General features: G+C 39.2%; 2 protein-coding genes and 1 long non-coding RNA gene across 15 annotated transcripts; 1 reads left to right on the top strand and 2 right to left on the bottom strand.

Annotated features, from left to right (window-relative positions):
* Nucleotides 1-1,270: 1,270 nt before the first annotated feature.
* NTAQ1 (N-terminal glutamine amidase 1) lies at nt 1,271-24,969 on the bottom strand. Of its 10 annotated transcripts, XR_014056305.1 has the most exons (8): nt 24,723-24,969; nt 19,645-19,744; nt 18,821-18,871; nt 14,543-14,691; nt 13,422-13,546; nt 12,128-12,283; nt 7,404-7,595; nt 1,271-1,696 (listed from the first exon to the last, which is right to left on the bottom strand). XR_014056305.1 is itself a non-coding variant. In XM_081498929.1 (7 exons), exons 1-6 carry the CDS (start codon nt 24,809-24,811, stop codon nt 12,135-12,137), a joined length of 663 nt encoding a protein of 220 aa, XP_081355055.1. In that variant the 5' UTR covers nt 24,812-24,969; the 3' UTR covers nt 6,917-7,595; nt 12,093-12,134. The 10 variants fall into 10 exon arrangements, 7 of the variants coding, with proteins under 7 accessions (XP_081355055.1, XP_081355056.1, XP_081355057.1 ...); XR_014056306.1 differs by lacking the exon at nt 12,128-12,283; XM_081498929.1 differs by lacking the exon at nt 1,271-1,696 and having other exon boundaries at nt 6,917-7,595; nt 12,093-12,283.
* Nucleotides 24,970-29,550: 4,581 nt separating this feature from the next.
* On the bottom strand, nt 29,551-36,150 carry LOC145509683 (uncharacterized). Of its 2 annotated transcripts, XR_014056303.1 has the most exons (3): nt 35,071-35,142; nt 34,025-34,097; nt 29,551-29,801 (listed from the first exon to the last, which is right to left on the bottom strand). It is a non-coding gene; the product is annotated as an uncharacterized LOC145509683 (long non-coding RNA). The 2 variants fall into 2 exon arrangements; XR_014056304.1 differs by lacking the exons at nt 34,025-34,097; nt 35,071-35,142 and adding an exon at nt 35,284-36,150.
* Nucleotides 35,543-104,136, top strand: ATAD2 (ATPase family AAA domain containing 2). 3 transcript variants are annotated; one of them, XR_014056301.1, is made up of 30 exons: nt 35,543-35,800; nt 43,879-44,027; nt 51,737-51,786; nt 53,272-53,437; nt 53,799-53,901; nt 54,158-54,245; nt 55,030-55,230; nt 56,474-56,591; nt 61,787-61,894; nt 67,596-67,704; nt 67,956-68,071; nt 72,478-72,652; nt 73,495-73,583; nt 75,815-75,974; nt 76,808-76,898; nt 77,589-77,903; nt 78,233-78,365; nt 78,715-78,901; nt 79,560-79,745; nt 87,490-87,625; nt 92,484-92,680; nt 93,188-93,347; nt 95,434-95,556; nt 95,675-95,818; nt 97,134-97,526; nt 99,469-99,602; nt 100,459-100,587; nt 101,575-101,626; nt 102,038-102,110; nt 103,616-104,136. XR_014056301.1 is itself a non-coding variant. In XM_081498921.1 (28 exons), the coding sequence occupies exons 1-28, from the start codon at nt 35,633-35,635 to the stop codon at nt 101,617-101,619; spliced, it is 4,173 nt and encodes a 1,390-aa protein (XP_081355047.1). In that variant the 5' UTR covers nt 35,543-35,632; the 3' UTR covers nt 101,620-101,896. The 3 variants fall into 3 exon arrangements, 1 of the variants encoding a protein (XP_081355047.1); XR_014056302.1 differs by lacking the exons at nt 102,038-102,110; nt 103,616-104,136 and having other exon boundaries at nt 97,139-97,526; nt 101,575-101,896; XM_081498921.1 differs by lacking the exons at nt 102,038-102,110; nt 103,616-104,136 and having other exon boundaries at nt 101,575-101,896.
* The last annotated feature ends 2,313 nt before the right edge of the window (nt 104,137-106,449 follow it).

The following is a 106,449-nucleotide window of genomic DNA, read 5'->3' as shown; positions in this document are numbered from 1 at the left end:
GGTACATATTCACCATCACTAGGTCCAGCTTTTTAATAACCATTCTCCACCAAGAATTTCTGTGCATTGTCAGGGGTTCTTGCTATTATAAACTGAACGTATGCAAGCCCCCCACTAGCTCATCAATCCTATGTAAGGTCATTTTCTACTTCAAAGTCCTGAAGAGGTGGACACGTCCTTGGCCGCCTCAACCTCACAAGGACCCCCACTCCCTGCTAGCACCCACTGACCCCACTCCTTTCCGCCTGGTTCACCACAGCTATGCCCCTCCTCACACAGCTCCCAAAATTCATCACCGACCTAGAGTCAATCGTTGACTGACCAGTCTGAACCACTGACCAAGGCTTCACTGACGAGGCAGAAACAACCGCTGACTCATACATGGAGAACACAGACTTTTCACTCTGTCTACTGAGGTGGAATTAAACACCCCAAGTTCTGAAGAAGTTATTGAGGCCACCGCTGATTACGATTCTCTTCACACAGAGAACTCTGAAGGAGATTATGATGACGTCACTGCTGAGTTTTCCAAAGAACCCATAACTGAACCCCCAGATGAACCCAGCCAGCATCTTCATGAGAAGAAACAAGTTTGGCTCAGTGTTTTGTTTTTTCAAAAAATGAAGATTCTCCATTAGCTGTGACCATCACTCTACTAACCACAACTTTCTACAGAGATTCTGAGGCTCTGAACAAACCCGTGTTGTGCTGTGCTTAGTCACTCAGTTGTGTCCAACTCTTTGCAACTCCATGGACTGTAGCCTGCCAGGCTCCTCTGTCCACTGGGAGCAAACTCCAGACAGGAATATTGGAGTGGGTTGCCATGCCCTCCTCCAGGGGATCCTCCCAACCCAGGGATCAAACCCAGGTCTCCCACATTGCAGGCTGATCCTTTACTGTCTGAGCCACCATGGAAGCCCAAGAATACTGGAGTGGGTAGCCTATCCCTTCTCCAGGGGGAACTTCCTGACCCAGGAATCGAACTGGGGTCTCCTGCATTGCAGGGGGATTCTTTACCAGCTGAGCTACCAGGGAAGCCTGTGAACAAGCCTACCACTCCTTACTAGGAGCTTGAATAATCGCAAAAAAAGAGTAGTGAGACATACAGTATGAAGACAAACAGAACAGCAGGAATTGTACCCAGACAGAAGAGGGGCCTCTTATGCCCCCTTTTAATGTGGGCTCAACAGATGTCCATTTGAACTGAAGAGTAACTCCCTAAAAAGGCCTGATGAAACAGAGTTTCACAGAAAATAAGAGCCACAGCCTCAGGCTTTATCATGCTTTTATTCTGTTGCTCTGAGTCAACCACTCAAATCCCAGCCTGTCAGGCCACTGGCCTCCACTGTTCTCCTTTGACGCCCAAGACCAGCTACTTTCAAGGTTCCCCAGGGCCGAACTGGGCCCCTAGTGACACAGTTCGTTCCCCTCATTCCCAGAGGACAGGGCTTTCAAGAGGGTGGGAGTGGGGCCGAGGGTGCGCTGCATGAAGGGGAGCAATGAGGAAGCACACCCCGTGCTGTCCGTGCCACCCGTGGACCCTCTAACCACCAGGCCTCGTTGCCCAGTCTGGTCCACTCAGCCAGGTGTCTTCCTCACTCCAAGTGACTTTCTCTCAGGAACTTGTCTTCCTTTCTTCTAGTTAGGATGGCTCAGAGGCCTCCTAGTCCATCAGACAAGCCTGCACATATCAGAACTGTAAATAAAGACAAGATTCACTTGGCTTCCTTCCCACAAGGCTCTCGAACCTCATGCAAAACAAAAGGTATGGATGGACGGCAGTGTTCCTGAACATTTTGTGAAGGGCAATAATCCCACAAACACTGTAGGACACTGAAGGGGCAGCTCACGTGAGAACACCATGGATCTAACTCCACCTGGAATATCCGTCTTATTTCCAACCCCGTAGAAATACCTGACAAGTCTTGAATGGGCTCTGTATTAATTAGCGGGGGTGGTGGCTAAACTGCAAAATCAAGGTGCACCAGTAACTCTGTGACTTAAAAAAATACACAAGTGTGTCTCTTAAGGAAGTGTGCTACAATACACTTTTCAGGCAGGCCCGAAGCTCAGCTCCATGGGGTCATTCAGGAATCCAGGCTGATGGTGGCTTTGCCATCTTCAGTGAGTGGCTTCCAAGGTCATTCTAGTCACCATCATATCGAGAGGGTAACAGGCAGGAAGGCCAGGGGTCGCCAAGGAAACAAACTGCAAGTGTCAGACATTTTTTATCTGTCTCTTAAGTGGCAGGAGGAAACAAACAAGTGTTAGATTTTTTTTCCCCTTCTCTACACAAATTTAAAAAGAGGTTTCTCTTAAAATTCTGTGTTGCCATAACGACATCAGGCTCCACCAGAACTTAACTTTTCTCAAACCTTGAGCTAACCAATGCGCTTTTCTTATGGAAATGTTTGAGTTAAGCTATGTTAATGTACTATGTATTTACCCTAGGCTCTGTCTTCAAGTTGGTTCTCCATAAGACTCAGAACTGACTTGACAAACCACTATTTTTTACTTATATATTGTTCTCCTAATCTATGTTAATGAAACTACATATTGCTTGGAAATCTGCCTTTCTTCAAGATTCATGTCAATTATCTTATGGCCAGGGGGCCTGGGATGACTCACCTGGTGTCAATGTTATTTCAATGCATGTTGTGGGTGAGGGGCCTGGTGTCATTCTCTGAGTTTTGAGACATTTCCTTTCTCTAATTAGCAGACTGCTAGTAGGTATGGCACCCCACTCCAGTACTCTTGCCTGGGAAACCCCATGGACGGAGGAGCCTGGTAGGCTGCAGCCCATGGGGTCGCAAAGAGTAGGACACGACTGAGCGACTTCACTTTCACGCACTGGAAGAGGAAATGGCAACCCACTCCAGTATTCTTGCCTGGAGAATCCCAGGGACAGAGGAGCCTGGTGGGCTGCCGTCTATGGGGTCGCACAGAGTCGGACATGACTTAGCAGCAGCAGCAGCAGTAGGTATATAACATATGGCTAAAGACTAGCAGGGGGGCACTCTTTCTGCCCCCTTCTGATGTCTATGTCAGAAGCTTTCTCTATCTCTTTTATACTTTAATAAAACTTTATTACACAAAAGCTCTGAGCCATCAAGTCTCATTGGCCCAGGATTGAATTCTTCTCCTCCGGAGGCCAAGAATCCCGGCATCTTTCGTGGTTTAGCAACAACCCTTCAATATCATGCAGTAGGCAAGGGGGAGAGATGTGAAGGAGGGGAGAACAATGTTTCACAAGTCAGCCCTGTAAGTGGCATGCACCCCTCCCCTTAGATCCCAATGGTGAGAATCTGGTCACATGGCAACACCTAGCAGCAAAGGACACTGGGAAATGTAGTCTCTGGCAGAACAGCCACAGTGCCAGCTACAACTCTATGACTCTAGAACAGGGGACAGCAAACTATAGCCTAATGGTCAAATCCTAGAGCCCCCAGATTTTACACGCTGTCTATGGCTGCTTACCTGCTATGAAGGCCAAGGCTCAGCCGAGCAGTTAGTTGCGGATGAGACCTTATAGCTCCCAAAAACTAAAATAGTTACTATTTGGCCCTTTATATTTAATAGAAAACATTTGTATCCCCTTTTCTAGAAAAAAAAGAATGGATTCAGTGGGACAATTAGCTGTCTACACTTTCAAAATTTATCTCAAAAACTGCTATAAAGATGCATGGCCAAAAATACTCCTTGAACTTTCTTTGTTTTGGTTGTACCAAGAGACTAAAACAACTTTAGGACTCTTAAATTATGAACCATGCACACCACAGACTACAATATATCCTTTAAAAGGAATGAGGAAGTTCAACATGTACTGACTGGAAAATATCCAAATATATTAACTTTTAAAGGTAGGATGCAAAACAGTACTTTTAGAATGTTACCATTTGTGGAAGAAAATAAAAACCAGAATTAATACATAATAATTAATACATTAATACATATATGCTTACATAGGCACTAAAAAATTCCTGCAAGGATATAAAAGAAACAGAAAACACGTTACTTCTGGGTAGGGAAATCAGAAGGAAATTAAAGGTGAGAATGGGAGGGAAGAGTACTTTCTATCATATACCTTTTCCCTCTCTTTTGGATTTGTACAATGTGCATGTATCAGCTATTTTAAAATAATTAATTATTTGGCAGTGAAAAGAAATGAAGCACTGACCTACAACATGACCGAGTCTTGAAACCATGAAGCTCAGTGAAAGAAGCCAGTCCCCAAAGGCCACACAGTATCTTATTTCATGTATGTGAAATATCCAGAACAGGCAAATCCACGAAGACCAAAAAAAAAGAATAGTGGCTGCCTGGGGTGGAGGGAGGGGAAATGGAGAGGGACAGCTCAAGAGTGCAGGGATCCTTTCAGGAGTAAGGAAAATGTTCTGAAATTGACACACAACTCTGACGGCTCAATTAAAAGCCGTCAGACTGTATACCTGAAAAGGGTGAATTGCGTATTATTTGAATTCCATCTCAAGAAAGCTATTGAGGGGCTTCCCTGGTGGCTCAGTGGTAAAGAATCTGCCTACCAATGTAGGAGACTTGGGTTGGATCCCTGCATCAGGGAGTTAGCCTGAAGAAGGAAATAGCAACCCACTTCACTTTCATGCATTGGAAAAGGAAATGGCAACCCACTCCAGTGTTCTTGCCTGGAGAATCCCAGGGACGGGGGAGCCTGGTGGGCTGCCATCTGGGGTCGCACAGAGTCGGACACGACTGAAGTGACTTAGCGGCAGCGGGGGCGGCCAGTATTCTTGTCTGGAGAATTCCACGGACAGAGGACCGTGGCAGGCTATACAGTCCATGGGGTCATAAAAGTCAAACACAACTTAGCAACTAAACAACAATTAAAAATTAAACTGAGAAACACCACAGTTTGTTTTTTACTTCCACTGCTAATGAGCCCTTCTTCTGAAAGACACAATCATTTGTAAAAGCCATGGTAATACCCACGATCAGCTATAGTCAGTTCTACTGACCTGGGAGCCATTTTATATCATGTAATTGCTTCCCTGTTAAGATTCTCAGAGATGCCTTATTTCTCTTATTTTCAGAGTCAACTACAAATTCTACTTTAGTCTCCTACATCTCTTGAAAGCTCCTCTTTCCACACAGCATGTATCAGTATTTATTCAGTTCTCCCACACACGCTAAGGATGAAGAAAAGCGAATCTGACCTCAGAGAAAAGTAAAAGCACAGAGAGACAATGGTAACAGTTTTCTGATAAACTCAACCGTTCTGAAGAAAAATCTTGCGAAGGAAGTTACCCGTCAGTTAGTGGTAACAGCACTCCTACTTACACAAGCTTAAGAGGAAAAGGAACGTTCTGGTCTGTGTAACCGGCAAGTTCCAAGGCTGGGGCTGGCTTGAAGCACAGAAAGCTGCAGGCACTGAGAGATGCCCCGGGCGCCTGCTCTGCTGGGCTGCAGTGAGCAGGCAGGTCCTTCTACTGCGGTCGACATGCCCCGCAGCAGCCCCCAACTCCCAGGCCCCTGGCCCCGTAGTCCTGAAGGAGCGAGAACTTCTCTCTCTGAATGTCAACAGAGCGATTCCAGAGAACCCTGGGACAGGTCACTCTTAGACTTGTCCAGGGGTGGGGTCCACGCCTGGTCCAGCTTAGGCTACGTGCCTTTATTTATGGCCATGGGGACTTTACGAAACATGCGAAGAAGAGTTTCTCAAAGGGCACTGTAGGAGGAGTGGTAGGTAGAAAAAAACAAATGTTCTCTACTGCCTCCAGCAAGTCATACTAATGGCCACTGGATATGTTGACACAAGCTATAAACCTTGCTCACCACACTGGTTAGAAGTAGGGGGTTTTCAATTTCAAGGCAAGGTGGCTGGGAAGTTCAAACTTAACACACACAGATTGTCTGACTGGTCTGCACCAGACATAATTTTGAATACCAGATTGGAAAGTTGCTCACTAACTGGCAGGGGGAAAAAACCCTCCAAAGATGAATTTATAAATCAGATCACAATCCTTTGTTCCCTCTGAATGTTTCTGCTCAAGGCAAAGTACTTCTGGGGTCAAACCTGCCAAAATTTATTTTTTTTATTGTAGTCATGTACTTTTTAAATGACCATCTGAAACTCAACAAAGTCATCCAAGTATAGTATCTATATTGAACTCTAATTTATAAACATAATTTAGGCTGTATTTATATTCCTCTTATCAGAGCTGATTCACTTTCTCTCAGCATCTTCCACGTCAGCTGAACCAGCTGGATACGTGGTATTTCCTGAGACTGATTCTCGAGGAAATGACTGCAGGTGTCCCTCCAAAGCACAAGGCAGGGGATGTGAATGGAAGTTTCTTAGTAAGCAGAAAACACACCTAAGAGCAAAAGCTTGCATAGCCCTATTATAAGAAATGTGCTCTTTTTTACAACAGAACCATGGAGTATGTGAATGAGAACTATCGCTATATGCTGCTTTAATGCCAAACATATTTTATTTGGGAATTAGACGATGAACATCCTAAAGGAGATCAGTCCTGGGTGTTCATCGGAAGGTCTGATGTTGAAGCTGAAACTCCAATACTTTGGCCACCTCATGCGAAGAGTTGACTCATTGGAAAAGACCCTAATGCTGGGAAGGATTGGGGGCAGGAGGAGAAGGGGACGTCAGAGGATGAGATGGTTGGATGGCATGCACAGGACGATTGACATGGGTTTGGGTAAATTCCGGGAGTTGGTGATGGACAGGGAGGCCTGGCGTGCTGCGATTCATGGGGTTGCAAAGAGTCGGACACGACTGAGTGACTGAACTGAGACAATGAAAGCCAAAGCTCCAAACACATCTTCAAGAAGGAAGAATGATCAATGCATTTTGAGGCAAGGGTTCCTGTCTACAACTGAGACAGTCTTGTGTATCCCAGATTATCAAGAGGGACACAAAATCTTCAAAACAAAATTAAGTCAATTTTATTTAAAAACATATAAATAGGCCAAAGAACACTTAAGCCTGACAGGGCTGCAAACTTAGTTCTAAGAACATAATGGTCCCAAAAGACTAACATTTATTGCTGATTCAGCTCACAATGGCAGCCCTCTTCAAGCAGCAGCACAGTTACTAGCAAACATTTTACGGGCATCTTTTATGGGCATCAAAGATTCACAAAGGAATGGGCCACTGCCCTGCTCTCAAGGAGCTTACGGTGGAGCTGGAGAGACATGATACATCCAAAAGAGACACAAAGTCCACATATCAATATCATAACAAAAGCAATTACTGGCATAAGTCTTCACAGGTTTTAACAAAGGAAAAGTAGGAATATCTGAGCAACTACATCAAGTTTCAACCTGACATATCAAAAAAATGGTTTCTATCTATTCTTTTCAACTCAACTGAATTAAAAGGGGAAAGCATAATTCCAAGCCAAATGTACCATAATGTTTGCTGTCTCAGATGAAGGAGTGGATTGTTCAGGTTCTAGTGTTTCTCTGCAGCACAACATCCAGAGGTCAAGTTCAGTAGTTCTGGCTGCTAAACCGATGTACAAACTCAGGCAGTGAGTAGACAGCTCCCCATCCGACCTCAGGATCCATGCTGATGAAATCATTCAGGTTCATCTTGGAATCTAAAAAAATACACAAAAGAAATGCCCACTGAAGACACAATTCTGGTTTAACAGCCCCAAAGACCAAAAGTAGGGAAAATTATTCAGAGGTTTCATAAGGGATCAGTATCATTCTGTGGTATTCTTGTCTCAAATGTATAACCCCAACTGAATCATGAAAAACATCACAAACCCAAACTGAGGGACACCATACACAGTCACTGATCAGTATCGTTCAAAAGGTTGTTGTTTAGTTGCTAAGTTGTGTCTGACTTGTGACCCCATGGACTATAGCCAACCAAGCCCCTCTGTCCATGGGACTTCCCAGGCAAGAATATTGGAGTGGGTTGCCATTTCTATCGCAAGGGGATCTTTCCAACCCAGAGATCAAACCCACATCTTCTGCAAGATTCTTTACCGCTGAGCCACCAGGGAAGCCCCTTCAAAAGTGTAAAAGTGTAAAAGTAAAGGAAAAAAGGAATTGTCACAGATTGAAGGAGTGTGAGGAAACATGACAACTACATGTAACATCCTGGGTTAGATTCTGGACCAGAAAAAAGAAATTGGCGTAAAAGTCACAAACTATAATAATGTCTGGAAGTGAACAGTGCTGCACTGATACTTTTGTATTGATTTATTATTTTCTTTCTTTAGATGATTACGCCATGGTTTTCTCAGATACCCTGGAATTTGAGTTAAAGGTCAAAGGAACTTTCTGTGCTGTTTTACCTAATTCTCTAGCAATATGAAGTTATGTCAAAATAAAAAGTTAGATGAAACAATGCACAAATAAACTGCCGATCTACTGGATACAACTGCCAATTTATAGGAAATTCAGAGGATACAAGAAATACAATCCGCAGATTGTATCTCCCAGATTCATTTCTTCAACAAATAAATTACAAGGAAAAAAAGAGCTGGACTAGGAATCTCTACACATTAAAAAAAGACTCCACAGAGACATAACCACCAAGCACAAGGTAGGGTTTTATTGGGATAATAATTCAAATAAATGAACTATAGGAAAAAGATTAAGACTTTATGAGATAACTGTGAATCTAAACACTGACTAGAGAGAAAATGCTGATTTTAAAGAACTGGTTTTTTTTTTAGCTGTAATAATGACACTGTGGTCATACTTTAAATAAACTAATCCTTATATTTTAGAGATTCATACTGAAATATTTAGAGTTGAAAGGACATAATATCTGGAATTCACTTCAACATAATATAAGAAGGGGGACAGTGGATGGGCTATCAGCCATGAGCTGATAACTGTTGAAAGTCTAATTTTCTGTCTAGTTTTATGATTTAAATTTTCCATACCATACATTTTTTAAAAGTGTGTACACATTTCTTCTTGCCCTCATTAAAGAAAAGTTATAGAACTGTACTCCTATCATAAATCGTCAGGAAAGTGGACAAAGTATATTCAGCAACTATTTCCACAAGCCAGACAATGGGCAACACAACTGACTGCTAAGAAAGCACAAACAAGGGAGGGAGCCCTAGGATCCTCCAGTTCACTGCCCAGGGACCATTTCCAGACCACAGCCCAGAAGGAGCAACACGAACAGCATGGAGGTTCTGCCCACGGGAAGACAGAGACCTGAGTCCAGGAGGGCATGGCGGCTACGTGTAGGGGACAGAGCATGGGAGAGGACGGAACTACGCAGACAGTGCTCTAGATTTCTGCAGAGGGGACTCACCCTCTACCCCCAAGTCTGCCTAAGGAGTGAACTCATGAACCCAGGAAAGAAGCCCAGAAAGCAGCTGGTCTAATAACTCCCAGAACTTCCACAGTCCCCACCAGCCAATGGGCAGAGAATTCGTAACACATGGGCATTTAGCAGAATTCTCAGAAGGGTTACACTCGAGTAGCAGGGCTAAATGAGTGCAGGGTGAAAGGCTGCTGAGAATTTGCACTGCATGCTCAGTTGCTTCAGTCGTGTCCAACTCTCTGTGACCCCATGGACTGTAGCCCACCAGGCTCCTCTGTCCATGGGATTCTCCAGGCAAGAATACTGGAGTGAGTTGCCATTTCCTCCTCCAGGGGATCTTCTCGACCCAGGGATCGAACCCGTGTCTCTTATGTCTCCTGCATTGGCAGGTGGGTTCTTTACTACTAGTGCCACCTGGGAGGCCCATACTGAAAGAGCAAGCCTTGAAAGGCCCCACCTGACCCCAGTAATTTAACCGTATGCTGGAACCGAATCCAATATTGTTTTTAAAAGTACCTCAAGATCTAGCAACTAACAATGTAAAATTCACGAAGTCCAGCACCCAACCAAATAACATGAATCACACTAAGAAACAGAAAACGCGACTCAACATAAGGAACATCATCAGTGTAAACAGACTGAAATGACAGGGATAACGCAACCAGCAGACAAGGATCAGCTATTATAAACACACTCCGTATATTCAAAAGGGTAGAGGAAAATGTGGGCACAACAGAGAGAAATGGGAGATATTAAATCAGCCCCAAGTGGAATTTTTAGAGATAAAATAATATGTAAAATGAAAAAAAATGCACTGGATGGGACTAACAGCAAATTAATGCAGCAGAAAAGATGAATGAATTTACAGACAAATTATTCAAAATGAAACACATACAGAAAAAGTCTGAAAAAAAGTGATCATTAAGAGAATAAGAACAAGGCATCTAACATATGCGTAAGGACAAGAATTTTTTTTAAAGGGGGAGATAGAGGTGGTGGTCAAAAGAAACATTTGAAGAAATAATGGCCAAATGTTTCCAAATCTGATGAAAACTATAACTCTACCAATCTAAGAATCTGAACAAACCTGAAGTGGACTAAATCTAAAGAAAACTACAGTCCCTCATAATCAAATTGCTGAAAATGGGAAATAAAGAGGAAAAAACCTTAAAAAGCAGCCGGGGAGGGGGGAAAAGATACACTACATTTAGAGAAACAAATACAAGAACAATGGCATGCTCCTTGATCAGAAACTAAGCAAGCAGAAAACGAGAGAGAGACACCTTTAAAAAAACTGAAAGAAAAAACATGTAAAACTAGCGTATATTATCTAACAAATATATCTTTTCAAAAGTGAAGGTAAACACTTGGGATACAGAACACTAGAAACAGTCATACAACAAAAAAGCTAGATAATCAGCAAAACCAGGACTTCTGTTGACGTGATCAGACAGCCAGGGATGCAAGATGACCGAGTAATCCAAAACAAAGGAAAGACAGGCGCCTTCCAGGAAAGAAGGGGTAAAAGTTCTTGCTTACCTGGGGCAGATGTACTTACCTGACTTACTCCATGTAAGTCAGCTAAAATCTTTACCAAATGGCTAAAGGAAACTTCAAGTTCCGAAATACAGTGGTATTCATTTTCTAGGACTTTTTAATGCAATTAAATAAAAAATGATTATTATCTGCAGGCATTCAACACCTACCAGCGTATAAAAATAAAATTAAAAAATTTTTAAAGATCAATATATAACAAATCAGCATTTGCCTGTATCTCCCTAAGAGGCACTGCAACATTTCTATTTACATATAACACTGGTCCTCCAGCTGGGCTCAAATTAGCCAGTGTCACTGTAACACTCCATTTGAGAACAGGAAAACGAAAGGACGAGAGGCAGCAAAGGGCTTAGAAAGAGAAAGGGACAGTCATGGTGTACCCTATAGTTTAGTCCAAGACTTGGGAAAGGTCCTTAAAACCTGAGCCATTAAAGGCTGGTGCTGGAACTGAGCCTTTAGGGCAAGGCTGCAAGACTGTGAATCTTGGTTTCCTTCTTATCGGGGACGAGCAAAAAAAAGAGGGGGTAGTTTCCTTCATTTAAAATACACTAAACACTGAATCAAAAAGCGGGCCTGCAGACTCATGTCCACCACAATTATTAAAAGTTGGGGCCAAAATATAATGTGCAATGTATGCAATGTGGTAAATTTTAAGCCCCTAAGGGCCAATTCCATAACTAAATGCAGGGAACCAAGTAAAGCTGCTATGAAAGTATCTAAAACAGGCATTGATTGAAAGTTTGATGTCTTCTTGAACCTTTTCTTTTTAAAAAAAAAAATAAAGCAATATTAATTAGCTAAAAGTAATCCCCCCTTATCCTAGCTTCAAACACATTCCTTTGATAAATGGGGCTTCCCTGGTAGCTCAGCTGGTAAAGAATCCACCTGCAGTACAGACTTGGGTTCGATTCCTGGGTTGGGAAGATCCCCTGGAGAAGGGAATGGCTATCCACTCCAATACTCTGGCCTGGAGAATTCCACAGTCCTTTGGGTTGCAAAGAGTCAGACACAACTGAGCTAAAAGTAATTCCCCCTCATCCTAGCTTCAAACACATTCCTTTGATAAATGGGGCTTCCCTGGTAGCTCAGCTGGTAAAGAATCTGCCTGCAATGCAGGAGACCCCAGTTCCATTCCTGGGTCGGTTCAATTGATAAATACAGGGCTTGAATTAATGGATTGACCACACAAGAGAACATGGCCACATGGTTCAATTACTACATGAGAAACCAGTATGTTTACCCCACACTTCAGAGCAGATTCCTTTGAGTTCCAACCTCAAGTTCAGGAGGCCTCCGACGAGCTAGTTACACAGGGGCAAAAAAAGACATCCCCTTCCCTGCTCTCGAGCACAGGGAGGTAACAGACCCTGCCCCACTGTGTCCGGGGGGGCAGGCAGAGGGCTGGACCTTCATGGGCTCCAGTGTTCATGTCTGCCAAGTGAAGAGGAGATGAACATAAGATAGGAGGGGGCTTGCACAAACACCTGCTGGGAAGCAGTCACCAAATCCCAAAGGAACAACTCAAAGAGGACAGGGGCTCACAAAGTCTACTTAAGGCTTATGACTTGTCAGCCTCTGTGTCAACGCTCCCATGTGGAAGAGACACGGGGAGCCACACAGACACTGTCCAGACCACACCCAGCAGGGTGTGTGAGATGAAAGCAAGACCCATGAAGCCCTCTTGACCTAAGCTAGCCCAGTTCTGATGCTGAGCCTGGGAACCAGGTTGGTGGACCCAAAGCAACGCCAATATGAACTTTAAAAATCGTGAGCGTTTTCCACAGAGAGCCTCAAAAATCAGAGACGGAATCCTCCTTCAGTGTTCACTCCCTTCAAATATACCAAACACACTTTTTACTTTCCTCCCTGCTGAACTCTGAACTCTAGTGTCCTATTTTTCTGGCCTCCTTTACAGCCTGCAGAGCATCTTGACTCAGACAGCATCATCCTCGTCAGGGGATGGTTTTTGCCAATTAATGGCAACCTTGTGAATTACTTCCCACCGTAAATTGACCCAGGTGAATGCCAGACAACAGTAATATGGTGAAGAACCCTTGATCTACTTAAGTCTCGAGAAATTATTAACTGGACTGATGCCTAAAAGCACATAAATGAGATGAGTGGGACAATAAAACCTGCCAGCCCTAACTACCTTTCTAATGCAGATTTTATTACAGAGATTTCACAGGTCTCAAAGAGGCACCAGGGGATTCCCTTTACCATAACATGAAACCCCACCACGGGGAGGCTCTACAAGTCCCATGGTAAAGTGGGACAAACAAAGTTCTCCCCAAGTCTGGTGGACCAGAGGCAGGGACAGCTGATATTCCAGCAACAGTGTTGTGGTTTGGCTCCCTGAAGCCTCTCCTCTCCCATGAAACCTTCCAATCCTGCTCTCTGAGCCTCCATTTCTGAGTCTGATAAATACACACAACTACCCTCCCTCTCACCTCCTGACCACTCCAGGAGTCTTATCCAAACAACAGTGCACTTCCTGTCCTTGGTTAAGGGAACTCGCTCCCCGGGCGCACGGATGGGAAACCCCTCTGAGAGGGCGTCCCTGGCTTACCTCCAGTCTCGATGCAGGGATACGACGGGGGAGGCTCTCTCCAGTTCCCACTGGAGTCTTTCATGTGAGATCGGTCAGAAGCAAAGTTCTTCAGATATGAGTCTGCACGGATCACTCTAAATTTCCTGCATGTAAACCAACATTCATTTGTGTAACAGTTGAAATTCTAACTCAGTTATTATACAGACTCATTTTCTATGACATGCACGAAACTAGGCAGGCATTTTTGTACTATTAGCGACAGGCAGATAGTTTAGTCGCTAAGTTATATCCGACTCTTGCAACCCCATGGGCTGTAGCCCACCAGGTTCTTCTGTCCATGGAATTCTCCAGGCAAGAATACTGGAGTCAGCTTCCATTTCCCTCTCCACTATTAGTGATACACAAACAGATATGTGGCTTTAACACCTGTTAAAGATGTCATGAGAATTGAGCAGCTGACATTCCAAACTACAAAGGCATGGAAATCTATCCAGTTGCCTTTACTTACTCAATGAATATATCAGGGGCCAAGGGCATAATTTTCAGGTGTTGATATCATGAAAGTGTTACTCACTCAGTCTGTGTTGGACACTTTGCAACCCCATGGACTACAGCCCGCCAGGCTCCTCTGTCCGTGGGATTCTCCAGATAAGAATACTGGAGTTGGTCACCATTCCCTTCTCCAGGGGATCTTCCTAACCTAGGGATTGAACCTGGGTCTCCTGCACTGTGGGAAGATTCTTTACCATCTAAGCTACCAGGGAAGTCAATCACAGTCCTCTCAGTTTTGGGGTCATATGGCATCCGGCTCCCCCAACCCACACCACCCTACCACCAACACACCCAAAAATAAAGAGTATGAGAGACATTCCGAAACTGACTTGAAGAAAATGTTTTGGATCTCATCACACAAAGTTTTAAAGACTGCCAGCCTTTCATACGACGGACAACCTTTAAAACTTCAAAATATTTTGAATCTTCTGTGTAGTACATGACTCACAAGTATCAACTCAATGGTGAAGCCAAGACAAGCAATCTTTACAAAACCAATGCAGAAACAAACACGCAAACAAAGTAACTGTATAATCGCCAAAGTCTAACTTCAGAAAAGTAGGTAAATCCACCCTCAATTTCCTCACCTTCTGAACTGTGGATGCATGTCCTCGTCAGACTTAAAGGCATCTTCCACGTATGAGTCAAAGGGACAGGGGAATGGCAGGACAGTGTCAAGGTCATAAATGAAGCTCTGTCCTCCGCTTGAAACATGAAGCAAGACAACATGGTAATCCTAGAAGTAAAAGTTGCTGAAGTTAACCAGGTTACCTTATGATGGAGTATTCCAAGGTTATAGTAATAATGCCTATACACCACCAAAAACATATACAAGACTAATACAGCCCTCCTTAAAATAACAAAGCAAACACAAAACCCTGAAAACAGACCCGATGTCCAGTGACAGGGAACAGTTACATAAACAGTGGAAATGTTCATGTACATTAAATGTATACCTTCAACCAGCAATTTTACCATTAGAAATTCATCCTAGAGAAAAACTGCCACATGCAAGTAAAGGTATATATTCAAAGAAAATCTCTGCAGTGCCACTTTTAACAGTGAAGATTCAGAAACAATCAGAAGTCCACCAAGAGGGGAAAGGCTAACCACGATGCAGCCATAAGATGGGGTACTATGCAGTTGCTAAAAAGAATTAGGTAAACTTTTGTGGAAATTGGATTAACTCCATGTTACACAGTTGGATGGAAAAAGCGAACTGCAGATTATTATACATTATTTTTTAAATTGATGTGTATATAAAGACAGATATGTGTGTTCAGAAGTACACATGCATGCATATGAGTACAGAGAAAAAGTCGATAAGGATATCCTCCAAACCATTAACAAAGGGGAACGGCCTGAGGTCAGCCTGGAGAGGGGAAGAAGGACTTTAAAATGTTGTTGCTGGGACTTCTCTGGTGGTCCAGTGACTAAGACTCCAACCTCCCCAATGCAGAGGGCCTGGGTTCAATCCCTGGTCAGGGAACTGGATCCCACATGCCACAATTGAGAGTTCTCATGCTGCAACGAAGATGAAAGATCCCTCAGGCTGCACTAAGACCCAGTGCAGCTAAAGAAATAAATTTTTTAAAATGTTGTTGCTATTGATTTTCAATCAGCCATGCCCTAATCTGTAGCCATTAAGGAAGAAAGACACAGAAAGCTTCTTCTGCACAGCTGGGTCCCAGCATGCATGCGAATTCTCACTCTCACCCCCAGACACGGGGTACTGCCCAAGCCAGCTAAGAGCTAGAAGGGATGTCAGGAAGATTTATCAATGGATGTGAGGGCAGTCTGATGCTTAGAGTGCCTTGGAAGAAAAACGCTCGCGCAGAGAACAGCATTGTGAGATTAAAAAGATCACATTAGTATAATGTTAGAAATACCATATGTTTCTAGAACTTCAGAGCTTACAAAGCACTTTCTCAAATGATGTTTCATTTGACCCTGTGAGGTAGGGAGAAGACAATTAATTGAGACTGGAGACATTGCGCCGTCAGAGCCCAGAGTGCTTCCTTTGGCTCCAATTCTATCTTAGGAAAGCAGAAACAGCATCAGAAATGAACGCTTCTCCCCTGTCCTCCCCTTAATGCATCCAACCCTCCCCTGTAACAGTCCACGACTTCGGCCCCCTGGGCTTCTTCGTGTTACTCCACTCCACCTGCACTGCTGACTCCACCGCTCTCCCCCAATTCATCACTCCAGCTCCAGCTCCAATGCTTTCCCCACCCAGGAGTCCACCTTTGATCTTCTCCCATCCCTGCCAGCAGTTGTCTCTGCCATATCCCAAATCTGGTTCTCTCCTGACATCTGCTTCATGTTATGTTTTTGGTTTTTTTTTTTAAATACATACTCCCAATTACTTGCGGGAAACCGGGCTATTAAAATACAGATACTGAGATGAGAAAGATAGGTCCAAACCTTCAAGAAGTTCCTGGAGAAGCGAGTGGGAAAGCAAGTCAACGGTGGCAGAAGAGGGAGAGGATGAGGGAAGACAGGAGGCAGGAGAGCCTGCAGGTTAGGGCATGTGAGGTGGGATCACCCGGTTCAACCTCAGCCCCATCACCAACCGGCCTCCGTTTCCTCTTCTGTAAAATGGGGATAACTGTAGTGTTTGAAAGTGAAAGTTGTTCAGTTGTGTCGGACTCTTTGTGACTCCATAGACTGTAGTCTGCTAGGCTCTTCTGTCCATACGGATTCTCCAGGCCAGAATACTGGAGTGGGTAGCCATTCCCTTTGCCAGGGGATCTTCCCAACCCAGGGATCGAACCGGGGTCTCCTGCATTGTAGGCAGATTCTTTACCAGCTGAGCCACTAGGGAAGCCCAACTGTAGTGTTTACCTCATAGTATTACTCACAGTGTTACTGACAGAATTAATGAGATTATTATGTAAATACTCAGCCTTCTTAAAAACCACCCAAAGTGGGGGCGGGGGCGGCCTACAAGGGGGACGGGGACCCAACTAATAAGGGGAGTTTCACTGAGGAAAGGCTGCAACTTGCCTAAAGGGGAGAGCTTTCCAGAAAGAGGATATAGCTTGTGGAAAGGCATAAACAGAGACTTCTTGGGTAGTCCAGTGCTTAAGACTCTGCTCTTCTACCGCAGGGATCACAGGTTTGATCCCTGGTTGGGGAACTAAGATCCTGCATGCTGCACTGCACAGCCAAAAAAATTTAAAAAAAAGAAAAGAAAAGAAAAGTCATAAAGCAAGGAATATCTTTCTGGCTAGCTCAGGTCTATGTTCCTACATAGCAGATGGCCAATGAACTCGAGAGGGAAAGCAGGCCACCTCCACGAGGAGGGGCAGAGATAGGGACCAAGGAGTACAGACTCGAGAAGCAGCTTCATTCTCTGAACCAGGTGAAGAGCTTGTCCAAATGCCTGGGAAAGACACCGCAGGCTAGAGGCAGGAGTGCCCACTTAGAAAGTGACTTCTTCCTCAGGGGTTGGTCTCCACCCACTGAGGGAGGCTTACCCATCACCTACAACAGAACAGCAGTGAGGCACAGATCAACTGCCAGAAGTGTATTACACACAGGAAGTCTGTGGGGAGACTTCCTGAAACAGGGTTCTCCACCGGGAGCTGCCATAAGCTGCTGTGTAAGGAGGACACGACCACAGGTCCTTTCCCTGCAAATTCCCTGAAGACCGGAAGCTGAGCACTTCAGCAAGGGGCCTGATGCTAGGGAAGATGGACAGTCCACAGCTGGGGTTCTATCGCTCTGCTAACAAAAATCGCTAACAGATACCAGGGTGATGCTTCAAAAATGCATCAGCTCCGAGGCCTCCGGTGACTAGAGGAGGACACCGAAGAAAGACGGTAACTAACCTGTCCAGCTCACACAGCCCACCAGGAGGGGGACTCAGGCTTAACCCCAACGTGCCTCACTTAGCCTGTGCTCCCAACCCAACGCTGCTGGATTCTGGCTTCAGAGCAGCGACTCTCCTGCTGGTGAAGGAAGCAAGAGTGTGAGCTCCATGAGGCCAAGAGTTTTAGTCTATTTTGTGCCTCGTATATGACAGGCACTCAATACATATGTTAAATAAATGAATGAAGCCGATTCAAATGCTGTCTTATCCTAAATATGCATTGGAAACTTGATGTTTGTTACATTATCATGAATGGAGTTTTTCTTTTATCTCCATGTTTCTTAGCACAAACAATTCCATTCTTTAGGGCACCAGGTTAAGGTGACATATGGATGTGTGCTGGAAAGGACCCTGTTCTGCCACCTATCAGCCAGGTGACCCTGAGCTAGTCACTTTGCCTTTCTGGGCTTGTTTCTTCACCTGAAAAATGAAGGGGTTGGAACAGATCTGTGTTTTTCAAATGCCAGTTATGCTAAGAAGTTTGCTAAGAACACAAATTCCTGAACTTTTAGATCAACTAGATTAGAAACCTCTTTTTTTTTTGGCCACATCAGGCAACAAGCAGGATCTTAGTTCCCCAACCAGGGATTGAACCTAGGCTCCCGGCAGTGAAAGCCCTGAGTCCTAAACACTGGAATTCCCAGGAACCTGTATTTTTCACACAGTCTCTGGATAACTCTACTGTGCAGATGGACTAGATGCTGCTGCAAGTTTCTTCCAGTGCTAAATAGACAAGAGTCTAGACAACAATTATATCTGCTACATCAGCCATTTAAAATTACTTCTATAATAATTTCAAAATTAAAAGAAAACATGCCCGTCAGTGCTTCTGCCTTAGACCAAATAACATCTGTCGTCCAAAGGTCAAATTATTAATAACTATCATAGTCTTTCTCTACCACCCCATCATTTCTGCTTTACCAAAACACAAAGACCACTCCTGGATTACAAGTACTGCTGCATCAGAGGCTGTCTGTGCTGACCATCTTACCCAGATGACAGGTCCATCTCCGGGTCTTGCCTGCTGCTTCCAGATAGGTATCTACAAATACAATACACTTCCTGAGTCACAACTTTACAGAGCAACCACCACTCAATTCTTTTAGGCAATACACACATGGAAAATAAAATATTTCAAAACAACCAACAAGTGAGGTGGAAGAATGAACAGATAAGAAGAAATCCAAATCTTTCCAAGGGTCCTTAATGATGAAGGAGCAATAATTCATTGTTAAGATGTTCTCTGAGGAGTAGAAAGAGACCCAAGCTGGAATCGGAAGTCCTGGCAGGTTCACCTCTTGCTCTCCCACTTAATTATTCATGGGACCCTCCCGAGTCTCTACTGCCTCATCTACAAAATGGAAACAGCTGTCCAGACCCTGACTACTTAACAAGGTGTCCATTGGGATAAACAACATGATGCTCACAAAAGTGCTTTACAAAATACGAAGAGCTTACTTTTTTTTTAATACTTTATAGAAGTTTACTGTAGTTACATAAAATTCAGGAAAGAAACTTTTCCTTCAAACCTGAGCATATGTGCTTCTAATCTAAGCATTTTAAAAAGCTCTAACTTAATACCTAAAGAAAGGGGACTAAATTTGCATAAACATACCATCACATATTTCCCTACCTGCCAGTTGAACTAAACTCTTAACTACATCCTCGTAGGGAAAAATACCTGATTCAAAAACAAACTTTGAATTGTTGCCATATTTTATAAAGCACATTTTAGAATAAGCTAAACCCATCCTCTATTTAGCTTTAAATGTCATCCTGAATTTGTGTTCTTTCTGCAATCACTCCCCAACTTACCATCTTCCTCTCATTAGATATGAAGACAGCATAACACTCTTCTAAAGGATACTGGTTGTGGTTTTTGATGTATTCGCAGAGCTTCCAAATATTTTCTTCACTGGAATAAAATAATTGTTTAAGCAATATAATTAAGCAAGAACACTCAGTGTCTTTCAAATTTGAACAAAAGATCAATTATTACATTAAAAAAAAAAAGTTGGTAGAGACCTTAAACACCACCTCCTCCAAAAACTGGCTAACAGTTGTACCTCCTCTGAAACAACCCCAGCAACAGTTGTTACCAACCTGAACTGTGAGTGGACCCCTCTTCAGACACAGAGCTCACTGCCTGTCAGCAGTGTTAACACAGAAGCATTCTAACTGCTCAAATGCTCCATCAATATTCTAAAAGTTCTGAGTCCAGGGACTTGAATTCCAGTTCAGCCACTTACAAGGTAATAAGTTTTGGACACCTTGACCTGAGTGTCTGCTTTTCTCTGTAAAGTGGGCATAATCATACCATCAATACTCAATAAATCTTGAGTTAACATTGGTTGGCTGCTCCCCTTTGGAAATGGCAGGATGGGTATTGTGTAGGAGGGCTCCTGACTGGAAAAGATCAGGACGGTTATGGGATATGTCCAGGAATTCTTCTGGAGGGAGCCTCTTGTGAATGCTCTTCCCCAAGCCCCTCTGGTATGGAGGAGGTCCTGACTTTTAGAAAGCTCTTCCTCTTGCTGAACTGAAATCCATCTTTTTTATACTCCTGCCCTAGATGAATCTCTCTTCTATATGAGAGGCCTTCAGCTATTATGAAGCAATGGCAAGAACCACCGAAGTAAAGCAACGCCCAATGCATCAAACCAAGCCATGTTGTCACACTCCAGCACGGGCAAGCCCCAGCACTCCTGGCGGTATTCACAGCCCAAGCTTTGGGCTCCTGTCTTCTAATGGGGCACACAGCACCTTTGCTCAAAACGAGCTACGCCGATATTCTGCTCACACAGTGACGCAATTTGTCAAAACCTTAATTCCAGCCACCTACACCATGCAACCAGGAAATGGCACTGAGAACTGGCACAATTCTGTGAGAGACACACTTTTCACTCAGTCTTGCCCTTGTCCACCTGTCTCAACACTTCTTATAACCAAACTTAAAGTACTGAAGTGTCTATATTTTTCTCCCATGATTTTGTTTTTCCCTAGAATATCTAAGAAGTCTTATGGGAAAAAAAATGGTGGCAGAGATACCAACAGGAGAATGCTAATAATTCTATAGGATGTGCAGCACGGAGTAATAAAATGTTAACTGTTTCAATATGACATATAACATGACACATAACATGTAGTAGCTGAAATTTTTTTAATCTGGACATTCTCAGACAGAGTTTTGAGAAGACATTTGTCTTTCCAACCTAGAGACATTTGTGAGCTTGACTATCAACAACAGCCAGTGATGTACAAATCACTGTGCTAAAAGCTTGGAGTTTAGAATGATAAATCAGAGTCACAGACGATGAGAGGAGCCACGCATATCCATAAATAATCGAGCACCGCAGGAGACCATAAAAGATGCATAGAGCAAGTACAGAGGAGGGAGTCCTTCATTTTGAGAGATACAGGATGATGGAGGAAATAGGTCAGCAGGCTCTCCTTGTGTGTTCCCCGTTCCCCTCCCAAGAATGGACACAAAGTTAACCCCAAAAGTCCTCGAATCCATATGTACCATGAGCACTACTGGTTGGCTAAATACACATGTAGCTTGGACATATTTTGCTTATTACTTTTCAAATGAGTGAATATTACACAGAGAAAAAAGTTAAACCTAAGAGTTACTGAATTTTCAAGAGTACAACTAATATCATGAAGGAGGATCTCATGAAACTTTTGATGCTAATTGAAAAAACAAAGAGGGCCTCATCCTTGGAAATGCTGGGAGTCACCACGGGAATAGAAAGTGACGCAGATTAGGTGAGTCCTGCAACTCTTTTAATTGGTTTAAAAAAATGGGGAGGGTGATAACAATAACGCCCCAGGCTGTCAGCTGAGTATCTGGGTAGCAGAGACACTGACAAAGTAGTACTGGGACTGGGATTCTGCAGGGGTGACTGGTGATGAGCTGATAGAGAAGCATGCAGAAGGGGAGGATCCCTGGGACACAAGTGCTTAACAATTAGTTGAAAAATCCGAAACAATTACAACAGAATCAAAAATGCTTTGCAGGAGACTTCCCTGGTAGTCCAGTGGCTAAGATTCTGTGCTTCCAACGCAGGGGGCCTGGGTTTGAGCCCTGGTCAGGGAACTAAATCCCACATGCCACAACTAATAAGAGTTCACATGCCGCAGCTAAAGATCCCGCATGCTGCAACAAAGACCTGGTGCAGCCAAATAAATAATTTTTTAAAAAAATGCTTTGCAAACTGCACAGAAACACAAATATTGGATACCACTATTATCCTTAAGCTGGGTCTTAAAAGCAAAGTGACATCTGACAGAAGCTAACAGAAGTCAAGAGGAGGCTTTTATTCCAAGCTCAAAGAATCCCCAGGAGCAAACGTAGAAAGGTGCACCAGCCTGATGCATTCAGACAGGATAGAGCACTGGTTCTCCATCAGAGGTAATTTTGCCCCCCAAGGAACATTTGGCAATAGCTGGTGACATTTTAGGTTTTGACAGATTGGGGGAGGGTGGGCATCTAATGGGTAGAGCCTGCCCTACACAGAACAGATGCCCAAACAAAGAATCTCCATGCTCAAAATGTCAACAGAGGCAAGGCTGAGAAACCCTTGGGCAGAGCAGAGAAGCCAGGTTCACGAAGAGGTCGCAGGAACAGATGGTGACCAGATCTTTAGAGTGCTTGCTATACACAGGAGATAGACTTTATTGTCTAGGCCTGAGCTCCTGAAACGGGGTCAACGGGCCAGACTCAGACTCCTCTACCGTGAAGTTCACACATCCAGGCTCTCTGGGGTTGGACCCTAAGATCTGCATATTCTATAAGCTCCAGGTGGTTTTCTGGTACGTTCAAATTTAGATTGGCTTTGAGCAGTATGAAGCCAGCTGAAAATTAAAGACTTAATGTGCTATGGGAGAGCTGGGTAGAGATGCCTGTTAGGAAGGACCAGAACAGGCCCCAATGGCCAGACCCGAGGAGGGACAGACCTATGGTTGAAGGAACCAAGAGGAGATGATCAACTGAACAGATATTCATCTCCTAGTATTCTTCCACTGAATCACTGCACTCCTATTATGTCGGCCTCTCTGTCATTCCTCAAATACTCTTGCCCGCTTCCTTCTGAGAGCCTCTGTATCGGCTGTCCCCCTGCCTGGAGGAAATCTCCTGCCAATATCCACAAAGCTCCTGCCCTTTCTTCAGCTCTCTGTTCAAATGTCATTTTATCAACGTCTTTTAGTATCCTAATAATATGGTGAGTCACCATCTCTTATCTTGTTCTATTTTTCTCACAGCACTTAACACACCCAAGTGTGGTTAAACTTGCTTTGTCTGCTTTCCCCCAACAAAAATGTAACTATGAAATTTTACCAGGGAATATGTCTACATTGTTCACTGCAGTATCCCTAGTGTCTAGGATCCTACTTCACATTCTCCATAAACATTTATTGAATGAATGAATAAAACAATGAATGGATCTCAGAGACAAGAACTAAGAGGACTGAGGTGAGAGGAGGGGCAAAAATAAAGTGTAGAAGCACCTACCCCAGAGGTTCCAAGTTCAACACCACCACTTGCTAGGTGTGTGAAAGTGAAAGTCACTCAGTCCTGTCCGACTCTTTTCGACCCTACAGTCCATGGGATTCTCCAGGCCAGAATACTGGAGTGGGTAGCCTTTCCCTTCTCTGATCTTTCCAACTCAGGGATTGAACCCAGGTCTCCTGCATTGCAGGTGGATTCTTTACCACCTGAGCCAACAGGGAAGCCCTTGCTAGATGTGTGACCTTGGGCAAACTAAGGCCTCCCTGTGGCTCAGTATTTTCATTAGTAAAGGAAATGAGAAAAAGGACAATAACTATCTCCTAAGCCTCAAAGGAAGTACTTGGCACTGGGCCTGACATGCAGTCAGAGCTGAACAAACTCCAGCTCTTCGTAGCACTGGTTTGGTAACCAGCTGAAGGAGGAAAGGCAGTTTCAGAGGACCCTGAGGTTTCTTGTGCAGGACTGGAAGTCTCCATTCAAGCAAGGGAATGGTAGGCGTGGGAGTGAAAAGGACCAAGATTAAGAGTTGTGATTCCACCACAGAAGTGGCCTAGGAAAGGGGTACAGTGTGCGGATTCTGTGTTCCCAATCTACATTCCTTCACTTATAAGCTACGTTGTTGTTGTTCAGTCGCTAAGTTCTGTCCGACTCTTTGCCACCCTATGGACTACAGCCAGGCCTCCCTGTCCCTCACAAGTTATGCGGCCTTAGGCAAATTTCTTGCAACCCTCTGTGCTTCGACGTGCTCACCCTTAAAACGGGAGTAACAGTACCTTCCTCATAATGTAATTGTGGGGAGAAAAAAATTCGTTTACTGAAACGTCTGGGAACAATGCTCGGCATATACTGAGTACCACATGTAAACGTAACCACTATTATGATAACGACATGGTGGTCTTTAAGCTCCTAGTTTCTGGTACAACGGGGCCTGAGTTGGAATCCTGGATGCCTTTAATGAGTGACCTTGGGAATGTTATTGCAAAATCTCTGTGCTTTCACTCTCTTCCAAAATTAAAATGACCTTCACATCAGTGCGAAACCACTTGGGCTTTAATTTAGTACAATAATTTTCAAAGGCTCTCTACCCTCCACCCTCCGCCTCCAACTCCCTTCCAGGCGCCCCCAAGCACTGAGCTCCCCTGAGAAAAGGCCAGGCAGAAGTAAACCACCACCCCCCTCCCCCAACAACCTCCGAATACCCACGCTCCACTCAAGACGCTAAAGCTGCCATTCCGGCTCCCTCCGCCCCTTAAACCGGAAAACCCTCCAGCCAGGCCCAGAGCGCCCCCCGGGGAGGGGCCGGGAAGAGGCGGAGCCCAGCTGCGTCGCCACCGCCGAGTGGGCCGGGGAGACGCCGGGGGCTGCCCCAGCACCCCCTCACCAGTAGCAGCTGTTGTAGACACAGGCGTCCCGCGGGGGGCTGGCCGGCTGGTAGTAGGCGGCTGCGGCGACAGGGGCGTCCCCTTCCATGGCGGGCCTGGGCACGGGCCAGAGGCGGACGGACCGGACCCCGCCGGCGGGTTTCGGAGGAGGAGGAGCCGGCGCACCACACGCAGCGCTGGTTCGCTGGGCGGACTGGGAGGAGCTCGAGGCCGCCCGTGGCGCCCCCGGGTTATGGGGCCTGGGGCAGGGTGGGCGGAGCCTGAGCGGCGGAAAGAGCAAGATCCCGCGCAGAAGCTCGAGATGCCTGTGGCAGGGAGGGTGGAGCTGGGAATGAAGAGAGTTGTCAGGGGCCGGACTCGGGCGGCTCTGGATTGGCTGGGCAGGTTCTGGTGGGCGGAGCTTGGGCGGGGCGAGCGATGCAAAGTCCCGGCGCGGAAAGAGATGGGCGGAGCTCGAGGCGCTCCGTGGCAGTGCCCGCTGAGGCTGGAGTCTGAGCGACAGGGGCGGATCCTGGTTGGGTGAGCGGCGTGAGTTCATAGTGGGCGGAGCCAGGGGCGTGGAGGATCGTGTGGTTCCTGGTTTGCGAAACCCCGCCAGGTGGGTGGGGTCGGGGGCCAGGGGCGGGGCCACGCAGCACGTGGTCCTAGAGCGGCGGTGTTCCGAGAGTGCTGGAGGCTTGGGAACAGCGCGGTTTCGATCAGCGTGGGAAAAAAAAGACGTCACCGGCTGGCCGCCTGAGAGGGGAGTCAGGGGAGGGCCTGGAGTTGGTAAACGGTGCTTCGTGAGTCTCGGAGGAGTCTGACACTCTCTAACCCCTTGCCAGCTGCGACCGATGAGATTGGGAAGTCTCCACGTGCGCAAGTGAAATAAGAGGATCTTGTGTGTGAAAAAGGTTTATTTTTGAGAGGGGCGAGGGGGCGCGGGGAGCGAAGAGGATGGTGGAATGGTGGAGGGAGGTTCATTCCAAATATACTGTCTCAAAAAGGTATATTGATTCTTTCACAGAGTAAGTAGGAACAGTTTTGAAAGTCGTCATTGTGCCCTTTTAGTGTTAATCATATATTTATTTGCCAGCAGTCTGGAAGGAAAGACTCCGGATTGTTAAAAGTGTTTATCTCTGGTGAATGAATGGCATGGAGGACTTTCACTTTAGATTTGTATCCTTCTGAATGTTTATATTTGCAAGGGACATATGCAGCCCTCTTGACACAGAAACTAGAGCCCTGCGAGGGCTGCAGGCAACCACCTAGCAAGCCTTTCAGGGAGGGAGGCAGAGTGGCACACTGAGCAGTCCTTCTGCCTCCATCTCTCCAACCCCCCCAGCGTCTTAAAGGTCTTCTGTCCCTGCCGATTCCCAGATTCCCATGGCTCCCCGCAAGGCTGGTTGGTGATCACTGCTCCTCCACCCTCTTCTCTGTTGTTTGCCCGGCTACCCTGGATTGCCTCCAACCTGCTAAATGAGCAAATGTCTCTGCTACCTGGTAGCCAACCCATGCTTTCTCCAACGAGATCCAGACCCCTCTCAAATTTGTCCTTGAGGACGCTCCCTCAGCCCAAGATACCATAGTTTCCTTTTATCTCACATTTCACTTTTATCTTAGTTAATTCACATCCCCTTTTTAACCTACCATGTGGTTTCTTCTGATTGGACCTAGACTGCTGCAGGACTCTGAAGCCAAACTTGTAGGTTCCATTACTTACTAGTTGTGTGACCTTGGGCAAAGTTACTTCACCTCTCTGTGGCTCAGTGTCTTCATCTAAAATGAAGTTAATGATAATAACACCTACCTCAGAGGGTCATTATGAGGATTGATTGAATTTATGTATATAAGGTAGAATAAATATGGACTGACACATAATGATGTGCTTAGTCACTCAGTCGTGTCCCACTCTTTGCAATCCCATGGATTGCAGCCCACCAGGCTCCTCTGGTCCATGGGGATTCTCCAGGCAAGAATACTGGAGCGAGTTGCCATGCCCTCCTCCAGGGGATCTTCCTAACCCAGGGATCGAACCCACGTCTCCCACATTGCAGGCTGATTCTTTACCATCTGAACCACCAGGGAAGCCCAACACAAAATGATAAATGGTAGCAGTCATGATTTGTGGTATCAGTTCAGTCGCTCAGTCGTGTCTGACTCTTTGTGACTCCATGAACTGCAGCATGCCTGGCCTCCCTGTCCATCACCAATTCCCGGAGCCCACCCAAACCCATGTCCATTGAGTTGGTGATGCCATCCAACCATCTCATCCTCTGTCGTCCCCTTCTTCTCCTGCCCTCAATCTTTCCCAGCATCAGGGTCTTCTCCAATGAGTCAGGTCTTCGCATCAGGTGGCCAAAGTATTGGAGTTTCAGCTTCAACATCAGCCCTTCCAATGAACAGATTTGTGGTGTAGTTTCACTCCATTATCTCCAATATATCCTAATTTCTATCACTGAGTGTCTTACTACTCATATAAACCTTTTCAGAAGATACATGTATCTTCTGTCTATCTAACGTGTGCTCTTTCACTTTCCTCAGTTTCAGCTTTTCCCGGGCAAAGTTCATTGCTGCCTTCCAATTCTGCACAGCTTTTTTTTTTCTGTTTTGCCACAACATTTTAGTCATATGTCTTTAATACTATTATCATGTTAAGTTACTTGACCTGTCTCAGCCTCTGCCATGAGCAGCACCATGACATGGTCTTCTCTTGAGACAGTACAAAATAATAGCTCCAGAGTCAGACAAGACTGACTCAAATCCTTTCTCGGATAACTGTCCTGTATGACCTTGGACAATTCACCAATCTTCCTGTGTGTCAATTTTTTTTGTAAAATGAGAGTGATACAAGTAGAGTGTCTACCCTAACAAACTGTCATGAGCATTAAATAAACTGATCTGTGCAAAGAGCATAGTGCCTGGCACAACAGAGAAGTACCCTATGTAGTAAACAACTACCAAGTTTTGCAACTATGATTATCATCATTATGCTTCTTTGTGAACAAAGTATAAGCACTGTGACTGGGATAAATCCCTATTGAATTAACGACTGTTTTGCTAAGATACAAGTGAGGTTACTGTCACAAACCCAAAAATGTGGTTGGGGAGATACAAATGCATTTCTTATATAACACCCTGGATGTTTACATTCCAGAGCTGATAGACTGTCTCCACAGTGTCTGTACCCAGGCGCCTGCGATCTGGAAGGAAGGCCATATCTAAAATGTTGCCCTGGTTGCACATAGTTGAAAAAAATCACATAAGTCGTGCCTGACTCTTGGCGACCCTATGGATTGTAGCCCCCCTGGTTCCTCTGTTCACGGGGTTCTCTAGGCAAGAATACTGGAGTGGGTTGCCATGCCCTCCTCCAGGGGATCTTCCTAACCCAGGGATCGAACCCACATCACCTTCGTCTCCTGCATTGCAGGCAGATTCTTTACAGCTGAGCCTAGTTGAAGAATGCTCACGACCAAATCTGCTGCAATTGCATTCTGGCCAGCAAAATCAGGAAAAAGGAGTAACAGAAGGTTTAAGAACAAAAATCCACAAAATGGTACATATCACTTCTGCTCACATTCCACTGTCTAAGAGATAATCACAAGGTCACATCCACATGCAAGAGAGACTAGGAAATGTAGGGTTGGTTCTGGGCAGCCCAGGTAATAACAGTATCTCAAGCAGAAGGAAGGATGGGTAGTGAGAGAGTCAGAAGTCTCTGCTATAATGTGCTTTCTTTAAGCTACTAAACCTTTTCTTAAAAGCAGGAATTAATCTTTAAATTGGAAAAAAATAGATCATATTTTTAAAACACACAATTTCATAGTAAAGTCTATTAAAAAGAGTATGGTTTCAGAGGAGTTAGGAAGTACGTAGACCCAAATTCTGACCTGCAAACCCTAGTGATGTGGATGTGGAAGAAAAGAGAGATGCACTCAGACAAGTCAATACCCAGAAATCAGGATGTTAAAGGGCGGGGGTTTGGAGGAGGAACTCACAACAAAGGAAAATACAAAAGAGGGCCACAGACGTGAAAGGGGAGATTCAGGAATACAGTCAGGTTTAAGAACAAAAGGGGCTTTTATTTTTTATTAGGGTAAGAAGTATTGTAATGCTCAGGATTAAGAGCTAGAAGAAGAAGAGAATCCCATTGCTTGAGACCAAATGATATGATGTGATCAGACAACTGAAAGAAAACAGAAATACCCAGTGTCTATTTTGCTAACATTTTCTCTATCAAAAAAAAAAAAAAAAAAAGATCCTGAAGCTGTAAAGAATAAAGAAAATAGCTGTAAGAGAAATTAAAGCCAAGATAACTGTTAATCGGCTCTACCACAATACAAAATAAAAAGTCTGAAAAAAAATTAAAAATAAAAAAGCTAAGATAGGTGCAGTGGTAGAAATCACCAAGTTGCCTTAAAAGGGTTAAAAAATCTTTAGACTCAGAGATGTTACATCCCAGCATACTTAAAGTGCTTTAGTTTATGACCCCAAAGCCTTTCTTATGGATCTTTGAGAAAGTATGTTGGAAAAAGATGACATAAGACCAAATATGAATAGTTGCTGTCTTCAGTTTCATAAAAGGAAAAAATATATATATGTATTCCAGACACTGCACCCTGATGAACTTGATGTCTATTCCCAGAATGATTTGTGACCATGAAAAAAAAAAAAACGGTTATTATTTAGAGGCCTCTACTGATTTCCCAAGCCCACTTCATGCCAAATGGACCTCATTTCATGTTGTTGGAAGAATTAATTGATCATTAGAAGAGGATTATAGTGCAAGCAATATAATTTGATTCCAGCAAAGCAGCTGTCCCCATTGTATTAGTCATGACTCATCAGTTAAAAGTCAAGGCAGGAAGGCTGTTTATTAGTCTGTTGAACAGGAAGGACACCGAAGTGGCTCTCACAGTTGAAAGGTGAGCTGCAGAAACCAGGGTCTCAAGGGACCAGAAGTGGCACTCACTTCCCCCAGGCCTTGCTCCCCATCCCTGTCTGCTCAGTACTTGGCTTCATCCTGAGGTGACTTCACTTCTTGCTGTAGGAGGATGGCCACTGGCAGCCCCCATTCATATTTTCCAAGCTTGGCAACCCTAGTGGAAAGAGAAAACTTTTTCCTCATGGCCATCACACAGAGTGACTTGTACCTTTATTTTTCACATTTCTGTACTGCATGAATGTTTCACATGGGATACTTTTTAATAAATTTTTAATACTTTTCTAAAAAAGTTATCAACATCAATATAAAAAGCTATATGGACAGACTATTGTTTACTTAGCTCTTCCTCTTGTTGTTGAGTCGCTCAGTCTGACTCTGTGACCCCCAATGGACTGTGACCCACCAGGCTCCTCTGTCCATGGGATTCTCTGGGCAAGAATGCTGGAGTGGATTACCATTTCCTTCTCCAGGGGATCTTCCTGACCCAGGAATTGAACCCTGAACCCGCGTTCCTGAATCGGCAGGCGGATTATTTACCACTGAGCCACTTGTGCAGCTTCAACTTTCCCCCTATTGTACATTTGGTTTGTTTTCAGATCTTACTATTATAAATAAAGCTGCAATCAACATCTTTGCACATAAACCTTTGTCCTCACCTCTGATTATTTATGTTTGGAAGGAGTCCTAGAAGTAGAATTCCTGGACTAACAGCTTTAAATATTTTCCAGGTCCCTTAATATACGTGGCTACTGTACTTGTAAGAAACAAGCCTCTACCTCAATATCACATTGAGTATGTTTATTAAAAAAACATAAAAATATAGGCAAAAAATGGCATGCCTATTGTCATTTATTTTGCATTTATCTGATTACGACTTTCCCATGTTAAAGGATAATTTTAACACAAAGCAAGAAATGCTAAGGCAGCCATGTGCTATGTGAGCTCTGGGTGGGGGTGTAGCACCTCATCACTGAGGGTGGGGAGTTGGGCTGGGTTGGTAATACTATTATTACCAATCTTACTTAGAATGGGTGGGAAGGAGACAATAGTACCAGGACCCATTTTTATGCCTCAGGGCTATGTACCACACCTTACATGGGCAAACTGAGAAACAAGTATATTAAGAGGAGGCTGATAAAGAGAGAATGTCTGAAAACCACATCCTAGAATTATGTGTCTTTATGGCTCACTTCCACATCCGCTCTCCTGGCCCTCCCTCATCCACATCTGATAGGGGTGTCTGTCTCATGCTGTGCCCCTTTTAGGAAACTACTGGTAAAAGTCCCTTTTCTAACCTGAAGCCTCTATACCAGAGTTCTTTTTTTAAAAAAAATTTTGGCCATGCCATAAGGCATGTGAAATTTTAATCCCCCGACCAGGGATTGAACCTGTACCCCTGGCATTGGAAGCCCGAGGATTTAACCACTGGACTACTAGGAAAGTCCCCAGAAACCATCTCTGGCTGACTTAAACAGGAAATCAAATTTACTAGAAGAATAGGGAGGAGAGTGGGGTGGGACTTGGGGAAACACAGCCAGGTCACACGGATAAAATGCTCCAAGGATCCAAGAATCGGCTGGTGAGGACACCACCATTAAATGCCCCTGCCTCTGCAGCCTGTGCTGCTGCCACCATGAATAAGCTCTGTCCCTGCATCTGGGTCACTTCTTCAAGATGTGATGAATGTCTCAGGTAGGTGCGGCTTAGTAATTGAGATGAGGTAACATGCCGAGCCCTGGAGGCCAGGTCAACAGGGAAATGAAGTATCCATCCCCGTGTGATTCCCATAGGAGGAGGTGGACCCTGCCTTGCCCAAACCCACCCAAAGAGAAAATCTCTCATGTAGCAGAGATGTTTAAATTTGGAGTAGCTGAAAAATGGACAACGTTAACTGCAACCCTCCACGTGACTAATGATTTTCTCCTCTTTTGTGGGAAATCACTGAAATTAGCTATCAAATTTAAATAAGATCAGATTTATAACATTGAGAGAAATCCTTCAAACTGATGTTTACTTTCTAATTCTTACTAAAGAACAGAAAGGGTCCCACCTATGACCTCATCTCAAATGAGGTAATGGAATTATGATTAGCTCTGACTTCAGCCCTCTTTTCTGTCTCATGTGGGCTAAGAACACTGACCCTCTTTAGGAATTCAGTGGGGAGGGGAGGAAAGAACTTGAGTTTCTGCTCCCCCTCCTCTTTTCCTAAAGACATTCCTATCAACCATAGCTAAGACTTCGGCAAAAGAAATATGACTTGCTAAATACCAGTTCCAGGCAATCCACCTGCAACACAGGAGATTTGGTTCGATCCTTGGATGGGGAAGGTCCCCTGGAGTAGGAAATGGCAACCCACTCCAGTATTCTTGCCTGGGAAAATTCCATGGACACAGGAGCCTGGCAGGCTACAGTCCACGGGGTCGCAAGAGTTGGACTAGACAGCCACTCAGCAACAACAAAGACCAATTCCAGATCAATTCTGTTTCCTAAGGCTGCTGTAACAAATTACCACAAATCATGTGGCTTAAACACACACACACACACAGGGAGACATTTATTCTCTCACAGTTCAGGAGGCCAGAAGCCTGAAATCAAGGTGTCAGCACCACTGGTTCTGTCTGCAGGCTCTTAGAGAGAATGCTTCGTCCTTCTCTCTGAGTTTCTGGTGGTTGCTGGCAGTCCTTGGTGCTCTTGGGCTTACAGAGGCATGACTCTAATTGCTACCTCCATCTTCACATCATCTTCTCTGAGTCTGTGTGTCAAAGCTTCCTTTCCTTTCTGTTAGGACACCAGACTTGGATTTAGGGTCCACCATATATCCAGGATGATATCATTTCAAGATCCTAATTACATCTGCAAAAGCCCTATTTCAAATTAGGTCATGTTTTTAGATGCTAGAGTTTAGGACTTGGATGTATCCTGTTGGGGTACACAGATCACTCACTACATCAACTAAAGGCTGAAGCAAGTGTGATAATTCTTAATGTTGTTGAACAGAGAAAAACCATTTGGCTGCCTCTGTCTCTCGGTGTTCTGAAATTTTTATTTCATTGCTTATTTAAAACAAAACTAAAACCTAAAATGACAACTATAACTTCTGTGGAGGTCAATTTGGAAGTATCGAACAAAATCATAAATGCATATGTTGTTGGGGTGGAAGATCTTTTTATAAAGTCTTATCAAGGTATAAGGGCTTCCCTGGTGACTCAGTGGTAAAGAACCTATCTGCCAATGCAGGAGACACAGGTTAGATTCCTGGTCCAGGAAGATCCCCTGAAGAAGGAAATGGCAACCCACTCCAGTATTCTTGCCTGGGAAATCCCTTGGACAAAGGAGCTTGGCAGGCTACAGTCCATGGGGTTGCAAAAGAGTCAGACGTGACTTAGCGACTCTTAACAACAATCGAAGTATAGTAATGCATAAAGAAAAGGGAACATATCACAATGGGAGACTAGGCTGATTTAAATATTGTTCTTTTTTGCTTTCATTTATATTGGGTAAACAATCATCTGAAAGCTTTTTTTTTTCTGTTGTAAAAGAAATACATATTTAGTGCAAAAAAAAATAAGAAAAATTGAGAAAAGTACAAAGAAACTACACAACCACAATAATATTGCCATCCAGCAACTAACCATATTTTGTTGCAGTTTCTTTCGAGCTTTTTCCAATGCAAATATACAAATATACACATATCCTTTTTTTCAACAAAGATGGAATTGTCTGATACCTAAGTCTTTGTACTTTCTTAACAAGTTACAATGCATTGTGCACAACTTTCCATGTAATTAACACAGCTGCATCATAATTTTTAAAAATGTTTATTTATTTGGCTGTACCAAGTCTTAGTTATGGCGATCAGGATCTTTTTAGTTGTGGCATGTGGGATCTAGTTCCCTAACAAAGGATCGAACCTGGGCCCCCTGCATTGAGGGCACAGTCTTAGCTATTGGACTACCAGGGAAGTCCTGCATCATAATTCTTACTGACTGTATAGCAGTCTTCTTAACGATCCTCTGAGGGACATTCAGGTTGTTCTCAGCTTTTTGACATTATAAATAATGCTGTGGTAAATATCACGGTGCATACATTTCTATAAACTCTTAAAAGGTCAAAATTTAAGTGCTGAATATTTAATAACTTCTGTATCTTAAGTGTGAATGGAAAGGAATTTCAGATATTCCCTCCAAACTTGCTTTAGCCATAGCTTTCTCTAAGTTAAGTACAGCTTCATCTTGCCATTAGCTCAAGCAAACAAGCAACCAAATATTGGGGTCATCTTCGACTCCTCTCTTTCCCTCATGCCTAAATCCACCTAATGAGCAAATTCAGTTGGCTCTTTCTTCCAAACATGCCTAGTATTTGACCATGTCTCATTACCTCCACGGCTCTCATGCTGGTCTGTGTCACTTCATCTGTTGCCTGGATAATCCTGGTGCCCTCCTAACTATAACTGCCAGATTTAGCAAAAAATACAGGACACTCAGTTAAAACTGAGTTTCATATTAACAATTTTTTTAAACGTAAGTTTGTCCCCAATATTGTATTCTCAAGGGAGCAGCCAAAGAGATTCTTTCCAAAAGTCCGAATAGGTCACTCCTCTGTTCAAACTCTGTGATGTCTTTTCATCTCACTTATAATAAAAAGCAAAAAACCTATGAGGCCTTGCAGGATCTGCTTCTAACAGCATTTTCCTCTTTGATCTCACTGGCCGCTGTCCCCCCTCCCTTCTGCTTGCATCTCTTCTCCCAAATATACAAAGCCTCCTTTAGATCTCTGCTTAAACTTCAAGAAACTCTCTCTAATCACTATTTAAAAGCTCACGCTTCCCTTCACCTTCCCTACTTCACATTTCTCTGTAACACTTACTACCTTGTAACAAACATATCATGTATTTAGTCTTCCTCCTTTCACCAGAATTTAAGTTCCACGAGGGCATTTTTGCTTTTTGTTCATAGCTTCATTCTGAGTGCTTAGAATACTGCCTGGCACGTAATAGGTGCTCAATAAATATCTAATACATGTCGAGTTAAGAAAACGCAGACATCCAAATCAATAAATAGCTTTTCTTTCTATTTCGCTAGGACGCCGCTCACATTCTGACCATTCAGCATGCTATTATCAAAGTAGTCATGTAACTGCTTTAATTTTAGATAAGGTATTTCCTTCCGGAATAGTAGCAAACATTTATACGTAAGGCATAATAATATCTTAGAACCTTAGGTGTTAAAAATTATAGTTAATTTATAGATTAGGAGATTTAAGAGCCGTTGGGGCGAATCTTTTGCTCAAGATCGCGGGAACGGGTGGCGCTGGGTTACAGAGCCTGCTTTTAACTATAATACTCCATCCGCTCGCTTCTAACACTGTCTCTTAAACTCGTTTGGGTTATCAGTAAAAGAGTCCTTAAGAAGCAAAGTCAAAACCTGTCAAAAGTCAAGTGCTTTCTCCCGCCCCAGTCAAGGACTCGGCTTTTTCTATTTGAATCCCGCGTGGCGGGAAGCGGAGGGCGGGTGTCGGGAGAGGCGAGGAGGGGCCACCAGACCCCGCCAGCCAATCAGAAAGGCCGGGAGCCTCCCTTTCCACCCCCGCCCCCCCGCCGGCGTCCACGCGCCAAAATTCCAAACAGGACGTCGTACCGCTATACGCAGTGTCCCTCCGCCAAGCTCAGCGAGCCGGAATTATCTAAGAAAAAGGAGTGAGCAGTCTCCTGTCACTGTCGCCTCGGGTCCCTGATATCGTCGGTGTGGGTTCTGCTTAAATTCAGCCCAAAGCCCTCCGCGCTACGGAGAAGAAAGTTTCGATCCCGCCGTGGTAGGGTGGCGGCGTGGGCGGGACTGGCGGCGGAGGGATTCCGGGAGCGCGCTCTGCGGCCGGCGGCGCGGCGCGAGTGGCGCCAGAATTCGGAGCGCGGAAGCGCCTGAGCGGCTGTTTCCCGAACTCTGGTGCGTCTCCCGCCGCGGACGGCAGGGCGAGAAGGGAGAGAAGATGGTGGTCCTTCGCAGCAGCCTAGAGCTGCAGAGCCACCCCGCCGCCTCGGCTACGGACTCTCTGGACCTGTCCAGTGAATTTCTCAGTTTGGAGCAGATCGGCCGGAGGCGGCTCCGCTCGGCCGGCGCCGCTGATCAGTCCGCCGTCACCGCGGCCGCCGCGGGCGTGAGTACTGGCCTGGGGCGGGCCCCTGGGGCCGGGCCTGGGGGACTGCCCGCTGCTCGCTGTCCGGCAGGGCCTTGGGAGATGGGGGTGGGCGGTGGAATCCGAGTGACAGTTGGCTGGGAATGGGGCAGATGAGGGGGGGGGTAGGTTGGGAGAAGTATTTGTCGAGGACGCGTAAAATGGAAGGCTTCTCAGGATCGGAGCCCGAAGGGGTGTGTGGGTCGGGTGGAGAGATGGGCTGACTGTTGGAAGGGTGTGTTAACCTGGTTTGACTCAAGAGGAAACCCGAGGTCTCCGCAGCCGAAGTGCAGTTCGGGTCCCACCTTGGTTAGCGGCTTGCCCTGCCCCCCACCTCGCACACCTCCGGGACCGATGGCCCACGCTGCCGCCCTAGGTTCGCAGCGATCGCGAGCCACGGGCATTTACCGACCGCTTACTTGTGTGCGTAACGAGTGTCTTAGGAGCCACGAGGGGATAGAAAGATTGTGACTCAGGTTCCCCGACCTGCGTTTACGATCCGGAGAAGTTCGGTAATCGGAACGCCGTTAATAACACCAGGTTGCATAACGTGGAGGGATGGAGAGCGACGTTTCATGTACGTCTTCTTCACTTAAGCCTCATAACAGCTCCATGAGAATGGATAGTTAAGTATCTTACCGATGAAAAAAACGGATTCGAGAAGGTAACGAGTAAGTGGTAGATCGAAAGTTGAAACTTGGATTTTCCGCTTCCACAACCGTTCCCTTTCCCTTATTTCATGTTAACAGCTATAAACAAGGTCTGTAGGTTTCCATGGAGGTGAAGCAGTAAAGTCTTCTTGAAAGTTCTTCTAGGTCTGATGTACAGATGGGATGTTGATTGGTAGATTTAATTAAGTCCGAGGGAGAGAGTCCCTCCACCTTCCCTCTGCCACCCCCAGCTGCTGAAAGAGACACAGATGGAGGAGACCGCGTTTACAAAATGTTACAGTAATTGAGGAAGCAACAGTACATAGCAAAGTTAAAGCAGCAGGACGTAGTCTAGTTCTGTTGAAGCGAAGGGTAATCATGTGGGTGGGAAAAACAGGACGGGAGAGAGGGTTAGAACTAGTAAGTCAGACTGAGGCTGAGGGGAGGTGTGTATGGTGGGAGAGAGTGAAAAACATAGCTAAGAGAGAGATCGCGATATGAAATTGTCAGTATCTCTTGTAGAGGCCTCATCAGAATTACTTCTTAACCGAGGGGAATGAAAGAGCCCATTTAGTCTCTGACATTGTGATTCTGAATTGAAAAAACAATTTCCTGACTTTTAGGATCTGTTTCCCAGTCACAGGCTGAAGTTGTTAGAGATCTAGGGAGGCTGGACACTTCTTCAACGAACTCGGTCACTTGACTTATTAACCTTTGTTCAGAAGAACTAATTAATTTCAGTAAATATTGAGTGTTTATTATCTTCAGGACAGTGCCAGTTCCTGTGACGGTAATGATGTATTGAATAGTGGTTAAGTAATATAGGCGCTTAAAACAACTGTTAGTTCTTCCTGTGATAAGCCATAATGGAAAAGAATATAAAAAAGAATTTATATGTTTATGTATAACTGAGTCACTTTGCTGTGCAGCAGTAATTAACACAACACTGTAAATTAACTATACTTCAGCAATTAAGAAATTAATTTAAAAAAAATGTTCTGAACATCAGCTTACCAATATCAGCAGGTTTCTGTACTTTTTGAAAGGGAGTGAAACCCACCACATGGATAATGAGAATTAAATGTGATCATGCATGTAAGGCAATTACCTGGACACTTGGCTGATATACAGGACTCAGTTATTGTCAGCTGTTAAGACGTCAGTCAACCTTAATGGGCACTTTTTTTTTCTTTGAAGTTTCTCAGGCTGAAAACCTTAGAGTCATCCTTTACTCTTCTCTCAGTTTATATTAGCAAATTCTTTTGGCTTCACTATCAGAATATATTCAGAATCTGACTACTTCTCAGCTGCTCCAGTGTTCCCTTGCTGATTCAAGCTGTTGTTATCTCTTGCCTGGATTATTAAAATATATATATATATTTTTGGTTGCATTGGGTGGCTTATGGCATCTTAGAACCAGGGACTGAAACTGGGCCCTGGCACGGAGTCCTAACCACAGCACCACCAGTGAATTCCCATGGGTTATTAACATAGATTCTTAACTAGCCTTCCTATTTGCCACCCTTACATATGATGCCCTCCTCCCTTGAAAGTCTGAGTTCTCAGTATAGCTTACAGAGTGATCTTTTTAAAAGTCGTAACAGTTGATCACTCTGCTCAAAAATCCCTATCTAAATAGAATAAAAGTTGAGAAGCAGCCCTATACATCCTTGCCCCCTTCCCTTTATGATGACATCCTCTTCCATTCTTCCTTTTGAAAAACCCAGTCTATTCCAGCCACTTTGGCCTAGCTGCTCATTGAATCCCAGAGCCTTTGCACTCGCTCTACCTTCGGTTGGGAATACTCTTTCTCTGAATATCTGCATCAGATGTTCCTTTACGTTTTACATTTTTTTAAAATTGAAAGCAAGGACAACAACTTAGAACTCATAGTGCTTAACGTATTCCAAGAATCTTACAAATATTAACTCACTCCTCATACCTGTATAAGATAGGCATCCTTGTTTAACAGGTAAGAGGACTGCGGCACAGACTTTAAAAAACTTGCTCAGTTCACCTTTATATGAAGAAGTACAGCTGTGAGTCCCACATAGGAGAACCTGGATGAAGTAGCCTGTATGAAGTGTTTGCTGACTACCTTGTCCTAACAACCCTACTGAAAATTGCAAACTGCTCCCTGTCAGGTCACTCTGCTCTGTCTTGTGTTCCCTAGCACTTACCACCTTCTAAATATTGTATAATTTCCTACTTTTAAAATATTTCTTTCTCTCCCCAAATCAGAATGGAACTCCATAGGGATTTGGATTTTGAACTTTTGTTCAGCAGTATATACTCCTAGCACCGAGAGCATATTAGGTGCGCAATAAATATTTTGTTGATTGTCTTGCTGTGTCAGTGGTATGTGGTGGTCGAGCAGTTAGCACTTGGCTGGTTGTCAGTAGGGTAGAAAAGATTTTTTTTCCAGGCTAGGATTTCCAGTAGGGATTATTACACCTTTTTGAGACATAGTATTCCTCCGTAGGATAGATTGTAACCAGAGGGTTATTTAGTGAGCGTGGGATTGGGTCTTGAGGGGTTAACATATTCATGATGAGGAAGTTCACCAATACAAAAAAAATGAAACATACCATTGTGATTGGAATATTTTCTAATTACAGGACTTTACATTCAGTGGATTTGATTTGATTATAGCTTGCTTTTTACCCCAGTCATGCATTTCAGAAACTTCCTTGATCCACTCTCATTGTATTTGAGTATTTCTTCGTCTCATTCATGCTTTTATTGACAGAGCATTTCTTGGAGTAGATTTCTTTTTGAAGATGGTTGGATTTATTCATATTCGTTAACTTGTATTTTCATCTGATCTTGGAGGTTGACCTCCAGGTTCTAAAGATAAAGTTACCTATTAACCGCATTTTGCTTTTACGTTTTGAATATGATCTCACTCAACTGGGCTTAAGGACTTTTTCCCCCTTGACCTGTATGGGTTCCCGGAAAATATTTTGTTGTTGTTTTAAATGTTTCTTTGATTTTATTTTCTTAAACTTTATAAGTTTGGATGCCCCTTTCTTTTGGCGTCAGGCTAGCCATTGTCCTTCTGGGCTTTCACAGATCTGAGTCTCTTCAATTCATTAAAGTTAGGGTTGTTTCTCATGCTGAAGAGACATTTAGGGATGGGTAGTAGGGTTAGGTTGTGTTTGTGTACATTTTATTCTGTATGTTATTAGGTAAAATAAACACACTGTAATATGTAGAAGGTACTGGGTTTTTTTTTGTTTTTTTTATGTACGTTTATTTAGAAATCTGGAAAGATAACCCAAACTTGACACTGATATATACAACCCATGGGAGATTTTTTAAAATTTGAAGCATATCACAACATAATGAAAAATGTGTGTGCTCAGTGAAGTATCTCAAAGCATGAATAGATTTTGACATGTGGTGGTGAATGTTACTCCCTAGAGCTGGCTACTCTGCATTTGAGAGTATACTTGTTTTGTAACAATAATAGATAGTTCATTTTTATCAGTTTGTTTTGGGCTGGCTCTTGTTTTTAGGCTTAAAAGTTGCAACTTTTAGATCAGGGATCTGACAAGATAGTGTTTAAGATGGATTATAGACAACAAATCTGGGAGTTTGGAAGACCAGTTAAAAGATTATAATACTGATAGCTACCAGGTATACACTTGCTGTGTGCCAGGTTTCCTGGTAAAGTAACTATTAAACAGTTTGTTAAATAGATTCATGTAACGGCTGGATTACTATTCATTCATCTAAAAAGATTTTTAGAATAATACTTCACAACTTGGGAAAATGATTGTATCACTAGAAAAAAGTTACAAAGCATAAATAATAATAGCTCAATTTAAAAATGGTGTGAATGTGTATGCATAGGAAAAGAGTGGTTTGTGTACCCAAAGGTTAACCCATTTCTATCTGTGGATAGCTGAAATTGAGGGTGATAGTTTTATTGTTATAAATTTCTTAATTTTTCCATTTGTGATGGGCACATATTGCTCTTATTTTTATATTGCTTTTATAAAGAACATTTTTGAAAGTTACATTTTTAAATTCCCTAGTGTATGCCCGGGTACAGGTGATTCTCAAAGCACTTGTTTTGTTTTTTTTCTCCATGCTGTTAAGGAGAGCCTTTCTTGATGCTTAGTACTTACTTACTGACGATGAACTAAGCCAGTCTCTGCAAATCACAGGTTCACTTAGACCACTTAGAGGTTAAGTCTTCTGAGTTTCTCAGGGAATCTTTTTTCCCAGTATTTAGTACTCCCCTCCTTTTTTCTGTAGAAACAAACTTTTTTTTTTATCCCCAGGAATATGGTGACATTTACTTTTTTTTTATTGTAGTAAAATACAAATAACAATTTATCATTTTAGCCATTTTAAGTATCTAGTTTTGCAACATTAAGTACATTAACATTATTCAGTAACCCATCACCAGTCTCTATCTCCAGAATTTTTCATCTTCCAAAACAAACTCTGTCCTTATTAAACATTAACCCTCCCTGGAATCCCCTGGCAGTCCAGTGGTTTGAGCTCCGTGCTGTCACTGCCGTGGCCCAGGTTGAGTTGCCGTACGAGTTGACACAGGGTTTCCAGTTTCTTCACTTTCTTGCCAACACTTACTTTCTCTCTCTCTCTCTCTCTCTCTCTGTCCCTTTTTTTTTTTTCCTGGTAATAGCCTTCCTAATTAGTGTGATCCATCATTGGGTTTGATTTCCATTTCCTTATGACTAGTTTTGTTGAGCATTTTTTCATGTGTATATGGGCTATTTGTGTATATTCTTTGAAGAAATGTCCATTCAAGTCCTTTGCCTGTTTTTAACTTTTTGTTGTTGTGACAGTATAGAATTTCTTTATATGTTGTGGGCATCAGTCCTTTGTCATTGTCAAATACATGATTTGCAGATACGTTCTCCAGTTCCAGGCGTTTCCATTTTACTTTATTGATAATGTCCTTTGTACAAAAATTTTTTAATTTTGATGAAGTCCAGCTTATCTTTTTCTTTCGTTGTCTGTGCTTTTGGTGTCCTAAGAAGTCTTTGCCAAATCCAATATCATGATAGTTTTCCCTATGTTTTCTTCTGCGTCTTTGAATTTTATTAGCTTTATAATCTGTTACATTTTTAAGCTGCCATCTAAGGTCCTCCCCATCCCCCACATCAGTTTAAATAGTTACAAAGGAGATCATTTCTGTCATTTTTTTAAAGTTGACATTAAAAAATAAAACTATTGCATCACACTTTTATAAGTAACCCCTGGAATCTAAAAATCATAGTTATTTGATACCTATCTTGAAACATTAAATGTTAACACATGAACAAGCTCTTTTAGCAGCCAGAAATTTTACCTTGATTCTTTTCTTTTAATTTTTATTTCCCATCCACTTAACCAATAGCATTTTATCTTGATATATTTTCATGCTTGAAAGTCATTTGTTAATTATCCTTTCATACTTGTAAAACAAAATTTGGATTTTTTCCACTTTTCCATGACAGAGCTCCAAGAAATAAAATTTTTGTGTATTGAATTATCATAATTATTAATATTCAACTGATCAAAACAACAAAGAATATTTTGATTAAAATGATTAAACATAGGAAGTAATATTTTATTAGGATTTCATGTGGTTGAAGTCTCCCTACCCACCCAGTTAGCTTACATATCTGTGGATAGATCTTATTTATTGTTGAGGACAGTGATTTGGCATCTGTTTCATTGTTTTTGTAAAGGTAAGTGCTGAGAAACATTGTTCATATAAATAAATAGATAGTAATGAAAGGAGTTTTGTTTGCAGTGCCACTCAGTTTTTCTGGCTTATGTGCAAAAAATCACTTGCCAAACATTTTTAATGGTCTCTTAGCTTGATTAGGTCTCCTTTCAATTTTGTTAAAAGCGAAGAATTGGGAACCATCTAACAAAGGAAAGGATTTGTTGCCTAGCATAGTCAGTCATTTTCTTAACACCTACATTAGTGTTTTTCTTTGTTTGGCTCTTCAAAGATTTTTAATAAGCAGCACATAATAGTAAGATTCAGAATGAGTGAGAGATATGACTTTCTCTTGTAAAATGGGAGAAAGGTAAATTTAAGAGGATGCCTTGTGTTAGGATGCTTTCTTAGATCCATCTTAAGAAAAAATACATATGGAAGTTGAGAAACTGAAAATAGATACCCTTAAACAATTTTTTTTGGAGTCTTCTGTTACACCACATCCGTATAAAATGTAGGTATTCATTTTAAAAATAATGCATTTATCTAAACGTATAGGTGTTCTTTTTTCAAACATCTTGAAATACAGGCACATTGATAAAAGTGTGTAACTCAGACATATCACTTAATATATGAAGAACCTAATTTTTTTAAACTTGTCCTCTCATGCCTTTAAGAGCATGTCAGTTTCTTATACAGGTCCTTATGATATAAATATTCTTACTTGTGAGCAATCAAACATTCTTCCTGAAACAAAATTAAATGACAAAATATCCTAATAAAACATAATGAAACGACCAGGTAAAGCCAGCCTAAGAAGCATGGAGGGGATGATGTTTCATTAAAAAAAATAAATGCCTGTTTTTCTAAAATTATAAATTTTTAGAGTAGTAAAGTTTAGGATTATAGAGCTGTTAGGTACATTTGCTTCTCTTCTAATGTAAAAATATCCTTTATATGATTTCTAAGAGGCATGTATGAAATCTTGAACACTTTATGACAGAACCTCTATAGCTTATGAAGCCAACCCACTAACTTAGAGAGTCTCTATTGAGCAAAAACAAAGTCACATGGAGCTCTATGGTTTTTAAAAGAAATTAACATATTTAATGGAGAAGGAAATGGCAGCCCACTCCAGTATTCTTGCCTGGAGAACCTCATGGACAGAGGAGCTTGGAGGGTCCATGGGGTCATAAAGAGTCGGACATGACTTAATAACTGAAAAACCAACATATTTAAACTGTCTTTGAATTCATTTTTACATTATCTGACTGAAACTGTGTGAGATAGTAATGACTCCTTTTTGTCAGTGAAGCCAAAATAGCAGTTCTGATTGTCTAGTTTAAAGTTGCCGCCAGTGGTTCCATGGTTTGTGTGTGTATCTTTCTAATTTCTGTAGCCTTAAAAAAGAGTACTTACTGTTACGGACTATTACAACTTTTTATCAGTGGTAGAAAATTTCACTCTAGACTACTTGTTATGAAATAGAACTATAAACCATTAATAAATCTTATGTTAGCCACCTTATAGACGTTAGTCATACTTGTTTATCATAAAATAATTATTCTAGATATTAACTATTTTAGTTTCTTGCGGAGATGCAAAAATAATACTGTACCAAAAGCAGTTGTTACAAACTTTTTAATCAGAGAGAAGTCTTAGGAGTTTAACTGGGATATTTGACTGAAGAAAAACTTAAATGGCTTTTTATATTTTTTTTGAAGGATGGGTCGTCAGTTAAGGAAGTTGAAACCTACCACCAGACACGTACTTTAAGGTCCTTGAGGAAAAATGCACGGAATTCTTCAGATTCTAGTTTTGATAAGAATACGGTGATAACGGAGAAACATGCTAATGGCAGACATTTTACAAGGTAATACCAGATGCTTGAATGTTAATTCAAAATAGTTTTAAAGTATTAATTTAGGATTTGCATTTAATTTTTAAGTGTGTTCTTAACTGATCAAGAGTTCAAGTTATAAAATGAAATTTATTTGAAATGAAATTGTACTAAATGAATACTATTGAATTAAAAATTTAATATGTACTAGGTTTGTTATTTTCTTATTTAAAGGCAGTATCTATTATGTGTGTGACTGCAGCTGACAAGGTTGGTTGATACAGGATCAGTTCTGGGTACTTGAATAATCTAAAGAGAGTTTATGACTGTAACTTGCTTATGATATATGCTTCTGCTTCAGAGCCTATGCTTTGCATAGTTGCTAAGTTGCTTCAGTCACGTCCGACTCTTTACGATCCTTTGGACTATAGCCCACCAGGCTCTTCTGTCCATGGGATTCTCCAAGAATACTGGAGTGGGTTGCCATGCCTTCCTCCAAGGGATCTTCCCAACCCAGGGATTACACCTGGTCTCTTACAACTCCTGCATTGGCAGGCAGATTCTTTACCGCTAGCGCCACCTGGGAAGCATATACAGAAGGTTTTTATTCAAGATAGTATTTGTATTTCTGATAGCTTGCTATCAAGTTTTTCATCAATTCAAAGTCATTTATGAATATCTCTGTTGGTATGCTTCTAAAACTGTCTTCACAAAGGAGGCAGAACATGTTTTTTCTTTGTTTTTGGTTTTTGACTTGTTCAGTGGGACTAGGTGGCTTTATATATATTTAAATTTCATTTCTCAAGAACCCTGAGGTAGATAGCATGAATCCCATTTTAATACTCAAGGAATTAGTTTCAATGAATTAGGAAGTATGTACTTCATGGAGCTTGGGTTTACTTGGCCCAGGGAAAATTTAAATCTAACTTTAATTAGCTCAGAACCTTCATTTTTCTCCCCATTTTGGTGGGCTTAATACAAATGGGGGGGTGCCAATTAGAATAAAATTTGTTTTGATGAAATAATTATTTTTACATTAATTCTTCTCATAAAGAATATAAGCCCGCTTACTCTCAAGTAGAATTTTTTTATTCTTATATTGTGTAACTGATTCTCCAGATAAGTGAGGTTGTGCCCTTTTAAGTTTGTTTTTTTGTTACTGTTACTTTTTCAATTATTTACTTGGTCTATTATTATATATATTTAAATCGGCATCTTATTTCATCTACTGTTCATGGAATTGAAGAAGGAAATGGTAACCCACTCCAGTATTCTTGCCTGGAAAATTCCAGGGACAGAAGAGCCTGGTGACCTACAGTCCATGGGGTCGCAAAGAGCTGGACATGACTGAGCACATTCATGGAATACCTACTACTGTATTTCATGGAATCCAAGGTAGCAACAATAGAAACATGCAACATTATTTTATGAGACAGTAAGAAAGGAAAAAACGCTGAAAATTAAAACTATGAGGTGCCATCAGTTATACATCCCAGTTTCAGGGATGTTAAAATGGAGGAGGGGGTTACAATTTTTAGAATCACTGAAACACAATTCAAGTTACCCCACTATTTCTAAAACTTGTCTCCTTAGGGTAAAGTTGGGAGGGGAGGGTCCATAAATTGTCAGTGAGAATTTAAAGTTTCTTTCATGATCTGAAGAAAAAAAATAAATGTTCTAAATCCTCTAACTTGCTGCCTTATAGAGAACAGCCATAAAATTACAGGCTCTACATTTATGTTTACAATTGACACCAAGTAGTACTGCTTTAGTTATCTCAGGGTCATGAGGTAAGAACCCAGTCTGACTTTAGTACATAAATGCATCTGCTTCCAAGAGAAAGCTGTGTGATGTGATGTCATAACATGCTGTTCAGATGAAGGTTTGGAGCCCTTTAGATAAGAGAAGTGGATGAATCGAGTCACCCAGATACACAGCAAGCATGATAGGTAACATGCTAAACTCAAGAGAAACCCATAGCAATTTGAATTACATTTACACAGCAAGCAGAATTTGTGTCAGCAAAACCTCCAGTGTATTCTGTTAATATTTTTGTTGATGGTGGTTTTTATAGTCTTATTATTAAATGAATTTATATCTAGTTTGGCTTATACATAATCATAAAAAATTTAATATAGGAAATCCTCAAAATCTTTATAAGGCTCTGTATGTTACTCAGGTTTGTGAAACATTGTGCTTGGTATTAAAGGAATATATTAAAATAAATGCTGTTTTAATATTGATTTAAAGATGAGTGACTTGGTATTTTTAAATTAGAATCTTCCTAAAATATATTGAATTCCTGTCTTTTTATTATTTTAAAATAACCATTGAAATATAATTTACATACTATAAAATTCATGATTTTTCAGTGTAATTCAGTAGTTTTAGAATATTTAGTGGTATTGTCCAAGTGTTGCTGCTATCTAATTTCAAGACATTTTCTTCACCCTAAAAAGAAACCCAATGCCCATTATCCCTCCATCCCCAGGCCCTTGGGAACTGCAAGTCTACTTTCTGTCTCTATTTAGATTTCTAAATCTACTTTCTATTTGCCTATTGTGGACATTTTATACAAGCAGAATCATACAATGGCTTCTTTGACTTGATACAATGTTTTGAAGGTTTATCTATATTGTAGTGTCTATCAGCACTTCATTTTATTGTCAAATAAGATTTCATTATATGAATATTTTGTTTATCCACTCATTAGTTGATGAACGTTTGAATTGTTTACCTTTTGGATTATTTTGAATGATATGAACACTGATGTACAGATATTTGTGTGGACATAGAGTTCTAGCTCTTGGGTATATGCCTTGAAGTGAATTGTTGGGTTGGATGGTAACTGTGTTTTAATGTTGAACTGCCAAACTTGTCCATAGCAGCTGTACCATTTTATATTCTCACTCCAGTGTTCTTGCCTGGAGAAGCCCAGGGACGGGGGAGCCTGGTGGGCTGGCGTCTCTGGGGTCGCACAGAGTCGGACACGACTGAAGTGACTTAGCAGCAGCAGCAGCACTGTATGAGGATCCTACTTTGTCTACATCCTCACTAACGCTTGTCATAGTTTGTCTCTGATTTTAGCCATTTTAGTGGGTATGAAGTATCTCGTGGTTCTGATTTGCATGTCGTTGATGGTTAATAATGTTGAATAATTTTTCTTGTGCTTGTTGGCTGGCTGTTTATATGTCTCCTGTGGAGAATAATTCCTATCTTTAAAAGAATTCCCTGTATTCAGATCATTATTACAAAGGCTATAATTTATATAGATAACATCAGGATCTGTTTGTACAAGACTTACATAGTGTGGCCTATAGTATTTTTGAATTCTGCTTTATCTAGTTTTCCTATTTCTTACCAGGATGACTGTTCGCTATTGCCAGTTTGCCTGATTATAATAATCTTTTTACTTCTTGCTGTGTGTTTTTACCCACTAACCCTTTGTTTTCAGTCTATTTGGGACTCAAAGACCAGGGAACCAAGGTTGTTAAAATAATACAGAAAGATTTGAGTAACTATGACTTGAGGGAAGACTATATATTTGGTCCTAAAGTTCTTTAATAGGGTCCACTAATAGTGTTTTTTCAGGCAGCATATGAAAACTCTGAAATAATGTTTAAACTTACATGTGTATATGCAGTTTTCTAGGGAGAAAAGACCCATAGCTTTCATCATATTCTCAGGAGCTGACAAAAGTCCAGACACCTGTTTTTGTAAATAGTTTCATTGGAGCACAGCCATGCCCATTCATTCTGTCTAGGGCTGCATTCCTACTTCAATGTTAGAGTTGCATGAGTAATTATGACAGAAATGATACAGCTGACAAGCCAAAAATATTTATTATCTAGCTGTTTAAGAAAAGGTATAGCAACCCCTGCAAGTAGGAAATTGCTTCCCTTCCCCTACAGACAAAAAAAGAAAAAAGACATTGCTTTAGTCTTTGTATCCCTAGCATCTAGTAGGGGGGCCTTGTTTGTAGAAGTGTAGACCTACATGGTATGGAGACAGGGTCTCTTCTATGGGGAAACTCTATGAACCTGTCAACAAACTAGCCCTTGATCTGTAGATGGATTGCTGAAAAGTGTTTCTTTTTGTTCTTCATTCTTAATGTGTGTTCCAAAAGAGTTAAGGAAGTATAATGATGACTTACATTGTTATGAAGATATGCATGGAGTTAGCTGGATAAATGATTTAGGATAAGATGGTTTCGTTTTAAAGTGTCACATTTGAAATTCCACGGATATAACCAGCCCACTTTCAGATAGCTTGATTTATAGGTTGATTAATGAAAGTGAAAAGTCGCTCCGTCCTGTCCGACTCTTTGAGACCCAATGGACTATACAGTCAGTAGAATTCTCCAGGCCAGAATACTAGAGTGGGTAGGCTTTCTCTTCTCCAGGGGATCTTCCCAACCCAGTGATCAAACCCAGGTCTCCAGCATTACAGGCAGATTCTTTATCAGCTGAGCAATAAGGGAAGCCCAAGAATACTGGAATGGGTAGCCTTTCCCTTCTCCAGGGGTTCTTCCTGACCCAGGAAACGAACCGGGGTCTCCTGCATTACAGGCGGATTCTTTACCAACTGAGCTATCAGGGAATATATATCCTATCCAGGTATGGAAAATTGAATCCCTAAAAATAAGTGAATGAGACATACTGCTTTGTTTGCTTCAGTGGGTTTGGGGAAAAATGAGAGGAAGATACTTTTTTTAAGCCTTTGGAAGATGTTCTTTCCAATCCAGCAGATTCTGTATGTCAGTTTGTAGATGGGGTATCTGATTCACAAATGTGACTGTTTCTACCTGTGAATGATGATGCATGTCGTGTGAAGATTGTAGCCAGCACATGTTCTTAGAGGGAAATTAACATGTCACTAATTTCTATGATGTGTTCATAGGTCCTCAAAGATGTGGGACCACTATATTCTTGTGGTATAAAACACCTTGTCTTCTCTTTGCCCACTACTCAGTTCAGTTCAGCTCAGTCGCCCAGTGTGTCCGACTCTTTGCGACCCCATGAATCGCAGCACGCCAGGCCTCCCTGTCCATCACCAACTCTTGGAGTTTACCCAAATCCATATCCATTGAGTTAGTGATGCCATCCAACCATCTCATCCTCTGTTGTCCCCTTCTCCTCCTGCCCCCAATCCTACCCAGCATTAGGGTCTTTTCCAGTGAGTCAACTCTTCGCATGAGGTGGCCAAAGTATTGGAGTTTCAGCTTCAACATCAGTCCTTCCAATGAACACCCAGGACTGATCTCCTTTAGGATGGACTGGTTGGATCTCCTTGCAGTCCAAGGGACTCTCAAGAGTCTTCTCCAACACCACAGTTCAAAAGCATCAATTCTGCGGCGCTCAGCTTTCTTCATCGTCCAACTGTCACGTCCATACATGACCACTGGAAAAACCATAGCCTTGACTAGACGGACCTTTGTTGGCAAAGTAATGTCTCTGCTTTTAAATATGCTATCTAGGTTGGTCATAACCTTCCTTCCAAGGAGTAAGCGTCTTTTAATTTCATGGCTGCAATCACCATCAGCAGTGATTTTGGAGCCCCCAAAAATAAAGTCTGACACTGTTTCCACTGTTTCCCCATCTATTTCCCATGAAGTGATGGGACCAGATGCCATGATCTTAGTTTTCTGAATGTTGAGCTTTAAGCCAACTTTTTCACTCTCCTCTTTCACCTTCATCAAGAGGCTCTTTAGTTCTTCTTCACTTTCTGCCATAAGTGTGGTATCATCTGCATATCTGAGGTGATTGCTATTTCTCCCAGCAATCTTGATTCCAGCTTGTGCTTCTTCCAGCCCAGTGTTTCTCATGATGTACTTTGCATATAAGTTAAATAAGCAGGGTGACAATATACAGCCTTGACGTACTCCTTTTCTTATTTGGAACCAGTATGTTGTTCATGTCCAGTTCTAACTGTTGCTTCCTGACCTGCATACAGGTTTCTCAAGAGACAGATCAGATGGTCTGGTATTGCCATCTCTTTCAGAATTTTCCAGTTTATTGTGATCCACACAGTCAAAGGCTTTGGTGTAGTCAATAAAGCAGAAATAGATGTTTTTCTGGAACTCTCTGGCTTTTTTGATGATCCAGCGGATGTTGGCAATTTGATCTCTGGTTCCTCTGCCTTTTCTAAAACCAGCTTGAACATCTGGAAGTTCACGGTTCAGTTATACTACTCAGTTCAGTTATACCTAAATACCTAGGATGAGGATTTCATTTCATGTTTTAAGTAAGATACTATGGTTTGATTAATTCTGTTTAGCTAAGACTTAATGCATACAGTTGACCCTCTGTATCCACTGGTTCTGCATATGCAGTTTCAATCAACTGTGGATCAAAAATATTTTCCAACCAAAAATTCCTGAAAGTTCCAAAAAGCAAAACTTGAATTTACCACTCACTAAAAACAATTTGTTGTGATCCACACAGTCAAAGGCTTTGGTGTGGTCAATAAAGCAGAAATAGATGTTTCTCTGGAACTCTCTTGTTTTTTCTATGAGCCAATGGATGTTGGCAATTTGATATCTGGTTCCTCTGCCATTTCTAAATCCGACTTGAACATCTGCAAGTTCTCAGTTCACAAACTGTTGAAGCCTGGCTTAGAGAATTTTGAGCATTACTTTGCTAGCATGTGACATGAGTACAGTTGTGCGGTAGTTTGAACATTCTTTGGCATTGCCTTTCTTTGGGATTGGAATGAAAACTGACCTTTTCCAGTCCTGTGGCCACTGCTGAGTTTTCCAAATTTGCTGGCATATTGAGTGCAGCACTTTCACAGCATCACCTTTTAGGATTTGAAATAGCTCAACTGGAATTCTATCACCTCCACTAGCTTTGTTCGTAGTGATGCTTCCTAAGGCCCACTTGACTTTGCATTCTAGGATGTCTGGCTCTAGGTGAGTGATCACACTGTTGTGGTTACCTGGGTCATTGTGATCTTTTTTGTATAGTTCCTTTATGTATTCTTGCCACCTCTTCTTAATATCTTCTGCTTCTGTTAGGTCCATTCTATTTCTGTCCTTTTACTGTGCCCATCTTTGCATGAAATGTTCCCTTGATATCTTCAGTCCCTTGGACTGCAAGATCATCAAACCAGTCAATCCTAAAGGAAATCAGTCCTGAATATTCATTGGAAGGACTGATGCTGAAGCTCCAATACTTTGGCCACCTGATGCGAAGAACTGACTCCTTGGAAAAGACTCTGATGCTGGGAAAGATTGAAGGCGGGAGGACAAGGGGACAGCAGAGGATGAGATGGTTGGATGGCATTACTGACTCAATGGACATGAGTTTGAGCAGGCTCCAGGAGTAGATGATGGACAGGGAAGCCTGGTGTGCTACAGTCCATGGGGTCGCAAAGAGTTGGACACAACTGAGCAACTGAACTGAACTGAACAACTGTTTATGTAGCATTTACATTATGTTAGGTATTACAAGTAATTTAGAGATGACAAAGTATACAAGAGGATGGACATGTGTTATATGCAAATTCTAAGAGACTTAAGCATTCTTGGAATTTGGTATCCACGGGGGACCCTAGAACCAATCCCTTCCTCACACTGAGGGACAACTGTATATCATTGAATTTCACAACAGGGTTCTTAGCCTTTGTTTAGCCATAACTTATATAAACATAGTTTTTCATTGTCCTAGTTCATAATATTATGAAATACAGGATTTAAAATTATGTCAATTATCTTGAGTTATTTAATATGTTTTTTAATATAGGCAGTTGGCCAGACAGCAGGCTGATAAAAAAAAAGAAGAGTGTAAAGAAGGTAAGTAATGTTAAAGGCATTTAAAGTTTCTTAAGCATTCAATTTTTGTTTACAGACATACTGAGGTACATACAATAAACTGTCCATATTTAAAGTATACAATTTGTTTGGTTTTGATGCAAGTGTGTGCTGTCAAACCATCACCATGAGAAGGTAGTAAAGATAATCACCTCCCAGAATTTCCTCAGGCCCTTTTATAATCACTGCTGGCTTTCCCAGCTCCTCTCCATGCCCTCCATGCCCCAAGGTTCCTAAGTGGCCACCAATCTGCTTTCTGCCACTGTAGAGTAGTTTGTATTTTCTAGAGTTTTATATCAGCGGGATTATACAGTCTGTGTTCTTTTTGTCTAGCTTCTTTTACTCAACATAATTTCTTTGAGAATCATCCACAGGGTTGCTTTCTGTTGCTGAGTAGTATTCCATTATATGGATATTCCACAGTTTTTTTCCTTAGCTTTATTTTAATATAATTGATATATAACTGTGTTAATTTAAGGAGTACAAGGAATGTTGATTCGATCCTTATGTATTACAAAATGATTATTATCATGGTTTTAGCTAACACCTGCATCATGTCACATAATTACCATTTCTCTTATTGCTGAGAACATTCAAGCTGCACTCTCTTAGCAACATTAAGTATCCAGTACAGTATTATTAACTATAATCAGTCTGCTGTATGTTAGAGCTCCAGAACTTACTCATTTTATGGCTGAAAATTTGTATTCTTTGACCAACAATCTTTCCCTTTCTCTTACTCCCCACCCAGTCCTTTGTAACCATTATTCTAGTCTCTGTTCCCGGATCACACATATAAGTGATGTCATTTAGTATTTGTCTTTCTCTGACTTACTTCATTTAGCATAATGCCCTCAAGGTCCATCTGTATTACTGCCAATGGCAGGATGTCCTCTGTCTTATGACTGAACACTATTCTGTTGTGTGTATATTCCACATATTCTGTGGGAGATTTTTGTTTTTTGGGTTTGTTTTTGTGGGGGTAGTGGCATGCCACACAGCTTGTGAAGTCTTAGCTCCCCAACCTGGGCCTGGGGATTGAACCCAGACCCTCTCAGTGGAAGTGTGGAGTAATAACCACTGGACCACCAGGGAATTCCCAGTTCCACATATTCTTTATCCATTCACCTCTTGGTGGACACTTAGGTTGTTTCTCACAATTGGTTTGTCTGTCTTTTGATGGACATTTGTTTTGGTTGTTTCCATTTGGGGGGCTGTCACAAAACAGCTTCGAACACTGTATATGTCTTTGTATTATTTATATATGTGTGTTTTTTCTTGAGAGTGGGTATGATCAGACTTATGGTAGGTGTATGTTGTTTATTTTTACATAAGATAAGGGTAAATTCAAGAAACTAAAACTTTGTTACATGGAAGTGTAGCTGTTCAGTTGTTCACTTTAGAATTGTTTTATAAATGCTGTTATTTCAAATCTTTATATTTACTTTTATGTACACGTCTGTGAAGACAAAGCAATTGCAGTTACTCGGTCCTTGAGGACTAGAAACATAGTTCAAAAAGCAGAACACTTGCATGAAGAGAATGGTGATGTTGAAGTTCGCCGGAGTTGTAGAATCAGAAGCCGCTATGGTAGTGTGAACCAGTCTGTACTATTTGACAAACTTATAACAAAGTAAGTAAAAATCATTTAGATCAAGATGATTTAGCTGACAAAAACTTTTCGTTGGGGACTAAATTTTGACTAGCATGAATATTAAATGCATTCCGTTTATGTAAAGTATAAAGTGATCATTAGAGGACTTTGTAATAATTCTGTATGTGCATTTAACTGTATTTGTATTTAAATTCTTATAAAGAATAGCTAAAATTTTTATAGTAGTAAATCAGTGCTTCTTATAAAGATAATTAAAATTCCAGCAGTTGAAGAATACAATGGAAGAAAAATTAAGTCTTTAAAAATATACTACTCTTTAAAATATATATATACTGTTCTTTTACAATTTTAGCTTATGTTTGTATTATTTTCTTTAAAGCACTGCTGAAGCTGTGCTTCAAAAAATGGATGATATGAAGAAGCAGCGTAGACGGCGAATGAGAAAACTTGAAGACTTGGAAGTATTTAATGAAACAGAAGAAGTAAATATATTCTTCCATTAAGGGGATGATTTCATAATCTCCAGTTTAACCTTTTTTCTGTAGTCTGTATCCTTTTTTTGGTTAAATTATTCGTTTTAGTCAGCAATTGTTTTATCAGTCACTAGAGTTATTACTGGAGTTGTAAGAGTTTATAACTGGAAATATCTTCATTATTTAAGTAAGGTTGGAAGGTCCTACTGGATTTATTTTAGATAAACATACTAAACAATAATGGATTTTATTTAAACATTTTTAGGAGAATCTTAATATGTACACAAGAGGAAAACAAAAAGATATTCAAAGAACTGATGAAGAAACAACTGACAATCAAGAAGGCAGTGTGGGTTAGTCTTTTTTCTTATTCTGTCTTCTGGGTTTGAATTTCAATGCTTTTTACTTAGTAGGATATAGTCTTTTTATTCAGAAACTATAACATGTATGGTAATTTGTGATAAATTAAGGAGTTGGTCATAGTGTCAGAGAAAAAAGTGAAAGTAAGGGAGATAAAAGGATAATGTGTTTTGTTGGGAATATGTTTGAAATAAACAGCTCTGAAACAGATGAAACTGCTTTGCTTGTATAATACATCTACAGATAACATATGTCTACCTGTTTTAGTTAAAACAGGTAGTTTTAGTTAAAGTTTTACTATTCTGCAATTAAATGCTCTATCACTGATCTATACCCTTAAGCCAGGTTTTACTATTCTCTTTAGGACTCATTGCTGCAATTTCTTAGAAATTTTCTTTAATGAGAATTTTTTTTCTGAAATGTGTTTTAAATGTTTGCTGAGGGTATTTTACATTATCTTTAGGTAGACTACATGTCATGTAACTCAGTGACAGAAGTTCACTATATTAATGAATTAGCAGTAATACTTTAAACTTTAGTTTGGTACTTAGTGACAGTGGCCTTTAAACTACTTTTTTCCTTCCTCTAGTTATTTTTAATTCTATAGTTTTTTACTTCATTTTTCAAAATCTTCAGTCTTTAATGTTGCAGAATTAAAGATTCTTTGGACGATATAGAAGTAAATGAGTTTTAAAAGGAGGGTCTTTTCTATTCCCTTGTGTTAAAAACGTAACATTTGGGTGAGAAGCCTGAAAGTAAATGTTTCTTAATTTGTAGAGTCATCTGAAGAGGTTGAAGACCAAGAAGATGAAGATGATGATGGTGAAGATGAAGATGATGAAGAGGAGGAGGAGGAGGATGATGAAGATGATGAAGATGATGACGATGAAGATGAAGAAGATGTTGAAGAAGATAATCAGAAGCGATACTATCTTAGACAAAGAAAAGCTACCGTTTACTATCAGGCTCCATTGGAAAGTAAGACATATCTATTAATGTTTTTTCCAGGAGAAGATGTAATTAGGTTACCTTTATCTTTACTGCCTTTCCATTGTCATTCTTATTTTTCAAGTTTTCATTTTACAGAATACTCATGGCTGTTGTCTTTTGTAACTTACCCAAGATGTGCAGGAAGTTATTTCTTTTTCTTTTCCTCCGTGATGTGTGTATGTGTATATATATATATATATATTTTTTTTTTTTTTTAATTTTATTGGAGTATAGTTGCTTTGCAATGTTATGTTTCTTCTGTATAGCAGAGAGAATCAGTTATACATATATCCCTTCTTTTTTAGATCTCCTTCCCATTTAGGTCACCACAGAGCGTTGGGTATAGAGTTCCCTACGCTCTATGTAATTTCTCATTAGTCATCTGTTCTATGCACACTAGTGTATGTATGTCAGTCCCAGTCTCCCAGTTCATCCCACCATCACCTGCTTCCTCCCTCGGTATCCATGAGTTCGCTCTCTACATCTGTATCTCTGTTTCTGCTTTGCAAATAAATTCGTCTGTACCATTTTTCTAGATAAGCAATAAGCAATTTTACACAGTATTTCTTTTTCTCTTTCCGACTTAAGAAGTTACATCTTCTAAAAGTTAAACGTTAGCCTTGACCAAAGCAAATAATTAGGTGATTTTGAAATTTCATGTCTGTCTTTAGTTATTTTAGCTTTTACAGTTTTGTACTTAATTTATTTTATAAGTTTGTATAAATAGGACCACTTTTGATTTATGTTAAAGTTGTACCTCAACACTTATAAGCATATATATATATATATATGTTTATATGTGTGTATGTGTGTATATATATATGTATAGGGCTGATAATCAGCCATTATGCATCAGTATAATCATAATGGTTATTTATGGTCAGTGTGTGTTTTCATTGGTTATTGTCTGTCCTGCACATATACATTCAACAGCAGCCTTGCAGGCATAAATGATTTAAACCACGAACAGTAAAATATACTCTAGTAGATACGTGCTATTAATAGTATATTCATGGAAGGAAGGGCATGGTAACCCACTCCAGTATTCTTGCCTGGAGAATCCCATGGACAGAGGAGCCTGGTGGGTTACAGTCCGTAGGGTTGCAGAGTCGGACATGACTGAAGCCACTTAGCACGCATGCTCGCACAGCACCTTTGTGAGTATTTAGATGAAGAGCAAAATTGTGTTTATACATATTTATATGTCATGTACATATAATTTTTTTCTTAGAACCTCGTCATCAGAGAAAGCCCAAAATATTTTATACTGGCCCAGCTTCTCCTGCAAGACCAAGATATCGATTGTCTTCTGTGGGACCAAGAAGTCCTTATTGTAAACGGATGAACAGGTTTGGTTCTGAAATAGCGGTTGATTTATGACATAATTGTGGCTGTATTAGAGTAGAATTCTAGAGTCTTAAGATTGGGTGTATCAGGATGGAATTCTAGAATTGTGTATTTTAGAGAGTTAGCTCTGTGTCTCGGGGCTTTACTACTTCAGGCTTCCCACAACTACTGACTAGTTTTTGGTTTTGCTTTCACTGATAGGAATTACTAATAACTGCCATGGTAAGGTAGTTTATTCAACTGTTCCACAGTTGAATAACAGAGAGCTACTTTCACTTCAGTGTTTACTGTATTCCTGGCTTGGTGTAAGCATTTTTACATAGACTGTCTCATTTAATTTTCACATTAAGTTGGAGTACAAGTTTAGTCTTGTGATAGTCTTCGCATACTATCCCAGACATACTTTCTTAACCGTGACAAATTCTAAGTTACATAGCTTTTAGACTTCTTACGACTCTGCCCGTCTTTTTTTGGATCTATTTTTCAAATTTGTTTTTCTTACATAGTAGGAAACATTAATTTTCTTTGACTATTAAGATTATTTGTGGGTTTCTTTTCCTTCTGCATCCTAACACTTGTCTGTCATATTTAAGTCTGAGGAGGTTATTCTTATTAATTCTTCGTTCTCCCGAGTAATAAAAGATTTTCTGATGCATTAGAATTTTCTGTGTAATAGTAGCATTATAGTAGTTCACGAATAAGGAAGCTTATAGGGGAAGCCTGAAAAGGCAGGACACAAGTAGAATTTCATATTTTTCATAATCTCATTTTTAGAGTTTCAGAATCATAAGTGTACATTCTGAATTTCCTGTTTCTTCATCCCTTTTCGTACAACCACAGCCCAGAAGGATAGAGGGTGAGAGAGACAACCTGTCGGGGCTGCCTGAGATAAATTGCACTTGAAAGGTACCCATGCTGTCGGTACTTTTCATAGGCCTTGTAGGATATTGTTAAAGACCAGTATTTTGATAGTGAAATTTAATGATCCTCAGAAAAGGAGAGTAAAGTGTAGTATGCACTGGAGTCCTCATTAGCATAGGACCCAGGGCAGCTGCCTGACTCACAGGACAGGCCTCTGCTTGAGGCCAGCAGAAGTGAGAGGCTAGCAGTTACTTTGAAATTTAATTTCTTCTCCCATATTTAATGGGTTTATATTTCTGGGAGTAACATGATTGTTGACTGACTACCTCTGTAGTCACCAGCTTTCAGTGGGTAGCAGGTGGGTTTTTCGTTTTTTGGGGTTTTTTTGCCACTTTGGTGCTGGAGTTCCCTTATTTGGTTCACAGGATATACTCTTTCTCTATGGAGAGTGTCTTATGTTACTGTGTAACTACTCAGGTACAGGATTTTCCCCCCTCTTATTATTTAACAAATATTGGAGTACTACTATGTGCCACGTACTGTGGATATAAAAATGGCTCAGCCAGAATTCCTGCCCTTGGATCTCAGACTAGTGGTGGATTCTGACACATTTGAAGTATGAAGCAAGAGATTTAGCTGTTCTCTGAGTTGTATTAGTGAACTTTGTATTGGTTTTGATAACTCCCTTTAAACTTTTTCATTTTGATAACAACTTTATTGTGATATAATTCACGTACTATATAGCTTGCCCATTTAAAGTGTACAATTCTTGCCTTAAAAAATAACCCCGTACTCTTTAGTTATCACTCCAATCCCTACAGCCCTAAGCTACCACTAATCTACTGTCTGTCTCTATAGATTCTGGGTATTTCATAAAAGTGGAATTTTTTGTGATTGGCTTCTTTTGCTTGTTAAAACATTTGCAAGGTTCATCTGCAATGTAGGATATATCAGTACTTGATTCCTTTTTTTAATAAATTTTTTTTTTAATTTTTAATTAAAAAAATTTTTTTTTTTTTTTTTAATTTTTAGCTATGCTGGGTCTTCGTTACTGCCTATGGGCTTTCTCCATTTGTGGTACATGGGCTTCTCATGTGGTGGCTTCTTTTGTTGTGGAGCACAGACTCTAGGCTCACGGGCTTCAGTAGTTGTAGCACGAGGGCTCAGTAGTTGTGGAGCATGGGCTTTGTTGCTCTTCAGCATGTGTGAATTTTTTTTTTTTTTTTTTGATCTTGTTTATCTCACAAGACCTCAGAAAATTGAAGTAACGCTTATGCTTATCCCTACCTAGGCAAATCTTTGGTCAAAGGCAAAAGATCATTTTTAAGAGAAACAAGAATGGCAGGCAAATTCTTAACTACCGGACCACCAGGGAAGTCCCACTTCCTCCCTTTTTGTTCGCAAATAAGATTCCTTTGTATAAATGTACCACATTTTGTTTATCCCTTTATTAGTTGATGTACATTTGGGTTGCTTCTACTTTTTTGGCTATTGTGAGTAATTCTGTTAGGAACATTGATGTGTAACTTTTTGTGTGGACATGTTTTGGTTTCTCTTGAGTATATACCTGGAAATGAAATTGCTGGATAAGATACTAACTATATTTAATGTTTTGAGGAATTGCCAGATTATTTTTCCAAAATGGTTGCTGCACTTCACATTCCCAAAGTGTACTAGAGTTTCAGTTTTTCTACACCTTTACTAGATCTTTTGGATGTAGCCCTTTATAAACCTTTTTTTTTCCTCTCAATTTTCTTAGCCAGGGTTAACATCTCATTTCTTCTGACAACTTTAATGGTAGTCATTTTGCTTAGCCTTTTTACTTCTTCTGGCAGAGATCAGCCTCTGTTTATAGTTCATATCCTGCTTAGGCAGGGAAACAAAACATACATCCGAAGAACTGTTCTTTGGAGCTTCGCTCTTAGTGAAACTGGCAACCACCGTGCAGCATCTTCCAAGGGTCTCTTGGCATACTTACGCAGCAGAGCTTCAGAAAGGTTGCCTTAAAGTAGGATTTTCTTTCTTCCTTGTGATTGCTAACCTCTCATCATCTAAGGTTTATTCTCTAGCCTCAGTTTGCAGTGTCTGAAACAAACCTAGCACCTTTAAACAAGAAGGTAACATAAATAGCACAATTGCTTCACCTGTTTCCAAGTATACTTTACTGGTTGTCAAGGAACTAGAACTGACCTCTTTAGAAGTTCTAGTTGGATTCATAGTGCAGGTCCAGTGCAGTCTGTGTCAGATTTTCAAAACTTCTTAGTAAAATGGGAAGGAAAAAAAAGAGTGAACTTGGGTTATATGTGTTCAGAATTCTTTTCAACTGAAATAATAGAGTTTTTGCAGTGTAGCATAATTTTGAAGACCTAGGACTGCCTAGGTTGTGAATTCAGCTCTACTACTTCACTTATTAGTAACCTCTTCCAAGTTACTTAACCTATCCATGCTTAACTTTTTGATCGGTAGAATGGAGACAATCGCACCTATTTCATAGTACTGCAGATTAGATGAGTTGATACATGTAAATCACTTAAAAATAGTGCCTGACGTATGTTAAGTACTGTATGGATTTGTTACTGCACTTTAATGGTTAAAGGTAATCCCTACTTTGCAAATCAGACACTGGAAACTATCAGTACACAAGATTTTGTGGTTTGCTTATAACTTTTTTGATTTATGAAATAAACAACTGGAGATCATCAGTGTGGTAGTGTACAGAATGTGAACCATTTTTTTTTTAAATAGACAAAGGTGTTGAATTCTGACACTGTCACTGACTAATTCTGATATTTTAAGCAGGTTAGTTGAACTGTGAGCCATATTGGCCCTACTTATACAGTGAGCCTACTAATAAGTACTTGTCCAGAGTTTTAATTAATTTTAAAAGATATGTCAACTGCTGGGTATAAGAAATAGTAAATGTTAGTCCTTTTTATTAATTGTTAGTCTTAATTATGTGCAAACCTACTGAATTCACAGATAGTTATGTGTACTGTGTAGTTGTGAGGGTCTCTTTATAATATTAATGGTAGTATTAGATAAGTTTTTCATATAAAATTGTAGGCTTGTACTAGATATTTTTAGTTTCAGGCAGATCACAAAATTGGTCTTGGGCTTGTTTGAGTGGGTGCATGGTGGAGGAGTATCAAAACCCTGGGGCTGTTTATGTTTTAGAATTCAGATTTGTGGCCAGGGGTAGAGTTACAAAGATAACATACTACAATCATAATGTGCAACATTAACATTTGTAAGTGTGTCTGAGCCCCCAGCATATAATCAAATGTATTAATTTTATAGCAAAACAAATGAATAATCATAGAAAGTGGGACAAATAGAGATTGTGAATTGCATTTGTGACGTTTCAGGTCATGTTTTGCTGCTAAGTGAATAATGGAAAAACTTGTTTTCAGGGTTTTTCTAGGTACAACATTCCGGACTTCAATTGTCAGATAATAAGATTGTGAACTTCTATATTTTTGGACATACCTACTTAAGCATGATTGTATTCTGACTCAGGAAATGCTGTCCACCCTGAGTCAACAGAATGATTAAAAGTTTTCCCAGCCAGATTTCTTTGCTTTTATTCTGTGAGTCGTTTGCAACTGTCCAAAGGTAGAAGTGATTTTAAAACTTTTTTGAGTTTGTAGCACTCAACACCTTATCTGATACTACTAAGCAGGCTAAAATTTTTATTGTTTTTATCTTTTTTTCTTGTATAGTAGGAAAATAGAGGCTTATATGGGTTGAGTAACTCATCCGCATTTACACAACCGTTAAATGGCAGTTGTGAATTTAGAGTTGAGGATACACTATAGATAAAATACCATCTGTTTTCTCACTGTTTCTTAGCTTTTTTTGACCCCTCTTGATCTCCTTTGGTTTACATTAAAAATTCTAAAGTAAAAAAAATTATCTTGTTCTCCTTTTAATATTGTTTGACATTTCAAAATAGGGGATTCTCTTCAAGATGTAAATTATATGTAGTATAATCTTGAAAATACCACTTTCTAAAATTACAGTCCCAAAGATTCTAAAACCCTTTTTATCGTACCTTCTCTTTGAGTATACCTGACTTATATTAAGGTAAGAGGTCACTCTGCCTGTACCATGTTTTGTCTTAATGATGCCTATAGCCTCCTATCTTTTCCATTCTCAGTTATCCAAGTCTTTTATTTCCTTCAAAAGATTCAACCAACAAAGCTCACTTCATTGATTCAGCAAATGTATTAATTTTATGATAAACATTTTTAGATCACTAGGTATTTAGATATTTCTGGTATTTGTATTGTATGTTTCTCTTGCCTTCTTCCATTATGATTTTAGTTTCCCTCTTTAGGCGAAGGCATGCAATCCACAGTAGTGACTCTACTTCATCTTCCTCTTCTGAAGATGAACAGCAGTTTGAGAGGAGAAGAAAAAGGAGCCGTAATAGAGCTATCAACAGGTAAGTGCTTGTTGATTCCTTTAAAACTGCCAGCTTTTTTAAGTAGAAAGAAAAATGAATAATTTGGGAATATGTACAGTTTGGCACATATTAAAAAGTTAGTTAAAAAATTATATACCAGGTTAATACATAAGCCTTAATATATAATACCTCTTGTTTGAAATATCTGCAGTTGAAACTAACTGTGGTTAGAACATATTTTTTTTAATTTATATATTTTTGGCTGCACTGGATCTTTGTTGCTGTATGTGGGCTTTCTCTAGCGGTGGTGAGCAGGGTCTTCTCTTCATTGCAGGACGTCTCACTGCAGTGGCTTCTCTTGTTGTGGAGCACGGGCTCTAGACACACAGGTTCAGTAGTTAGAGCACATGGGCTCTGTAGGCCCAGCTGCCCGTGGCATGTGAGATCTTCCCAGACTAGCGATTGAACCCATGTCTTCTGCATTGGCAGGCAGATTTCTAACTATTGGACCTCCAGGGAAGTCCAGAGCATATGTTTTCTTACAAAACCAAAATGCTGCTTGGTAAACACTGGCTTGAGGAAATAACTATTTTTTCATTGAAATTTTGCTGGGAAGGATTGGGGGCAGGAGGAGAAGGGGATGACAGAGGATGAGATGGTTGGATGGCATCACCAACTCGATGGACATGGGTTTGGGTAAACTCCAGGAGTTGGTGATGGACAGGGAGGCCTGGCGTGCTGCGATTCATGGGGTCGCTAAGAGTCGGACACGACTGAGCGACTGAACTGAACTGAGTGATAAAAAAATTCTTATTGTAGAACTGTTCAGGCTAATTGAAAGGTAAGCTCATTTCATAACTCCTTGTAGTATAAGTTCAGAATACTAAATCAGCTCATTTGATTTTTCACAATAATCATAGAAACAGGGCAAAAATTACTCCCATTTGACGGATATGGGGAGTAAATGAAAAATTCAGTTCTTGAATTCTAATAATACAATATTTGTATGGTAGAAAACAGTGCTTGATAAAGCGATTAGAACATATTGAAGGGGCATGCAAATCAATCATTTTTTGTATCCTAAGTTCTATGTGTTTTATAAATCATGTTAGCTCTGTTCTGTTCAGTATGCTGGGCTTCCCTGGTGGCTCAGCGGTTAAGAATCTGCCCGTGATGCAGGAGCCGTGTGTTTGATCCCTGGGTCAGGAAGTTTCCCTGGAGGAGGAAATGGCAATCCTCTCCAGTATTCTTGCCTGGAGAATCCTTGAACAGAGGAGCCTGGCAGGCTACGGTCCACAGGGTTGCAAAGAGTCAGACATGACTGAGGCAACTTAGCACAGCATTCAGTATGCTGGCTACTAACCAGCCACATATGACACTTAAAATATATCCATAGCTCATCTGAATTGAGATTTACCATCCGTTTTTGTAAAAAATACACTCTTGGTTTTCAAAGACTTCATACAAAAAAAGAGAATGTAGAATATATTAATTTTTTAAATATTGATTTTGCATGATGAAATATTTGGGATATACTGAGACATATTGTTGTCTGAGGAGGCCTTACAAATAGGTGTGAATAGAATAGAAGCGAAAGGCAAAGGAGGAAAGGAAAGATATTTCCATCTGAATGCAGAGTTCCAAAGAATAGCAGAGAGAGATAAGAAAGCCTTCCTCAGTGATCAATGCAAAGAAATAGAGGAAAACAATAGAATGGGAAAGTCTAGAGATCTCTTCAAGAAAATTAGAGATACCAAGGGAACATTTCATGCAAAAATGGGCACAGTAAAAGGACAGAAATGGTATGGACCTAACAGAAGCAGAAGATATTAAGAAGAGGTGGCAAGAATACCCAGAGGAACTATACAAAAAAGATCACAATGACCCAGATAACCATGATGATGTGATTACTCACCTAGAGCCAGACATCCTGGAATGCGAAGTCAAGTGGGCCTTAGGAAGCATCACTACGAACAAAGCTAGTGGAGGTGATGGAATTCCAGTTGAGCTATTTCAAATCCTAAGAGATGATGCTGTGAAAGTGCTGCACTCAATATGCCAGCAAATTTGGAAAACTCAGCAGTGGCCACAGGACTGGAAAAGGTCAGTTTTCGTTCCAGTCCCAAAGAAAGGCAATGCCAAAGAATGTTCAAACTGCCGCACAATTGCACTCATCTCACATGCTAGTAAAGTAATGCTCAAAATTCTCCAAGCCAGGCTTCAACAATATGTGAACCATGAACTTGCAGATGTTCAAGTCGGATTTAGAAAAGTCAGAGGAACCAGAGACCAACTAGCCAGCATCTTTTGGATCATCAAGAAGGCAAAAGAGTTCCAGAAAAACATCTATTTCTGCTTTATTAACTATGCCAAAGCCTTTGACTGTGTGGATCACAATAAACTGTGGAAAATTCTTAAAGAGATGGGAATACCAGACCACCTGACCTGCCTCTTGAGAAATCTATATGTAGGTCAGGAAGCAACAGTTAGAACTGGACATGGAACAACAGACTGGTTCCAGATAGGGAAAGGAGTACGTCAAGGCTACATATTGTCACCCTGCTTATTTAACTTCTATGCAGAGTACATCATGAGAAACACTGGGCTGGATGAAGCACAAGCTGGAATCAAGATTGCTGAGAGAAACAGCAATCACCTCAGATATGCAGATGACACCACCCTTATGGCAGAAAGTGAAGAAGAACTAAAGAGCCTCTTGATGAAAGTGAAAGAGGAGAGTGAAAAAGCTGGCTTAAAACTCAACATTCAGAAAGGAAGATCATGGCATCCAGTCCCATCACTTCATGGCAAATAGATGGGGAAACAGTGGAAACAGTGACAGACTTTATTTTGGGGGGCTCCAAAATCACTGCTGATGGTGACTGCAGCCATGAAATTAAAAGACGCTTGCTCCTTGGAAGAAAAGCTATGACCAACCTAGACAACATATTAAAAAGCAGAGACATCACTTTGCCAACAAAGGTCCGTCTAGTGAAAGCTATGGTTCTTCCAGTGGTCATGTATGAATGTGAGAGTTGGACTATAAAGAAAGTTGAGTGCTGAAGAATTGATGCTTTTGAACTGTGGTGTTGGAGAAGACTCTTGAGAGTCCCTTGGACTGCAAGGAGATCCAATCAATCCATCCTAAAGGAGATCAGTCCAGGTTGTTCATTGGAAGGACTGATGTTGAAGCTGAAACTCCAATACTTTGGCCACCTGATGCGAAGAACTGACTCTTTGTTGTTTTTTTTTTTTAGTTTAGTTTATTTATGGAGCCTAGTATTATGCAATCAGGCTTTGGTGGCAAAGAACAGAATTTGCAGCATCATACACAAATTCAAAAAGCACTATGACACAAATAACGTGGGCAAAAATAAAGTTCATGTGTTCATAAAAGGTTCACGATAACAAAGCTTTAGTGATACTAACCCAGGTTTTAACGAGAAATGTTTAAATTTTAAATAAAACTGCTTCATAAAATAGGAGAAGGAAAAAAAATAAAATGTCTTGCTACAATGTCTTATACGACATCTGATTTTTAAAATGTATAGTGAAGTTAATAAAGGACATTATTATTTCAACCACACTAAAAGGTTACATATTCAAGTTAGCCCCCAAACCTTTTGGCAAGTCGCCTCACTGGGAATCTAGGGGATCGCTTTTTTTTTTTTTAATAAATTTATTTGTTTTAGTTGGGGGCTAATTACTTTACAATATTGTAGTAGTTTTTGCCGTACATTGACATGAATCAGCCATGGGTTTACATGTGTTCCCCATCCTGAACCCCTCTCCCACCTCCCTCCCCATCCCATCCCTCTGGGTCATCCCGTTGACCCAGCCCTGAGCATTTGTCTCATGCATCGAACATGGAATGGTGTTCTGTTTCACATATGATAATATACATGTTTCAATGCTACTCTCCCAGAACGTCCCACCCTCACCTTCTCCCTCAGAGTCCATAAGACTGTTCTATGCATCTGTGTCTCTTATTCTGTCTCGCATATAGGATTATCGTTACCATCTTTCAAATTCCATATATATGCATTAGTATACTGTATTGGTGTTTTTCTTCCTGGCTTACTTCACTCTGTATAATGGGCTCCAGTTTCATCCATCTCAATAGAACCGATTCAAATGTGTTTTTTTTTTTAATGGCTGAGTAATATTCCAAGAACTGATTCTTTGGAAAAGACCCTGATGCTGGGAAAGATTGAAGGCAGGAGGAGAAGGGGATGAGATGGCTGGATGGCATCACCGACTCAATGGACATGAGTTTGAGTAAACTCCAGGAGTTGGCGATGTACAGGGAGGCCTGGCGTGCTACAGTCCATGGGGTTGCAAAGAGTCGGATACAACTGAGTGACTGAACTGAACTGAGACATGTAAAATACATTATTAAAATTAATTGTATACTCTTTAATGTGGTTAATACATTTTGGTTTGCATTTCATTTCTATTGGACAGCAATGAGTTAGATCATTCAGAAGTTATCTACTTGCCTTCATTTCATAGAAATGTGCATTCAATCTTATGACTTTTATATTATGCAGTTCTATTAAGAATTCTTTAAGAATTATCTTTTTAAAAGCTACAGTTGAAAACTTTTCCATCTTAGGCTTGGCAGTATAAATTTCTCATGGAATTGGAAACTAGCAAGAATTGTCACTTGGGGTGAACATGGTGTTCTTTTACTTGTATTTAGCAGTACCAGGCCGGAGAATGCAATGGCAACCCACTCCAGTACTCTTGCCTGGAAAATCCCATGGATGGAGGAGCCTGGTAGGCTGCAGTCCATGGGGTCACAAAGAGTCGGACATGACTGAGCGACTTCACTTTCACTTTTCATTTTCATACATTGGAGAAGGACATGGCAACCCACTCCAGTATTCCTGCCTGGAGAATCCCAGGGACGGCAGAGCCTTGGTGGGCTGCTGTCTCTGGGGTCGCACAGAGTCGGACACGACTGAAGCACTTTAGCAGCAGCAGCAGCAGTAGTAGCAGGCATTCTTTGCTTAGGCATTCTTATACAAGTATCTTAGCTTTTAGCATGAGCGTTTTTATTCTTCCATCTATAAAACGAGCTTTTTCTAGGTTTTTTTTTTTTTTTTTTTTGTAACCTACCATAAATGTTTTAGAAAGTAATAGGAAAGGAGTGATTCACTCTTGCTTGAAAAGATTGACATGGGTCCAGGTGCTGGTGAGCTCTGCATATTTTGCGGAGAGGTGTAATAGCAGGGTGGTGGTGGATCTGGAGTCGGGCTGCTTGGGTTTGATCCCTGGATCTGCCACTTACTGTGTGATCCTGGGCAAGACAGTTAACCTTTTCTGTGCCTTGGGTTTTCTTTTAAAATGGGAAAAATAATAATACCTATGTCATAAGAGTATTGTGAGGATTTAATGACTAAAACCGTGTCCAGCAAATGGTAAAGTGTCTGTTCAGACACTATCATTATAATGTATGTTGATGCTTTGTGAATTCTCAACCATGAATTACTTTATGTTGCTGTGGTATCTTGTGGTATTTTCATTAGATTATATGTTTAATAATAAGCCTTCAGATGTAAATATTTCTAACACTGAAGTTCTCACCCTGTAAAGAAAAGGAGGAACTCAAAACACATAATCTCATGATTACTCCATTTGGGATTTTTTTAATTCTTAAGGAAAATGTCTATATTCTAACATGGAATTTGGAGGAGGAAAGTGGTGTTTGATGAATGTTTGGGGTTTGTAATCTTAGGTGCCTCCCACTAAATTTTCGCAAAGATGATTTAAAAGGAATTTATAAAGATCGAATGAAAATCGGAGCAAGCCTTGCAGATGTTGATCCAATGCAACTAGATTCTTCAGTGAGTACAGTCTGAAATGTATTATTTTAGTTTAAATTTTAAAAAGAAAGCAGTGTTTTATAAGAAATTTTTATCTTTGTAGAACCTTTTCTTTTTTTTAATCTTTAGGCCACAACTGTTGCTTAGTTGTTCCTGTTAAGTTACTGTTACTCAGTTGACTATGTGTGGCTTGGATATAATTTCAGAATGGAATAAGATATTAGCTTTGACTCCCAAATCTCAGAATGTCAATGTTTCCATTCTGTTAACAGGTGCGATTTGATAGTGTTGGTGGCTTGTCTAATCATATTGCAGCTCTAAAAGAGATGGTAGTATTTCCATTACTTTATCCAGAAGTCTTTGAAAAATTCAAAATTCAACCTCCAAGGTAATTTAATTATACGTTTTATTTTAGCTAAAATCTTTCCTGTACTATATCCAGAAACCGCCTCTCTTGAAAATTTCCAGGTGTAGAGTCATTTGTTATACTTGCCCTTGCAAGGTCCTGGGTGATTGGAGTATTTTTACTTTCGTAATGTTTGAGATGAAAAATGGTTTCAAAATTGATTCTCCATTAAAAAAATCATTTTCCATGGCTTTTCATACACTTAGTAAAATTGCTCTCTTACGTACTCTTTTTTCCTTTCAGCTTTGTGATTTAGTTTTAAATTTATATCAAAGTAATATATGTACGTAGTTTTTTAATATGTGTATTTTTACTTTATTTTTTTCACAGTAGTAAAAGATGTTTTTCAGTTTTCACAATCAATAGCCAGATAAAAAATAAAAGATAATTACAGTTGCAAGCCATAATGGGAACATGATTAACTTAACAATATAAATTATTATTTTGTAATGGCATAAAATAATTACTTACAATTTGGGAGGTCAAGCAGAGTGATGTAGTAAGTGGAAGTGCATACATGCATATAATTTTTTAATACATGTATTTTTATTTTGTACTGAAGTATATCCATGGATAAAAGGGGCCTGGAGGGTACAGTCTGTGGGGTTGCAAAGAATCACACAACTGAGCTCCCATGTGCATGTAGTTGATTATATGTATACATAACTTTAAAAGTCAAATAGCACTGTAAGTTTCACAAAGAAAAATTTATAAAAGTAGGGTAGGCCCCCTTCAACCCTTCTTCATTTTAATTTTTCTGTTTTTTTTAATTTGTTTCTGTCTTTAGGCCACACTATGCACCACCGGGGAAGTCCCTCATTTTTCGATTTTAAACACAATTTATAGACTTCTAAGTATGAACAGTGGTTGACTCCTTTACTTTCCCTACCCTCCATACATAAACATTTATTCCCCTTCCTTAATACTTTCAGTAGTTTATTTGTACACAAATAAACTTATTGAATCAATTTTCATGTTTGCTTTATGCTTATATATATATTTTTTTGCAGTCAAGCCATATATAACATAATTGTATTTTCTCTTTTATATCTCTCCTCTCCCCACCAACTTTAATATTTGCTGTTTTGGTGGCAGGAGGGTAGGGGTTTTTTGTATCACAACCCTTTTTTTTATTTTAATCACCATCCTTTTTTAATCTTCTTTCTTCTAGTTTTTATACCTTACTTATCAATCAGTTTTTAAACCCTAGTTCCTGATTTTCTTTTCCTTTTATAATTTTTCTCCCTGAATCACCCTCTGTGGAAACATTGATTTAAGTAAACTTTTAAAAGTTCATAGGCTTTTTAAAGCATAAATCATTTTAGTTAAATGAAGCATAAATTAATTATAGATAAATACTGGTGAATTAAAAAAAATTAATCAAAAAATATAGAATATTAAATAATAAGGATTTAATAATGATAGGACATGTTAAAGTACCTACTTAAAGTGATTTAATGAATTTTAGGGAATTCCTGGCAATCCAGTAGTTAGGATGTCACGCTCTCACAGCCAGGGGCCCAGGTTCAATCCCTGGTCAGAGAGCTAAGATCCCACAAACCATGGGTTGTGGCAAAAAAAAAAAAGTGGTTTAGTGAATTAAAGCAACAATGACAAATTAGAACATTCTCTAACATCATATACAAAAGTAAACTCAAAATAGACTAAATTTAAGACCCAAAACCATAAAACTCCTAGTGGAAAACATAGGAAAAACAGAACTTTTAACGTAAATCATAGCAATATTTTTTTTTGATTCATCTCCTAAAACCAAAATAAATAAATGGGACCTAATTATATTTTACACTTTTTCACAGCAAAGGAAACCACTGACGAAACAGAAAGGCAACATATAGAAGAAAATATTTGCAAATGATATAACTGATAAGGGATAAATATCCAACATATATAAAAAGTTCATACAGCTCAACATCAATGAAACAAACCACCTGATTAAAAAATTGCCAGAAGAATTGAATAGTTGTTTGTCCAAGGGTACATGCAGATGGCTTACAGGCATAGGAAAAGATACTCAGCATCACTAATCATCAGGGAAATGAAAATCAGAACCACAATGAGGTATTACCTCATACCTGTCAGAATGGCTATCATCAAAAAGACAAATAATAAATGTTAGCGAGGATGTGGAGAAAAGGGAACCCTTATACATTGTTGGTGGGAATGTAAATTGGTGCTGCCACTGTGAGAAACAGATGAAGGTTTCTCAAAAAATTATAGAACTACCATCATATACCAGTAATTCCACTGTTGGGTATATGTCCAAAAGAAAGCACCAATTCAGAAAACACACATGCACCCCAGTGTTCATAGGAGTATTTATAATTGTCAAGATACAGATGCAATCTAAGAGTCCACATCAACAAATGAATGGATAAAGAAGATGTGGTATATGTTAATATATACACGGTGGAGTACTACTGAGCCATAAAAAAGAATGAAATATTGCCATTTGCAGCGACACGGATGGGATTGGAGGCCGTTTTGCTGAATGAAATAAGTCAGAGAAAGGCGAATACATATGATATTGCTTTTATGTGAAATCTAAAAATACAGCAAACTAGTGAATATGAGAAAAAAGCAGATTCACAGATATAGAGAACAAACTAATGCTTACCAGTGGGGAGAGGGAACTGAGAAGGGGCAGTGTAGGGGTAGGGGATTAAGAGGTATAAACTATAAGGTATAAAATAATCTACCAGCGGAGAAGGCAGTGGCAACCCACTCCAGTACTCTTGCCTGGAAAATCCCATGGATGGAGGAGCCTGGTGGGCTGCAGTCCATGGGGTGGCGCACAGTCAGACACGACTGAAGCGAGTTAGCAGCAGCAGCAGACATTTTCATGTTTTTATGCATTTAGACATTTAAGAAATAAAAGCTTCTGTTGTAAAAAAAATAAAATAAATTAATCTACCAGGATATATTATACAAAATGGGGAATCGAGCAAATACTTCATAAAAACAATGGAATATAACCTTTAAAAATTGTAAATCACTATATTTTACCCCTCTAACTTAGTTAATCCTGTATATCAGTTATACTTCTATTTAAAAAATTAAATTAAACCAGTTCCTTCCATTTTTTCCTCTTCATTTCCACTTTCTTACATTTCTGCTCATAAAAAACCAACATATGATTGTGTTAAACTGTTTTTATATGGCATGTTCTCTTTCCATTTTAATGGCTGAATGATACTCCATTATGTGGATGTATCACATTTTATTTAATTGATTCTGCTGTTGCCAACTATTTTGTTTTTTTCTAAGTTTTTGTTATTACAGATATCAATACCATGAACATCTCCATTGCTTCCTTTTTATGGGAATCCTTACTTTTTTCTTTAAAATACAGTCTCACAAATAAAACTATTGGCTCAATAAATATATTTTTAAAAATCTGTTTTTATCTTGGCTTTTGTGCATTGAAATCACTGATTTGTTCCATTTAAATTCTGATTGTTTTCTAAACAGTTGTTTTTCTGCATTTGATTATGTCCGTTTCCTATTATTTTTGTTTTGACTGTGCTGCAGGGTTTGCAGGATCCTAGTTCCTCAGTCAGGGATTGAACCCAGACCCTGGCAGTGAAAGCGCTGAATCATACCCACTAGACCACCAAGGAATTCTCTTAATTTTTCTTTTATCCTTGACTTTGAGTAGATTTATTTCATCCATCACTTTTTTGTTTGTTTGGCCATTCTCACTTTGTCATTTCTGTTTTTCTGAGATCTTAACTTTTCAACTAAATAACTATTAAGAATCAGTTACTTGATCATTTCTATGAAGATGATGAATATAACTCATTTTCTCAGAATTCTGCTGTGAGAACAGTGAATAACTTTGGGAATATGTGCAAAAACTGCATTACCCCTTGATAGTGCAATGATATCACCAAAAATTATTGTGAATTGTTTACGTTGTCCTGGTCTCTATCACCTAGCCACTACTTCAGTTTCTCTCTTTTATCCTACTTTATCTCATGGTCATTCCCAACATTTTCTTGGAAAACTTTTGGTGTTATATGTTACTGGCACTCAGACCAAGGATGATACTTGAAATCTGCTATTCTTCCCACTGATATGTTATAAAAGTAAACTGTCAGCCATACCTTTTTTGCAAGATAAGGTAATGTGATGAACAAATTTGAATGAATAAAAGAAAATGTTTCAAATAAAGGGTTTTATTTAGTTTCAATATTCATTTTGTAGTATGACTATTAATCCCCAGGTTTTAAGTTGTGCTTTGTGTATTGAAATGTTTCAGTTGTCTTGTTTACTTTCTTATTTGCTAATTATATTCATTAAATTGATCTCTTAATTTTGTTTAGCCTATTTTTTAATGTAGTGCTAAAGTAATACTTACTCTTTTACAGAGGTTGTTTGTTTTATGGTCCACCTGGAACTGGAAAAACTCTGGTTGCTAGAGCACTTGCCAATGAGTGCAGTCAAGGGGATAAAAGAGTATCATTTTTCATGAGGAAAGGTGCTGATTGTCTGAGTAAGTGGGTAGGAGAATCTGAGAGACAGCTGCGATTGCTATTTGATCAGGTATGATATTAAAATTTACCTATATAGATCTGTAATCAGTGTAGATATGTAAGGATTGGATAAACCTTGCATTTAATCACTTTTCATAGAAATAGACTCAATAATTATGTCAGATATATAATGTTTCTAGATTATTTTCCTTTGTATGTCTTGATTACACCAACTTATGACGAACAATTTTAGAGAAAAAAGAGAAAGGAATAATTGGGTCTGTTCTTTGGAGTCTTAGGTCTTGTATCTAGAGAAAGAGTGATATTTTCGTACTTAAAAGAGATAACACTAGTGAGTTTATGTTTCAGTATGCAAGCTGAAGATTAGCTCTACCCGAGTGGCTCTGAGTTTCATATCCCAGATGTATTGACAGTTAGTTATGAGATAATACATTCTGATCTACTGAGGCATATTGCTGCAAATACTTTTATAACTCTTTGTAAAATTCACTGAGGCTTTTTTAATTTTAATTTTACTGAAATTGATTTTAAACTATAGCATCTTGTTAAATGTTTTCTCATCCTGACATGGAGGAAGGCTGTTCTTTGTCTTGCTTTGACAGTTGGTCTTCTATAGATGTTTTTTGTGTCCCAATAATTATAGCTATATGAAATCTAAGGGATATAACCAGTGGAGTATGTATTTTGAATATTTCCAGCTGAATATACAAATAAACTTAAATCATATGCTGTTATAATTTAGTCTGAATCCTTAAAACACAATTCTTGGATTTACATTTATATTTTTTAAAACTTCATAAATGCAAGTAGGAATGAATTAAAGTGGTTTATATCGAGTCTACATGTTTGAAGTCTCTCATGATAGCATGCAATCACTGGACTGCTTTCTAGGCCTATCAGATGCGCCCTTCAATTATTTTCTTTGATGAAATTGATGGTCTAGCCCCAGTACGATCAAGCCGGCAAGATCAAATTCACAGGTAAAACTTGCTTGATAGTACTTCTGCCTTTCTCCCTATATTCTGAGCTGTATTAATGTTGCAAGAGGGATAGAATGTTAAACAGTTAGAAACTTTATAAACCAGTTGTTGTTTGGTAGTAGAAACCAACGTATAGTACAAAAAAGAAAAGTGAACCTATTTTAAATGGTAGGATGTTCTCAAACACAGTATTGGTTATAGATTTAACTTGTGATACAGACTTAAATGCCCACTGACCCAGTGAGGTAAGTAAAGGCAGATAAAATGAGTGAGGCAGGCCAGTGATACGAGTGGGTCAGGGAAATATGTCTGAATGTCCAGTTGTCAGAGCACAGCCAGTTTGCTTTTAGCTCCAGCCTGTTACTGAAGTCCAAAAGCTGACTCAGATTTGAAAAATAAGTTTTCTCTTTCTTAAATTTTATGTATGTTAACTATCTTAGATGTTGCCAACTAGTTCGGATGCTTGAAAGGCACTACCTGAGCCAAGCAAAATATATCTTAGTGTACGACCACTAGTTTAAGTCTCTAATACCAGCCTAACTTCCTCATTTTCAGAGTGAGAAAACTGCGTCTCCCCTGTGACAACTGCATACCCAAGGGAGCAGTTTTCATTAGTGCCACTGCCTCAACTTGAATCTAAATTACTTTAGTCCTAGTTCATCTTCAGTTCTTCAGACCTTCTTCTTAAATATAACTACTTAATTAACTTGGGATACCCAAAAGCAAATGTTTGCATGCCTTCATAATGCCAGTATTATTTTTACTGTAGATGTTGTAAAAGAGGAACAATATGATAAAACATGAGCGATACGTAGGTTTTGGCTTTTCTAATGCCTAACAACATTTACTGTATTGTTATACCCTTTGACTTGGTGCTGTGGAATTTTATTTGTTGCTCTGAGTAAATTAAAATGTTTACTCCTATATGATAAAAATAGTTGTGTGTGCTCATACCTACCAATAATGATACAGACTTTTTAGGTATGACTCATTTCAATATCAGCTATACTGTATTCATTGTGTTAATAGGAATAAAACTAGCACCATCAGTTTTCAGTCAAGCAGTTGAGTAACTACTGTAGTTTGGAATAATTCTAAAAGGGATTGGAGAAATTTCAGCAACAAATACAGAATAATTTTAGCAAGCACTTGCCATTTCAAATATGTGTTTTTAAGAGAAGTTTTATTGCACAAGTTTTTTGGTTTTTTTCCAAAGACTTAAAAAATTTTAGAGAAAAACATTTTTGCTAAATTAAGCTTTTTTAGAAGGTAGCACACTGACCATGATTAAACTGTATTCTGTATCCTATTGTTTCTGATAATATTGTAGGATAATGCAAATAAGTAATTATGTGAATTCATTAGAAAATAATATTTTTAGCCCAAGAGAAAGGGGATGCAAGTATAAAATAAGTTAAATTAAAACCCTTGCATCTTTATTTGAATTGGAATATCAGTATGAACTCATGATGAAATTTATTTTTAAAGAAAATCAATTCCTGTCTCTGGGCACTAATGTAGAAGGCAATGGCAACCCACTGCAGTGTTCTTGCCTGGAAAATCCCATGGACGGAGGAGCCTGGTAGGCTGCAGTCCATGGGGTCACTAAGAGTTGGACACGACTGAGCGACTTCACTTTGACTTTTCACTTTAATGCATTGGAGAAGGAAATGGCATCCCACTTCAGTATTCTTGCCTGGAGAAGCCCAGGGTCGGGGGAGCCCGGTGGGCTGCCATCTATGGGGTCGCACAGAGTCGGACATGACTGAAGCGACTTAGCAGCAGCTGGGGACTAAAAAGACCTAGAAGCAATCACAGTCCAGTATGTTCTGTTTTGCTTTGGCATCCTTTGATTATGTGTACACAAAGAAGCTTTTGAAGCTTTTTTTTTTAAGTTTCTGTTTATCTGCCTACTACTTGTATTTTTTTTTTTTTTGATGTTGCATCCTTGTTTGAGAACTCCAAAGTTCTATGTGAAATTGTGCTTTATGAAATGGCTTCTAGGATCCATATGTAGCATTCTGAGAAGTGTGTTTTCCATTGATTTTAAATGTCTATGTGCCATGTAGTATGTTATTTTACAGATTTTCTTTTTAATAAGTCTGTTGAAAATAGTGGGATGCTCTGAGAAAATTTATTCACACATTTAATGTATTAAATCTTAACAAAAAAAGAAATGATGTATTCGGCTTCTATATAGTTAATCTCTTCTCTCTTATTTTTAAATTTAGTTCAATTGTTTCCACCTTGCTAGCTCTTATGGATGGATTGGACAGCAGAGGAGAAATTGTGGTCATTGGTGCTACCAACAGACTGGATTCTATTGATCCTGCTTTACGAAGGCCTGGTCGTTTTGACAGAGAATTCCTTTTTAGCCTACCTGATAAAGATGTAAGAATTTAACATCACTCAAATTTTGACAAACATTGATTGTGCTTATCTTGAACAAGTCTTAGTATAGTGCAAATTTGAAGATTGAGTTTTGTATGTTCTGAAGCAAAGTTGTATGATTAACATTCAAATAGGTATGTATGTATTTTTAGAGAGGCATTATTTAAAGAAAAGAACTCAGATAACTTTTTATTTTATTTATTTATTTATTATTTGGGGGAATGCATACCTTGTGGCATCTTAGTTCTCCAACCAGGATTTTAACCCATGCTCGTGACAGTGAAAGTGTTGAGTCCCAAACACTGGACCAGGGAATCCCTAGATGTGCACCTCCGCACCTTCCCCGTCTCCCCAAGCACAGCCTTTCCTTGTTAATCATATAACTTTATTTTGATTCAGAACACGTGGCCTAACAGTCAGTCCTTAGCCAGTTCGTTAGACTTGACTTTTTCATGAATACAACCATGTAATTCTAACCAGCTACTTCAAAACTGCTGAATATTTTGAGAACCAAGTATGAAAATATGGGTAGAGCTGTCAGTACTCAACAGTTTTTAATATGTACCAGAATAAACAATAATCCAGTAGTTAATTTTTCTCATTCACATTTGTGATGACTAGAACTTGAGCACTAAAAATGCAGTCTTATTTAATATAAATTTCTTAAGCTCATACAAATATATCATTTTTTTTTTCATTTTTACTGTTTCATATTTCTGTTTATATTAGGTATTGACAGCTTTACATTTTTAGATAACCCCATTATCTTAAAGTCACCCTAATCTGAATAGCACTGTATCATTATAGAAAAATTAAGTTGTTTTTGTTTGTAGGCTCGAAAAGAAATTCTAAAAATTCACACAAGGGATTGGAATCCTAAACCACTGGACATATTTCTGGAAGAACTAGCAGAAAACTGTGTTGGTAAACATTGTTTTAAGCATTAAAAGAAATATTACATGCATTTCAAAGATGGAACAAGTTGTAGTTTTGCCAAGGTTTAAAGAAACCTTGTTTCTTGTTTAAAGAAATACAAAGTTAGATTTGTTTCTTATTTATAATTTGTGGCCTGTTTTCTTTTAAAGTCCTAGATACCGTATAGAGGTACTTAAACATCTTGACTGTCAAAGAATTAGAGAATGAAGTTAGATCTTTCGCTGTTTACATTTTTCTAATTATCCTGTTAAGTATTCTACATATGCTATTTCAGGTAACTCTTATATCAATCCTGTGAAGTAGGTAGCTTTATCCCTATTTTACAGATATAGAAATGGCTGAGAAAGCATAAATGATTCTCTAAAAAGATCACACATCTAGTAAATGACAAACTGGAATTTGATCCTGATTATCTGATTTCAAAACTCATGCTCTTGACCTCTGCACTCTGCTTTTAGTGCTTGCGTGTTTCACTCTCAAAAGCTGGTTGATTTGTTAGGGGTTGTTATCAACCATGTGAGTTCACTGAGGGGATGAGAGACATTTTGGCCTTATTACTCCTAAATATTTTGCTACTGTATTGCTAGGCTGATCTTTAATTTTCTTTTAACCATCGTCTTGCTTAATATGGTGGTGATTTACTTTTTTTTTTTTTTCTTTTTTGGTTGCCTTGGATAGGATACTGTGGTGCAGATATTAAGTCAATATGCTCTGAAGCTGCTTTATGTGCTCTGCGTCGACGCTACCCACAGATCTATACCACTAGTGAGAAACTGCAGTTGGATCTCTCTTCAATTAATATCTCAGCTAAGGACTTTGAGGTGGCTATGCAAAAGATGATACCAGCCTCCCAGAGAGCTGTGATGTCACCTGGGCAGGCACTGTCCACCATTGTGAAACCACTACTGCAGAGCACTGTTCACAAGATCCTAGAAGCCCTGCAGAGAGTATTTCCACATGTGGAAACCAGAACAAATAAAGCATTAGACTCGGGTATGAAACTTGATTGACTGTTTAGTTTTCATAGTCAGTAAAACTAAATATTTTGTACATCTCAGTAACGTTTCTTTATGAAAGAGCCTCTTGAAAGGAATTTGGTCATGCTTTTCCTAGGTATATGAAGGAAGTTTATTTCACAGATTGCCCTAGACTTCCTCTATTTTAGGTTTGAAGTTCATTTTTAAAATTTACTTGTTACTTATATGTACACAAACTTTTTTGAAAAAAAATCTCATTGGAGTTGCTAACTGAAGCATTATGTAAAGATCCACTTTGTAATTGAGAAAAGCTACTAATGTACACTTTATTTGCTTGCTTTACAGATATTTCTTGTCCTCTCTTAGAAAGTGACTTGGCATACAGTGATGATGATGTTCCATCAGTATACGAAAATGGACTTTCTCAAAAATCCTTTAATAAAGCAAAAGAAAATTTTAATTTTCTTCATTTGAATAGGTACATTTCCCTTGAAAATTTTTATATATATATATTCATTCTTGTGTGAATTCCCTAAAACTAGATGAAATTATGCTTGAGAAGATAAAGGATGCCAGCTAATTTACTTTTTTAAAATTAAGATATTAGAAAATATTTTGTTCTTACAGTTGTCATGATGTTAGAAACTATAAAGTATTCCTAAAAATTTGTAAAGTTTGATTGTTTCCAAAAACCACATGAACCATGCTGCTATGATTGACTGGCCATATTGTCAAAACTTTTGGCTTATAAAAGTTCATAATTGATAATTGGGAGAGAAATTTAAACTTTTTATCCTAAAACATAGGTTATTACTCACTTCTTTCAGAAATGCTTGTTATCAACCTATGTCTTTTCGACCAAGAATGCTGATAGTGGGCGAACCAGGATTTGGGCAAGGTTCTCATTTAGCACCAGCTGTCATCCATGCTTTGGAGAAATTTGCAGTATACACTTTAGACATTCCTGTTCTTTTTGGAGTCAGTGCTACATCTCCTGAAGAAACATGTGCGCAGGTAATTCATTGTTGCCCAGACAAATAAGCTGTAAGGTGAAGTAGCCTTCCAGAGACAAAGTCTAGAATTGCTTCATTCTTTTTGTACTGTGTTTTTTGGTCTTTCTGATTTCTGACTTCAGGTTTTCAAAATAGAACCATGCCTAACTGCTTAGTTATTAAAAAGTATGACTTTAAATCCTTTTCTGCCTCTTAATTGCTATGTGACTTAGGAAAGTTTATTAAATCTCTCTGCCCCATTTTCCCCATTTGCAAAATGGAAAAAACAATACATGACTGTTGTGAGAATTAAATGAAGAAGTACTTAAAACAGTGATGGCTATGCAAAAAGTATGCAAATATTCTGCTGCTTCTGTTTTTGCTATATTTATATTAAAAGTTTGTAAAAGTGTTTTATGTATTTTTATATTTAACCTTGGTTGCCATAACAGAAAAGTCTTTTAGATTTCTTGAGCTGTTTTCTAATTGCTTGAAGCAATTATGTTTTTCTAAAAATGAAACTTGTATAAAAACATTTAAAAACAAGATGGTGGGATTGAGGGAAGCATTTTTTAAACTTATATGACAGTTCTGGGAAGTTAAATTGTTCCGAATTTAAAAAGCACCCTGCTAACGTGCTGACTCTATAAGTGTATGTAATTGTTTTCTCTCTCAACCAGGTGATTCGTGAAGCTAAGAGAACAGCACCAAGTATAGTGTATGTTCCTCACATTCACTTGTGGTGGGAAATAGTTGGACCAACACTCAAAGCCACGTTTACCACATTATTACAGAATATTCCTTCTTTTGCACCAGTTTTACTACTTGCCACTTCTGACAAACCCCATTCCACTCTACCAGAAGAGGTAATTTGTGGGAGAAATCATTATGCTTTAGAATGGGATATTCATAATCATTATATTTTTAAAAAGATATACACAGAAACTAACAAGAATTTATGGGAAAAAAATTCAAGTGCTAAAGAGGTGAATAAAATTATAAGGAAAAGTTTTCCTATTAAAGATACCATTGCCAGCTATTTGATACATGTGTTTGTTGGGCAGCACATATATCAGCACTTGTTGTGTATATGTGTATATGTATAGTGAGACCAGAGCTTTTCAGGTGGCGCTAGTGGTAAAGAACCTGCCTGCCAGTGCAGGAGACATAAGAGACGTAGGTTCTATTCCTGGGTCAGAAAGATCCCCTGGAAGAGAGCATGGCAACCCACTCCACTGATTTTGCCTGGAGAATCTCATGGACAGGGGAGCCTGGCAGGCTATAGTCCATAGGGTCGCACAGAGTAGGACATGACTGACGTGACTTAGCACACATAGTGGGACCACTTTATAAATATTCTTTCTCTAAATGGAATATGATACATTACTATCCCATAACTTACTTTATGTATCTTAGGTGTTTTTTTAATATGTAAATCTTATTTATTTTAAGAGCACTGTAACCTTTGCTGTTGTCTTGGTATACCATAATTTTATTTATCCAAATCCTTATTGATAGGATTTCAGCTATTTTCTAAGTTTTTTTCTGTTGAACTGCTACAGTGAGCATTTTGGGGTTTTAAATCATGTAAACATTACCATGTGGGTTTTTTAACATGCATTCCTAAAAATGGAATAACTGTAGCTTAGTTGAAGGATATGCACACTTGACATTTTTAATAGTACCAAATTACAGTCCTTCAAATTTGTGCCAATTTCGACAACTACCAGTGACCAGGTTTGTTCTATTTCTGCTTATAATACTGTTCTCCTATGGCAGGAACACCTCTGCCTATCACTGTCTTTTCCCCTTACTCTGCTTTCTTTTTCAATTAGTTTACTTATTTTTCAATTGGAGTATAATTGCTTTTCAGTGTTGTGTTAGTTTCTGCTGTACAAAAACATGAATCCGCTATATGTATACGTATATCCCTTCGCTTTTAAGCCTCCCTACCACCCTCATCCCACCCCTCTGATTTGTTTTTGTCACTACTTGACATAACATATTAATTTGTTTGACTCTGTCTCTCCTAGCAGAATGTTAAATATGTGAAGTCAGGGACTTTTTTTCCACTTCTGTATCCCCAGAGAACATAGTAAGCATATTGTACGCTTCTGTGTGTGAGAGAGTGTGTGTGGTTTTTCCATACCTTTAACAGAATTGATGTACAGTTTTTAGAATACTAGTAAGAAGATAAAGTCAAATATTTAACTTAAAAATACTTTTGAGCACTTATTCTAGAACAGACATGGTTATAGGCTTTGAAAATATAGCACTGAACAATTTAGACAAAAATCTAAATCCTCCTAGGGCTTACATTTTAGTTGGGGGAAAGACAACCAAAAATAAAATACAATACTAACCTGTCACTATGGAGAAAAATGTAGCTAAGCAGTGCCAAAAGAGTGTGGTAGGGTCACACGGTTAAATTTGCTGGGTTGGCCTCACTAAGAAGATGGCATTTGAGCAAATACCTGGAAAAGGTAAACTAGTGGCCCATTTGGATATCTGAGGGACAAAGTTTCCTGGCAGAGGAACAAAGGTTTCTTGCCTTTGCAAGTGTAAAAGCCCCAAAGCAAAAGCGTGTCTGATGTGTTAGAAAACTCGCAGAAGTCTAGAGTGGCTAGGGCAGAGGAAGTGAAGGGCCGAGAAGGAATTGATGCCAGAGAGCTATCAAAGGACCAGGTTATGTTCCAGATGGCAGCTTTAGTAGTTGTGAATTATTCAACTAAAAACTGAATAAATTGGGAAATGAATATTAAATGTATGTTAAGTCTAGATTCTTAGGGTGGTAAGAGTCCTTAAAAGTTTCTAACTTAATCACCTAGTTCTGGACTCTAAATTCTTTCTTTTGTGTAATAACACCTTCACAATTCATTTTGTTAGTTCTGACTCCTAAAAAAATCAGCTTATTTTGAGAGGCTTCCCTTTCTTAATCTCCATTTGTTTCCTAGGTACAATAGAGAACTTGTCTAATCTGTCTTCATCATGGCAAGCTCTTTGTATGTATGTTTGAACATGCTTTTGTATTCATTTCTATTTCCTCACTCTAACCCAGGCTTCTTCACACTAAACAGTTCTTCTATGATAAGATATACTTCTTAGGATTCTTAAATACAATGGAAGTTTATTTCTTGCTCACTTACAATATCAGGTAAATGACTGGAGTGACAGGTGTACCCTCCCCTATGTAGTCATTCCAGACACTCAGACTGGGAGAGCACACTCATTTTCATCATGTGGCTCTCCAGATTGTTTTCATTCCACCCAGCTGAAAGGATTGGCCCTTCCTTGTGCCTGGTCTGAAAGTGATACACATCATTTCCTTTCATGTTCCATTGGCTGAACCTCACATAGCCATACCTAACTGCAAGGGAGACTAGGAAATATGGTATAGCACTGGGCCCAAAAGGAAGAGAACATGAACTGTGACAGTAGCAAGCTCTGCTGCACATCACACATATTTTTAGTTTCTTCAAAATTCTAGTCACTTGCCTAAATGTCTTTCTCTTTATATTCCTTTTGAAAGGCTGTACCCAGAATGAATTAAGTTCTCTAGCAGTGTTCTGATTAACAGAGTAAAGGAGAATTGCTATTTAGTAGCCACATTAACCATTTATGTATTGTACTCACTGTCAATTAAAACAACATTATTTCAAAGTTTAAAACAAAAATAAGTTTATACTCTTGATAATAAGGGAGACTAGCTAAACTTTATATGGATGGAGGGAGGTTGAAAAGCCGTAATCAGTTTAATCTGGCATAACTTTATCAAGAATGTGGAAATTCTGTACTTAAAATGTTTTGGCTTTCTTTTTTCTTTTTTTTTTTTGCTATAGCTTCTTTTATATGATAATATTTCCTAAGTACGTCATTGTTAACTGGGTCGAGTAGCCCAGCATCACCCTGTCTGGAAGGGTGGAATGGGCACCGGACCAGGAATTGCTGGTTTTATAAAATGAATAGTCTACATGGATACAAATAAGCAAGTCTGCTTTGAGCTTAATGTAGTCTCTGTTGTCCTTGGTGAGCTAGTGATATTGTGTATGTAGCATTGGACTGTAATATATTTGAGAAGTACTATGTATTACATTCCAGTTTGTCCGTCTCAAAACTGCAGTCAGAGTGCCTGTATGCACGAGCACTAGTAGACCCTAACAACTCATGAAAAAATGAGAAAGAATGTCAGTAATAGATGAGAAACTTGGGTGAATCGTGAAACACAAGCAGTGGGGATTAAATGGATGTGGGTAACCACATTTCAGAGTATGTGCATCAAACGGCTGCTTTGAAAAATGGGAGTGATTTCTAGCTCTAGATCAGTGCTAGGAGGGAATTAAGAGAGTCCTTGAACAACTTTGTGTTTTTTGGCTTTCTTCACTTCTGGCCATGCCAGACAGTAGTTGGCAGAGTTTGTCATCAGCTAGATCAGCGAAGGTGGACCAAGGAATAGTGTGTCAGGGCAGTAACTTACCTTTAGGTACTGAATGGGAGGAGTGGGAAGACCCTGTGCCCAGAAAACAAATTACAGGCACATTCTGTTTCTAATATAGTCTACCTTCTTTCATAGTCACTGAAAATAGAAACTAGAATAAACAGAAAAAGCACCTATGAACAGTCATATTTCAAAGGCAAAGATAAATTTATAAATAAGCATTTGAGGAAGGACAGTGCCATAGAAAATTATATCTATGCATCAGCAACAGATTGTTGTGGAAAAGAACCATTTGAAGACATTACAAATGAAGTAGCTCCTCCCAAATATAAAACCCTGCAGGGCTAAAAAGACACAGATGAAGAGTGAATTAGCAAGATGAGGGATCATGAGATCAGAGATTCTTACATAATACAATAGGACAGAGATTTGAAAAGTGAGGAAAAAATTAAAGGAAATAGAGGAGATAGATTCAAGTCTAACATCTATTTAATGGGATTTATGGACAGAGAAAAGAAATGTAGAAGAAAAGACTAGTCAAATAATACAACATTTCATAAATTAAAGAATACCATAATCTTCAGATTTAAAAGGCCCCCTGTTCTAACTAATGGATATAGAAAGACCCATATCTAGATAAATTTTTTTTTTTTTTTTTTTGCAGAAGTGGCATATAAGAAGCAGTGCACAAAGAAAACAGTAATACTTGTCACAAAATTGTGCTTCTTAACTTTTTTTTTGAGGAAGAGGAAAAATACTGCCTCAGGTTCTTCCAACAGAATACACTTTAAGCCTGATACAATCAATATGATAGACACTAAATACACAAAAACACATTTAAGTTACTTTTAAGATCTTGGGTCACTCAGATATCCAAGGAAGGAAGTTGCCAACAAGTAACATTTTTTTAAGTTACGTGAAACTATGTTGACTTTGGTTCTGAACTCAGAATGGCAGGCAGAAAGGACATCCTGAAGGAGAATCAGGAAGTAAAAGCACCTTCAGATTTGTATCTGATCTGTAGATGTTGATTAACTTTACAGTTTGATAGAAAAAGAAGCTTAAGGATATGTCTGTTAAAACTTGTAACAGTGAAAGAATAGAAATACAGCATAGAAATAATACATAAAATATCTGTCCTTTTGTGACCTGCTTATTTATTTCCCTTAGCATAGTGTTTTCAGTGTTCATCTGTGTTGGAGCCTGTGTTCGAATTTCATTCCTTTTTAGGCTGAATAATATTCTGTTGTATGTCTGTACCACATTTTGTTTATCTGCTCATCTGATGATGAGCACTGAGTTGTCTTTATCTCGTGCCTAACTCCTGAATAATCCTGCTAATGGTTATTGCTATACAAGTACCTCTTGAGTCTTTTTTTTTTTTTCTTTCTTCCAGTTGTTTTCAATATGTATACTGGGTTACATGGTAATTCTGTGTTTAACTTTTTTGAGGACCCAGCATACTGTTTTCCACAGTGGCTGCACCCTTTTAATTCCTACTGGCTCAGGAGATCTAATTTCTCCGTATTTTTACCAGTTCTTACTATTTTCCAGCCTTTATTCTTACTGAACAACCACTCATTCTCATATCTCACTTTGGGTTGTGAAAGTGGATTAATTAATCTCAGTTCAGTTCAGTCAGTCAGTCGCGTCCGACTCTTTGCAACCCCATGGACTGCAGCACTCCAGGCCTCCCTGTCCATCACCAACTCCCAAAGTTTACTCAAACTCATGTCCATTGAGTCGGTGATGCCATCCAGCCATCTCATCCTCTGTCATCCCCTTCTCCTTCCACCTTCAATCTTTCCCGGCTTCAGGGTCTTTTCCGAGTCAGTTCTTTGTACCAGGTGGCCAAAGTATTGGAGTTTCAGCTTCAGCATCAGTCCTTCCAATGAGTGTTCAGGACTGGTTTCCTTTAGGATGGACTGGTTTGATCTCCTTGCAGTCCAAGGGACTCTCAAGAGTCTTCTCCAACACCACAGTTCAAAAGCATCAATTCTTCAGCGCTCAGCTTTCTTTATACTCCAACTGTCACATCCATACATGACTACAAAACCCTTTAAGTAAAATATCACCGTATCAGTTACTGTATGAATTATAGTTTGGAGTCTTGAGTTCTGAAGAAGACCCCGTGGTTTTAGTTCCTTGTCCACTGCATATGTGATGTATACATACGTTCAGTATAAGTAAGAGATTTAAGAAATTACTCATTACACAACTTAGATTGTCATTACAATAATCTATTATTGCATTGAATGAAAGGAGAAAAGGAAAGATATTCCCATCTGAATGCAGAGTTCCAAAGAATAGCAAGGAGAGATAAGAAAGCCTTCCTCAGCGATCAATGCAAAGAAATAGAGGAAAACAACAGATTGGGAAAGACTAGCGATCTCTTCAAGAAAATTAGAGATACCGAAGGAACATTTCATGCAAAGATAGGCTCAATAAAGGACAGAAATGGTATGGATCTAACAGAAGCAGAAGATATTAAGAAGAGGTGGCAAGAATACACAGAAGAACTGTACGAAAAAGATCTTCACCACCCAGATAATTACGATGGTATGATCACTCACCTCGAGCCAGACATCCTGGAATGTGAAGTCGAGTGGGCCTTAGAAAGCATCACTACTAGCAAAGCTAGAGGAGGTGATGGAATTCCAGTTGAGCTGTTTCAGATCCTCAAAGGTGATGCTGTGAAAGTGCTGCACTTGATATGCCAGCAAATTTGGAAAATTCATCAGTGGCCACAGGACTGGAAAAGGTCAGTTTTCGTTCCAGTCCCAAAGAAAGGCAATGCCAAAGAATGCTCAAACTACTGCACAATTGCACTCATCTCACATGCTAGTAAAGTAATGCTCAAAATTCTCCAAGCCAGGCTTCAGCAATACGTGAACCGTGAACTTCCAGATGTTCAAGCTGGTTTTAGAAAAGGCAGAGGAACCAGAGATCAAATTGCCAATATCTGCTGGATCATTGAAAAAGCAAGAGAGTTCCAGAAAAACATCTATTTCTGCTTTATTGACTATGCCAAAGGCTTTGACTGTGTGGATCACAATAAACTGTGGAAAATTCTGAAAGAGATGGGAATACCAGACCATCTGACCTTTCTCTTGAGAAACCTATATTGCAGGTCAGGAATCAACAGTTAGAACTGGACATGGAACAACAGACTGGTTCCAAATAGGAAAAGGAGTACGTTAAGACTGTATATTTTCACCCTGCTTATTTAACTTCTATGCAGAGTACATCATGAGAAACGCTGGGCTGGAAGAAACACAAGCTGGAATCAAGATTGCCAAGAGAAATATCAATAATCTCAGATATGCAGATGACACCACCCTTATGGCAGAAAGTGAAGAAGAACTAAAGAGCCTCCTGATGAAGGTGGAAGAGGAGAGTGAAAAAGTTGGCTTAAAGCTCAACGTTCAGAAAACTAAGATCATGGCATCTGGTTCCATCACTTCATGGGAAATAGATGGGGAAACAGTGGAAACAGTGTCAGACTTTATTTTTTGGGGCTCCAAAATCACTGCTGATGGTGACTGCAGCCATGAAATTAAAAGACGCTTCCTCCTCGGAAAGAAGGTTATGGCCAACCTAGATAGCATATTTAAAAGCAGAGGCATTACTTTGCCAACAAAAGTCCGTCTAGTCAAGGCTATGGTTTTTCCAGTGGTCATGTATGGATGTGAGAGTTGGACGGTGAAGAAAGCTGAGTGCCGCAGAATTGATGCTTTTGAACTGTGGTGTTGGAGAAGACTCTTGAGAGTCCTTTGGACTGCAAGGAGATCCAGTCAATCCATCCTCAAAGAGATCAATCCTGGGTGTTCATTGGAAGGACTGATGTTGAAGCTGAAACTCCAATACTTTGGCCACCTTATGCAAAGGGTTGACTCATTGGAAAAGACCCTAATGCTGGGTAGGATTGGGGGTGGGAGGAGAAGGGGACGACAGAGGATGAGATGGTTGGATGGCATCACTGACTCGATGGACATGGGTTTGGGTAGACTCCGGGAGTTGGTGATGGACAGGGAGGCCTGGCGTGCTGCAATACATGGGGTTGCAAAGAGTCGGACACAACTGCGCGACTGAACTGAACTGATGTATGTGTATACAAACATATATATGTATACACACACACATATATGTATAATGCATCTGTTTTCTTTTTTAAGGTACAAGAATTATTTGTCCGTGACTATGGAGAAATTTTTAATGTCCAGTTACCTAGTAAAGAAGAACGGGCACAGTTTTTTGAAGATTTAATTCTGAAGCAAGCTGCTAAGCCTCCTATATCCAAAAAGAAAGCAGGTTAGTTTCTGTATCAAAGTTAATATATAATAATTTTGAGAAAGTGGAAATGAAATATCAGTTAATGGCATTGCCATCTTCTAATAGTCACTCAGTTGTGTCTGACTCTGTGACCTAATGAATTGTAGCCCGCTAGGCTCCTTTGTCCATGGAATTCTCTAGACAAGAATTCTGGAGTGGGTAGATATTCCCTTCTGCAGGGGATCTTTCTGATCCAGGAGTCAAACCTGGGTCTTCTGCTTTGCAGAAAGATTTTTTACCACCTGAGCCACCAGGGAAGCTTCTAAGGTTGATACCTTTTACCTATATTTCCTTGTATTTCCCATTAAAATAGACTAAAGTTCTTAAAGCATACAAGGCCTTTCATAGTATAGCCCTAATCATTATGAAATTTGGGCTGGAATTCATAGTATAGCCCCAATCTGTCTTTCCAAGCCCATCTTTGATACTTTACTCTCTTCTATCTTTTTCCTTACAAAACACTCTTATCTTTAAACCATACACAGCATATTTGTGTCTTTTCACAGTTTCGTTCATGCTTTTTCTCTGTCAGTAATGCATCTGTCCTCAACCTTGTCTCTGTCTGTTGAACTACTTTTCCTTCTAGTATAATTCATTTTTTCCTTCCTTAACATCTAGACAGAATTAATTGACTACCTTTATGATGTGCTGTAGTTTTTTCATACTACTAATATGACATTGTGGTGATGTTATAATTATCTCTTACTACCTTAATAAATTGCCAACTTACGGAGGCAGCACTCTCATATTCCCTTTTTGATCCTGAGTAATTATTAGTGCATTTCTGTTTAAATAAACTCAAACTTTTGTCATATTTGAAACATACCACAATTTTTTATTAGCTAAAAAATTAACTAGTCTAGATGACTTCCTCCCACACACACAGGGAAATCAAATTTTTTTTAATTTTAATTTTTTTAAATATTGGAAGTAAGATAACACATTTATAGGAAACTTGGCAAATACAGAACAAGGTTATGTATAGTTACATAGAGTTCCACTATATATACAATAATGTTTTTTGATTAGGTAAATTAAGATTTTTAGTTGGAGTTTCAATATCAAACTCTCAAAAGCTAATAGAATGAATATACAGAGAAGTAGAAGGATATAGTAGACCTGAAAAGCACTGTCAGCGTGATGAAGATTTATACAGTTTTCACACAATGATAGGATATAAATTCTGTTTAGGTTCCCATAGACTGTAAACTATGAGACACTGGAACATATGCAGAGACATAAAACAAGGTGCAAAAATTTCATGGTCTAAAGTTATTGAAATCATACAGAGTCTGTTTTCTTATCACTGTGGAATTATGTTAGAGATCAGTATCAAAAGATATTTGAAAATACTTTTAAGTGTGATGTGACATGTACCAAGAGAGATCTTCAACTTAGCCATCAAAAACCTCAATAAAGGTAGGCTGAAAAAAACACAGGGTGATTGCAGAGAAGAAAGCATTTAAATGAGAAATTAGTATTAAAGATACTTTAAACAAAATCACATGTATTTGGAAATTAAATGTCTACTTTTAAATGATGGGTGTATCTAAGAAGCCACAACAAGGAAAATTACAAAATATTTGTAATAAAGACAAAAAGAATTTGCCAGAATTTGTTGCATGCAGCTGAAGCTGCTCAATGCAGTTAAATACAGTATGGAGTCTTAAAATAAGATATGAAAACAAATAATGGACACTAGCATGAAATTTTGTGAAATTTGAACAAAATCTGAACTTGTTAGTAATACTGTATCACGTGTTAATTTCCTGTTTGTTTGTTTTTTACAACATAGTATTTCTTTATATTCTCAGAATTGGATTAGAACTTTTAAGCCTCATTCAATTTTTTTTTTTTAAATCATTAAGATAATGAATTTTCTAGGCTTTTAGCAGTAATACTAGATACTAAACTGCATGGAACTGTATCAAAGTTTTGAGTGACTATAAATTAGAAATCTGGCATTCTGTTCATACTAAGTCAAACAAGTGGAATCAAAATGTCATAAACTTTTTTATCTAGGCAAAAACTCATAAATTCTCTAAAATATATACTATATATGTATGTATACAAAATCTTTTCTACTACACTTGATAAAGGCTTGAGAAAGAATAACAACAACAACAAGAGAGATGGCGAAATTGGAGAATATAACTAAATGAAATAGGAACACTGAATATGAAATAGAAGAAGTGAAACTAGATGAAAGTAAAACATCACCATATAGTCCAGTTGTTTTGAAACATGGCTGCTCATTAGAAGCACATCCAGAGCTTCAGAGAAGAATAGCAATAACTGGGTATTTGTATTTTTAAAAAAATTCTTAAGATAATTCTGTTATGCATCTGGATTTTAAAAAGTATTTATAAGTTTTTCTATTAAAGTGGTCATTTTAGTGATACAGAATTCTATTATTTTCTCTTGACCAATCATGATACAGTAGTGTTAAGGGAATAATAGTACATAACCATAATAGTAGAAGATGTTTATCAGTTTTCACAGTCAAGAACCAGACAAAAAATAAAAGATAATTACAGTTGCAAGCCATAAAGGAAACATGATTAACCTAACACTATAAAATAATTGCGTACAATTTAGGGATTAAGTAGAGTGATGTGGTAAGTGAAAGTGCATATATGCACATGTTCTAATCTGCCCAGCCAGTCTGTGTCTTTTGGTTGGTGCATTTAATCCATTTACAGTTAAGGTAATTATCAATATGTGTGATCCTATTACCATTTTCTTAATTGTTTGGGGTCTATTTAGTGTAGGTCCTTTTCTTCTCTTGTGTTTCCTGCCTAGAAAAGTTCCTTTAGTATTTGTTGTACAGCTGGTTTGGTGGTGCTGAGTTCTCTTAACTTTTGCATGTCTGGAAAACATTTGATTTCTCCATCAAATCTGAATGAGAGGCTCGCTGTGTAGAGTATCCTTGGTTGTAGGTTCTTCCCTTTCATCACTTTAAATATGTCGTGCCATTCCCTTCTGGCTCATAGAATTTCTGTTGAGAAATCAGCTGGTAACCTATAGGAGTTCCCTTGTATGTTATTTGTCTTTTTTCCTTTGTTGCTTTTAATAGTTTATGTTTGTCTTTAGTATTCATCATTTTGATTACTGTGTGTCTTGGTGTGTTCCTCCTTGGGTTTATCCTGCCTGGGACTCTGTGCTTCCTGGACTTAGTTGACTATTTCCTTTCCCATGTTAAAGAATTTTTCAGCTGTTATTTCTTAAGAGATTTTCTTGGGTCCTTTCTCTCTCTCTCCTCCTAGGACCTGTATAATGTGAATGTTGGTGTGTTTAGTGCTGTCCCAGAGGTCTCTAAGGCTGCATTCATTTTTTTTCATTCTTTTTTCTATTCTGTTCTGTGGCAGTGATTTCCATCATCTGTCCTCCAGGTCTTATCCATTCTTTTGCTCAGTTATTCTGCTGTTGATTTATTCTGTAGCAGTAGGAATTGTTCTTCTGTTCTTTAGGTCTTCTAGGTCCTTCTTGCATCTTCTCAATCTTTGCCTCCATTCTTTTTCCGAGATCCTGGATCATCATCACTATACTTATTCTGAATTCTTTTTCTGGAACGTTGCCAATCTCCACTTTATTTGGATGTTTTTCTGAGGTCTTATCTTTTCCCTTCTTCTGGGACAAAACTCTGCTTTTTCATCCTGGTTAACTTTCTGTGGTGTGGTTTTGGTTTCAACCACTGTGGGATTGTGGTTCTTCTTGCTTCTTCTGTCTGCCCTCTGGTGGAGGAGGCTAAGAGGCTTGTATAAGATTCCTGATGGGAGGGAGTGGCGATGGGGAAAACTGAGTCTTGCTCTCATGGGCAGGGCTGTGCTCAGTAAAACTAATCCAATTATCCACTGATGAGTGGGGTTGTGCTCCCTCCTTGTTAGTTGTTTGTCCTGAGGCGACCTAGCCCTGGGGCCTGTGGGCTCTCTGGTAGGGTTAATGGTGACCTCCAGTAGGACCTAGGCCAAGGGGCCCTTTCCAGGACTGCTACTGCCAGGGACCCCAAGCCATGGCTCACCCGTACCTCCACAGGAGACACTCTTAACACTAGCAGGTAGGTCGGGTTCAATCTCCTGTGGAGTTACTGCTGCTTTCTCCTGGATCTTCGTGTGCACAAGATTTTTTTTGTGCCCTCCAAGAGTGGAGTCTGTTTTCCCCAGTCCTGTGGAAGTCCTGTAATCAAATCCCGCTGGCCTTCAAAGTCAAATTCCCTTGGGATTCCCCATCCTTTTGCTGGATCCTCAGGTCGGGAGGCCTGACATGAGGCTCAGAACCTTCACAACGGTAGGAGAACTTCTTTGGTACTATTGTTCTCCAGATTGTGGGTTGCCCACCTGGAAGGTACGGGATTTGATCTTACTGTGTTTGTGCCCCCTCCTACCATCTTGTTTCAACTTCTTTGTGTTTGGACGTGTGTTATCTTTTTGGTGGGTTCCAGCGTCCTCCTGTCAGTGGTTGTTCAACAGCTACTTGTGATTTTGGTGCTCTTGCAGGAGGAGATGAGTATACATCCTTCTGCTCTGCCTTCTTGAGGATGACATTTTTAGTAATTAGGATATTCTTGTCCTGGAAATAGGCATTTTCAAGATTTTAATAGCCTCTTAAATGATTTTAAAATAATGACTCAGCAGTTCACATTCCCAGTTACAAACTGCCAATTACTGTTGGAGGAGATGTAGAGGGTGAGATTATGGTAGCATTTTAGTATTCCAAATCCCCTGGTTCCTGACAGATAGAAGGAGGATAATTCCTGAAAGCTTGTCTGCTTGGTGTACTGAATTTTGTCACCCTTGATCCAGTGGGAGAGCAGTAACTAACTTCCATTCACATAAAGTTTTGCAGGCCCTGGAGGTACTCCCTGTGGCACCACCACCTGAGCCAAGACCACTGACAGCAGAAGAACTGAAACGACTAGAAGAACAAGAGGAAGACACATTTAGAGAACTGAGGATTTTTTTAAGAAATGTTACACATAGGCTTGCTATTGACAAGCGATTCAGAATATTTACTAAACCTGTTGACCCTGATGAGGTATTAATTTAGTATTTGGATCAGAATGCTTAAAACTTAGAGAATATTCGAATAGTTTTATGTGTGTCCCTCTGTACACTCTGAACTTGCTTTCTTATTTGGAAGCATCAAGTAGTATTCTCAGCACATAGAGGCTTCAAGAGTTATGTAAGGCATTTTCCTTTCCTGCAGAGCATAGACAATTAACTTTGCCCAACTCAAATGTGCTAGAAGTAACTTGAGAATGTCTTAATGCTACATGACATTCCTGTGACCTTCACAGTTGGCATTGAAGGGTGGGTGGTATTTGGATGAGCGAAGAGGCTTAAGGTGTTACTGGAGATATAGGTGCCCAAGAATGAGAATGAATACAAAACAAAAGCCACCTTAAATACAGAGTTCACATTAATATTTTTTTATTATCTCGTACGTATATATTCTCTCCTGTTTTGCCTGGCAGAAAAACTTGACTCAAATTTTTCAGTGTTTAGAGTTAGTTTGTGATTTGGTCATTTGTTTGAATTTTAGGTTCCTGATTATGTCACCGTAATAAAGCAACCAATGGACCTTTCATCTGTAATCAGTAAAATTGATCTCCACAAGTATCTAAGTGTGAAAGACTATTTGAGTGATATTGATCTGATCTGTAGTAATGCTTTAGAATACAATCCAGATAGAGATCCTGGAGGTGAGCATTCGTGGGTTCTGTTTTGTTTTTTTAACCTCAAGGAGTGGAATGAGGGCTGCTAACACTTAGTGAAGGGTGATTTCATACTTGGGGCTATATTATAAGCATTTTACATTCACAGTGCCATTCAGTCCTCAACAAGGTCACGGTACCAGGAAATGGGAGGGGTACAATTTGGATGCAAGTTTCTTTCACTCCAAAACAATTATATGATACAACCTCTAATGAAACAAAATTGCATAACAGTTTAGCTTGTTTTTTTTGTCAATGTTCTTTTCTCAAAGGAAAATAAAAACTTTGTAATAAGTTTGAAAGCATTTTTTTAGTTAAGACCATTACAATTTTTATTACAACAAAGTAATATAATACTCGCTTACAGCCTAAGTCCCCCATTTCCTTCTCCAAAGGTAAGTGTAAGTAAGTGTTAAGTTGCTCAGTCATGCCCGACTCTTTGCGACCCCATGGACTGCAGCCCACTAGGCCCCTGGGTCCATGAGATTTTCCAGGCAACGATACTGGAGTGGGTTGCCATTTCCTTCTCCAGGAGATCTTCCCAACCCAGGGATCGAACCCTGGGCTCCTGCACTGCGGGCAGATTCTTTACTGACTGAGCTACAAGGGAAGCCCTATCTCCAAAGGTGGATGCTGTTAAGTTTAGGGCTATCTTTCCAGACCTTTTCTATGCATAGAAGGCATCCACAATCTACCTCACCTACGCAGGCTATTAAATAAACTGTATAAAGTAAGAGGTTTTTAGGTGATAGATTTGTTTATATGTATAATAATATATTCAAATACCTGTATATTTGTTATAAACTTACTGATTTCCAAAAAATACTCTTTCAGGTTCTTTTTCTTAGCTTTTTGCTTTATGAATGCCCTATCGTTAACTGTCTTTGTGTATAATTTTTTTTAATAGTTCTGTTTCCTGTGTTGGCTGCCTGTAACATTGGCATTCTGTTTTTAAATTTATCATGCTTAAAAATTAGATTGATTTCCACCACTGAGACTTTACCCAATGATTTAAAAGCCCACTGTTCTTCCCTCACCAGTCTTCTACCCCACTCTGTCCCGCAGTTCAGAGTTCTGGAGGTAGCAGTGGGCAACAGGTTACCAAGTTGGGAAACCCCTTAATTGTAGAAAGAAGGAAGCCTTTTCTGGAGGAAGTGGGCTGCTTCTGTTTCCTTGCAGTCATATTGCTGGTGCTTCCCATTCTGACCATTCTGACAAATGTAAAATTACTTCAGGGCAGTGGTGTTCACACTTCAGATAGCACCAACATCTCCTTCAGGACATGCTAAGGTGCAGCTGGTTGGGCCCCACCTCTGCAGGTTTTGATTCTTTAGATTCAGGACTGGAGAATGTGCATCCTGACAAGTTCCCACATGATGCCAAGGCTACTGCACTGAATGAACTTGGCCCGGCCTTTCTTCAGGTCATGTTAGAAGCCCCCGGCAGCATCCCTTCAGCTGTTACAGCCCTTCCTGTCTGCTGTAAACTGAATGTTGTGTGAATGCTGCAGCAGCCTCTGCCCTGCGAGGGGGACTGATCCAGCTGTTCAAGCAAATTTACACTCACTTATGATCTGCCTTTACCTTGAGGCATATTCCAGTTCATGGCACTTAGACTCAGTTTAGGATTTTTTTTCCAGTGCTTCCTGTGCAGTGTTGCTGTTTCATTGTCTTTAGTCTCTCAGTCAGTGTCATAACATCCTCTATATCTCTTCCAAAATTATGTTACATCCCCGGTTCGCTCATGACACTGATAGCCTTCCTTGCTGTTTTTGTGTCATCGTATTGTTGGTTAGCTTTGCTATTGACTGGTTCTTACATTTTCTCTGATGTTTCAAAGTGATTTAGCTAGGACAGGACAATGAAATTGGGTTTAGTCTGCTGTGTGGAATCAAATGTCCAGAACATTAGATGAGCATCAAAACCAGAAATAACACAGTTCCAATAACTTTTACTATTCATGGTGGAAGGAAAAACCAAATTGTAATGACTATAATCTTAGCCCAACATGTAAAATTAATTTTTGTTTAATTATTAAAAGGAAACCGTTTTAAAATTCTTTCTTTATTCCATAGATCGTCTTATTAGGCATAGAGCCTGTGCTTTAAGAGATACTGCCTATGCAATAATTAAAGAAGAACTTGATGAAGACTTTGAGCAACTTTGTGAAGAAATTCAGGAATCTAGAAAGAAGAGAGGTAGGAAAATGATTTGACATCAGAAAAAGATGCTTTAAATGTATTGAGTACTCATAATTGTCCATGTAATTTTTATATCTGAAAATTTTACTTGATATTCCACATGTCTATTTATAAGGTTGTAGCTCTTCCAAATATGCCCCATCTTACTACCATGTAATGCCAAAGCAAAATTCCACTCCTGCTGGTGATAAAAAATCAGATCCAGAGCAAAGTGAAAAGCCAAAGACACCCAGTACTCCTATGGCTTGCAGCACTCCTGGTAAGTGCACTTGGGTGATTTTTACTTAGGAAACTCTAGCCTTTATTCTCTTCTGATGCTGCTTACTTTTCTCCCTCAATTTCCTTTGTCCATATTGATGCCACTCATTACATTGATTTCATTTATATTAAGGCAACTTTGCATTCTTTAAATAAATCCAGGCTTGCAGTGAGGTACCATTTGCAATCCCAATTCACCTTTCAGTTTACAATCTAATTGTGGGTTGACTTGATTTGAAACTGATTTTTGCTTCCTATAATCCTAGTCTATTTCCTGTTCCCTCTTTATTCTTAGGGTATAACTCCACAGAGTACCCACCCAAATTCTGTGGGTTTTCCAAGGCCTCTTCCTTGGCAGGCTCCTAATTCCAGTTTTTGCTTTTAAAGCTCTGTGAATATCAGACAGTCCTCAGCTTCTTAGCCTCTCAGCTATTCATCTGTTTTCCCAGATTTGGGTGCCATAATTCCTCAGTGCTTTTAAACAGAATGTTCATAGAAACTATTCATACTAGCCCAACTAATGCCGATAAACAGTAGAATGGAAAAATATGAATTATTATACAGAAGTGAGAATTATTAAACTTCAAGTAAATACAACACTATGGATGACTTTCCCAAATATGAGATTGTAGTGTGGTTATACTGTGTCTAGGCAGAATCTTTAATCTCTGTGTACCATAGTTTCTTCATCTATAAAATGATGTTGAGGAATGGTAGCACACCTGATTGCGTTAAAGTAGAATTTCAACGAGTCAGCATATATGAAGGCCTTAGAAGAGTTCCTACTTCATGGTAAGCACTCGATACGTGTAGGCTGTTTTTAGTCCTGCCCTTTCTTCAGTTCATTCCTCATACTGCTGCCAAAATTACCTTTGCAATATGTGCATTAAAAAATTCATACCATTGTTTGAGTTTCCTGAGATGGAAGGGAGGTTCAAGAGGGTGGGGATATATATATACCTATGGCTGATTTCATGTTTGACAGAAAACAACAAAATTCTGTAAAGCAATTATCCTTCAATTAAAAAATAATTAAAGAAAAAAAATTCATGCCTTTGCCCTCTTTAAAATTATTGAACTTTAAAAAAAATTTTTCAGGATAAAATCCAAATTCCTTAAAATGACAGCAGAAATCATTGCCCACTTTTCTGCCTTCTCACAGTACTACTTTTGTTCATCTATTCCAGCCATAACATACTGTGGTAATATCTCAGATTTTCCTCTTAATATCTCAGGAGGTATTTTTTCCTCCACTTAACTTAGACTTTAAAATGTTGTTGAATGTTCTCTTACTCTTTTTCTTAAATTCTTTGAAGCTCAGTTGAAGAGAAAAATCCGCAAAAAATCGAAGTGGTACTTGGGCACCATAACAAAACGAAGGAGGATCTCACAGGCAAAAGATGACAGCCAAAATGTCACAGGTGACAAAATTGAGAGTGATACAGAGGAAAATCAAGATACAAGTGTAGACCACAATGAGACTGGAAACACAGGGGAGTCGTCAATGGAAGAAAATGAAAAGCAGCAAAATGCCTCTGAAAGCAAAATAGAATTGGAAAATAACAATTCGAGTACTTGTATTGAGAATGAACCTGAAGAATCTGGAAAGACTACAGCATGTACAGAATTGAGGAAAGATAAGATTGCTTGTAATGGAGATGCTTCTAGCTCTCGGATAATAGACATTTCTGATGAAAATGAAGCAAAAGGTAAGTCTCAGTGAAGCAACTTACTAATTTTAAAAGATGTTTCATTCCGGGTTCTTTAACAGTTAATTGCATCTCAGTTTACTCTTTTTCCTTGTCTTTCAGAGTACAAGAGTTAATTAGGGAAGATGGCATTATTTGATTAAATAATAATAAAATTAAATTATTAGTATTAAATAGTAATACGATATCATTATTTTATTAAATAACAGTAAATGACTGTGGTTAAAAGCACACTATAGTGGGACTTCCCTGGTGGTCCAGTGGCTGAAACTGTGTTCCCAATGCAGGCAACCCTGGTTTGATCCCTGGACAGGAAACTGATCCTACATGACAACTGAAAGATCCCACATGACACAACTAAGGCCTGGCGCAGCCAAATAAGGAAATATTTTTTAAAAAAGCACAGTATAGCATCAAACAGACCTGGATTTGAGCCTCTAGTCCACTGCTTAGTAGCTTGCGACCTTGGTTAAGATTCTTGCCCCATCAACCTCAGTTTTCTCATTTGCAAGATTGGGGGTGGATAGTGCTGGGTAATAAGATATTCTGAGGATTGAATAAAGTAATCCATCTAAAGCATGTAGCAAAGTGCTTGGCTATACAATTTTTAAAACCTGGCAGGATACCCTCTCATTTTTAAGCAGGATAAGCAGTTTCCTGTGATTTCTTGCTGAGTGATATGAAACAACTGTTACTCACCCCCATCATTCCTCTATCCCTATTGTAGGTGAAATCCCAGATCATTTATACTGTATTTATTCTAATGGTTCTGCTCCCAAAGATTTTCATTTAGAATTGTCTTCTGTCTGCATCTTCTTGAACCTTTGGCATTAGATTTGTTTGGTTTTTGGAAAAGCCAAACATTTAGTCTTAGAAAGCAAAAAGGAGGGTAACGAGGTCAAAAATTTGTTTTGGTCAAAAACAAGTATTGACTAAGTTAGTGAGACTGGTTTCCTTCAGTGGCTTATATGCTGGAGGTTAATCTTTTTCGAGGACTTCCTTGAAATGAGTTCTAGTGTGTGTGAGTAATCTTAGAATGGTTTAGGATATATCCTTTTGAATGTGGATATTTAAAATGTTAATCCTCTGACTGTAAAATTTTGTATATTTAAGTTCAGCATTTTTTTTTCTTTTATCATTATCTTTTCTAAAAGAGCACTAAAATTTAGTGAGACCCGGCACCTATTTACACTTGTCAGGAGATTTGGGTTTTTGTCCTGCTCTTAGAACAGTTAGGTATGTTGACCTTTGAAAAACCTCTTCACCTTTCTTTGACCTTGTTTTTTCACCTCTTAGTAAGTAGATTGTTATAGATCAGGGATAGGTAAACTTTATCTGAAGGGCCAGATAGTCACAACTACTCAATCCTGCTGGAAAAGCCATATTGACACACACTTAATGTAAAGTGGGTGTGGTTGTGTTCTAATAAAACTTGAATTATGGCAGTAGACTAGATTTAGCTTATGTGTAGTAGTCTGTACTGAAGCCCCTTCCAGCTCTTAAATATCCTTAATTTTTTTTTTTTTTTTACGTGCTACACATCATGCGGGAATCTTAGTTCAATCCCAGTGACCAGGAACCTGTGCCCCCTGCAAGGGAGGCTCAGAGTCCTAAGCACTGGCTTGCATATATGCATGCTCCGTCTTTGTGACCCTATGGACTGTAGCCTACTAGGCTCCTCTCTCCATGGGATTCTCCAGGCAAGAATACTGGAGTAAGTTGAATTTCCTTCTCCACGAACCACTGGACTGCCAGGCAATTCCCTGTCCTTAATTTTTGAGTGTGTAAAGGTAGCATTTTAATCTTACAGCAGAGTCAGTAAATGAGAACAGGGATTTGTGTTTAAGTAAATATGTCCTGCTACTTAATCAGCCTAATGTTTATTTTAGGCATTATAAAATGTCTGTGAAACAGACAAATAATAGTTATTTTTTCATTCTAGAAACGTGTGTTCTGCGAATGACTCGAGCTAGACGTTCCCAAGTAGAGCAACAGCAGCTCATCAGTGTTGAAAAGGCTTTGGCAATTCTTTCTCAGCCTATACCCTCACTTGTTGTGGACCATGAGCGACTGAAAGTGTGTAAATTAAAATCACAATGCTTTCATTGTATGAATTAGAAACATAACTTGCCAAAAGCGGGATTGTAATAGTACATTATTTCAATTTGGCTTGCAATAAATATATTTTAAAGAAGGATAAACTTGGTATAGTTTGACGTTACCAATGAAACTTGGTAACTTACATTAAGGCAGTGATTGAAGATGACTAATGTATTAACATTACTGTTTTTGACATATTAATACTTGTCTATACCACTTATCCCATACATTGTTTGTATGACCATATCTATGACCATTTTAGTTGGTTTTTACTTAACCATGATTGCATGTTTTTATTGACTACAAGGCAATGGAATATCATGATAGGACCAGACTTGAGGAATCACAGAAATTCAGTAGGTCCGTTTCAGTCATGAGAAAAAACCCTGAGCAGATGGAAAACCTTTTTTGAAGAAAAGAACCCTGAAGTGGTGCCGTAGTTCATCATTTATGTCCTGTCTCTTTTTGTTTCACATAACAATTCTAGCATATATTAATCATAGTGACATAAAATATTCTACAAAAATGCCTTTTTTCTTGTTAGTCTAGTTTGAGATTATTTTTTAACTTGTCTGAAGAGATTGATGGCTATAATTGAAATTGGCAACCTCCTCAGCTGTAGTTTTTAGGATGAGAGGCCAGAGTCATAAAATGTTGATAAAGGTAACTTGCAGCTGAATGTCAAAACCGCTGTTAGAGACTCAGTGTCTCATCAGACGACTTGATCTGCCCTCGTCTCTGGCTTATATGCTAACAATGTCCCCAAATCTTCAAAATTAAAATGTCTCTGGGAGTTTCTCTCACATATGTAAACACTTATGTTTTCTTTTAGAATCTTCTGAAGATTGTTGTTAAAAAAAGTCAAGAATACAATATTTTTCAGTTGGAAAATTTATATGCTGTAATCAGCCAGTGTATCTATCAGCATCGCAGGGACTATGACAAAACAGCACTTATTCAGGTAAACTCATCTGTATGAGAAATTAACTGATTATAAAAATTTCTAAATACCATTTTTTAATGTGTGGGATTATGAATTATTTCTAGGTGCAACCATGTTTTGTACTTTTTAAAATCTAGCACCTAAATTAGCTTGTTTCTTTAATAAGCAGTGGAACACTGTAGTATCTATAAACTATGAAAAATCTATTTTGTGTGTGTATGAATGAAGATATATAGCTCATTTTTAAGACTGACTTAAGATAGGCCTATTTGTCTTTATTTAATCTGCTTTATAGTGGAAGGGTGTGCTTAGTCACTCAGTTGTATCCGACTGTTGGTGACCCCACGGACTGTAGTCCGCCAGGCTCCTCGTCCATGAGATTCCCCAGGCAAGAAGACTGGGTTGCCATGCCCTCCTCCAAGGGATATTCCCAACCCAGGGATCGAACCCAGGTCTCCCGCATTGCAAGGCAGATTCTTTACCATCTGAGCTACCAGGGAAGTCCTTATAGTGGATATTCGAGTACTAATGTTTAAAAATAGATATCGACTGATACTTATATAGTATTTCATATATATATACACACACACACACAACTTGTACCTACTATATACCTACTATTATGTAATATATATAGTATTTATATGTAATAAAGTATACTGTGGTATCTATATAGTATAAATATATGTTAACAGTAGTACCTATAAAGTGTTAATATCTGTAAGTACACCAGTGCCTTGGTTAATAACTATATGAATTTAATGTAAGATGAAAGTATCTCAGACTTTAATTCAAAAGGGATTTAAATAATGAAGTCCCATCAGTGTTAGCAGTCTATGTGATAGTCATAAATACTGAACAAAATTTGTTTCTCTCTCAGTTATATACATGGGTAATGATGTCCTTAAGGTTGTTTGCTGCAAAAGAAAACCAGCAATGGAGTTATGTTTCTTTAGTGTTTTCTGCATTGAAACTTACTGTTTTTCCCTCCTATCCTTTATCTAGAAAATGGAACAAGAAGTAGAAAACTTCAGTTGTTCCAGATCATGATGTCATGGTACCAAGTATTTTTTATATTCAGTTCCTATTTAATTCACCTTTGTCATGTTGACATAACTGATGCAAGATGAAATCCTGAATCTCTAAGGAAAAGAGTAAAATAGTAATTAAAAATATTTAAACTTTTTTGGTATTTATATACATATGTAAAATAAAGTACAGAGATAACTGATAAATATTTGATTGAACAAGTCATTGTAGTAATACTATTGCTATTGTTATCAGTAAAGTGTGGCCGACTCCTAATAAAGTTTATTTTGATAATTAATGTTTATTGTGCTTAGGACTAATTAGTGACTGATGGTTTTTGTTTTAAGCACTTTTAATTTTATCCTTCCTAAAAATAGTTTATTGTATCAGACTAGAAACTACTTAACCATTGTGTCTTTGCCATCATTTCTGCCTTTAGCATCCTCTGCAAATTCACTTAAAAGCTCGTGCTTGATTCATGATTTGCAGGAGGTCCCCTGAACAACTTCGAGGTAAACCACAGTTCTGTACTTGAATATCAAAATTAATGCTTTTTAGATAAACATTTTTTATCATTTAATTTGGATTAATAAAAAAATTTTAATTTTTTTGTTTTACTTTTATGATGATACATACAACAAATGTATTAACGACTACTTTGTTAAATATCTTTATAACAATGCAAAGTTTTTATATGTGAAAGCTATTTATATCCTTCTTAGGTTGTATTCTATAGATACCTTTGTATACAATTATATAAATGTAAATATTTTGAATTTTGTATTAATGATACCAAAAATGCAGTTCTTAAAGCAATAAAAGCATTCACCACCATGCATTTCCCCCCCTCCCCCATTTTATTTCTTTTTCTTTGAGACATTCTAGTATTACTTTGCAAAACTTCTTTTGAGGGGAATAGGGGATAATGATCTTGTGAGAGATTCTGGATTCTAATACAGTTTCTGAGTTAAACTGCTTTTTGTTGTTGTTTTAACTCGATATTTTATTTAAAGCCTTATAAAACTCAATAATTCAGATACCTTAATCAGTAGATACTGTCTTATGTAATGCATAATGGAATGCTAGTCACTGAAAATATTTTAAGTGTATGTATCTTCCTGAATTCACACAAACACACACGTCTTCATTTTTGGTGAAATTTATTGTAACTTATTCTAGATTCATCTTTTATAACTAGGATTTTATTCTGTATGTATAGCTTCTGTAATAAATTATAAAGGTAAAAATTGCTTCTCAATTCTATTTCTTAATTATTTTATAATGTCCTAAAAACAATTCAGTGTGAAACAAGTGCAAAAATCTGTTTTATTACTGTGCATAATTTAAAATGCTATTGACACTGGAATGGTATATATTCTTTAGTTACAAAGACTAATCTGCTCCTGTCCTTTGCATGACATACTGTGTATACACACGGAGAGTAATACATCTACATTACTGTGTAGGCTTTCAAAACCATGCAGAAGTTGCAAACCTAGAATGTCTTTCTCTTTTTTTTTTTTTTTTGCTTGAAAGTATAATCAGGCTATAGTGATTTAGACAGGAAAAAGAAATAGAAGGTGTCCAAATTTAAAAGGAAGAAGTAAAACTATATTCACGGGTTATCTTACATATGGAAAACTCTAAAGTATCCACAAAATATTGCTTAGAGCTAATAAATTTGGCAAAGTTGCAGGATAGAAGATCAATATAGAAATCTGTTGCATTTCTGTATACTAGCAGCAAATGATGCAAAAAAGCAAACTAAGAAATAAATTCCATTTACAATAGCATCTAAATCAGTAGGACACCTAGGAATAAATTTAGCCAAGGAGGTGCAAACTTGTACACTGATAACTACAAAATGTTGCTGAAAGAAACTAAATAAGACCTAAGTAAATGGAAAGAGATCCTGTACTCCTGTATTGGAAGACTTAATGTTAAAATGATGATATTCCCCAAAACAGTCTGCAGATTCCATTCAATACCTTTCAAAATCCCAATGACCTTTCTGCAGAAATGGGAAAATCAATCCGAAATTCACAAACTGCAGGGGACCCTGAATAGCCAAAACAACCTTGAAAAAAGAAGAGGAAGTTGGAAGACTCGTACTTTTTTATTCCAAACCTTACACAAAGTTGCATTAATAAGACAATGTGGTATTGGCATAAAGGATAGACATGCAGATCAATGGAATCGAGTTGAGAGTTCAGAAAGAAGTCTCTATCTGTGGTCAGTTGATTCTAACAATGGTGCCCCAGACCATTCAATGGGGAGAGAATAGTGTCTTCAACAGATGGTGCTGGGGAAGCAATATTCACACGCCAAGGAATGAAGTTGGACGTCTACCCCACACCATATATAAAACTTAACACAAAATGGATAGAAGACCTAAATTAAGAGCTAAAACTAGAAAATTCTTAAGATGAAAACATGACCTCAAATTTGATGATGATTTCTTAAATATGGCTCAAAAAATACCCAAGCAACTGAAGGAAAAACGAATTCATCAAAATTAAAAATGTTCATGGTTCTACATATAGTGTCTATGTTACAATTATTACATAATTACGTAGTTTAATATAATACTATCTTAAAACTCAACAAGAAAACGACAATCCAGTAATGGCTGTTTATGATGACTTAACAGTTTTGAGGAATATTGGTCAGATATTTTGGAAGATCCCCCTCTCTGGGAATTAGTCTGTTTTTCTCATGATTAGGTGGGGATTATGGGGGAAGAAGATCACAGAGGTAAAGTGATCATACCAAGGTTACATACTCTCAGTGTGAGTTATGATTTGATTGACCTTGATCACTTGGCAAAAGTAGTGTTTCTCAGGTTTCTCCATTAGGAAATTACTCTTTGGGTACTGTGCTCTGGAAAGTCACTGTGTAGCTCAGTTTTAAGGAATGAAAAGTTGTGTTCCATCCCCCCCCCCCTTTTTTTTTTTTTATAAATTTACTTATTTTAGTTGGGGGCCAATCACTTCACAACATTGCAATAGTTTTTGCCATACATTGACATGAATCAGCCATGGGTTTACATGTGTTCCCCCTCCTGGACCCCCCACCCACCTCCCTCCCCATCCCATCCTCCTGGATCATCCCATTGCCCCGGCCCTGAGCCCTTGTCTCATGCATCGAACATGGAATGGTGTTCTGTTTCACATATGATAATATACATGTTTCAATGCTATTCTCCCAGAACGTCCCACCCTCACCTTCTCCTTCAGAGTCCATAAAATTGTTCCATGCATCTGTGTCTCTTATTCTGTCTCGCATATAGGGTTATCGTTACCATCTTTCAAATTCCATATATATGCATTAGTATACTGTATTGTTGTTTTTCTTTCTGGCTTACTTCACTCTGTATAATGGGCTCCAGTTTCATCCATCTCAGTAGAACCGATTCAAATGTATTTTTTTTAATGGCTGAGTAATATTCCATTGTGTATATATACCACAGCTTCCTTATCCATTCGTCTGCTGATGGACATCTAGGTTGCTTCCATGTCCTGGCTATTGTAAACAGTGCTGCGATGAACATTGGGGTACACGCGTCTCTTTCAATTCTGGTTTCCTCGGTGTATATGCCCAGCAGTGGGATTGCTGGGTCATATGGCAGTTCTATTCCCAGTTTTTTAAGGAATCTCCACACTGTTCTCCATAGTGGCTGTATTAGTTTGCATTCCCACCAACAGTGTAAGAGGGTTGCCTTTTCTCTACACCCTCTCCAGCATTTATTGCTTGTAGACTTTTGGATAGCAGCCATTCTGACTGGTGTGAAATGATACCTCATTGTGGTTTTGATTTGCATTTCTCTAATAATGAGTGATGTTGAGCATCTTTTCATGTGTTTGTTAGCCATCTGTATGTCTTCTTTGGAGAAATGTCTGTTTAGTTCTTTGGCCCATTTTTTGATTGGGTCGTTTATTTTTCTGGAATTCAGCTGCAGAAGTTGCTTGTATATTTTTGAGATTAATTGTTTGTCTGTTGCTTCATTTGCTATTATTTTCTCCCATTCTGAAGGCTGTCTTTTCACCTTGTTTATAGTTTCCTTTGTTGTGCAAAAGCTTTTAATTTTAATTAGGTCCCATTTGTTTATTTTTGCTTTTATTTCCAATATTCTAGGAGGTGGGTCATGGAGGATCCTGCTGTGATTTATGTCGGAGAGTGTTTTGCCTATGTTTTCCTCTAGGAGTTTTATTGTTTCTGGTCTTACATTTAGATCTTTAATCCATTTTGAGTTTATTTTTGTGTACGGTGTTAGGAAATGTTCTAGTTTCATTCTTTTACAAGTGGTTGACCAGTTTTCCCAGCACCACTTGTTAAAGAGATTGTCTTTTCTCCATTGAATATTCTTGCCTCCTTTGTCGAAGATAAGGTGTCCATAGGTGCGTGGGTTTATCTCTGGGCTTTCTATTTTGTTCCATTGATCTATATTTCTATCTTTGTGCCAGTACCATACTGTCTTGATGACTGTGGCTTTGTAGTAGAGCCTGAAGTCAGGCAGGTTGATTCCTCCAGTTCCATTCTTCTTCCTCAAGATTGCTTTGGCTATTCGAGGTTTCTTATATTTCCATACAAATTGTGAGATGATTTGTTCTAGTTCTGTGAAAAATACCATTGGTAGCTTGATAGGGATTGCATTGAATCTATAGATTGCTTTGGGTAGTATACTCATTTTCACTATATTAATTCTTCCAATCCATGAACACGGTATATTTCTCCATCTGTTTGTGTCCTCTTTGATTTCTTTCATCAGTGTTTTATAGTTTTCTATATATAAGTCTTTTGTTTCTTTAGGTAGATATATTCCTAAGTATTTTATTCTTTTTGATGCAATGG

This window comes from Giraffa tippelskirchi, chromosome 6, assembly GCF_054371585.1.
Source record: "Giraffa tippelskirchi isolate mGirTip1 chromosome 6, T2T-mGirTip1v1.2.pri, whole genome shotgun sequence".
Lineage (NCBI taxonomy): Eukaryota > Metazoa > Chordata > Mammalia > Artiodactyla > Giraffidae > Giraffa > Giraffa tippelskirchi.
The sequence above is the reverse complement of the archived record's forward strand: the minus strand, read 5'-3'. Positions and strand labels throughout refer to the sequence as shown.

Coding starts and splice junctions, on each gene's coding strand:
- NTAQ1 (XM_081498929.1), bottom strand. CDS start 24,811: ATGGAAGGGGACGCCCCTGTCGCCGCAGCCGCCTACTACCAGCCGGCC. Junction 18,872..19,644: donor TATCTAATGAGAGGAAGATG/GTAAGTTGGGGA, acceptor TTGTATTTGTAG/ATACCTATCTGGAAGCAGCA. Junction 13,547..14,542: donor ATGCATCCACAGTTCAGAAG/GTGAGGAAATTG, acceptor GTTTACATGCAG/GAAATTTAGAGTGATCCGTG.
- ATAD2 (XM_081498921.1), top strand. CDS start 35,633: ATGGTGGTCCTTCGCAGCAGCCTAGAGCTGCAGAGCCACCCCGCCGCC. Junction 54,246..55,029: donor CAATCAAGAAGGCAGTGTGG/GTTAGTCTTTTT, acceptor CTTAATTTGTAG/AGTCATCTGAAGAGGTTGAA. Junction 87,626..92,483: donor TATATCCAAAAAGAAAGCAG/GTTAGTTTCTGT, acceptor ATTCACATAAAG/TTTTGCAGGCCCTGGAGGTA.